Genomic DNA, 131,177 nt, shown 5'->3' on the forward strand with positions numbered 1-131,177 from the left:
CACACTTCATTGCTTGCGACATTGTAATTCCTAGTGCATCCGCCCAAACTCTTGGACGACTTAGATTCGCATTGAATGCTTGTGTTCGGTTTGTTTATAGTCTAAGGCGTCGAGATTCAGTTACTCATCTACATTCTACATTAATTGGTTTCACTTTTGACAATTTCATAACAGCTTGTTGTTGCATATTATTGCATAAAATTATATGTACAAAAAGTCCAAATTATTTGTTTGAGAAACTACAACCTTTTCGAAGCGCAAGGGTTAACAATTTCACAATTCCAACCCATTTCACATCCTCTACGGTAATGTCTTACGCTACTTGAGCAATAATAAAATAATAATAATAATAATAATAATTTTGTTGTTGTTGTTGTTTATTAACGACACTTTACACCTGAGGGTGCATTCGTGTCGGAAGAAAATTGGTTTCTATACTCGTATTAACATCTCATAATAATTTACAATTCAGTATTTTTATATTCGTTTGTACAAATTAGTTTCCTTGAGGAAGCTTAGCAGTTTGTCTTCGGTGTCCCCGTCGTTGCCTAGAGCCACTCGCAGGCTGGTCGAATCGATGTTGTGCATCCTTCTAGCATCGTCGTGTTTTCGGCACTGAAGAATTATATGACGTACATCTACGGTTACCCCGCAGCAGTCGCAAACTGGTGGGGTTTCTCTCTTCAAAAGGAAGTCGTGCGTCAATCGGGTATGCCCTATTCGCAACCGGGTGAGCACTCGTTGATCAGCCGAACTCTCGCGGTCAGTCCACTTTACCGTATCGAATTTTATTTCGCGAAGCTTCACTTCAGTGGATGCAGACCATCGACGGTACCAGTGATTTCGGATAGCTGATTTTGCCTGATTGTTGGCGTCTGCTCCCGGAATGGCTATTTGCAAAGGGGCATTACCCCTGGCTTCTCCTGCGAGGCGGTCTGCCTCTTCATTCCCGCGAATTCCAGCGTGTCCTGGAATCCAGCACAGATTGATTGGACGATGTCGTATCATGGTTTCAATCTCCTGGATCCACGGATGCTGGGACGTGCCAGCTTCAATTGCCGATAAACAACTGGCTGAGTCTGTCATTATTAGCAGATCGTTGGAAGTGTAGTACGAAGTTACCGCTGTTTTAATTGCAAACGCCTCGGCTGAGAACACGCTGCACTGTGGCGGAAGACCAGTCGACTGCTGGAGATGTTGTCCAAACATTCCCGCGCCTACTGCGTCGTTGTCTTTCGATCCGTCAGTATACACAACCGTTGAGTTGCTGAAGCGAGAATTCAGGAGCTCCTGAACGACAGGACAGACCACCTCAGAGGGATCTCCGGCATTCACACTTCTTTTGATATCCCACACGACGTGGGGCTTGGGCTCGTACCACTTTCGGGTGGCTAGTCGCGTTCGAGTACAAATATTTGGTAAGGGCATTCCGATCACCTCTGACAGTTCTTCGGAAGCTCGACGTACTAGTGGGAGATCCGCATTATCTCTGCTTTTTTCCAACAAACGGATGGACAATCGGGTTATGCTTTGGAGAACGAGGAGATCAAATGGTAAGGTGCCTGCTTCGGCCATGATGGCTAAGATCGGACTTGTAACGAATGCACCAGATGCAAATCTTACCATTCTGTTGTAGGCGGGCGCGAGAGTTTTGGTGACGACATCTCCGCCTCGACTAACGAGTCCCATCCCATACAATAGTCGCGAAGTGACAATGGCGGAGCCGATTTGTAACAAAGAAGTCCGTTGACCACGTGGTAGCTTTGCTCCGATCATTTTCAGGATACGCAGCCTGGATTCACATGCCTTCTTCGTTAGCTTGCAATGCGCTTTGAAGTTCAGCGATCTGTCGAGAGTGATACCGAGGGTTTTCAGTTGATTTTGTGATGGTATAGCTACTGTATCTATCCTGATGGATTGCGTGGGCTCACGGCGGGCATTCGGGCTACAGTAAAAGATGCTGGATTTTGTTGCTGATATCGTGAATCCAACACTTTTCGTCCATCTATGAACGGCTTTAACTGCTGACTGTAGTTTCCGATAGAGTGGTTGTTCTTTTTTGCCCCGCACTACAAGAAGGATGTCATCGGCGTACAATAGCACTGTCACGGTATTCGGAACCACCCGGAAGATAGGTTGGATTGCTACGAGGAATAGGGTAACTGAGAGCACAGAACCCTGTGGTACACCATTTTCCAGCGGCAGCTTGCGCGATAAATGCCCATCGACGTTTACCTGGAACGTTCGCTCTGAAAGAAAGCTAGTGAGCATGTTTATCATGTTTCCGCGTATCTGCCACTTTCGTAATGTTCGCAGGATGCCGTATCTCCAAGTGGTGTCGTACGCCTTAGCCAAGTCAAGCGATGCTATCAGACAGTGCTCGTCACGGTCGGGTAATGTCCTCTCCAACTCCGCAAAATATGTGTCAGTACCTCGGCCGGATCTGAAGGCATGTTGTCGAGTGTCTAGCCGCCCGTTCGATTCAAGCTCGGTAGTTAACCGTCGATTCACCATCCGCTCGAATACCTTCGCCATACAGCTCGTTAACGTGATCGGTCGGAAAGCAGATGGACCTGTGTCGCTCGAATTCGGCTTTGGGATTGGCACAATAATTCCAGTTCGCCAACAGGATGGAAATACGCCACTGCGCCAAACCCTGTTGAAAAGCTCCAATAAAGCAGTTTTCACCGACAATGGTAGTCGTTGTAGCATTGGATAGCCGACTGAATCCGGACCTGTAGAATTACTTCGTCCTCTGTCGAGCGCCCATACAAGCTCATTCAAAGTGAAGTCGGAGTTATAGATGCCGTCGGTCTCGGGTGAAAAGTTGAAACGGTTTCGTTCGGCCTTTTCCTTCTCAATTTGAAACGAAGGAGGGTAGCTGGATGTTGCCGATATTGCGCTGTAATGCTCTGCTAGTTCTTCAGCCACTTCTTCTGCATTATCCGTGTAGCCAGCTGAACGTTTAATGACGGCTGGGCGATGCTGACGTTTTCCTCTTAATGCGTTCACTGTCTGCCACATTTCCGATGCAGTGGAGTTTGGGGATATTTTCGCGACGAATTCCTCCCACGATCGTTGTTTGGCATCACGGATTGATTTTCTTGTTGCTGCCCGCGCTTCCTGAAAGCTTTTCAGTGCTTCAGGTTTTCGTGGGTCCTCCATTTCGATACGCTTCAATGCTCTGAGTGCTTTTCTTCGACTTTTTATGGCTGCTTTTACCTCCGGACACCACCAAGGAACTGCCTTAGGTCCGACCTTTCCGCTGCTTCTGGGTATTGCAGTGTTTGCTGCAGTGATCAAATGATCGACAAAACGGTCGATTGACATTTCGACGCCCGGTTGTATGGCGTTGGCGGTCAATCGTTCGTAAGCTGTCCAGTCCGCTTGGTCATAAATCCATTGTCGCCTTTTTGTTGGAACATGTGAGAACCCGGGGATGGAAACGGTTATTGGCAGGTGGTCACTGTTATAGGTATCTGGAAGCGTTCGCCAGGTGAATTTCGAGGCCACAGTAACGGAGCAGATTGACAGGTCGATAGCTGAAGTAGCACCGGTGGCTGGGTCGACTCGTGTATGCGACCCATTGTTAAGTATAACTAGGTGTTCTTCCAACGTTTTTTCTGCGATGAATTGACCTAGTGCGGACGATTTGTTGGATCCCCAGCATATGTGATGAGCATTGAAGTCACCTAGCACTAACATAGGACGTGGGAGCTGTTCGAGGAGGTCACATAGTTTTTCTTGGCACTGTTGGGTACTGGGAGGAATGTATATTGATACCACCGTCATTTGCTGTGGTAGTTGAACCCGAACTGCGATCGCTTGGATATCCTTATCGACGTCAATCCGCTCAAAGGGCACTCCATCCCTAATGGCCAGGCCCACTCCGTGTTGCCAGTGTCGACAGCTACCAGTCTGAAGCAACAGAGTATAGTTCTTGCCAATGAAGTCGGCTGGGATCACTCGATTGTCCACTTTGGTTTCCTGTAGTGCTATTAGGCTCGGTTCGTATTCAGTGATGAGCTGTTTAAGCTCGCTGACATTGGTTCGCAGCCCCCGAATGTTCCACTGAAGTGCGAAACATCTACTATCTCGTCTGGCGGAAGTCGTTGACGAAGACGATGATAAAGACGAAATAGACCTTCGATGTCCAGCTGGCACGTTGCGTGTGCTGATATCCACGGAACGATCGGTACTCTGGTACTGGTTGTGATGTTGCGATGTATCTTCGCCGGCGGAAAGCCAGGAGGAGAATTGCGAGGACTGTATATCAGGGAGGTAGGGACAGTCCTCTTCCCCCCGGTCGATCCCTTCATTATGAAGTGGGGAAGCTACTTTCTTCTCTTCTTCCCCAAACCGGTTACTCGTTGGACTCGAACTGGTAACATCTGAAACAGAGGAAGCAGCAGCAGCATTTGCGCGTAGATGAAGCGATATTGGACTGACCTGTGGGACGTCTAGCCCCACAGTGCCAGCCGCTGTCGAAACAACTACACGATTTCTTCTAGAACTACCGACAGCGACCGGCACTGGGGAAAGACTTTGTGTAGTTTTAGTGGATTGCTTCTTCGACGATCGGGTTGCTGATTCGTTGTGGTATAGTCTTGTCGATGTGCCTTCTCCGGGTGAAAGCAGCGGTTGGTGCCAAGGTTCAGCAAGAACAGTGTTGCCAACCGGATCTGTAAAAACGTTTAGCGCAGCAGTATCTGTGAAAGGGTTAGCAGACTTGGAACTGACCTGAGATAGGTCCAGCCCCACAGTGCCAACCGCTGTCGTACAAACTACACTATCATGTTCAAAAACACCGACTGCGATCGGCACTGGGGAAGGACTTCGTGTAGTTTTCGTTGATTGCTGCTTCGACGCTAGAGTTGCTGAGCCAACGTGGAACATTCCTGTAGATATGCCTTCTCCAGGTGAAAGCAATGGTTGGTTCCAGAGATGTATGGGTACGGTGATGTTAGTCGACTCTGTAAAGGAATTTAGCGCAGCAGTATCCGTAATAGGTTTGGCAAAGTCAGAACTGACCTGTGGAGGGTCAAGCCCCGCAGTGCCAACCGCTGTCGTACAAACTACACTATCATGTTTAAAAACACCGACTGCAGTCGGCACTGGGGAAAGGCTTCGTGTAGTTTTGCTGATCTCCTTCTGTTCGTCGCTCGGGATTCTTTTGTTTACTGGTTCGCAAGTTGTAGTGGTGAAATCGGTGTTCCTATCGGCCACAGAGGTGAATTCACTATCAACGGGTTGGGGTATGACGGCCCGGATAGTTCCTTCATCCTGCTGTGCTTGCGTTGGAAGGAGTACTACACTTTCCTCTCTTCCAAACCGATCTATCTCGTGGTCAGTATTCGTGCGTGGGTTGTCGTTGGTATCCAAACGTTGATGAAAATGAGAATTATCGAAGAGGCTGGCTAGGAGGCGTCTCGGTAATCTCAATTTCATCGTCCGAATATTCCATCGTTTCGTTGGTGGTAGTGGCAGCGGTTCTTTTTGGTGGTGGGCTTAAGTTATCCGGTGAGGTTGTCGTTGGTTTGCTGAACGGGGTGTGTTGTTTCTGTGGTCTTCCTCGTTTTGAATCCGTATTTATCGCTGGTGAACTATTCCTGGATCTCGTTACAGGCCCGATTTGTTGGCTCGTTTGCTTCTGTTCTTTGTTGTATTGTGGTTTTTCTTGGCTGGCGGACTGTTGTTTCATCTGATGGATGTACGCCAACATTTGCTCGATTTTTTCGTCTTTTCGTTTGGTCTCCGCCAGAAGTTTTGCGATCGTTTCGTCCTTCTTCTTCATTGCCAGTTCCAACTCTTTCAGCTTGCTAAGGATCTCATTCGGTTGTGCTGTGGCCTGAGCATAGCTGCCTTTACTTAGATGTTCCGCTCGTTTGCGTGCTTCCGGGAATGTTAGATTGTCGCGTACTTTTATTTTTATGACCTCCATTTCTTTTTTATAAACAGGACATTCGCGGCTAGTTGGTTGATGATCGCCTTCACAATTCCGACAGTACGCCGTTTCTTTGCATTTATCTTCGCCGTGTTTATCTTTCGAGCAGTTAAAACATCGCTGGGGACCAGGACATCGAACGCGTGTATGGCCGTAGTTAAAGCATCCATAACAAAGCATCGGGTTCGGGAAGTATGGGCGAGTAGGAACGTGAAGCAAACCGATCTTTATGTATTCTGGGTATGTGGTCTTGCAGAAGGTCAATATTAGCGCTGGCGTATTTACTCTATTCTCGGCTTCCTTTCGTGTAATTCGCTGTACACGAATCACTCCCTGGCTTATGATTTCCTGTAAAACATCCTTCTCTTCCATATGAATCAGATCGTAGCAGGAAATTACGCATCTGCTTACGTTCAGATTCGGATGGGCTTCAACCACTACTTCAGTGCCGTCAATGAGCTGGTTCATTTTCTGCAACTTAGCAACTTGGGCGGGGTTCCGAACTCGAAGGGTATACCGTGTCCCTTGAGCTTCGGTATTCGCACCTTCGATTGGACCACCAGCGGCAACCTCAACCGATTTTCCAATGATAAACGGGTTTCTTGGCAAAGGTACACCGTCTTTACCTGTCAGCTGCAGAAACGTCAATTCGCCGAATTTATTCGTCGGGTCCATATACTCCGGTAATCTTCTTTTGCTTGACCCTCCCGGGTCACCGCTACTAGCGGCCGCCATCTTGGATCACACCACCAGACGTTGGAAACTGCTATGTGGCACGGTCACCCGATACCAACCCCAAATGGACAAAAAGGTAAAGAAAAGGAAAGATCTTACCTTATTTGCCCCTTCAACGTCGACTTTTTCGAAGTGTTCCCACACTTTTGGGACACACTGTAGGTGAGCAGTGTCGCTACTGCTTGTTTTCCACTTCTACACAGCCAAGAGAAGCGAACTGAATGAATTTCGCCAAGAAAAAACGCACTTAATGGATTCCGCCCTTTTTATTGTTCCAACTTTTTTGGCACGCACTGTAACGTCCAAATTTTTCAATACGCACTGTATTATACTCAACTACCACCAAATAACAAGTCAAAAAAATTTTTTTCAAATTTTCCAAAACTTTTCACGTTTTTTACGTCTTCAATAATATCTCCCGTTCAGGGCACCGTCACTCTCACGACTGGCATCTACAGCAAGTGAATGAACTGGCCGGGCAGCCACGCGGGTAGGCACAGCGATGGCTGTTTGTTTACCTATAGCACCGCGTGGGCAAAACTAAAAATTCACTTTTTTCAGCCGTTTCTTCACCGATTTACGTCAATCTTTCACTGTTCACCACTAGAGAACCACTTCACTCGTCTATTTGTCGTCAATTGGACCGCGGTTATCGCGAAAAACACGGAAAAACACGGTATTAAAATTTACGAATGCGCGTTGTATGTACCGTACGGAACGGTGTTTCCAACTCAGATGAATAATAATAATAATAATAATAATAATAATAATAATAATAATAATAATAATAATAATAATAATAATAATAATAATAATAATAATAATAATAATAATAATAATAATAATAATAATAATAATAATAATAATAATAATAATAATAATAATAATAATAATAATAATAATAATAATAATAATAATAATAATAATAATAATAATAATAATAATAATAATAATAATAATAATAATAATAATAATAATAATAATAATAAACAAATTTTAACTATTTCTGGAAATTTCAATAACTAAAAAAATATTTTTGAGTAGCCTATTACTAGCATTTCACTGTAGATGTGAATTGGTTAATTGAAACAATTCGGATGTTTAGTTTTTTTCGTAAAATACTTTGCCCGCCTAGAGGCGGTGTTGGGCACCTAGGTGAAAAAATGTCAGTCTTTAGTGATTACTTATCGTACCGAAACTAGCATAATGTGAAATTTTAGCTGAAAATAAGTATGTTTTTAAAACTTTGGGTGAATGCTGCTGTTAGAATATGGACGTCCTTATCATTTAATTGTATTTAGGGGAGTCTGGGGCTAATTGGCGGAATCTTGTTTTCTCCTTTTGTATTAGGGGACATGCATAAATGACGTAGCATTTTGGGGGATAAGGAGGGTATACCAAATTTTTGACGAAGTGTGACGAGGGGGAGGGTAGGGTCAGAAGTTGTGCGACGTAGCATTACGTTTAAAACCCATTGTTTAGAGAAAACAATTTAATGTTACTCCATTCCCAAGAGAAATGAATTTAAATTCAACTTTTGATGCGGTTTTTCATGAGGTAAATTTTACGATTCGCGGATTACAAGTTCGCAAAAATACGAAAAGATTTTGTATGCGGATTTAACTTGCTACATTAGTTAGCTAATGTTGCTAACTAGTAGACTTAGTTTGGAAGCTGAATTAAATTTTCAGTTCGGATTCAACCAAACAAAATTTAGTAATTTAGACGAACGTATGGTTCTTAGAATCATTGGCAGCTGCACGATTGTGAACTGAGAGAACTTGCCTTCATGCTCTCCTCAACATTTGAAATTCAAAATAAAATTATCAACACTATATTTGTCATTGCTTTTGTGAAAGTGAATATGGTAACTTGTGTGAAAGAGTGCGTAAACATCAATCGGTTAAATCGTGTGAAATACTTTACTTTTCGTTGAAAACTTTGTGGGCGCCTATTGCTAATCGAAATATCATTCAGATAAGTATAGTGTGTAGTCATACAGACTATTATTGCTCTGTGATTTTCAGATTTCATTTCGCTGCGGCTGGCTTTATAAGCTTGCCCGCAGTGGAAGACGCAGTGTTATATTGTTCTTTGGTATTGTCCCGCTTCTCCAGCTGTAGTTTAATTTGCCTATAATGAGCGGCCTGTGTGCAAGGTGTACGAGCACGGTGAGTCTCGCCGAAGGCCTGGTTGTATGTCTTTTTTGCGGTGATAAATATCATCAAAAATGTTCCGGGCTAACAAAGGCCATGGTAAATTGGGTGACTGATAATGCAAGTCTTTGCTACAAGTGTGCGAAGTGTTTATCAGATCAGTCTTCTGGTGTGCAGGATGTTAGTTCGATATCCATTGAATTGAATAAGAAGATGGAACAATTCGCTTCCATTTTTGAGTCTCTCACTGATGCCCGAAAAAACATCGATGCACAGATAAACATCGCAGTAGAAAACGGAATAGAAAAACTGATCAGGTCTTTCAACAACTCTCTCGAGAGTAAATTGGCTAGCTTGGAAAACAGTGTTGCCAAAAAGTTGGAAGATTTGAAAAGTTGTTTAAATGAAAATGTTAAGCGTGAAATTGAATTAGTTGGAATGAACAGAAAGAGGAATTTTAGTAATAGGAAGGTTCATTCTGAATCTGACGGGAATCCCAGTAGAAAACGAAAAATTTTGACGAATAAAGAAGATGAACCGATGTTAACCCTTTCATGCCCAACTTTTTTCTAGTGCATGTAGGGTTTCAAAACTATTTTTGGTTGAAAACGGTGGGGTCAAGAAACTCGAAAAACTTTTTTTCATAAAGGTAGGTGCTTTCCTTGCAGTGCTAGAAGCTGCTGAATTTTTACCTTCCAATGCTCACTACAACTCTCCTAGAATATTTAGAATAGTCCATCTGCGTGGAAAACGTAGCCAAAAATAGTCTAAATTGATAAGTATTATCAGTTTTCACTAATAATGCAACATATTGAAGTTATATGAAAAAACTATTTTCCGTCGTCAACGTAAATGGTCCCTGGCAGCACTGCTCCATCGGAGTTCAATCAGACTAATTGCAATAACTTCAGTTCTAGAGCTGATCTTCGTAACAGTTAATACTCAAATGAAAACCAATAGTCACATTTATTAACCTTACTTGTTTTTGTGAACATATCTTGTCTCAATCAAAGGTTATAGCTGTTTAAAAACGTTGTTGTCCACAAACAACATGGGCATGAATGGGTTAATTGAAATAGACGATGATGGAAATAATGACGAGGTTTTTGATAAAAATAGTAGAATTACTTACGCGAATGTTTTGTCGGGAGCTACTGGGACGAATAAAATTAGAACTAGAAGTCAAACGAAATGTAAGGCTCGCCCGGTCATTGTGATTAAACCAGTCGAGCCGTTGCAATCGAGTGACGACACGAGGAATGAATTAAAAAATAAATTAGATCCAAAGGTGCACAAAATTAGCAACTTTAAAAACGGTAAAGATGGCTCGATTATTGTGGAGTGTGCAACTCGGGATAATATTGAATCGGTGAAAGAAAACATTGTAAGCAATCTGGGTGAAAAGTATAATGCTGTTATACCGATACCCGGTAAACCGAAGTTGAAAATAATGGGGATGAGTGATCGATACTCTGAGGAAGTTTTCGTTGACTTATTAAAGAATCAGAATGAGGGCATTCCGGTCGATTATGTTAAAGTTGTTGCCAATTTTGAAAATCCACGCTTCAAGTATAACAAATACAATGTTATAATTGAAGTTGATAAGAACACTTATAGCGGTCTGATGTCAGTCCGTACGGTGAACATTGGTTGGGATAGGTGTTCTGTTTTAGAGGCCTTTAACGTGCTGCGCTGCTTCAACTGTGGAGAATTTGGTCATAAGAGTACGGGATGCGTTAATAAAGAAACATGCTCCAGATGTAATGGAGCACATAGAACATCTGAATGCTCGTCAACTGATTTTAAATGTGTAAATTGTATAAAAAAGAATAGTGAACGCAAAATGAATTTGGAGGTGAACCATGCGGCATTTAGTAAGCAGTGTTCAGTATATCGGAGACTGCTAGAATCGAAAAAAAGCAACGTTTTGTTGAGTGAATAGCAACTAACAAACGGGAGGCTGTCTGAAATATTATGTTTAAATATAGCTGGGTTGTCTACAAACTTTGTTGCAATGCGACATCTTGTAGAAAACAAACGTCCATTGTTGGTTTTTCTGTCAGAAACACATATTGTTAATGCTGATGCATTTGATCAGTATAGCATTCCGGGTTATAAAGTTGCTTTTTGCCTATCTCATTCCAGACATACCGGTGGAGTTGCTATTTACGCCAAAGAATCGATTAAATTCAACGTTCGGTTAAACGAAGCAATTGATAATAATTGGTTCTTGGGTATATCAGTTGAAAGAGGCATGCAGATTTAGAAAACTGGTGGGAGAATTTCGTTGATTTAAGCAAACTTAATGTAATTTCGGGCGATTTCAATATTGATTGGCTCAACGATCAAAATTCGAATCAGTTGAAGCAGTTGGCTGAGTTTTTCAATTTCAAGCAAACGGTTAGTGAGTTTACAAGAATTTCCAGACACAGTAGAACATTGATAGATCACGTGTATTCCAATTTTGATTGGGTTCATTCGTATGTAGAGGCCGATTGTAAAATTTCAGATCATGAGACAATTTCAATTTTGCTGGAGAGTGAACCAAATCGTGAGGAGGATAAAGTTAAAATTATGTGCTGGAAAAGATATTCGAAACAAGCCATGTCTCAACTGGTTTCGAGAAGCCTGGATTTTACGGAATTGAATGGAAATTTGGATAACAAGGCAGCTGTTCTAACTAATGTGTTAAAAGAGTGTACAAATAGTTTAGTTTCTCAAAAGTATATTAATTTAAATAACTCGAACAGCTGGTACTCTTTAGATCTTTTGCGCCTGAAACGTAAAAGGGATAAAAAGTACAAGAAATTTTGCAGAACTAATAGTGAACGTCTTTGGAATCGGTACACACACGCGCGAAATATTTATTCACGAGCTTTGAAAAAGGCCAAATGTGAGTACATTCAAAGGAAGATCGATCAACATCAAAACAACAGCAAAGAGTTATGGAAAATCCTAAAGAATTTAATTAAACCTAAACCTAGTTCCTCGCAGTCCATAACTTTTAACGGGGTAGAAGAACAATCTGAGCAAATAATAGCTGAAAAATTGAACAGTTATTTCGTTAACAGTGTGCAACTGATCAATCAAAGTATTGAGCTGGTCAGTGAACCTGCGGAAATAACACAGCCGATTAATATTAACTGTAGATTTGATGGATTTCACCCAATCACTTTTGAACAATTGAAAGATATTTGTTTTTCTTTGGGAAAATCGGCTGGTATCGATAATGTCAATGCAAAAGTGATACAGGATTGCTTTCATGTCATCGGACACGATCTGCTGGACCTTGTAAATGAATCGCTACAAACTGGGCACGTGCCGACAGTTTGGAAGGAATCACTTGTGATTCCTATTCCCAAAGTTACTGGGACGGATAAAGCCGAAGAGTACCGCCCCATTAACATGTTGCACACATTAGAGAAAATTTTAGAACTTGTTGTTAAGGGCCAGCTGATGAGTTATTTGAATAATAATAATTTGCTAATTCCGGAGCAATCGGGATACCGAGAGGGACACTCTTGCGAAACCGCTTTGAATCTAGTGTTAGCAAAATGGAAAGAGAAAATCGAGGTTAAAGAGACTATTTTTGCTGTATTTTTGGATCTGAAACGCGCTTTTGAGACAATTTCGAGACCATTACTTTTGAAAACTTTAGAGCGATTTGGTATCGGAGGGATAGCGCATAAGTGGTTTGAAAACTATTTATGTGATAGAACTCAGAAAACTAGTTTTAACGATTTTGTATCTAGTCCTCTCGGCAATCCTCTTGGAGTGCCGCAAGGTAGTGTCTTAGGTCCTATTTTATTTATTATGTATATAAATGACATGAGGCGAGTTTTACGATTTTGTGACTTAAATTTGTTTGCTGACGACACTGTTCTGTTCATTGCAGCTAAGGATATAGATGAAGCCGTGGCGCATTTGAACGAAGATTTGCATTCCCTTGCTCGTTGGTTAAAATTTAAACAATTAAAGTTAAATGTTGCTAAAACTAAATATATGATCATCTCTTCGGCTAATACTAGGCCTGACGTTAACGTTGAAATAAATGGTGAGACTATTGATCGCGTTAGTGAATTAAAATATCTTGGAATAATCATTGATGACAAGTTAACCTTTAAGTCTCACATCGACAATGTCATCAAAAAGATTGCTAAAAAGTATGGTATATTGTGTCGTCTGAAAAATGATTTAACAATTAGTAGTAAAATTTTATTATATAAATCTATTGTTTCACCACATATTGACTTCTGCCCATCCATTTTGTTTCTTGCCAATCAAACACAAATATTGAGGTTACAGCGATTGCAAAATAGAATCATGCGATTAATATTAAAATGTAACAGATACACTTCCTCTAGTTTCATGCTAAGCGCATTACAATGGCTCTCTGTGAAGCAAAGAATTTATTACTTAACAATGGTGTTCATTTTTAAAATTATTAATGGAATGCTGCCTCGATATTTGTGTGATCGAATTGAAAGAGGAAGTGATGTGCATAGGTACAACACTAGAAACGCGTCGGATCCAAGAACACCAAACTTTTTATTTAGTAGATCACAGAACTCCTTGTTGTACAGAGGAATAAGTTTTTTCAATTCGATGCCTAGGCATATTAAACGTGCAGCAACATTAGCGGAGTTCAAAACACTATGTATTTCACACGTAAAATCTGCTTTGTAGACAGATTTTTTGAATTTTTATATTTTGGAGTTATTTGAATAACTATGTAATACCACGAAGATTGTATTTTTTTTTCTCTTCTATTATTTGCATTTAGTCACACTAAGTTATTATATTCGCTATGATGATGATGGATTTTTGTTACTTGTTTATTAAAGTTATTAAAAAATAATGAGATGTCTACAAAAGTCTGAGCCACGCGCGCGCTAAGCAGATAGAGACTAACTTGAAATCGAACATGGTGACCAGCACTAAAAGCTCATCGGGTTGAATCGAAGCTTTTAGACTTTTGTTGTGATCAGGGTCTGATTTGATGATGGAGTTGTGTTGACTTTGCTCGACAATAGAGTTAAGTTCGGTTATTGCTGCGATAGTGGTAATAACGGAGTTAGCTCGTTGAGTATGGGGCTTGATGACTCCTTCTGATAACTACTAGATATCGGGTTCAATTCCTGATCAATCAAGGATGTTCTCGGATAGGAGTATCCCTTGATTGCCTTGGGTTAATGGTAGGAAACTTTCAATAAAGGGGTCTGATGTGGATGATATAACTCGACCGGACTCTGCACTGCCACTAGGCTCGTCACTGCTCACCTTAGCAGGTGGTAGTACCGATGTCTTGGTCAGGCGGGAGGAGTCTTACAGAGAATTATCGGAAATGGAAGCTATTGGGTTCAATTCCCGATTCTATCAAGTATCTTCCCGGAATGGAAATTTTTTTGATGGACCCTGGTTGTTGGCGGAATATTCGAAATGTATCTGGTTACGTTCTTTTGAAGGAAAGCTATGTCTGCAAATTGAACCAGTTCGTTTCTTTTTGTTAACTGGTTTTGTTATGGATCAAAATATTAATTATCTTTTAGATAAATCGTTCAGCTCACACCTTTGTGGGGGTATGAGGTGGGACCATCATCATCATCATCATCTTAAAAATGAAATGGGCTTAATTTGCACACAATTTGCTGTTATAATGAAAATGTTGATAAAAGTCGTCAAACATTTTGAAAGGACATGTATTTAAAATAATTGAAAAACATATGTAATTTTTTTTCATCACCCGGGCGCTTTGCATGGGACGAGGGGTAGGGGGTATGTAAATGCTACGTTATTTACGAGGGGGAGGTTAGAATTTTGTGACCAAATGCTACGAGGGGGGAGGGAGGGGTCAAAAATCGCCGAAAAAAGCTACGTCATTTGTGTACGGCCCCTTAGACATAAGGCGTTGTCTCCAGTTTTGCACTTCAAGTACTGTGAAATACATTTACCAATGTGTTTATGTTGCATTACATTCTGTTTCGTACACTTTGTAAGTGATTTTGAGTTTTTGAGCGTATTAGAGTGAAGAGCCTATTTTAGTCGTATTAGGCAGGGTGCCTCACCAGTTCATTAATTACTCGGACTATAGTTGATGCAATGCGTATGAGTTTGCACCAATATCTTTGCTTTCTTCTTATGAAACATTATGATAACAAAAATCGCCTTGCCATTTAAAACAATGCGTTGAACAAAGATGGCTAAAGCCGCTCTAACCACCGGCTTCTTAGGTTTAGACGAAAATAGGCTCATTATCCTATGTGAAGTTTTTAAATGTCAGCATTTTTGTTATTTAGAGCGAGTTCACAGCTATTTCACGATAGACTAGTTTTTTCGATAGCGTGCAAAAAGAACTTTCCATGGCCGTATATGCAATATACGTAACCACAAATTTTTTTTTAGTTTATTTACATCGAAATTAAACCTGAAGGATTTCGAAAATTCGCTTTTGAATACGAAGTGTGCGCCTAGTTTAAAATGCCGGAACATTGAGGCTAAAAAATAATAACAAGTATCGATTGATTTGCAGTTTTATTGAAAAGACATCTCACGCGATCGATACTTTATCATCAAAAGTGGCCAGGTGGCATCATTGCGCGTATAGTCGTAAGTTGGCGAGATTTCCGCGTCACATATTTAAAATTCTGTAATGCAGCCAACAGTCTGCTCTTTTATGCAACGCATTCTCTTTTACACGGTCTTCTTTAATTAAAATGATGAAATATGATAAGTGAAACCATCGCCAGCAAACCCTGGACTCCCCTACTATAAATTAGAAGTCAATAGTTAGACAACCGAAGCACTAGAGAAATACTCCTTACAGTTTAGGTTATTTGCGTTCTGATGGAGTCCAAAATATAAGCAACCATCTGTATTCGCTTAAGTTAAAGTAACTAGAAGTAAAAAAGCTTTTGTTTTTATTCACCCAGGTGCATAACACCACCTCTAGGCGACCTACTTATTTAAGGGTTTTAATGAAAAACCCATTACTTACAAGAATTACGCCACTTTGAACCTATTTGAATAATTTGATATTTTTAACATTTTTCCTCTTTTTATTACATTGCCCGAGCGAAGTTCAAACTTGTGCAAGGATATTTCTTTTAGATTCAGGTTTAGTTACCTGGGATACAAAATTATGGTTTTATTAAACCAGAGAGCTCCAAAGTGCCTCGACACCAGCTGATTCATGTCGAAACACAGATGAAATAAAACATGTAGTTCAATTTTGCACAAAAAGAAATTTATTCTTGACTGAAAATAGAGAATGACTTCAGAAAATTCTTTCATTCGCCTGATAGAAGGTTTCTTCGCACGCTGGGCGCTGTTGACACTGTGGAGTGCATGAAACAAAAGAAAAAAACTCAAAATCTTAGGGAAACTGTCCTTGTTAGTGAATATCAAATGCAGTTATGATCGGTCAACGTAGTGCAGTTGATTCCAAGATAATGAAAGTTGTGTCATGGTGTGCAGGAAAGTAGTTGAAATCAATAACATTCTCACGAATAATATCTTTCCATATTTGGTGAGGCGAATTTGACTAGAAGGCAAAGCGAGATAACGCAAAAAGCTATCAAACATACCATTCTTGGTTATTACATCCTAAAATCTGTTAAAATTACTTGTTATCAACCGAAATCCTCAATAATAAAAATTGCAATGCACCCAACCTTTGAAAATAAAATATGCAAAAAAGATCTTTTTTACATTTAATAGATAAGGCAAGCCTTTGATTGGCCAGAAAGTTTTTTTGCACTTCTATATAAACAGAATCCTACAAATTATTACTAAATCATTGATTTCATACATAATATAAGTTGAAAATTAATTTAACAATAATTTCTATACAATTTCGGCCAGATTTCTAAATCAAATACTCCTATGTGTGGCGTGCCAAATTTCACCAAATCGAAAAAAAATCTGGTTGAAACGCAAATAGAGCTTCTATCCCGGGAACACATCAATGAAAGTTCTTGGCATTTGAAATAACTTCGAAATGTTTCGTCATGAATTACAATTTTACGCAGCAACTCAAGCAGCAGTGTTCAGTAAATCGCCTCAATCACAATCATGATCACCACAAATTAGATTATATAGGAAGATGTGCCTATTATGGCAGTAGAGCCTATTGTGACCCTATTTCGTACCCATTGGTTTCGTACCAAACATATGAGATAATGGCAATATCGATTTGACTAAAACAGGTATGCAAAAATAAGCTAAATTTATATTCTTTACGATTAATTCACTTTAAAAGCACTCCTCAAACACTAGGATAGGCCTAGTGTTAAAATAGGATAATATTAAATACGGGGGTTCACATTATTGCCATATTTTGCCGATACACTACCACAATCAAAACAAACTTTTTGAATCTATCGTACAGACCAAAACATGAACTTGAAAATATATTGTAATGCAATTTCAGGTATAAGTAATCAATTATTTCAAGTTATTCAACTAATTGTTGATTGCAGATATTTTATTTTCATCTGCACATACAATTCGGATCGGAAGGAAGCAATGTGTGATGTGAAACTTGATATTCCAGTTGTCAACTTTTCCATGGTTATTTCCTGCGTGCGCAATTCTGGGCGCTCTTCTACTAACAGCTGATGAGTTTCTTTCATGTGCGTGATGTTTACGTTTGTTTTGATCGGCAGAAAAAAGCAGAATGATTCGTTTTACGAATCACGCGTTGGCGTCCATGATCTGGATACCTAGTTAGAATCGACGCAAATAGAATATGAGGCATTGCGTTTCAACTAGATTGTTTTTCGATGAGGTGGAAATCGGCACACCCATGAGGCGATAATTAGATCGTAGAGGTGGGAATAGATGCGCAGAATAGAACATTTATTTTCATTTATGCTGAAAATTGAGACAATTCTGCTAAATAAGCATTATGTCGAAGCTTAAGAAACAGTACACTGATACTTTATTCTGAGAAAGGTTATAGGTAATATGGCTTCTTTTAAAGTTGTTCAACAAATAGTGCGACCCTCTCCCTAATGGTGCCAAAATAGGCTCATCACCCTATCTAAGAAAAATGATTCAAAAGAAGTTGACATTTTATAAAATGAGTGATAAGTTACTCTACTGACATTTCTTTTTAGCAAGAAACCTTCGCTATTAGTCAGTTTTGATAACTATACAATTAATTATTTTTGTTAACAAAAATTCATTTTTTTATTTTTCTACTGTACATTTATTTATTTCCCAAATTCCAGGAAACTGAAAAGTGTCGGGAAATGGAAGCTCTAAACGCAATGCCTTTTATTCTATTGCCCCGAAAAAATTCTAACTTGGTATCTGTTATGATGGGAGTTTGTTTATATAAGCCCCGCGTATATTCAACTATTCATCGCTAGGGTGTTGAACGAGCAAGACATAGACATTGATCTTAGCCTATACACATTTAAAAAGCACACATTTTTCGGATGCCAATTGGCAGTACCACATGCACTCGTTTCCTAGCTATGGGACAAGTTCATCGGACGCTCGCTACTATTTTTTGTTTGTTTCACGTTATATAAATGTTTTCATTATATTGAGAAGGTTTTGTAAACATTTTAGAATGAATTTCGAAGTATTTTACGAGATATTTCAATTATAACAGCTCTAATGCTGGGCGTTTAGCGCAAAATTGCGTTTTTTTAAATATTATAATTGTAGTATCTCGCAAAGTACTTTGGGATCCACTCCAAAATTTTTACACAATCTTTTTCCTTTCGGAACATCGAATAGTTTACGAGTTATCAGTGATTGAAAACTGTTCAATTTTATGAACTTCAAAAATTTATAACTTGAAAAACTATTATTTTCAGCAAAAATAAATAATACGTGTCAAATATTTATGCTAAACAATGCAAGCAAATTTTTGGGAAGGAATTAAAATATTTGTTGTGAATCTGACGTGGGACGCAGCGAAAAAACTGATTTTAAAACAAAAACCTATACTCGTTCTCGCAAATTTCATGCATCGAGTAAATGATTTTCGAATCCAGCGAATCAGGTGTCAAAACCATGAAAGGTTCATTTCGGATCCACCATAATTACCATAAAGAACAATTTGAAAGTTTCCCATTCAATCGTGATTCCGTTGAATATCATTAGATTTGAATTAACAGGCCAAAGCAGTCGTGGGATTGTCGTCCATTTTGTTAAACATTAGCCACCAATCTTTTTAATTAAAACTTGGATTTAGTCAATAGCTCTGAATAAATATGAGCATAACTAATGAACAACATAACTTATTTTTGCACAACTTTTTCCCAAATAAATATTGTCATAATCGCATATGCTTGGTTCGAAACCTGGAGCTGCAAAAAAGAGTCACAATCAGCCCGGGGACAACTTGACAGCTGCCATATATTGAACTCGTAAGCAAATTTTGTGGTGAATTGGTGATGTCATGGCGGCTCGAGTAGAGTAAAGTTTGAAAAAGGCGTATCCCATATATTATTTTCCATATCTGTAAAAAATAAACAATTTAAGCATTTCTATCATCAAATTTATTTCGCTGTTCAAATTATAGAAGCTGTTCTAATTCTGCTACACCTAAACAGAAACATAGATTTCATGTTGAATTTAAAAAATCCAAAATAACAAGTCCGATTTTTGGAAATACAAGAAGACGACTTTCAAAATCAAGCCACTTCCACTTATATTGGAACTCCCGAAAATCTTCCGGATCCAATAAACATTTCCCCAGGCATGAAATCGTCCCGTAGATGCCGTTCCTTTAGGTTTCTATCAGACTGGAGTAAATTCCTAGAATAATTCTGAAGGGATCCGTACCAAAACCATCTCAATATCTGCCGGACAGAATAATTGCAAAAGTCGAACAAAATTGTACATTCTTGGTAGCATTCTTGCTGAAACCGAGCACTACCGGTTTGCTGCCAGAATTCTGATGAAAGCACACAAATTCTATTTAAAACCAACTTAACTAAATAGGCAGAAAGGGGGTTGGCGTAGCGTAGTTGGTAAATCGATTGCCTTGTACGCAGCGCACCTGGGTTCGAGTCCCGAACCCGCACATAGGATTAGAAATTTCTCATAAGAGATTTTTCTAACCCGAAGAGGCGAATGATTAAAACCTCTAATCGAAATAAAATAAAATAGGCAGAAAATCCTACATGTATTGTTTATTTTCCCAATCAAAATACTAGAATTCTTGACGCTCTTAATGAACTTGAAACAAGATGTCGTAGGTTCACGAATTGTTAAGCTTGGTGATTTACATTCATTGGCTAATTTTTTTTTAATTTATATTTCTCGAGAAAAAAATAGCAATGATTTATCGACTACAAACTTCACACAACAAGAAAACTAAAACATTTTAGGAAGGAGATAAGCCGGTTGCTAAAAACAACGACTTCCAGCTAAATGTATAATAAGATTTATATAACATTGCTGACGGTTTCCAGTTGGGGATAAATTTATTCTCTAATAATAATTTTCTTTATCCACATTTTGGAATACGCTTTTTCTAAATGTTGTTCTAGCCGCATTGACGGTGTTCATAACACACGCAATGAAACACGCTTTTCTCTTGAAACTTTTTCGTTTCGTTGTTCGTGGTACTCATACAGAGAAGGCATACTAGCACCATCATCAAATCGGTGGTACATATATGAAACAAGCACTATCTGTCAAGTTGTCCCTGGGTTGGTCACAATATGCTCTACTGTCATAATAGGCACAACGCACTCATTCAATTTCTGGTACAATATTTTCGCTCTCTACCAAATTTCAAAATATGTTTCGTTTATGTATCGTGCCTGAAGAGCGTGGAACGAGCTTCGAACAGAAGGAGTAGAACATTTTTAACTAACACTGGGGCCCATAACGTATGTGCCCACATCAATGTTGCCTGTAGCACCATGTAAAAACGAAAACGCTTCAAGATTGGGTCTTGACTAAGGAATCGATGCTTGTAGTGATTGCATATGTTTTCATCCGATTAGCGTGACATAATTTACGTATGATCCTTTAACGATTGTGCAGCCTGTGAAAATTCACATTAATACAAAACAAACGATTGAATGCCCAGTGATTAACGAAATAATAAATAATAATCTTTCATAATGAGGCTGAAATAAACACATTACCCAAGCTTTTATTATTTTAAATAACTACTGCAATTAATGTACTATACAGGAAATCTGTTATTTATTGATACAAGGAATCGAAAGCATGAACATTGCAAGAGTGGTTATTTGTCATCGTTTAGGAACACTTCGAACAAAATCTTTTTTTTCCTATTTTGAATGAGGTCAAAATGTACAAACGAATTACAAAGCTATAAACAGCCTTTTTAGCATAGTTATATAACACATTTGGCGAACTCATTTGCTTTCTCATTATCACTTTCCTCTGAACCCTGTCTGGAAGCAGTGAATACACACTGTCTGCCCACGCAGCAGGAGTTCATAATTGAGTGTGACAACATTACCTGTATGCATGCAGTGTACTAATCGCTGAAGTATGCTCACTTGTCCTTGTTTCGATTATGCTATCGAAGTAACATGCAGATTTGTCACCTTGGAAATGAACATAAATCACTGCCACGCGTCATTTAGTAATTGGAATAATAATCTTCAACATGTTTGGAAGGTCACCCTTTCAATGATTTTTCACTATTACGACAAACCATGCATACAACAGAATGACTTCAATTTCACACACGAAAGGTATCTATCTGTACAGAAAAAAGACCACCAGAGATAGGTAGGTAACCTTCGATACAACTAAATTGCATAATATTGAGCGAAACTATTTAACCAAACCACTCAATTGAAGGAAAAATAGAATAATATTTATCCGACCAGAAAGAGCAAAAATATTGTATTAAAAAATAACAAAAGGGGAACATGGGGAGACTTGACCAAGCGCAAGATTCTATTTTTGACCATGACGTCTTCTATTCGGTTCTTAAAATTTTTTCAAAATTATTTTTATACTTGTTTCGATCCCTTAAGGTAATTTTAAAAGTTTGGAATAAAAAATCCTTCCCTTATAGAAAATATTCCGTAATTAATAAATTTGCATTAATTGATGTAATTTTTATCAAACTTTGCATGGACATATCTACTCGACTATTAATTACTATTAAAGCACTCATATATCATCTTATTCCTTACGAAGCGGTAAAATGATATTACCTAAATCGGAACATTCGAATATTTGTTACTAAAATTTGCACGAAATTGAACGCAATAACTAGTGTTGGGGAGACCAAGATTTTATGGGGAGACTTGACTAAGTGACAATAATCTGAAGAAAGATACAAAATTCCTGATATTTATTATGCTTTGATATCTAGTGTTAATGTTAATTACGGCACAAAAAATCCCATCTCAAACATCAGTCTATATATTTTAGTTATAGTCAACAAAGTTAGCAGTAATATGACTGATTTCTTGACGTATGAACATGCAATGTAAGCAGTACAGTTAATCCTTAAAAGAAATGCATTAAAAAAAATATGAAATGCTACCCTTCTATATTTTTACTGCTACCTACCCGGATAGAATTTTACAATAGCATTTACCCTACAAACAATAGTTTAACTATTTATTATTTGTTCGATATTCGGTAGATACCGTACAGATTATTAAAAAATTGAACATACTTTCTAAATTAATTAAAAATTCCTAATAGCTAACTTATAACTAGATTTGGTGACATTAAAGTCGAACAGATGTGAAGTTTCGTTGAATTTGTAGCAACATCTATCTATAGGATTGTTTTGACCGTAAACAGTACGATGTCTAGGAATCCACAAAAGGGGACGGTTCCTTAGAGTGCGAGGAGGTACAAACACATTAATCCGTGCAAGAATATCTGGACAGTCAATGTTATTACACAACATATCAAATATAAACATTCTTTGCGAGAATGTGCGGCGGAACTCTAACGTCGGCAACTCAAGCAGCATGCATCTATCGTTGTAAGATGGTAGATGGGCAGGGTCGTTCCACGGCAAATTTCTTAGAGCGTATCGCACGAAACATCTTTGTACGCGTTCTAATCGGTTTATTTGGACGTTGTGATGTGGAGCCCACACTTGCACAGCATAGGGACCGTTCATAAACCACGTAGACCGAAATTTGAGAATTTTTAAACCCCCCCTCCCCCCTAGTAGACCTTAGTAGACTTTTACCAACCCCCTTCCCCCCCACGCCAAAAGTCTACGTAGACTTTTAATTTTTTTTTTATTCCAGGAAACGTGAATTTAGCAAGAAGCACATTATAATGTTCAATTAAAAATAAGCGTTCAGATTTATTTCAAGCTTTTTAAACATTAAAGAAAGATTTTTCACATTGGTTTTTTGTCTATGATTGATCAAATCAATTAATACCGATTCAAGGTGCTTTCCAACGTTTGTGTAGCGAAATACTTCTTTTCAAGGTTAGTCACTCAAATATATGTATAAAGATACATTGCTATAACTAGCTTAAATTTTGGCCGAAGTGCGACCTACACCAACAATGCAGAATTGCTAAAAACTTTTTGAGCCTTACTGGTGCATTCAAAATTGTCAAATTATAAGAAAAAATTACAAATTAATACTGTTGATGTGTACTATCACCTAGACTAAAATAATAAACTAAACATGCACACAAATTTAACTTTTCGTGAACAAATTTCAATATTTCTAAGATAATAAGATAATCTAAATTGTCTTATTTGATTAAGGGAACGAAGCTATTTAAATCTTTCCAAAAATATTTATATTTCTTATGTAATTAATAGCCGTACCACCTTAGAGTATTATCGCAAAGTATCAAAGTTTAACTCCGAATATTTTCGAAGATAAATATAGTAGAGCCGGATTGCACGGAGTTGCATAGGGTCAAGACGTAAAATTTAACGGGTGTTTAAAGATTTTTAAATCAGTGTAAATGATTGCAAGAGAAACTGATTAACTCGAGTAAACACTTTGCTGTAGAAGTTTAATTATTAAATATTAAATTATTATTAAATAAAAATTATTATTAAATAAAAATAAAAAAATTAATCTACTTATGGTTAAAAATCGGGTGTTTTGTTGTTACAATGCTTAACTTTGAACATTTTTTAACTTTTTATGGTTCATGCATTTAATGGTCCATGCATGTCTGCTAACTAGTGGTGCTTCAGATGATTTCACAGTCAAAATCTTCCGACGAGAGAATATTTTTGGCGATCGTCTTTGGAACTGTCATTTTGTATTATTCCCAGATCAAAACTATATCAAAATATACACAAGAAACAAAAACGTGTGAGGTTGTCCAAAAAAAATCGTGGGTTCTGGGTTGAGTGGTCGCTTAACGAGTAGTTACCTCAATAGTGTACTAGCTCTGAAGTTTCTGCATAAATACTGAATAGACCGATATTTTGAATACAACTCTCTTTAAATCTCATTTATAATTAGTAATACGAGAATCACAAAAAATAAAAGTCTACGTAGACTTTTTCAAAGACCCCCCTCCCCCCTCGTTGACAAACGTAGACTTTTGCCAGACCCCCCCGTCCCCCCTATGAGTCTACGTGGTTTATGAACGGCCCCATACTCCAAAATACTTCGTACCAATCCGCAATATAGAGATTTTAGTGCGTAGAAATCGTTAAAGCCAGCGGTATTTCGCTTCAGGAAACCAAGTGTTGCGAATGCCTTCGCCGTCGTTGCGATGATGTGATCCGAGAAGCTAAGCTTTCTATCAAAAAGCACTCCCAAGTCACGAATGGAGTCCACTCTTTTGATGACGCGGCCTTGGAGCAAGTACTCATAATGAGATAGAGTGGATGATCGCCTGAAACTTATCATTTTACATTTGTCAACGTTTATCTGCATACCATTCAACAGGCACCATTGTTCAATATTGAGTACATCATCTTGAAGTGCAGCAGAGTCAAGTCCAGAAGCAATGGAACGAAAATAGTATAGTTATTACTGTTTCAACATTGTTTGATGCCATGTTGTCACAGTAGATTTACAATAAAATTTCATGTAACAATAAATTTCACTGTTCAGCAAAAAACTGATACAGTGCATTCACATTAAATTTTACTGTTTTCGAGAAAAAATGTATGGAGAAAAAATGATTTTTTTAATGCTAATATACATAACTACCCCCCTTTTTCACTGTAAAAGTCTATTTTACATTGAAATTTATTGTAAAAACGTTAAAGTTTATTGTTTTTGAATTGTAGCATAACACTAAAACTTACTGTAAATTATTGTAAAATTACTGTACTGTCACAGTGAAAATCATGGTTTTGTTACTATACATTTCTATTCGGGTAAGGATCTCGAAAATATAAAAAAAATAATTACAGTATATTTTAAGTAATTATTTTTTGTTATGATTTTTCAAAATTCTCCTGGTCAAGTCTCCCCGCAGTGGGGAGACTTGATCAAAAAAACGATCACAGAAAAACTTTTATAACTTTTGAAAAATTAAATTAAAAATTCTGCAAAAAATCATGAACACGCACAATTACTTTGCACATTATATCACAATGACTTTTGAGGGATTGAAGGCTATTTTAGTGATTTATGCAGGTTTAGCTGAAAACCTGATCAAGTCTCCCCATGTTCCCCTACAGTTAAAATACCCGAAACATCATAGTTCCACTACGGAAAACGATTCATCACTACGAATCAGTGCTAGAAATATTCATAGACTTTGAATGAAAACTCATAAATATTCAACTAGACTATCAAGAACGTCAATCGAATACTTTTAATCCATTTCAGCGCAACAAACCATATGTATATATAGAGTAATAAGCCTATTTTGATCCTAATAGGGAGGGTGTCGAACTATTCCATCATTTATTACTCGGCCTACAACCGACGGAATTTTTATACTTTTATAATCTCCTTGCTTCGTTCGTAAGAAACAATACAATAACAACCGATTATTACTCGAAATTGAATTGAAATTGAAACGAAATCTTGAATCGAATGCTCAATTTTCGCCATACCATTAGAGATAATGCTTTAAATCAAAATAATAGACACGCAGTACCGTCTTTACGCATGGTCACACTGGGCCAAAGCTACGGCCTCGGAATTTCGGGTGCTCCGAATTGAAGATGAAACAGTCGTACTCAATTGTTCAAAAAATTCTTAGCGTGTGGGTAACAATGGATCAGTACCAGCTCGAAATCGCACATTACACCGTTTTGCAGACAACCAGGCGGAGTGATGGTAGCGGTAGACAACGAGGCATTGCATGATCAGGATGGTAGTGAACCAATTCAAACGTTATTCCAATATTTCAATTGAAGTTTCAATTTATTTCGAGTAAAAACAATGAAATTTTGAGTACAAAGTTCGAAAGGCACCGAACAGAACATGGTGCAAAAATTGCACAATTGATCCGCGGATGTGGTAAATATGCAGTTCTTCATCAAATCGGGGACCGTAAATAAAAAAAAACTATATGGAAGCCTCCAAAAGTTTACCACTTGTTGATCTCATGAAGCAGGCCCGTGCGCAAGGGGAGAATTTTGGGGGTTCAAACCCATGTGCATGTAAAGTTGGTCGGCTTCTCTGGATCGGTACGTTTCGACAAGTTTCGATGTTAGCAACAGTTGCGAGTAGACCAGTTACAGAGCCAAGGTCAGGCAGCGGGTTAGCAACGGAAGCTAAAGAGGGAAAACTCTAGGTCTGGGAAATTCGGGATATCGTTGTCTGGAGAAATTTCATCGCCGATTATCTCTCCATCGGAGAGCCCATTTGGCTGGCAGCTAAATGGCTTGCGAAAATGGGCGACAGTAACAGGAGAAATACCGCCGCCAAAGAACTCTCAGCACCAGCTAGCTGATAAATAGGACCAGGTGGCATCAAGAACGATAAGAAAGCCACCTGGTTGTAAAGAGATTCATTATTTTTTCAACGAATTCAGTATTTTTTATAAAAACATGTTTATTCTTCAAAAAAACGACGCAACTTAGTCGCGATGCTCTCACAAGAGCGCTGGACGGCACTGATGTCAATCTTCCGGATACAATTCGGGATCCTTGTGAGGGAGACGAAAAAATCATCAATGGGACGGCACTAGAGCAAATTGGTCGGGTTCCATTCTTTCGGTACGTACAGTATCTTTGTCTGCTAAAGATGCTCCAGAGTCTTCTTGGCGTAATGGGAAGACGCCTTTCCAGCCAGAAGACGTACTTCCCATCTGCATGATGCTCCTTTAAGAACGGCAGAAGAATTTTCTCAAGACACTCCTCCTGGTACACTTGTTGATTGATGGCCAGACCACTCGGCTTGAACACACGACTTTGAAACCCCTCTATCCCACCATATCCCACCACAGCGTAACTTATTTTTTTCAAATTTATGCTTAAACTTATATTTTACTTCGGGGGTGTGGCCGACTTTTCGCTGGAATAGTAGCTGTCATTTCCTGGAAAGTGGGTTTTCGAGAGCGGAAAGTAACTTTTATCGTCTACCACGAACGACGTCCCGCGGTAGTTCTTCGTCATCCACCGGCACTGCGATTTCACGATCGCTATCTGCTCGTCCGTGTACTCTGGGGACCGGGTCTTCTTCCGACAGGTGATGGCCTTCATCTTGAGGGTTTGGTGAATCAAGGTATGGGAGCAGTGATATTTTCGGCCGACATTTCTCCACGATTACTACACGGAAACGAAAAACTACCTAAAATTGAGTTCCTTTGACTCATTCTCGTGGTATCGTGGGGGAAGTTAAAATTAGGTGAACCGTGTTGAAGGTAGTTTCCATTTAACCACGGCAAAAATTACAACTCATTGATAGGTTTTTTATACTCAAATTTAAATTGAATTTACCTAATTTTGAGTATACCCCAAACAACTCAAAAGTACCTTCCTCCACGGAAGACCTCGACTGAGTCGAATCTCTCGTTTTGTTTTTGACAACACTAATAAGTGCGAAAGCGACGCACAACTCAAAAGTAAGTTAAAAGAACTTATTCTGCAGGTTGTTTTATTTAAACGTGTACGCGTATCGTAAAACCGTATGCGGAATGCTTGCTATTTCGACGCCATCTTCAATTAAACTGACAGCACCTGTACGAAAAGAAACATGCCACCCATTTCTAGGGAGTCCAGAGACCAATTCTCTCGGAGAGAAAAAAATATGCTCTTTACATTAATTACAGAAAGGTATTGAAATCATTCTCATTTTTTATTGAACACCCATTAGAACAGCAAAAATGAAGCTAATTTTGATATCATAATTGTTAACAATTATGACATCAAACTTCGCTTCATTTTTGCTGTTCTAACGGGTGGTTAATAAAAAATTATGAATTGAATTGAAACCAAATTAAAAACTACTAGACGGCACCGGTTGTTGAGTGTTAAGTGTGGTTCAATCCCAGCCGAGGCCTTTGAGTTTGGGTGTCATGGTCTGCTGGTGGAAGAAGAGGAAGGAAAAGGGAACTGTTCGTACCATGGGGGCAGGAAAGATTCCGTATGCCCAAAATCGCTTGCGTTTTTTTGAAACAGTCACTCAATATTCCAGTGGGGTAATCCTATGTGCAAAACCTGTTTTATACAACTAGTGGTGCAATTGTCTCGTCTATCCAAACAATATTTCATAGACATCTTCTACTTTTTAACTTTCTCAAGAAAATCGAACTTATAACCAACTGCGAAGAAAAGTAGGCTTTGAAGCTGCCAGAAATCTGCTTGCACAAAATTTACGTCATTTATGACAAGATCATGCGGTTTCAGCAACAGCAGAGTGCTTCCGCGCACATGATTTTCCACTTAACGCCTTTTTGATTTTATATGTGTATATGAAGAACTACTTTTTTTGCATCTTGCACAAAAGTATTGCTCTAATTCAGTTTTTTCGCCACGTCTCTCACTGAACTATTAACATTGATTTGTTTACGCCGCTGATTTCCTCCGACCCTAATGGTGGCACAATTGCTACTGAAAGTTATACAATGCAAACAATACACATCGAACTAATATCATCCAAAATGTCAATGGAAAATACGTGATTGAAAAAAGATACAGCAATCTGAAAGTGATGCAATTTGATCTCGTACACCCTGTAATTAACTCTCTTATTACACCTGGCACCTGTACACAAGCTATCGAAAGCCACGAACCTTATACGCGACGGTGTCGATGCTGAATATTCAATGCTGTCTTCATGCTAACTTATTTTGCAGGGGATGCAGGGCAAAGGAGTGTGGGTAATCCTTAACTGAAGCTTCCCACCATATTGTAAAACGCGGGGTGGGTGCGGAGGAGGTGAATGTTGGGAAAAAGTGCAGGGAAGGTGTAAGAGCACTTGTGACGAGGTGGGGGGGGGCGATGGGGATGAAAGGTGGTAATTGATGGGGGTAGCTACCCCAGGCCATTTTTAAATTGCTAGATAAACTATCCTAGTTAAAAAATTAGGGAACGGATTAGATTGTCGATTTTCGGAGTGATTGCATATACGAAATAAGTAACCCATAAAAACTTGTAGTATTTATTCCACTGTCCATTGATTCACCATAGTCTTCGTGTTTCATAAGTTTAGATTCATGTATATAGCTTCTTCGTACAATAATTTCCATTGATCAAAAGAAAACAAACGTGCTAATTTTCCGTGTTTCGTGTTTCATAAGTTTAGATTCATGTATATAGCTTCTTCGTACAATAATTTCTATTGATCAAAAGAAAACAAACGTGCTAATTTTCCGGGGTCTACCACCGATTGACACGGGAAAGGGATTACCACACAATTTGCAGGCATGAAAAGCGAAAGCAAACACCTAATTCTGTTTCACCCTCACTAAACAGTTGGCTAAATTATGAAAACAAGGCTTTACACCTTTATAATCCTACCTAACATAAGGCAGCATTTCAACACGAAGCCCCTAATAAAAAATTAAACAGAAAATCATGCCAGTGATTTTCTGGCCCTCGTTGTTTTCCACTTCACTTGACTGGAAGCGTTGGAAATCGTCCAAGTGAGATTGCGCAAAATTATAAAAAGGGATAATAGAAACTCATCGTGTCGGCAGGAGGCATTTTGCCAACCAGCATCCTTGTTGGGGTGCACAAGAACGATATCAAACGGGCAGGCTTATCGCTTTGTTGTCTGCCTTTCACCAACTACAGGCGCATAATATGTGAAAACTTGTTTTTTTTTGCTTCTGATTCCTCAAGTGATTTCGAATTGGTTGATAATAAACAAGAATCATTATAAATTTTCGGTTCATCCTTTTCTACCCCGGTGAATTGTCTCTCGTAATAGAGTCGATCAACCAAGAATTTTGCTGCTTTTTCAGACAGCGTCATTGCCAAACAAAAACTGTTGCAAACTTTCACGTGCAAAATGTTGCACATTCAATTAACTAAAATAAATAACGATAACTACATATATAAAATAAAACTTACCTGCAAGTTTTTAACAGATAATCACAATGAACATTCAGACGAATTTCAATGCGATCAAATAATTACAATGAAATCGAGTACTGCACGTTCACATTCTTAATGCCACATTTCCAATTAAAATTTAATAAGTCCTACCGAATTGTTCCAAATTATTTTAGGTTCCAATCCTTATTAATGATGTCTCTAGTAAACTGTTGACAAGTGCAACAATAAAATCTTCACTCGTATAATCACAGGGGATGAAAATTTATTTATTAAAAAATACAAGGGATCACTTTCCCTCAACGTGTTGTTCTCATTGCTGGTGTCGTTTTGTTTTGTGTACGGTTGAATGTAATTGATTCGATTTAATAGACTAGTCATTTATAACAACCTAATCCGTGAAATTAATTATTTGCCGTTTCGGTAGGTCGAAATTTGGATGAGCAGTGCATTATCGGAAATTGATCGCAGCGGGAACGGATCAACAAAAATATGTTTTGATTTTTATGATTGTTGGTTCATAACGGAGGGTGCACGTCGCGTCGGACACGGACCGGAACCGATGGGTGCACAATGCAACAATTTGTATATTTTTCTTCCCCTATCATCGCACATGAATAAATGATACGCCGACGAATAGCTTTGATACAGATTGTTTACATGATAATCGAGGATAAATACCGAAATGAAGGAAGGGCGGATAGTGTAAAGGGTTTGACGGATTTTTGATTTGTGTCATACATAGTTGAGTTTATCAGATTCATTTTTCTCACATATCTCTTTTATAATTAATAGGAACGCAAAACGTATTTTTATTTCTCTGAGGACCGTCGAAAAACCGTCATGGGCCCCAAGATTGCAACTTCTGATGCGCCCGTCTAGATACCTACTTAATTCAATGGAATTCTTGTTGAGTCAGTTCGCTTTAGAGCTTCGATCGATAGAGTAGCAGCCCCTTTCGATTATGCTAAGTTTAGTGCTTCGATAGAAATCAGCGAACAAGAGAACAAAAGCCTGTGGCATTAACAAAGAAGTGATCTATTTACTTCCTATCTGTCCCATATTAAAGGATGCATGCGTGAATCACCATTGTATCCGAGTTTACACGCAATCCGGTATACCGTATACCTAATGCTGACCGATTATAGCGCCGCTTAGTTGCAGATCTTCGAACAAAGTCAAACTGAACCTTAAGGGGGACGTCTGGTGTAGAGGGCAAAATTTTGGACTGCTTCTTTATCCGCTTAATTGTTATTATTGAACCTCTAGAAAGGCCTCCCGCAATCTCGGTGGCCACACTGAACTTCTTTTGTTTTAAACAGCCATGCATTCCACGCGCGTATTTCAATCTGTCGGCAACAATTTTCGAAAAACTGACAGCAACAAAAATGCAGTGTAAAAAATACACTCTAAACTACTTCTACCCAAATTTTTAAGAGAAAATATCCAATGGATCATTTTCTACAACGTTTTTTCCGTGACCCTTTAATAGCGTTTTTCTCGAAAGTGTGTTTCTCAAATTGGAGAACACGATAACTAAATAACGAATTGATTTGATTTTTTTATGAGGATGGCCAATATGGGTAGCCTATTGATGAACCACAGAAAACCGATTAAATTTTTTTCCTCCCTATTATTTTGGAAAAAAATGAGCGGTTTTTACAGTAAAATATGAGATTTTTCGGGTTTCATGAATTTTCCGAAACTCGAACTTTTTTCTATTTTTTGTGGTTCATCGAATAACTACAAGTCTAAGCTTTTCAAAACTTATTGAATTTCCCGTATCAGACAATTTTATCGAGAATTTTCGTGATGGCCGCGACGCTGCTCGATTTGGAAATGATTGGACGTCTACTCTTGAAACTCTCGTATGTGTGACTCTGTATAACTGAAAATATTTTTTTTTCGTACACAATGAATGTATAAAGCGATCCTAACATTACACAAAAGATCCATTGTATCGTTGCCTTCAAAATCGTAAAACAAAATAACTTTCGTTTTGAGCACTTTGCACCAGACGCTCCCCTTAAATGTTGCTGAATTAGATCAAAAATCAAAAGTCTGGCTAATTTTGGGCTGCTGAGTTCAATTTTTATATCAAACGTCTTAAAAGATTGAATTGATTTATCCAATACAGTGTGGTTGAACCTGTCTTATGATTATAATCTCGTTTTTATGAGTAAATTTATTTATTGCTCACTTATGTTAATAATATCATAAAAGGTAGAGAACACGACTCATTCTATAACGTGTTTATTTACCTTAAATTTTCAATTTATATAGCTCTAAAAACCATGTGCATCCTTATTAGTAAAAAAAATAAAATCTTTCTACACCCTTTGGCGCAGCGAGGTACAGGATCAGATCTTTGTATTCGAAAAGTAGAAAGAATTTCCCATAGAATGTATAACATTTGACCATTCCGAACTGTTTCGCTTGACTGTACAGAATACATTTGTAAAAACCGATTTAATCCACCTATCGGTGGGATGAAATATTTCTTACACATATCACTGTTGTATTATTCATTAGTTTGCCGAACACACGAAATGTGGCAAGCAACTAGATGTGAGATAAGCACAGTTTCGAGTCCTGCACGAATAACAATTCTAATAAACTGAATAAATTAAAGAAAAATAATAAAACAAATAAAAATTTAAAATAATTTTGAAGCAAAAAAATAAAAAAAAGTTATTCATAAAATGGATAGAATGATTAAAATAAATCAAATTAATAATATAAATAAATCAAATTAGCCCAAATGAAAATTACACAATATTAAAAAAGTTATGAAATTAAGAGAGTAAATTAAATTGTTTCAAGATAAACTGTCATACAATAACAAAGAGAACTGACTAAACAGTTTAGATTATTTGACGGCGTTTTTAGGATTATCTGGTGTTTCTACTTTATGGATGGTCCTTAATTATTCATGAGGAAATCTAGAAATCAAGAATTTGTTTTGGAATTAAAAGATATCTTTTGGGTTACAAATATCTGAAAAATTATTTTTGTGCAGAATAGAATTTTCAGGGTCAGTGTTGTAAAGCGTGATTGGAAATAGTAAACTGAGATATGGCCACCTGTAAAAAGTATTCATTTGCATTGAAATATCTAGAAAAGAGTGTCATGTGTCCAGTTATGTTGGCAATTATATTATGGTCGATGGCACAAAAGCCGTACATTTAATCGATTACAATGCAGTCTCTTTCCACCCATCCTTATTACTTGCGAATTGTTTCGTTCGGAATTCTCGTTCTGGGGATATGGGTTAATGAGTCCTATAGAAAACAATACCATTGCAAAGAAATGGTTCAAACTACCAGAATAAGTATTTAAATTCATCGAGAAGCCAGTTAGTAATGAAAGTGCCACTGGACTGCTTTGAGACACGAACATTCTTGAAATTCCATGTCGTATTTTTTCCCAAATAAATAGGCTTTTAGTCACATTGATTATGCAAAATATATATTGGGGTTTTCAGTACAACTTAGTGTTAGTTGTAGTTGCACAAAATATGTGTGACATAAATTCAGTGAGATCAACTATCTGTCCAATGCATAAAGTCTGATTGTAATTCTCGCTAATTTACGTGTAGAATTCGGAGCACTCAAACGAAACGTCCATTGAATTATTCAATACTTCTACTAATTCTTGGCATTGAAGCCTCAATTGAAGCGTTCTCAGCATAAGGCAAATTTGGGCAATTGAAACCATCCATAAGTTAAAAGCATCATTTTACTTGCACTTTGGTGGCCATTTTTTCCCGGATCTAATTTGTGCATATTTTTGGAATTTGATCAGTTATTTTTTAACCCTCCGGCACTCGCGCCGTTGTATTTAGTTCAACACCTTCAGAAACTCTAGCGAAATCTTCTTTCAGCACCAGAGTGCCGGAGGGATAAAAGTGCATTCCAATACAATGAATATGTATTTTAAATAATATTAACCCAAACCAGGTATTCTTAATTTTCAAATGACATATTTGAACATTAGTTTTATTCAAAATTCAGTAGAGAAACGAAAAGTTTAAAAAATGCACGTGGGATATCTCTTTTCAAAATTTTTGTCTTCAAACAACAAGTGAGGAATGGTAAATGATGGTTAAAGCTGTGACCTTATCTTTGAATATAGGGCGAAATTTCGATTCCTTACATCTTTATTATCAATAATGCAACTGGTAATTTTTACGCCATAATTAATATAACCACAGATAACAGACGTTTAGGCTAGAACAAAATTTCTTCAAAAACCTGTGTAAACTTTCAAATTAATAAACGTTGGAAATCCGTGTTTCACTATTGTCATCTGAGCAACAGTTTGCTACACGTGTTTGACAGCCGCTCTCTAACTGCATTGTATCGATCACTGCGCCATCTGCCAACGTTTGCCAAACGTGTTTCAGACGTCTAATTTATTCGGAATTTCAGTAGCGGGTATTTACACACGATTCAAATCGAGCCTAAACGTCTGTTATCTGTGGTATAACATAAATCTTGCAAAGGAAGATAAATTGTCACTAGAATTTTATTATTCAAAAATACAGTTGCTCTCGGTGATGCTACGAGTATAATATGAATATGAATTATGTTAGAAAACTATTTTCTCACTACTAGGTGGATTACTTGGTGATCTGTGTATTTATATACCATCCAACGTTTATCTCACGAGTGAACGCATTGCTCAATCCAGCGGGTAAATACATCAACTCTGGACAAATTTGCACTTTGAAGTGAATTTACACATTGATTTGTCTTTGAAATGAACTTGCGTATTAATTTTGAGAAATAGTTTATTAATTATTAATTAAATTCACTCCGGGCCTCGGAAAAAGTTTTCAAAGTTTGAGCGAATTCTATACATTTTTTGTAAGAAATGTAAAAACGTAGGGGATACCGAGGAGGGTTGAAACATTGTTTTGTTTTTGTTAGATAAATCGACTGTCATTCGATGATTGCTTACTTTAAATTTCTTACTTCTGTTTATGCCTATTTAAATTACATCAGAATAACTGGTACAAATCAATAAGAAAGCATCAATATATTGAATTTTGTAGCAGTGTTCTCTTTGTTTCAACTCTCCTCTTACCGAGGTAAGTTGAAACAGCAATGAATGTGAGTTGAAACAAGTAACCAATTACTTTAAATATTATTAAAACGTTTTCTAAAGCATCAAATGTTACAATTGTGTCATTTTTATTCGTTCACACTAAGATAATTCCTTAAAATGACATTCATTCTTATCATTATTTTTCACAGTGTATAACTATGTAAAAACTGAAACTTGTTTTGAAAATTAATGTTTGATTTTGGTGCAGGATTTTCTGCACTTATCCTAACAGTAATAACAGTAAGTTACTTTACCTAACTACTAATTAACTATAACTGTAAAATCAAGAAATTTGATACCCATTTTTCATATATTTAGATATGTATTATTTTCCAGCCACTTCCCCTAGAACATTCTAAATTTATTAAAATGACAACAGGTAATTTGGTATTCGTGTCGGTAGTATTTAGTTCATTTTGGATTATGGTCTCTTCGCTCCAAGCTTCAGAAGCGGATAGGAGTAAACAACTAGAACAAATGCATATTCCCTGTCTTTAAATGACCTAGATCTAATAAATTGAGAACGTTGATCACTGTTGTCAATTCAGGAAATAAGAATCTTGATTATTATTATTTGTTCGGGAACGTTAATGTAATTACAACATTACCATAAGACTAGAAGTTCATCATCGAGGAGAGTTGAAACAAGGTCTAGAAGTAAAGCTTGATCCACAATTTACTATTTACACATCGCAAAGATAGAAAGAAACACATACAATTCATAAATTTTAACGCTTAGACTACATAATAGTGATATTTTCATGATCGAACATCACTTAATATCTTATTTATATAAATTTGAAGGAAATAATGAAAACTTACTTTTGCTCATTTTTTGTAGTGTGTTATACCCGTATATACTCAACCACTTATGTAACGTAGTTGGCGTGTATTGGAGGATTTGTGGGCACGATATAAATAAAACAAATGCATTATTGTTTTATCCCTAACGGTACTGTTTCAACTCTCCTCTGTTTCAAATCTCCTCGGTTTCCCTTTCTTTTTATCAAACCACCTCAGATTTATTTAAACAAAAAAGTCATAGATGGTATACTAAAGATTATCATGTTGCCTATAAGTAGTTTAGTTCATCTTGCTTGTAAGATGAATGTTGGGGAATCAACAATATCTCTTCGAATCCAATAAACCAATAGCATGAGAATCGTGATTGCCGGCTACGATCATCTTAACCCTAGAACGTTGCACTGGGGTACAAATGTACACCACGCCTTCTTTGGAGCCGTGTGAAGACGAGAATTCGGCATTTATCGACCTGGGACCCTAACCATAATTCAATTTAGATTTCCTAGTAAGAGTAGCATGCGGTTGTATAGCCAGATTGTTTATAGCTTTCATGGGAGCAGGTGTCAAAGTTGGCGTGGGGTACATTTGTACCCCAGTGTACGGTTGCCGTTAGTGTTTCGTTAGGTTTCGTTAGGTTTCGTTATGTCGGTGCAAATGTGACTCGTGACAATACTAGTTTAAATACTGGTCGTTTTCAATCATTTATTCAATTAATTTAATTTAATTTTGAAGAAGAAAAAAATCGTTCTCATTTTTGATAATTTTTATTGTTTATTTTTATAGTTTTTTTAGTGGCTCGCAAGTATAATTTGCGCACAGTAACTGCTGTAACAGCAACGTTACGTGTTACCAATGCACTATGGTCCCAAAGCTGTATTTAGGAAGACAAAACTGTTTGCGCCTAAACCGTTGGTTTTAGATATATAGTATCTTCGGCAAACTTTCTTAAAACTTTCTTTCCGATTTTTTTATATTAGTTGAATTAGGGTGGTCCTTGTGGTTAGGGTGTTCAAAGTATCAACTTCTTAGATATGTAAAATTCAGCTACATAGTGTTCTACAAAGTTATAAATAAATCAAATTGAAGCAACTTCTCTGAAGAAACTATGTCGCTATTTCTAATGGTTCATGTGCTATGATTTTTGCAATATTTAAGGTAGGGTGGCTCTTTAAAAATTGGTTTTCAATTAATATCTTTTTGTGTATTAATTTCTCGCTAATACTTTGTTCTAGAGGTTTTTAGAACTTTTTTAAATACACATTTTTGCCGAAGCAATGAAGTTTCTATCTCTTGTGTTTGCATAGTTACAGGCGATTTTCAAAACAAAAATGGTTTTTTTTAAAGATATATATCTTTCAACATTGCAAATGGATTTTCAATCTTTTAATTTCATTTGAAAGATCGGAACTTTTGTAGTTTTTGGTAAAAAAACTGCGGGAGCATTATTTCTGTAAAATAAATAATTAATTTTTGAAAATGGTGTATTTTTCAACAAAAATCGCTCATAACTTTTCAAATAGACGAGATAATAACTTTATTACTTCAGCAAAAATCTTCGCCATGCAAAGTTCTAAAAGTGCTGCAAACAAAGTATTTACGATAAATCAATGTATGAAGTGACAAATGAAAAATAGTGATTTTAAGAGGTCACGTTTTCATCGCTCAATCTCTTATGGTAAAATCAACCGAGAAATAGTCATTGAGTGTAATAATACCGAATGTCATTGCAATTCTATTGGATTTGTAAACGTTTTTGAAAGAACAATCTACCGTACATCTAAATAGTACAGTGGATTTACAGTAGTGTTAGCTGCAAACTATCGTTAATTCTAAATCGGCCAACAAAAGTTATCTATGCTCACTTAAGTAAATCCTTTTTGGTTTGGACTAGTGCTCAAAACGAGTGCTACAAAGAAAATGTTTTAGTTCACGTCTTGTTATCTCAAAATAAAGTCTTGAAACGAGTTTGTTATTCATAGCAGCGGAAATTATTGTATGCTTTTCCAACATTTATGCAATGTTTGAAAGTATAAAATAATTATCGACTATAATGACGGCTGTGGGTAAGTTAAGGAAAGATTCTCAATTTTTTGTTACTTCAAAACAAATAAAAATAAGAGGTCTGAAAATCGCTAACCGCGAACTGGTAAAATAACTTATAAAGCATAATTCCCTAGCATCTATATAATGCATGATGACGGTACTTGCTTTATTGGCTCCATAATAGATAACTTTTATATAGAGTTTACTATAGTACGCTATTAACACTATTCTGAATTCACGCTAACAAGTAGTTGTACGGTAAAATGTTGTGTTTTCAAACAGTGTCACATATTCAATAGATTTTCATTATAACACACATTGACTATTTCTCAGTTGATTTTACCATAAGAGATTGAGCGATGAAAACGTGACCTCTTAAAATCACTATTTTTCATTTGTCACTTCATACATTAATTTATCGTAAATACTTTGTTTGCAGCACTTTTAGAACTTTGCATGGCGAAGATTTTTTCTGAAGTAACAAAGTTATTATCTCGTCTATTTGAAAAGTTATGAGCGATTTTTGTTGAAAAATACACCATTTTCAAAAATTAATTATTTATTTTACAGAAATAATGCTCCCGCAGTTTTTTTACCAAAAACTACAAAAGTTCCGATCTTTCAAATGAAATTAAAAGATTGAAAATCCATTTGCAATGTTGAAAGATATATATCTTTAAAAAAAACCATTTTTGTTTTGAAAATCGCCTGTAACTATGCGAACACAAGAGATAGAAACTTCATTGCTTCGGCAAAAATGTGTATTTAAAAAAGTTCTAAAAACCTCTAGAACAAAGTATTAGCGAGAAATTAATACACAAAAAGATATTAATAGAAAACCAATTTTTAAAGAGCCACCCCACCTTAAATATTGCAAAAATTATAGCACATGAACCATTAGAGATAGCCACATAGTTTCTTAAGAAAAGTTGCTTCAATTTGATTGATTTATAACTTTGTAGAACATTATGTAGCTGAATTTTACATATCAAAGAAGTTGATACTTTGAACACCCTAACCACAAGGACCACCCTAAATCAACTAATATAAAAAATTGGCAAGAAAGTACTAACAAAGTTTGCCGAAGATACTATATATCTAAAACCAATGGTTTAGGCGCAAACAGTTTTGTCTTCCTAAATACAGCTTTGGGACCATAGTGCAATGTACTGGTCAGAAATATTTTTTTCAATTCAATTTCCATCCCCTTTCGTGGTATTTTCCAAAACCCGATTTTCAAATAATTGCACTTTTTCAAAAATATTGAAGTTCCATTTTATTACGTTTCTAGACCAGTGATTCTCAACCAGGGGTCCGCAGACCCCTAGGGGGCCGTGAAGTCGTTGCTGGGGGTCCGCGAAGGAAAAATATTTTTTTCCGAGTGCAGGTTGAATTTTCAAGTCTTGTTTCCTACTGAACTGAAAATAAAATATTGATAGCATTTGAGAATCACTGGCATACACAATCGATGTTTATCCATGGGGGTCCGCAGCAACCCAAAGTGATTTCTAAGGGGAACACGGTACGAAAAAGGTTGAGAATCGCTGTTCTAGACCATTCTTTCAACTTTTAGTATCATTAAATTTTTTTAAATCGTTTAAAAATTCGCAAAGTTATAGTAATTTTTGTAAAGAAAGTCAAAACCGCGATTTTTTCACCTTGTTATTGTTCAAACCAATTTATGTATCATTGATTCAATAAATTCCGTACTTACACAGCTGTTTTCGCAATTAAAAACCGAAGAAAATGATGTATTTTACATTTCTTTTGCTTGCATTTTCACCTGCGAAAATTGCAATTGAACGTGTGGGGTATATTTGTACCCCAGTGCAACGTTCTAGGGTGGAAAACGCAAGTGCAACGTTCTAGGGTTAACAATACCTACTTATTGAAGGCAATCGATTAGGCGACGCTTCCATAGGTATAACGGAGCTGGATTGAAGGACAGGTATAGGTCTAGGATTCGCCACAAGCAGGCAATGCGACCATGAAATGAATATGTTTTATGCGGTGGGATGTCTCGAAGTATATGAATAGGGGAGCCCGGGGCTAGTTGGCGGTTGGGGTAAGTGGGCGGAACCCCCTTTTCCGTTTCTATTAGACATAAAGCGCTGTCACTCGTTGTGTATCTCAAGTAATTTGAAACGCATTATCCAACGTGTTTTAGTTGCGAAACATTATGTTTTGTAGAAGCTGTGGGCGATATTGTGTTTTTGAGCATACTTTGTAAATTTTCTTAATTTTAAACATTTTGTGTTATTTAAGGTGGTTTTCTATCTATTCCCCAAACGAGTATATTTTTTGATAATACGTGAAAAGAGCTTTCAGTCAGCGTCCGTATAGATTTTAAACCTATTCATACCCAAAAGTAATTTCTTAAATCCTTTTTTATAAAATATGCGGTTGGGGTTAGTTGGCGGTAACGCATACGGGGCAAGTTGGCGGTACTATTTATAGTGCGAAAATAGTCACCATATATTTTTATTTCTGAAATTCACTCCACAGTAAGAGAAACTTTTTCTTGTGTCTCTCGTCAATGCAGGGGACAATTATTTCAGCTAATCGCCTGAAGAATATGGAGTACGCGTCGAAGTCAAAATGACGGGGTATTGAGACTGAAATATAATGAAGAGTGTCGAATACTATACAGTTTTATTGAAATGACAATCGGCACATTTCATATGGAGCACTTATGTAACTGTATTTTCATTGGATTGCTTATTTTCTGGCAGTCCGCCAACTTACCAACGTTTATCTCACGAGTGAACGCATTGCTCAATCCAGCGGGTAAATACATCAACTCTGGACAAATTTGCACTTTGAAGTGAATTTACACATTGATTTGTCTTTGAAATGAACTTGCGTATTAATTTTGAGAAATAGTTTATTAATTATTAATTAAATTCACTCCGGGCCTCGGAAAAAGTTTTCAAAGTTTGAGCGAATTCTATACATTTTTTGTAAGAAATGTAAAAACGTAGGGGATACCGAGGAGGGTTGAAACATTGTTTTGTTTTTGTTAGATAAATCGACTGTCATTCGATGATTGCTTACTTTAAATTTCTTACTTCTGTTTATGCCTATTTAAATTACATCAGAATAACTGGTACAAATCAATAAGAAAGCATCAATATATTGAATTTTGTAGCAGTGTTCTCTTTGTTTCAACTCTCCTCTTACCGAGGTAAGTTGAAACAGCAATGAATGTGAGTTGAAACAAGTAACCAATTACTTTAAATATTATTAAAACGTTTTCTAAAGCATCAAATGTTACAATTGTGTCATTTTTATTCGTTCACACTAAGATAATTCCTTAAAATGACATTCATTCTTATCATTATTTTTCACAGTGTATAACTATGTAAAAACTGAAACTTGTTTTGAAAATTAATGTTTGATTTTGGTGCAGGATTTTCTGCACTTATCCTAACAGTAATAACAGTAAGTTACTTTACCTAACTACTAATTAACTATAACTGTAAAATCAAGAAATTTGATACCCATTTTTCATATATTTAGATATGTATTATTTTCCAGCCACTTCCCCTAGAACATTCTAAATTTATTAAAATGACAACAGGTAATTTGGTATTCGTGTCGGTAGTATTTAGTTCATTTTGGATTATGGTCTCTTCGCTCCAAGCTTCAGAAGCGGATAGGAGTAAACAACTAGAACAAATGCATATTCCCTGTCTTTAAATGACCTAGATCTAATAAATTGAGAACGTTGATCACTGTTGTCAATTCAGGAAATAAGAATCTTGATTATTATTATTTGTTCGGGAACGTTAATGTAATTACAACATTACCATAAGACTAGAAGTTCATCATCGAGGAGAGTTGAAACAAGGTCTAGAAGTAAAGCTTGATCCACAATTTACTATTTACACATCGCAAAGATAGAAAGAAACACATACAATTCATAAATTTTAACGCTTAGACTACATAATAGTGATATTTTCATGATCGAACATCACTTAATATCTTATTTATATAAATTTGAAGGAAATAATGAAAACTTACTTTTGCTCATTTTTTGTAGTGTGTTATACCCGTATATACTCAACCACTTATGTAACGTAGTTGGCGTGTATTGGAGGATTTGTGGGCACGATATAAATAAAACAAATGCATTATTGTTTTATCCCTAACGGTACTGTTTCAACTCTCCTCTGTTTCAAATCTCCTCGGTTTCCCTTTCTTTTTATCAAACCACCTCAGATTTATTTAAACAAAAAAGTCATAGATGGTATACTAAAGATTATCATGTTGCCTATAAGTAGTTTAGTTCATCTTGCTTGTAAGATGAATGTTGGGGAATCAACAATATCTCTTCGAATCCAATAAACCAATAGCATGAGAATCGTGATTGCCGGCTACGATCATCTTAACCCTAGAACGTTGCACTGGGGTACAAATGTACACCACGCCTTCTTTGGAGCCGTGTGAAGACGAGAATTCGGCATTTATCGACCTGGGACCCTAACCATAATTCAATTTAGATTTCCTAGTAAGAGTAGCATGCGGTTGTATAGCCAGATTGTTTATAGCTTTCATGGGAGCAGGTGTCAAAGTTGGCGTGGGGTACATTTGTACCCCAGTGTACGGTTGCCGTTAGTGTTTCGTTAGGTTTCGTTAGGTTTCGTTATGTCGGTGCAAATGTGACTCGTGACAATACTAGTTTAAATACTGGTCGTTTTCAATCATTTATTCAATTAATTTAATTTAATTTTGAAGAAGAAAAAAATCGTTCTCATTTTTGATAATTTTTATTGTTTATTTTTATAGTTTTTTTAGTGGCTCGCAAGTATAATTTGCGCACAGTAACTGCTGTAACAGCAACGTTACGTGTTACCAATGCACTATGGTCCCAAAGCTGTATTTAGGAAGACAAAACTGTTTGCGCCTAAACCGTTGGTTTTAGATATATAGTATCTTCGGCAAACTTTCTTAAAACTTTCTTTCCGATTTTTTTATATTAGTTGAATTAGGGTGGTCCTTGTGGTTAGGGTGTTCAAAGTATCAACTTCTTAGATATGTAAAATTCAGCTACATAGTGTTCTACAAAGTTATAAATAAATCAAATTGAAGCAACTTCTCTGAAGAAACTATGTCGCTATTTCTAATGGTTCATGTGCTATGATTTTTGCAATATTTAAGGTAGGGTGGCTCTTTAAAAATTGGTTTTCAATTAATATCTTTTTGTGTATTAATTTCTCGCTAATACTTTGTTCTAGAGGTTTTTAGAACTTTTTTAAATACACATTTTTGCCGAAGCAATGAAGTTTCTATCTCTTGTGTTTGCATAGTTACAGGCGATTTTCAAAACAAAAATGGTTTTTTTTAAAGATATATATCTTTCAACATTGCAAATGGATTTTCAATCTTTTAATTTCATTTGAAAGATCGGAACTTTTGTAGTTTTTGGTAAAAAAACTGCGGGAGCATTATTTCTGTAAAATAAATAATTAATTTTTGAAAATGGTGTATTTTTCAACAAAAATCGCTCATAACTTTTCAAATAGACGAGATAATAACTTTATTACTTCAGCAAAAATCTTCGCCATGCAAAGTTCTAAAAGTGCTGCAAACAAAGTATTTACGATAAATCAATGTATGAAGTGACAAATGAAAAATAGTGATTTTAAGAGGTCACGTTTTCATCGCTCAATCTCTTATGGTAAAATCAACCGAGAAATAGTCATTGAGTGTAATAATACCGAATGTCATTGCAATTCTATTGGATTTGTAAACGTTTTTGAAAGAACAATCTACCGTACATCTAAATAGTACAGTGGATTTACAGTAGTGTTAGCTGCAAACTATCGTTAATTCTAAATCGGCCAACAAAAGTTATCTATGCTCACTTAAGTAAATCCTTTTTGGTTTGGACTAGTGCTCAAAACGAGTGCTACAAAGAAAATGTTTTAGTTCACGTCTTGTTATCTCAAAATAAAGTCTTGAAACGAGTTTGTTATTCATAGCAGCGGAAATTATTGTATGCTTTTCCAACATTTATGCAATGTTTGAAAGTATAAAATAATTATCGACTATAATGACGGCTGTGGGTAAGTTAAGGAAAGATTCTCAATTTTTTGTTACTTCAAAACAAATAAAAATAAGAGGTCTGAAAATCGCTAACCGCGAACTGGTAAAATAACTTATAAAGCATAATTCCCTAGCATCTATATAATGCATGATGACGGTACTTGCTTTATTGGCTCCATAATAGATAACTTTTATATAGAGTTTACTATAGTACGCTATTAACACTATTCTGAATTCACGCTAACAAGTAGTTGTACGGTAAAATGTTGTGTTTTCAAACAGTGTCACATATTCAATAGATTTTCATTATAACACACATTGACTATTTCTCAGTTGATTTTACCATAAGAGATTGAGCGATGAAAACGTGACCTCTTAAAATCACTATTTTTCATTTGTCACTTCATACATTAATTTATCGTAAATACTTTGTTTGCAGCACTTTTAGAACTTTGCATGGCGAAGATTTTTTCTGAAGTAACAAAGTTATTATCTCGTCTATTTGAAAAGTTATGAGCGATTTTTGTTGAAAAATACACCATTTTCAAAAATTAATTATTTATTTTACAGAAATAATGCTCCCGCAGTTTTTTTACCAAAAACTACAAAAGTTCCGATCTTTCAAATGAAATTAAAAGATTGAAAATCCATTTGCAATGTTGAAAGATATATATCTTTAAAAAAAACCATTTTTGTTTTGAAAATCGCCTGTAACTATGCGAACACAAGAGATAGAAACTTCATTGCTTCGGCAAAAATGTGTATTTAAAAAAGTTCTAAAAACCTCTAGAACAAAGTATTAGCGAGAAATTAATACACAAAAAGATATTAATAGAAAACCAATTTTTAAAGAGCCACCCCACCTTAAATATTGCAAAAATTATAGCACATGAACCATTAGAGATAGCCACATAGTTTCTTAAGAAAAGTTGCTTCAATTTGATTGATTTATAACTTTGTAGAACATTATGTAGCTGAATTTTACATATCAAAGAAGTTGATACTTTGAACACCCTAACCACAAGGACCACCCTAAATCAACTAATATAAAAAATTGGCAAGAAAGTACTAACAAAGTTTGCCGAAGATACTATATATCTAAAACCAATGGTTTAGGCGCAAACAGTTTTGTCTTCCTAAATACAGCTTTGGGACCATAGTGCAATGTACTGGTCAGAAATATTTTTTTCAATTCAATTTCCATCCCCTTTCGTGGTATTTTCCAAAACCCGATTTTCAAATAATTGCACTTTTTCAAAAATATTGAAGTTCCATTTTATTACGTTTCTAGACCAGTGATTCTCAACCAGGGGTCCGCAGACCCCTAGGGGGCCGTGAAGTCGTTGCTGGGGGTCCGCGAAGGAAAAATATTTTTTTCCGAGTGCAGGTTGAATTTTCAAGTCTTGTTTCCTACTGAACTGAAAATAAAATATTGATAGCATTTGAGAATCACTGGCATACACAATCGATGTTTATCCATGGGGGTCCGCAGCAACCCAAAGTGATTTCTAAGGGGAACACGGTACGAAAAAGGTTGAGAATCGCTGTTCTAGACCATTCTTTCAACTTTTAGTATCATTAAATTTTTTTAAATCGTTTAAAAATTCGCAAAGTTATAGTAATTTTTGTAAAGAAAGTCAAAACCGCGATTTTTTCACCTTGTTATTGTTCAAACCAATTTATGTATCATTGATTCAATAAATTCCGTACTTACACAGCTGTTTTCGCAATTAAAAACCGAAGAAAATGATGTATTTTACATTTCTTTTGCTTGCATTTTCACCTGCGAAAATTGCAATTGAACGTGTGGGGTATATTTGTACCCCAGTGCAACGTTCTAGGGTGGAAAACGCAAGTGCAACGTTCTAGGGTTAACAATACCTACTTATTGAAGGCAATCGATTAGGCGACGCTTCCATAGGTATAACGGAGCTGGATTGAAGGACAGGTATAGGTCTAGGATTCGCCACAAGCAGGCAATGCGACCATGAAATGAATATGTTTTATGCGGTGGGATGTCTCGAAGTATATGAATAGGGGAGCCCGGGGCTAGTTGGCGGTTGGGGTAAGTGGGCGGAACCCCCTTTTCCGTTTCTATTAGACATAAAGCGCTGTCACTCGTTGTGTATCTCAAGTAATTTGAAACGCATTATCCAACGTGTTTTAGTTGCGAAACATTATGTTTTGTAGAAGCTGTGGGCGATATTGTGTTTTTGAGCATACTTTGTAAATTTTCTTAATTTTAAACATTTTGTGTTATTTAAGGTGGTTTTCTATCTATTCCCCAAACGAGTATATTTTTTGATAATACGTGAAAAGAGCTTTCAGTCAGCGTCCGTATAGATTTTAAACCTATTCATACCCAAAAGTAATTTCTTAAATCCTTTTTTATAAAATATGCGGTTGGGGTTAGTTGGCGGTAACGCATACGGGGCAAGTTGGCGGTACTATTTATAGTGCGAAAATAGTCACCATATATTTTTATTTCTGAAATTCACTCCACAGTAAGAGAAACTTTTTCTTGTGTCTCTCGTCAATGCAGGGGACAATTATTTCAGCTAATCGCCTGAAGAATATGGAGTACGCGTCGAAGTCAAAATGACGGGGTATTGAGACTGAAATATAATGAAGAGTGTCGAATACTATACAGTTTTATTGAAATGACAATCGGCACATTTCATATGGAGCACTTATGTAACTGTATTTTCATTGGATTGCTTATTTTCTGGCAGTCCGCCAACTTACCACATACATACCGCCAACTTACTCTGATGCTGGGGTAAGTTGGCAGCTTTTCCTCGTCACATATTTTTGTCTCTAGAAATGAAGACAACGTATCAAACATTTTAATAAAATTCAGAGATGTTGCCAACAACCTACCCTTTCATGCAACGTGTTCTATTTTAAAAGATCTACCAAAATCAAAGCGGTAGAAAATGAAAACTGAAAACACCGCCAACTAGCCCCGGTCTCCCCTACTCAGAGCAAAAAGATATTTAGTTAGGTTTTTCTATGGATAGCCAACCATAGAAAGTGATTCCCCAAACTTCAGCAATTGGAAGGTAAACGAAGTAGACGCGATTACATTTGGATCAGGTTTTTTGCCTTTCTCATATAGAAAAGTTATGGAATCACTCTCAAAATAGCCAACCTAATCCCGGCCCGGAGGACCGTGTGTCATATACCATTCGTCTCAGTTCGTCGAGATCGGAAAATGTCTGTGTATTTAGGTATGTGTGTGTATGTGGAAAAATTGTCATCTTTGTTTCTCAGAGATGGTTGGACCGATTTGCACAAACTTAGTTTTAAATTGAAAGGTACAACCTTCTCATCGGCTGCCATTGATTTGTTTTTATTGGACTTCCGGTTCCGGACTTACAGGTTGAAGAATGTGGCCACACTGAAAATTCCCATATTAAATGGTACCACCATGATATCAAAATGATGCAAAACTTATTAAAATGGGCACAAAATTACTTGGATTTGCCAGTCTAGATAAAAAATGACTAACCAAAGTTGCTTTGATCACATTGGGCACCTACGACGGTTCTTGATATTATGTAAGCAGAAACTAAAAAATGCTGAAAGGGAGGAAATTTGAAGATCGAATATGTATTTTTCATGCCAAATGTATTTAAAATGCACGTCGAGATTTGATGCACACATGAAAAAAAATTGACGAAATTGGCTTTTTGGACTTTGGCACATTTTTGTCTTTCTCATATAGAAAAGTTATGCAATCACTCTGAACATGGCCAACCTAATCCCGGCCAAATTTTTTTGAATAATGCAGGTTTTCTGTTTTTAACAGGAAGGTAGCTAGGGGTATGCAGTGAGGAATTCCTCCCCCCCCCTCACTTCACGTTACACGTTGTCCTTCCCTAAACCCCCTCCCCCCTTAAGTCACCCCCCGCATCCAGATGCCCATCCCCATCACAACCCCCCAACAGATCCCCTTTAAAAGACGACCTCATTCACCCCCTTCAGACCCACCTCTCTCATCCCTATCACCTTTTCCCAGTATGCACACTAATGTAGCCTGGGGGTTGTCTTGGTTGTCGGATAGTTAGTCGAAAGACAACATTGAGTTAATGCTGATTGAGCTAATTAAATATTATATACATATTTTTGTTTCAAGGTGGGGCGGATCCAGAATAAAATTTCCTAGTGGTTTTGAAATGAATGCATTACGTAATACGCAATAATCGCATTTAATAAAAACCAGTGAGAAATTTGGTTTGAAACCACTTTAAAGTTGAAAATAGTTGAAAATTTCTTAACAAGTTGAAAATTTTCGGCGGGATATGGACCCCCGGACCCTCATCCTGGATCCGTCGCTGGTTTCAAGTGTTTAAGCGTCAAAACATAGCATGTCAAGTTCGTGGCTGTCGATCGATTGTATAACATATTCAACATAACCAGCCTTGGAATTGTAGTTTGGACAAATGAGAAAGGCAAAATTGCACCTCTAGGTGGATTAAAACAGGTTTTTCACCATTACGTCACTGTTGTGTTCTTATGGCAAGCGCTATTTAGCACGTTTTGAGAAAAACATTTTTGAGATTGAGATTGAGATTAAATATCTGGAAGCTTATAAATGGTTGAAACAATTCCGAGAAAACAATTGATAGGGTAATGAGCCCATTATCGCTCTGTTTCTATTATCACGCTACCCATTTTAAGTCGTTGGTTAGAACAGTGTCTGCCGTCTTTGTTTAGCGCATTGAGTCAAATGGTAGCGCAAAAATAAGGGAACTCGATTCGTGTTTTCGTTGCGCTCAAACACGAGAATTTCACTGTTTTCAGCGCATGTATGTTATTATCTTGGTACTTATCAACGAAGCTAAGCTGTTGATGCCAATTTGTACGCATTTCATTGTTTGTAGGCCGAGTACTAGCACTTCACCGTACTTCTTTTTAGGGATTATTGGTCACCGCAAAATTGTTACGTATTCGGTTTGTTTAATTTTCTCGGTGAAAATTCAACAAACCGATTCAAATACATGTAAACTGAGGCTTCTATCTATTATGTTTTAATCTCTCAAATATTACGAAGATCGGTTGACTATATAGCGAGTTTTTACTGAAAATGTAAAATAATTCGCACTCACTCATAGGTGTGTATTGATGGCAAAATTTGTATAGCGTGTGATAATCGTGCATGGAATATTTTCCATACAAATAAAGCATCAATTGTAATCTTTTTTTAATATATTCAGCTTTAATTGGTCTAGAAACAAGTATTGCCAAATATGCAATATTTACAGTTTAAAACCTGTTTTAATCCACCTAGTGGTGCAATTGTGCCTTTCTCATTTGTCCAAACTACGATTCCATAGCTGGTTATGTTCAGTACAATGGTGGAAATGTATATTACATATTCAGTACATACATACATAGTACATACAATGGATCGACAGCCACGATTTTGAGATACTATGTGTCGACACTGAAACATCGCTTGAAACCAGCGGCGAATCAAGGAGGAAGATCCGCCAAAAAAATTAGGGATTAGGTTGACGATTTTTAGAGCGATTGCATAACCTTTTTATATGAGAATGGCAAAAATGTGCCAAAGTCAAAAAGTCAATTTTCGTCAAAACAAATTTTTCCGAGATTACATCAAATCTCAACGTTTCATGCATTTTAAAGTCATTTGGCATCCAAAATACAAATTCGATTTTAAAATTTTCCCTTTGAGAATTTTTAATTTCAGTTTATATGGGAATTTGCTGTGTGGTCGCACTCTTCAACCCCTAATTCCTGAAACAGAAGTCCAATCAACAAAATATTCAATAGCAGCCGATGGGTAGGTTGTATCTTTCATTTGAGACTAAGTTTGTGCAAAGCGATCCAGCCATCTCTGAGAAACAGAGGTGACATTTTTTTCCACATACACACATACACACTAGACCTCTCCACATTTTGAAAAAAATTAAGGGTTGTGTACAGGACACGACCACGGTGACATTAAAAATGTAGCTTTTTTCAAGAGCGTGCAAATGAATTTTATCTATCACACATATCGACTCACGTTCTTGTTCACTCGCCTGTTTTCATATGTTACAATTTGCTATATACCCTCCCCATTAAAACATAATTTATTGAAGGTCTTTTAACGGTAATTTATTAATTATTCAAGTATCTCACTAGGTGATTGGCATTATTTGGCTGATCCATCTAGTAAAATAGGCTGGTCTGTCCAGAAAATATATTCAAAAGAAAAGTTCTATATTGAGAGCTGTGATGAGGAAACCCACGCCCGCCAACGGAAATATACAGATTCTCCATAAAATATGAAATTTCATTTTCCATTTAAATTTTCAATAATGTACTAATGAACTTAAGTAAACAATCTTAAGTGTAAGTATTTCTTGATCGATTAGTGGTGGAAAAAATTAATTATTTGATAAATTACATTGTTATGCAACGTTCGCACTACCAGTTAAAACGGGTTTTTATGCTATCTTGGTGACATTTTTCTTGTTGCTAATTATTAAAACGTGTTATAACTCTGTAGTGTAAACATTGTATTATTAAACCAATTCTGCAGCGTTTTATGTTATATAGGTGTTTTATGTCGTAATAGGACTGACATAATTATATCTTCAGTACAGCGGTTTGTTTCATAATTTAAAACAGATTTATTTTAAAATTTAAATTAGTATACCCAACCGTTCTATTTGTTGTATACTTTAAAACGCAATTAGAACTGTGTTTTTAATACATAGGGTAGGACAGATATTCTGACTGGATAAACTGGGAAAACAATTTTAAGCCCAGTAACGCTTAATACATGGCTTGAATTTTAATCGAAAAAGAACACCCGCTTAAATTGCTGCTGGGACGGTAAGTTCTATTTTAAAATTTTCCGTTGTGTGCAGTACGAAACAAGTGTTTGAAATTAGAAAACAAAAAGTTCTGCTGGGAATGTGATTGTTTCCGATGCAATTACACTCAGGTTTTTTCACGCAGGGGATACAGGCCGTTTAAATGAAAACCGCGTAAATTTAAAAAAAAACGCGTTAATGAAAACCGCATAAATTTCAAAATCCGCGTAAAAAACCTGAGTGTACTCTCCTATATAAAATACTACGCTGCTGAACAGTGCAATAACTACAGAAGCACGTTGTCAGATGCCTTACTGATAAAAAACATATAACCGAAATATGAAACATGAAAACCAATAGGCTCTTTACCCTACGCAGCTACAAAGCGCCGTAAACATGGATTAACAAGTTACAACGCACACGCATGCATAAAAATAAATATTTTTTTCAAACGCAACACTCTTAAGCAGCACACACCGTATTGAATTAAATCCAAACCACCCCGCCCACCCACTTTGGAAATCATTCTGTGACACCGTGCTGGTACCCGAAAAATCCGCACACCGCTTATTGTAGTGCCCAGACGCTGCAGCCATGATCTTACCCGTTCGACATAAGAACAAAAACTGTTTCAAACGTGTACGCCTCACCTCTATTTATAAACTAACCGTATATGGTTGAGTCACTTAGGTGCGAGTGTGTGCAAATGCCAACGTTGCCGAAAATCGATAGCGCTGATTGCATCGCCCGGAGACGATGTTGCTCGTATGGGATATTAGCAACAACTGATTTAAACGGACATGCGTTGCTTCTATTTATGACTTTTCGTGTGTGATTGAGCGACTAAGGTGCCCTCTAATGACGGCTGTGTCTGAGAAATCTGCCTCACGAATGGCAATTTTCCCGTTTTTCGTGAACTTTTGAATTTTACCGATTTCCAAAAGTCTACTTTTATTGGGGAGATATTAAATTATTACCAACATTTAAGTTAGGTGTTTCTGAATCGGTTGGTGTATGAATGATTAAAATCCATCTAGTAATATCGGAGTTATAAGCGTGCAAACCTTACATAGTTTCGTTACATGGGAGATAGTTTAGATTTTAGAATGACACCTAGCCCCAGATAGTGGAGTAAGACATTTTTAATGTCAAAAGTTTTGAAATATACATGGGTCAGCTCAAATTTTTGTTTTAGGTGTGAATTTAAGAACTTTCGCCAAAAATGGCTTAATTTGGACATGATTTAGAGGCGTCTCCAATCAAAAATCGTGTTTTTGCTATGTTTCCATAGGAAGATCACTTATACTCTGATTTAATAGGGCCTACATAGCCACATTTCATCAAAGGTTGTTCCTTAGACATACCTTAACATGTTTTAACAGGTGAACATAGCTCTAATCGTAATAGAAAATTTGTTAGCTGGATTTTTATTTAGAAAAGAATACCATAATCAAGAAAAGACACTACTAATTTTCCTTGGTTTTGATATACTTTTCTATATGAAAATCGAGATAACAAATTTTCTATTGCGATTAGAGCTATGGTCACCTGTTAAAACATGTTAAGATATATCTAAGGAACAACCTTTGATGATTTGTGGGCATGTAGGGCCAATTAAATCAGAGTGTAAGTGATCTTCCTATGGAAACATAGCAAAAACACGATTTCTGATTGGAGACACCTCTAAATCATGTCCAAATTAAGCCATTTTTGGCGAAGGATCTTAAATTCACACCTAAAAAAAAAATTTGAGCTGACCCATGTATATTTCAAAACTTTTTCAAAATGTGGAGAGGTCTACTACACACACATGTACACACACACACACACATATCACTAGTCGCAGGTCGTCGGGGCATCAGCGAACCGGACGCCCTGCTCCGCCGGAATCGCCGAACTGACCTCGACACCTGGTTGGTTGGCTCGGTTTCGGGAGAATTTTTCTCGCCGGGAAATTCTCCGTCGGAGTAGGCTAGGTCCATCGTCGGGGACTAGAACGAGTAGTTCGCGAACAAGTCAGGTGCTCAACGAGTAAACGGCGCTGAATGGTGCGAGAAGGGAGTTGCGGTGCTAACTGGCACAAGGGAGCCGAAGGGCTCGGTGAATTAGACAGTCTGAAGTTTGCCGCCCAGATTGTCTTCGTAGGGGAGAAGCACTAAGTCTCGACTCACAGCCACCTTTCCGACTGCCATGCAGACATTGCCAGTCTGTGTGGATGGTGGAGAATTGGTGGTGTGTCGAGGAGTGGGGCTGTAACCCTGCGGAAGAAACGAACTAGTAAGTAGTTGAATTAGAGTGTGTGCTATGCACATAAAAACCCCTCCTCGAAGTAATGCCGTAAGGTAGTGCCGAGGAGGAATCAGGTTCTGGGAAAGAGCAGTGGTTTTTTAGCGGGTCGGGTGATGGCAGCCCAAACCCATTCCCTGAGACATTGGGGTTTTTGTACATTTTCCCTCAGGGTTTTCCTAAAAAATTTTTACTACTCTCTGAAAAAATGCACACACACACTCACAGACATTTTCCGATCTCTACGAATTGAGTCGAATGGCATATGACATTCGGGGCCATTCATAAACCACCTAGACTCATAGGGGGACGGAGAGGTCTAGCAAAAGTCTACGTTTGTCTACGAGGGGGAGGGGGGGGGGTCTTTGAAAAAGTTTACGTAGACTTTTATTTTTTGTTATTCTTGTAATTATTATTAATTATAAATGGGATTTAAATAGAGTTGTATTCAAAATATCGGTCTATTCAGCTAGGTGTATTTATGCAGACACTAGTACACTATTGAGCGACCACTCAACCCAGAACCCAAGGATTTTTTTGGACAACCTCACACATTGTTGATTCTTGCGTACATTTTGATATAATTTTGATCTAGGAATAATACAAAATGACAATTCTTAAGCCGATCACCCCTCTCGATTCCTCTCGACGGCAGATTTTGACTGTGAAATCATCTGAGACACCACTAGTTAGCAGACATGCATGAACCATTAAATGCATGAACCATAAAAAGTTAAAATGGTCAAAGTTAAGCAATAAAACCACAATTGTAACAACAGAACACCCGATTTTTGATAATAAGTGGATTGATTTTTTTTATTTATTGATTTCGGTGTTTAAAGCAGTAGTGTAGTTAAACTTCTACAACAAAGTGTTTACTCGAGTTAATCAGTTTCTCTTGCAATCATTTACACTGATTTCAAAATATTTAAACCCCCGTTAAATTTTACGCCTTAACCCTACGCAACTCCGTGCAAACCGGTTCTACTATGTTTATCTTCGAAATATTCGGAGTTAAGCTTTGATACTTTGCGATAATACTCTCAGGTGATATGGCTATTAATTACATAAGAAAAATAAATAATTTTGGGAAGATTTAAATAGATTCGTTTCCTTAATCAAATAAGGCAATTTAGATTATCTTATTATCTTAGGAATATTGAAATTTGTTAACGAAAAGTGAAATTTGTTGCATGTTTGGTTTATTATTTTAGTCTAGATGATAGTACACATCGACAGTATTATTTTGTAATTGTTCCTTTTAATTTAACAATTTTGAATGCACCAGTAAGGCTCAAAAAGTGTTTTGCAATTCTGCATTGTTGGTGTAGGTCGCACTTCGGCCAAAATTTGAACCAGTTATAGCAATGTATCTTTTTACATATACTTGAGTGATTAACCTTGAAAAGAAATATTCCGCTACACAAACGTTGGAAAGCATCTTGAATTGGTATTAATTGATTTGATCAGTTCTAGACAAAAAATGTGAAAAACCTTTCTTTAATATTTAAAAAGATAAATCTGAACGCTAATTTTTAATTGAACATTAGAATGTGCCTCTTGCTAATTTCACATTTCCCGCGAATAAAAAAAACCTATTTTAATCCACCTAGCGGTGCAATTGTGCCTTTCTCAATCATGAATCACGAGAATGTGTGCGTTGTTTATATTCATTAAAAACTTTTAAATGCATATATTACATTTTATTATTATACATCACATGACAACTATATACAGGAAAATAAATCATTATTCGAGTTCTAAAATTTTGAAAAAGAAGAAACAGCCACGGTAATATTGAACTGAAAAAAGGTGCGAAATCGGCAGTCCCAAAAAGTCGATCTTTATAAAAAAAAAATTTCGAGATAACATAAAATCTCGACGTTTCATACATTTTAAAGATGTTTGGCATCAAAAATACGAATTCGATTTCTGAAATTTCATGAGGTCCCCCCTTTGAAAAAAAAATTGAGTTCCGGCTTATATGGGAATTTCATATGTGACCGGACGGTTTAGTCTATATTTCCGGAACCATATAAGCGATCCGTACGAAATTTTATAGACATCTATGGGGATATTATAGCTATCATTTGGGACTAAGTTTGTGAAAATCGGCCCAACCATTTCCGGGAAACTGATGTGAGTTCGTCAATTTTGAAAGATGGTTGCTTTTCCCGGGCACTTCCGGAACCGTCTATGGTGGTCAGTGTAGTCAACGAAAGTTTGGTTGGCCGTCGGTGACCTAGAACAGCAAATTTAAGTTGTTTGAGAGACATTTTACCGAAATTTTTACCTTTTTTGCTTTCATCGGAGTATCGGTTTGAATCACAATTTGCTATGTGATCGCACGCCACAACCTGTAACTCCGGAACCGGAAGTCGGATCGGGATGAAATTAAATAGCCATTTACGGGGACGCAATACCTTTCATTTGAGGTCAAGTTTAGTCGAATCGGTCCAGCCATCTCCGAGAAACCGATGTGACTGTTATTCTGAATTTAGATACTTCCGCCGGAGCTTCCGGAACCGAGGATGGTGACCAATGTGGCCAAATAGACTTTGAATGGATGATAGTGACCTAATACTACAAATCGAAGCAGTTGTGGTCATATTTTGGAAAAATTTTCACCTTTATACATTCATTGCAGAATTTATTAAAATCGACATTTTCTGCGTGTTCGTACTTATCACCCTGTAATTCCGGAACCGGATCCATTAGAAATTTAATAGCAGCCTATGGGAACGTTGCACCTTTCATTTGAGACTAAGTTTGTCAAAATCGGTTCAGCCATCTCTGAGAAAAATGAGTGACATTTTTGGTCACATACACACACACATACACACACATACATACATACACACATACATACACACACAGACATTTGCCGAACTCGACGAACTAAATCGAATGGTATATGTCACTCGGCCCTCCGGGCCTCCGTTAAAAAGTCGGTTTTCAGAGCAATTGCAATACCTTTCTATTGAGAAAGGCAAAAATAAAAGTCTACGTAGAATTTTTGCTTGGCGGAAGGGGGGTGGTAAAAGTCTACTAAGGTCTACTAGGGGGGAGGGGGGGATTAAACATTCTCAAATTTCGACCCACGTGGTTTATGAACGGTTCCTCCGGGCCGGGATTAGGTTGACGATTTTTAGAGCGATTGCATAACCTTTCTGTATGAGAAAGGTAAAACTAACACTGCATTTTTCTCGTAATACATGTATTTTTATTTTGGATTCTTTCTTTTTCCATTGTACTCCTTAGAAAATCATCTAAAGTTTTAATAACTTGAGCCATTCTCAAGATACAGTGATTTGAAGCAAAACAATTTTTCATCACTTGTACTTTAGACCTCATTGGCCAAACATAATTTCGAAAATCTGAAAGCACTATTTTATAGAGATTTTATAGTTAAGTAATGTGGCAAATCAAACACAGCTTACTCCCAAATGGCGTTTGTCATAAGATAGCACAACAATAAGGCAATATTTGAAAAACTTTTTCCCAAATTTTCATTGCAGATAATTGAAAATTGAACATGTGAAAGCGACTCTCCGTAAACACCTCGAAAAAATGCAGTGATACTAACTCATAGCGGTAAGCTTGAATCTAGTTGGTACCGCCACATGGTACTATCTTTGATTTTAGGCGTGAGTTTAGTCCGGCCTAGGACGTTAGTACCTGTCATTGCAGAAATGGCTGTATCCTGAAGTCAAACGAAAACAGTGTAAAAGGCCGCCATGTTCCTCTTGCATACATCTCAATAATTTGAATCAACTTGTTGATCTTCATGTGCAATATTATGGCCCATGTTGCACACAAACCAAATGAGGGCAAGTAAGCAAGTTTTATCCCTTACGAAAAATAGGTATAATCGAATTATAAATGCAATTTTTTAATATTCTTTGTCGTCCTACATCTAGAAGGTGCTACACGCTCATTTCAAAACGCCACATCGAAGAGTTATATTGCAGGTTAGCAGAAGTCGAATCATTTTGAAACAAACCGTCGAACGAAATTTTATAATTGGATTCAGAGATGAAAATTGTTTTCGTTTGTTAGTTTACCTATGGCTATCAAAATGAGTGAAGTTTAATTTGCTCATATTTTTTTTAGTTATTTTAACAAGAGGGAAAAGAAAAGAATATATAATCAAAATTTCTACCCTTTTCTAGTTATATCTTCTCACAAAGAACACAATAAGCATGTGAAAGATTAGTAATATTTTTACCGCTTTCGAAAGAATTCAAAGCTAAGATTGAATAAAAAATTGTAAATGAAGCCATGTCATATAGTAACACTTTTAAATATGCCGGCAAACAATCTGCTACAAATATTCTCATTTTGATCGTCATTTAAATGTTATCGGAGCTTGCTATACTGTTTTTATTATTTTCTAGCATATCTTGAACGATTTGCATTTCCGCTGTAGTACAAATTTACGTTTAATTCTTAATGATAGAATGATGCACAGGGTGTGAAAGAGTTGTGAAAGCTGAAACTAGACAGATGATTTGGCAAAATGACGCAAAAAGTTGAATACGGAAAAATCGCCTAAATCGTGTCGGAACTTAAGAGGGATTGTGTAAGGTATTATCGGCAAAAAATTGGATTTTTTTTTTCGATACAAAGATTGTTTGTCCTTTCAGTCAGGCGCCACATCGAAAACTTGTTTTACGGACAACGTTTTTACACAGTTGTTTTTCACAGCATTTCACAAGTAATTAAAGGAGCTTTTATTTTTTGGTCGATTTTCGATTTTTTCGTAGCACTTTGAAACCAAAGTCCGATTATTACTAAAACAACGATTAGCATGTTATTGTAAAATAATAATATTAAGCAGTTTGCAAAAAGCTCTTGAAGTTGCCTCGAAAATGATGTGAAGAAGAAGAATTGTGCAAAATTTAGAACGATTGGTCCAAAACAATTTGAGATATGATTTACACTGCATTTCGTCGAGGTGCCTCTTGAAGATTCACTGTCTGCATCCAGTGTCAGATTCAATTTGTATATTTATAATTGTCAATTCATTATCAGACAGATCGCCGACTATAGAAAGTAACTAATTGTAATTTTTATTAATTAAAATTAATGGACTTTCAGGTATTTCAGGCTTAATTGGGTAATCGTGCTGATAATTTGAATTACTTCATTTTCAGCAAAGCAGGTCTGCCAACTTTTATATGCATGGTTAGTAGAGTAGTTTAGTAGGATGGTATAATTAGCCCCACCAGGGTAAAATGTCAGATTTCTATTCCATGGACGACATAATTATCTGCAGTAAATAAATAATTTTAGGTGGAATTTTTCATGTGTTGCAGAACAGCTATTGATACAAACATTTCAAAAGATGAAAGCTTCCACTCTTTTTCTTTAAGCATTTGATTTAATTTGAAACAGTCATATTTGGCTGAACTGTCTGACTACTAAGTGTAATGTTAGAGAAGCTCTCTAAGTCCTTGGAGTGGCTAGCGCCTAACAATACAACACTATAAAGTTCTCGATGAAACTCGAACTAATGATTTTTGATCGTTTTGAAATTTTCACAGTATATTCAAAATTGATTTCTCCAGTCACGTACGCAGGATTAAATTTTTTTATTGCTTACTTTTTTATTGGTTAACGATTTTGTTTAGATTTTTATGACAATTTCGACGTTTTTTCACTCAAAAGTGTGCCATTTCTCGTAAAATCAAAATATCGAAAAAATCCTACGTACGTCGCCATTGACATAAGAAATCAGAAAAACTTTAGTTTTTAGTTTTAGGGCAAAAATCAGGGGAGATAGATTTCCGACCGTGGACCCCTTCCCAAAAAAACCCGCATGAGGTGAAAATGCTGCAGAGCCGCCATCTTGTGATGAAATTGCTCGAACAAATTATTTTGTTTGATTCAATACTTATGTTATAAATCCTATCCAACAAGATGTCGATGCACCTTTTTATTGAGCAATAAAAAATTCTAGAAATAAGCCTATTTTTTCGTGCTCTACAGTGGTGTAACCCCTTAAGCTAAATCGAGGATTTCAAAATCATTTTAAAAACATAAATACATCAGACCTTAAATGACATAAACAGTGAATTTTAAATTAAAATTACAAGTAATACTTATTTTCGGATTCGCTATCTACTCACATAAACTTTACAGTATACTAGGCAATCGCCACCAAACTATAAGAAGAATATTGGTATTGCACACCAAAACTTACCACAATCTGACTTTCATTAAGACTTTAGGTCAGAGATCTTGTTCCATTATATTTACACACGATTCCACAGTTTCCCACATTCGTTGGCAAAATGAAGTGCACTAGGCAAATAAAATACAAGCGAGAACACGCCAATTGTTTAAAAAAACGATTTTAAGCTTAAACCGAACATGAACCGCTTTGTTGGAAAAACGCAAGAACAACCAAGTCCATTTCAGCCACCAGAAAATTTGACTAAGTATTGAAATTGCCTTTAAATCGCATTCGCAAATTGCATTTGTTCCTAGGGGCAATTAGCACAGGCGAGTTGAGTCAAACGTCAAACTGTTTAAATCGTCTGACCATGCTCGTCCGCATTTTTTTGACCGGGAAATGGCAGCATCATGTTACCAAAAATATGCAAAAATTTGTCATGCTTCTCTTGTATACATTTCGTTATTTTCAATCCTCTCTTCGGCTTTCTTCAGGATAAATATGGGTCTCTTTGCTCTTAATAAAGATGGCAATAAATATGCCAGTTTATCAGAGAGGAAAGACAAGTACTGTCGAACTACACAGATAAAATAAAGTACCAATTGATGCGTAGAAAACTACGCATTTTCAATAAAAGTGGAATAACCCATTAACTGGGTAAATGAATACAGATCTTGTACGTCAACCTGGGTATGTTTTACCTATTATTTTTTTGCAGAACTGTTACAACAAAATGCGTAAAAATACCCATTCATGAAAATCGCGCCAGAATGAAAAATACTGTCAATAGAATTATTTCTGAATTTAAAAAACAAACAAAAAATAACATTCATTTTACATTATTGTCTCCTAACTACTTAACAAAATAAAACTGCCAACTGGATATATTTTTGATGGCTGGATCTTTTGGCTGCTCTAAAAACGCCGAACTGGCGCATATTTGCAACATCCTCAGTAGTCTAAACAGCCGTTGTTTTATGAGCATTGCCGAAATGTCCCCGATTCCGCTAAGAACCTTAGTTTGCAGGTTAACTTACTTAAAATAATTCTTAATGATTTTTCACTCATTATTAAGATCAATATATCCATTGATATTACCTCTTCGAGTAGTTGTGAAATGGATAAAAAGCACTCATTGTTAGAAGCAAAAATATCCATTTTTTGACAGCTCGAATAACTTCCGAAAATGGGCAATTTGAATACATAAAATGGGTAAAGTTTTTTTACCGTGTATATCTATCCATATTTTCGATTTCCTCGTTCTTTCCTTCTTTCTACACGCTTGATTCCACTTACACATCAAAGGGTTACAGTAGAACACGAATCGCAAGTCAGATCAAAGTTGTTTTTGTGAATTAGAAACAGAACTGCAATAAGAATTGTTTTGATTATTTTCTTTTTGCTTATTGCTATGAGAATAAGTGGGACCATTTAATTCGTAATCAAAGAAAGTAAATAACGGAAGAAAATTATTGTTTTTAGGGGATAGATCCAAATAAATGATAATTGGAAATAGATCGTAAAATGCAATATTTTATGAATTTCCTTACACTCGTGGTTAACAAATTGAATCAGAATGTTAACAGCTTAGAAATTAGCTCCACAAATACCCTAAGCTAAAATTAAATAATTGATTTTAAATATGTGCAATGTTCCAATAAGAATAAAATCACATAAAACATCTAAATACAACATATTTTGAAATTTATTGCGAACACAACGGTGATCAATATATTAATTTCGGTTTTTGGCATATGTATCAATAGTTCTGAGCCACCGGTACATATATCTACCTTATCTACTTTTCCAAAATATGGCTTGAGCCGCGAATCAGAAAATAATGCAACATAAATATGGAATACGTCAGATTAAAATATTAATTAACTCTAGAAATAATTAAACAGGTATAAGATTCTGTCAGTTGTTGTAATGATCACAAGTTTGTTTGAAGGAAAATTGCGTATAAATGGCACAAATAGTTACAGAGTGTTCGTAAAAATATATTGCTAAGATGCTCAAAACGCTCATTTCTGATTTAATTTACTTATTATCTAATTCATAAAATCGTAGAAATTTAATTAGCAAATAAAATTGTTCCAATTTGCATTGATGCATTACAGAAATATATTTATATTCTCTGTCTGCCACAGCGCAAACAAAATATGAAATATAACACTTGTGAATATAAATGATCATTCTGTCAAAGTTTAATTTTCTGTTTGATCTTTGTTTACTTTTTATTTAAACCTCGCTGAAAAACGTGTACAATTTTAATTCGCAGACCTTCATTGATAATTGATATTTATTCCAAACTTGTGAAAATTCACTTGAAACGAATATAACTGTTCTCCTCCACGTCGATAGGTATCATGTTCAATTAAAATGACATTCACAGTTCATTTTGAATTCAAATTGAAATATTTTAACTAATTTTTAATCAAAGTTTGAAATCGACACAAATATCACTGTCAAAATTCTCTTTGAAAGGAAATTCCGGACAAACCGTTACGTAAACAAAAGGCGTAACGGCAGTAAACAAAAGAGAAAAGTTTTCTCTTCCATTAACTGCTATGAACTGTGTTTATCCAGTAACGGTTTGTCCGGAATTTCCTTTCAAAGAGAATTTTGACAGCTGGCTTTTTACCCGTAATCATATGTTTGTCGAGAAATAACTATCGTGGCACCAATTACAACCGATGGTTCAGCCACCTCTAACTCGACGAGCGCCTATTCAAACTGAATAAAGACATGCATATGTATACCAATTTATTTTCTTTTGTGCATTTAATATTATTTCACTACAAAGTGCTGTACATCATCGGCCAACTTTCGACTATCCAAAGTTCTAAGTTCAGAAACATATCGGCTACAAGTTGACAAAATTATTCTCAAACGCTATGGAACGAGACATTTGACGAAGAAAAGCTATTTTACTGCAAGAAAATGTCGGAATGAAAAACAATTCACCATGTTATCTAATTTACTCATTTTCTTTAACTTGAATTTGTGTGTTTTTTTTTTAACATTGACGTGTAACGCAGATCAGAACGCAGCCATATAAATGACAGCATCGTTTGATTAAAGCTTACCAAATATTTTAGGCCGGTTTAAAAATTAGTCCGGTTTAAAAACTGTTGGTACGCCTTTGTGCTTACGGCTAATGTACTGGACTAATCATTACAAAATTGTGTACAATTCTTTTTCACATGATTCCCCTGGTAACTACGAGATCTTTTTATAAAATTATAATTTTTACAATAGCACGTTAGCAATTCTTTAGAGAAAATCGGATTTTTGGCTTCAAAGTGCTACGCAAAAATCATGAAAGGTAAGGAGCCTTCAGAATTACATGGATAAGCACTGTGCAACATTTCGAAACTGCAACAAAAGTTTTTGGCGGGGCGCCTCCGAAGGTTCACTGTCACACTCACTTATGCAGAGATGGTTTTCATCCCCGAGAGACAATGTAATGTGAACCGAACTATATCGATTGCATTTTTTTTATAATAAAATTGCCAACGGATTCGCTTCATCACTCACCCGGTACATATAAGAACATATAATCTTTCTTCATCATGTAACTGGACCATAACAACGTAATGAAGATCGTAAAACTGGAACGTGTTTCATTATAGAGCGTGCCACAGGAGCATACGACCAACTACTAACAATGGCAGGGGTCTTGGAACAGTAGGTATGGAGTTCTTATTAAATTTTCATGCTCGTAAAATGGTACGCGGAGGAAAATCTTCGCCTGTTCTGGCCTTACCTCAATGGCGAAAACTTGGTCCCCTCTTTGCAGTAGTAAAATTTTGCTACGATTGTGATATCATTATATCACTCATCTCCTACCGATTTCGCTGTTGCCCATTCGCCTTCCAACCCAACTGAATGGTGCTGCACGGGCCACCGAGGAAATGAAATTTCATTTCCTTTTCTTGTACATATTTACGCGGTATTATACCGGAACCCTCATAAAATGTTATCATAGCAATGGCCGCTCCTGAAACTTATTTGAATTTATATCTGATAATATGCTCTGAATGGAATTCTTACCTAAGACCGTAATCATATTAATACATAGCTTTAGCTCCCTCTGCCTAGTTATAACAACGTCACTTATTATTGCAATGTGGCACTGGCGCAGAATCTATTATTGCGTGTCATTGCAATGTCGTCGATTTATTGTGCGCACGGTTATCATAATGCAAAAAAATAAATGGCATTATGTGAAATTTATGCGTATCGACCCTCATTTTGCCTTAATAGCACAATACGTCTGAAGATATATCAGACGAAATAAAACAGACCTCAAAATATCTTCTTAATATACGGCAGTATTCATGATTCAACATGTTTCTTTAAGTACATGTTGGCGTATGACCTTAAAGGCTAAGACCCCAAATAAACAAACATGTACTTAAAGAACTGTTTTTGACTGCTATTTTTTCGATTGTTTCAAACAGGTGTTTTTCTAAATAAAGTTTTGAAGCAAAAATCAAACAGAGCCTTAAGCAATGGATCTATCCTGATTGATATATATGTTAATCAACTGTTTATGAAGAACGAATTATTGTCAATATGAGGATAAGTTTGACTTTTAAAGGTTTTTCAAACAATTGATACTCTAATGTTGCATGAATCAACAAACTACTAATAAAGCACTACGAAAAAAGTTTGTGAATGTGGAACTGTAATCTCCTGTAAAAAATGGAAAATATGAATTTCCTCCTTTCTGGGCTTTAGCCACAGTTTCTATCTATTCAGCAATAAACATTACATTCCATTAGTATGTGGTGTCGGGTGATCAATATTCCTTTTAATTTCGCTCAATAAAACTGCCGCCGAGGTCAAATGAAATCTTAAACCTAAATCAAAGCAAATTTCCGACAAAATATTTTGCCGCTTTGAAAACTCTCTACTGCAACTGTAACCCATGCAGTGTTTATTTCATACACCGTGTACGCTGTCGAATGTATTCTTCGATATAAGCTCTTTCGTGCGGCAACAAGAAACCGAACGACCTTGAGTATTATTTAAAACCAACCCAAGAAATGGAAATAAAGCCATTAAAGAAAAGACATGGCATTGAGGTGTAGAAATGAGAAAATCTCAATCCCAACGTTAATGGCTTTACAATTTCCATTTGCTCGACGAACATGGAATTTAGCTTGCCCAAGTATATTTCTCTAGTAAAGAAATCAATTGATCCTGGGAACCCCATACAGCGTTTTATTGCACCCGAACGAATCGGTTCAACCACCCAAATGCGTTGGAAACGCAATCACAGATACTAAGTAACATTGGTTTTGCTTCTTTCGGGTGGTAGTAAAACAGAAGTTCCATCCGGAGGCCAGATCCTAATGCGTGCTTCTGGAAAATAGTTATAAATTATTCCAACATTCGTGGTTGTTGGCGTAGGTGACACGCTATCGGCGAATTGCATTTGAATATTCAGAAAAGGTAACGCAACTGATTTATTCGTGATTAAGTAAGTCATTCAGTTGCCTTTGCTGATTCATGGCATATTCATAAGTTTTACGCAAGGGTGGATCCAGAAGGAGGGCCCTGGGCTCCCACCGAAAATTTCAAAATCCAAATCATTTCAAACCAATTTTTTTCAATAATTTTCATAAAATGAGTGAGGTTATTATACATTACGCATTGTACAATGTTCTATTCAAAATGAAAATCTTAAACCACCAACACCCCCTTGCCTGATTTTACCAGTGATAATCAGTCAATATTGTTATGACTTTTTCTCTTACATCATACGACAGGGAATGTCAGAAAAAAACTATACCTATATACTACGTAGCTGCAATGCGAGAAATACAAAAAAGTGGAACACACTGCATGGACAAGCTATCTCAAATGTTGCTGAACTACTTTTATTGCACAAAGGCACACCCTTCAAGTACAGTAAACCTTTCTTTTGAATGTCCTAACGGTAATTTACTGCATTGAAAGTGAAATTCTGGTCCACTATCTAGTAGATCTCAGATAACGGCCCCTATTTTTTCTTCCATCCTTCATTATCATTCCGTTGGCATTCTCGTACAGTTCTTAAGATAATAAATGCACGACGATATCAATAAAGTTAATTATAGATGAACGCAAGATGATTGTTTTATCTCAAAGTATCGGCAGGCCTAATAAAAATGCGTAATTTTCGCATTCATTTATAGCTTGAATCTGTAGAGGCGGTAAACGACAAACAGCTGCCGGAAAAATAGCCGTGGGTTGCAAATTATATTCATTGTTATATACCATTTGATGTCGCATCATAATCGTATCCTTATTTGATAATGGCGGCAAGACGAAGACGACTTTTCTGCTGATGATAACAAAATTAGGAGATGTCAAATGAGCTCTGCCATTTCGAATGATATCCACAGAAACAAATGACCAAGATAAGCACGTTGTCGTATAATGCAAACATATATGTTCTACATAGGCGACTCCAGCCCGACGCCAAAGGGGGGCGGGGTTGTAGGAGGTTCACATAATACGTCCTGACGAAATACATCTTTTACTATTTTCTCGATAGCTAATAATCATGAGCAATTCTCTCATGCGCGCCGATACCGAATCACGTCACAGATGCTGTATATGTATAATGTGGAAATCTCACATTTCGTTGCAGACTTAAAAGGAGTCGCCAGTGATATTCTACATGTTCTACATGTCTTCTTTCTTAGCATGAAAATGAAAAAACAATCAAAACACACACTCAAATGACTTGGTCCAATAGTGGTAAAGCGGAATATTTTGACAAAGCGGTCGAAGATGTCGAAATCGAGTTATTTGCTGAGCTTTTTATTTATTTCTCGTACCTGCAAAATTAATTCAAGTTCCATAAATTGCGCACGAAGAAAGGTTCCGTAAAATAAAATGTACACTGAAAGAATTTGTGTATTTATTAGTTTAACAAATGCTCCCGCTATGTCACAAAGACGAAACAGTTACCGAACACACGATCCTGTTCGCAAATTCGCAATAAGCAGTTTAGTTCAATTACGATCATTAAAGCTTGCAAATTGAACCGCTTTGCAAAAATTTTTACCGAACCCCTTTAAAGTTAACATTTTCAGCTTTTTGTCTTCTTCTAAACAATCCGCTCTACACAATATCCGGTAAAAACATTTCAACTATCGTAGCACTCGAACCCTTCAGAACTTTTCTAACTAAATAAGAATCCTTTTTTACACCCACGCTATAATTCAATTAGTTGTTTTACAGGTCAGTAAAAAAAATCATTCATGTGCCAATTTACCAATAAAACGGTAAATTTGCATGAAGCTTCGTAAACCATCCCTTTCGTTATATTGCATGTACCTCTACAATCCCTTCATAGTAAAAATTCTTAGGAACAAGGCTTGGAGACAAACCGTTTTATGATTGAACTTTAAAATTTGCCATAAAACTTAATGAGAAGAAACCCTTCTCGGTTGAGCTAATCGGCACAGAAATGTGTAAGAAATATGTCGAAGTGGGTTCAACGCTTGTTCTTACCCGTAGCCACAAATAACTGAAAATGAAGAAAAAGGCTCGAATGTTCAATTCAATAAATTTTATTGATGCATTATTTAGTACTTTGTCAAACGTTTCAAACCAGCGGTCATTTTCTCTGGACGATAGAGAAGTAGGGAAATACGGTACGTATTAACTGACCGTAGATCATTATTCAGATGAAACCAACTAGATAGTTACAAATGCTATAGCAAAGATTCATCCAATGGGCTAGACTGGTTCAGTGAAACAGGTCATACAGTACAGAAAACTGTCTAGCGAAAGATTTCGAGGGTACCATTTATAGTGTATCCACGGTTCTAAACGAGATCATTCTATCAGTAAACCAAATGCGTTATGTAGTGCTTTGTGCACATAATAAGTTTGATTGGGTAGCCAGCATAGCGTAGGTTCAAAATCGATTGCCTTGTACGCAGTTTTCCTGGGTTAGATTCCCAACCCCGCCCATAGGGTTGGAGATTTGTTTAAAGATATTTTTGTAGCCCGAAAATAAGAACGAATGACCCCTAGGTATTAATACCTCCATAATCGAAAAAAAGAAAAGTGATTGAAAGTGTAGAAATTCGATTATATAGTACAGTAGTACACTTCGAGTACACCTCTACATTGTATCCTCTTGGTCCCACTTTCTTGCTATCACACAAGGAATGTTTCAAGGGGTACTCCATATACAGCTTTCAAAAAATCCGGATACTATCCGGAAATATAATCCTAAAGTTTGAAAGTCGTACTGCGGATAATTTCGGAGTATCCGTCCAGAAACAGAAGCGCGCGGAATCGCGCCAGGTGGTTGAAACGGCACCTCCCGTACGCTGACGTCGGTGCCTCTCGTCACACCTCTCGTTCGGTCATGCGAAAACACTTCAGAGCGCGTTGTCTCGAAACCACTTTTTCAATCGATAATCACGCTTCGGAACGAAACGCTACTCGTATAAAGCCACATTAATTTTTCAGATTAAACTCATCGTTTCTACTCTGATATCAGTTAAAACTAATTTTTTAAACAATTATTCATTCGCTAATGACAACAAAAAAGGGCGAAAACCCGACTTTTTATTTTTCGTATGAAATTGTTAGGAAATTTCAATGCTTAATGACATTTGCGAGTTTTAAGCACACAACACAACCCTTACCTATAAGAAGAAAAATGTTTCATGGGTTGTTTCAGATAATTTGTCTGGGCTGTAGCGAGATTACCGCAAAAAGTAATTTAACAGAGGGCCTTCAAAAGATGACTGCCACCAAAGTTCAAAATAATCGAAGCTCTTTTTTGACAGCTGAAAATGGACCTGGTGCGACTCGTGGTGAATAGAAAAAATATTAAGTTATTCATTCAGTTGAATATCGTACAATAATATTCATTTCACTAATTATCTAGGAAAATGTTTTCAAATACCGGTAAAGCATATAAAACAACAATTATCATCGTTCACATTATGACAGGGCCTACTTTGATGCGTTTGATTCGTTGCTGCACGTTCGCTTCGTGTAATAATCGGAGATGAATGAAAATCTGCATGGATGAATGGGCGGTTTGTTCGTTTGACGTTTTCAGCTGCGTCGCCATATATTGAAAACGAATGCGGCTGAATATGATCAATTTTCATTCAATGAATTTGAATATTTGTAACTCTGGCTGCTACAGTCGCCATTTTGAAAAAAATAAGCATGTTCAAAATCTAAAAATAAAGTTTGGACATGTATCTGAACCTACTGCTGCCCAATCCCACGTTTTGTTCATGTTTTTTTAAATTTTTTTTTGAGAAATTGAAAATGTTCTTAAATTGCTAGTACTTCTCTGCAGCTGAGAAATTATGTTGTGAACGATGCAGTAATAAAAGTTATTAGTAATAAAATGTTGACTCGTAAAATGGCCAAGTAGGATATTTTTGAGGCTTAAATGAAAAATCCGTAGCTTTCGTGAGCTGAGAATATATTTTTCGGCTGTCTATAATAGCTTTTTGAGCATGAGCGTGAGCATGATGACCGTACAATTCGTAGCTGCTACTCCGTGATTGACCAGAACAAGCTAAATTGCACAGAGAATCAACGAATGAGGCCTGAGAGTAGCTATTTATCCTCAATGTGTACGTTTTGAGAGTTCTATACGTTCAAATGTCAATAACGGTGCCGGCCACGTCCTTACAGTCATCAGAAAAAGGAAAGGAGTGTTAGTGTAACAAACGTTGTTATGAAACAGTGTATACCTCTGCATCTCCACGTTTGCAACGGGAAGGAGTTTTTGTTAGTAGGATGGGGTAAAGAGTTACACAAACCTGGATTCACCTTGATAAGTGATACGATCTATGCAACTGTCAGAAGTGTTATCATGTGTTTATTGCGCTGGGCAGCCGGCTGCCGAGAATTCGATAGATTTATCGTTGAATTAATTTGGAATTGCCCGGTTTGCAAAAAAGCAACTTTAGTCCGACTGCCGACGGTCGGGAGTGTTGCTTATGTTTAATAGAATCAGGCGGTATGTGAACAATTTTATTATTCCTTGTTTTTTTATTTCAGCAAAACACGAATTTCCAAAAAGAATTCAATATTATGAAAAACGATTATCTTTAGCGTCTCAAGAGATCTGTCGAAATAGATGCGGTAATACGTATGTAATTGAAGACTTCGCAATACAAGCACTATTTATCGTATATAAATTTATATCGCAAATAAAATGACAATTATATATTGATTTCTTTCTCCGCGAACAATTGAATAAGGTACCGAGTGTTATTCGCGCGCGTTGTTGTATGAAAAACGCGCGCGATGTATGAAAAACCAACTTTCAAAATACTAAGGGCGGGCGAAAATTTATTTGTTCGCAAATAGTCGGAACGAAACGAAACGAAACGAAATTTTTCGCAAACTTTGCGAAACGAAACGTCATTTGAATTCGCAAAATTGTTATCATTTTTGTGTAAAATCGATTTAACTAAGGAACAGGTAGACTCCTTGGTTAAATCGATTTTACACAAAAATGATAATTTATTTATTGAAAGGTGAACCGATGCAGCCGGATTTATTCTCAATTATTAAAGCCGACTTGCGATGACTGGACAGATTCCGATAACTGATCGGAGCAACAATTTACCTGATATGTCATGCGCATGGTGCACTAATGAAAAAATTATTCAATGTACCGACTCATTTTATACAATTATATCACAGAGAAAAGTCCTCCATCTTGAGCGCTAATGGACTATTCAAAGGTAATTGAGATATCTGCTACCAGGTTGACTAATTTACAAATTTAATAACACTAGTTTGCAAATTTTGTGGTAAGCTAAGCTAAGAAAAAAAATTTCAAAATCGAGTTTGCTTCGCTTACCACGGAAACAATACCAGTTTTCCTTTGAAAAAGGCGTTTTCGAGAGTTTTTTGAAAAGCTTTGGGTAATCTTTGCATTTATTCATCAATATTTCGTAAAAAAAATCCGATGAAATAGAGTCCCAGTTCAAATGGTAATGATCTGCCCTTTCCAAAGATGTGTAACGTGGGTAGATCAAATATAAATTTATTAAGATTTGAAGCTGTAACAAGTTTAATTTTTGATAAGTCTTATTTTTTTTATTTCGACTGTGGTCGCTTGTAACTCTTTATGGGATTTTTTTATTACTGGAAAAAGAACATACTTTGGACAGTTTATTGATTGTATTGATCGGGCAATTTTCACGAGATAATGACCGAAAACCAAAAGTAGAATGAAATTGGATATTGACGAATTCCGCGCCAAATCGTATTCAGAGTTGGCAGCACCCTCTCAGATTCTAATGAAACTTTCTGTACATGAATACTTTGTCACAAAAAGCCACTTTGCATATTTTGTTTTCCCAAAAATGATCTAGACTGTCTTTTGAAAAGGGCCAAACTTTAATTACCAATTTTTTCAAATGGCTATAGTCTAAAAATGACAAATCCTACAAAAAAATGTTATAGGAGCGGTTTTCACAAAATTAGTCAAATTTTCGAAAAAAATATTGAAAAAATCGTCATTGACTCCTACACTGAAAAAATCCATTTTAAAAATTTAAAGTGGATTTGCAAAAAAAACATTTTTTATTTGGATGAAATTTTGTTCCAAGATAGATAATTATGTTCCCTACCTACCGTCAAAAATTCAAGTTGGACACTTTTAAGTAAAAAAAGTTATTTGAAAAAACTTTTCCTTGTCCATACTGAATTCTTTTCTTCAGTGTATTTTTATCGAGAACTAAACAATGATAGTCATAATCATCTCAGAATCCAATAAAACTCAGTTTGTGGGAAGATATTGTCTAATTTAGCAACAAAGAATATTTTTATTAAGGGGTTAACTACTTTTTCATTTTTCATGAAACCGATTTACAAAAACTTTATATGAAAGTACAACTCCTTGAAAATGTTTTCCCAATTTTTATAAAGATCCGAGAAATAGATCGAAAGTTACAGCGCTTCCAAGCGCGCTTCGTCTACCGAGAGCATTGGTAATTTGAAATTTTAAACTCGATTACTACGATTTTACTAAAAATGGGTTTTCCGCGATCACGATTGCCAAAAAACTACTCAATCAATTTTCTTAACTTTTTTTTGCAATTGATTGTAATTATTTTTCTAGTACCTTAACGATTCCTTCTTTATTCATAAATTTTTGTTTCATGGATAAGAATTTTTTAATACAATTTTTAGAGCTTAAAACAGCGACTTTTTACTAAAATTGTTCTCGAATGCAGGAAAAAACTATTATTTATTCAATTAATCGTTAAGGTACGAAGAATACTCATATACTAATGGAATTTTTTGAGTTTTGGGATTTTAAATGAACTATTTGTCTTCAATCGTGATAACCGCAAACCTCATTAATAAAAAGGATTTCGGGGACAAAGCCACTCATTGTCAATTTATTTTTATAAACTTATACTTGTTTATTTTACTGAAAAATGTACTACCAAAATATTATAAGTTTGATGTAATGAAATAATTGCTTTATTCCTTTATGTAAATTCAAACTTTCTTGACATTTTTATCATTAAAAGGGATATAACCCAAATATTCCATTATTACTTTTTTTATTTTCTTGTTCAGTGCTGAGGAAGAATCAGTGAAAGAAATAACCACCACAACATTATGTATTGAATTTTACATAACTATTTATTTATTACATTCGTCTTAAAACTATCTTCATGCAACTTCATATTTTGTATTATTTCCATACAAGGAAAATATTTTTGGTTCATCTTCTAAATTAGAATACTTTTTCGTCTCTACTTTGACCCCAGGAATAGGCACAAAACTGTGGAATCTTTGAGTTCCAGATATTGGACATAAAATAAATTTTAGAAAAGTTTATCAATTGTTTCATAAAATTTATCAGTTTTGAGAGGAACAAGTGAACTGCAGTCTTCAAGTCTTCCAATCTTCCAATCTTCCAGTCTTCCGATCTTCCAGTCTTCATTCAAGTTTGTTATGAATATATAGCAAATTCGTTACTGATACTTTTTGCATGTATCAGGCAACTAGCAGCTGGGAAAATTGATTCTGAGATGATTATGACTTTCAATGGTTTAGTTTTCGATAAAAATACGCTGAAAAAAAATTCAGTTTGGACAAGGAAAAGTTTTTTTCAATTAACTTTTTTCCTTGAAAGTGCCCAACTTGAATTTTTGACGGTAGGTAGGGAACATAATTACCTATCTTGCAACAAAATTTCATTCAAATCAAAAATGGTTCTTTTTGTAAATCGACTTTAAATTTTTAAAATCGATTTTTTCAGTGAAGAATTTTTTCAATATTTTATTCAAAAATTTGACTAATTTTGTGAAAATCATTTCTACAACATTTTTTTGTAGGATTTGTCATTTTTAGACTATAGCCATTTGAAAAAAATGGTAAAAACGGTTTGGCCCTTTTCAAAAGACAGTCTAGACCATTTTTGTAAAAACAAAGTATGCAAAGTGGCTTTTTGTGACAAAGTTCTCATGTACAGAAAGTTTCATTAAAATCTGAGAGGGTGCTGCCAACATTTGTTCGAGTTGGCGCGAAATTCGTCTATTGCGAAAGAATTTTGTTTTAGTGTTCAGTGACCTAAAATGGGCCTAGGACAGACTAGTATAATGAATGATACATATTAGCTGGTTTCGGAAAATATGAATAATACGTGATGAAATAATTTCTTGGAATCCTCTTTTTCTAGGTCTTGTAACTGTAATAGAAGTTCCAGTAGAAATTTTCCACAACATGCCCTTCAAACCTGATCTTTTTATGCTAAGAAATTTTATTTTGCGCATTTGGAGTTATAATGTGTGGAAAAGGTAGAGTTTTCGAGTTTATTTTTCATAATTTAACAATTGTTACCCGAAAACGAATACTTATTCCGTCATTAAATTTAGATTGACGAGCATACGATTAAAAAAATAAATCTGGAGCCTCAATCAAGGCTTAGATCGGGGCGGGCATAGCGTAGTTAGCCTTGTACGCAACTCATCTGTGTTCCTGTCCCAACCCCGCACATAGGGTTAGAACTTTTTCTAACCCGTAAAAGAGGCAAATGACTAAGATTAAAACCTCTATAATCGAAACAAAAAAGGCTTAGATGTAACAGTTCAGAATTCGCTTGAACGCAAACTTAATGAGTTACAGTTTGCTTCTGTGGCCCAGTAAGTCTTGGGCTAACTAGAAAAGAGATAATTGCTCCAATAATGTAGGGGAATTGTGGGAAAAACCGACACTGTGGGTAAAGCCGACACCCCACAACATTTCCTAGAAATCAAATTTTTATTTATTTCATAATGATACATTATTATTAGTACGTTTGTTCAGAGCATTTGAAGAAAAATTGGATTTACGTTAGTACGCCGAATGTCATAAAAATAAACAAAGCATACGACAGCAGCGTTCATACTCGTCTGGATGTTAAATTTCGTTGGTAGATTTTAAGGTTTTAACCGAACAAAAGCTTTTCAAGTCACCACATTTTTCAGTACCTATTAATATCGGTCTGTCCTATGATCAACTAAGTGTATTGAAGACGAGCTTGAGAAATTCAATATTTTTAATAGCTTTTATAAAAAAATGTGCGCTGTTGGGGTAAAACCGACACCCTGTGGTTAGGGTAAAACCGACACGCTGTTAAGATGATTGTGTATACTTGCGATTCATTTCAAAATACTGGGGATCTTTGTGACACTTCAATTAGCCTATTAGAACACTACAGTATTAGCAGAAATACACAGAAATACTTTTATTGTGTTTATTTTTTGTAAGTCCCTTTAAAAATCAAAAATTGGAATTTTTGCTTATCTGATTCTATCGAAGCTTTTGCGAAGCTTTTTCTGATTCTATCGAATGCTTTTGCAAAAAAGCTCATCAAACCGAATTTATAGTGTTCTCTTGGTATACCCCAATAGATCAGATCGTTGATGATCAGAGTCCGGAAAATCAAATCTAAAAAAGATTGTTTTACTAAGAAGTGTGTGTGTCACTTATGAGTGAATGAATCCAATTAGCAGAACGTAGAACGCTTGCAAATCTTCTCTTACGTAATAAAATGACACTGGTGGTTGCAATGATGTGCGCAAGGACTATTTGGAAATACTCATATCAATAAATAATCCTATAGCATAAAATACTCTTATTTATAGTACTACGCTTTCGAACTTTCTTCCTCTCACTACACGATGAAGCCACAAAAAGCACATATTTGCATCATACATACACACACTTTATTAATTACGCATATATCTCATTTTAATGAAGATAAAGATTTTAATAAAGTGGAGAGAAAATAAATTAAAGGGGGTGTCGATCTTACCCCTATGGGGTGTCGGTTTTACCCGCAGTGCCTACAAAAAGTCACTTTGTTTTCCAAGATTTACAACCAATAATTTTTAATGAAATTAATTTTTGGAAGCTCTGAAAAAATTAAGTCTTGTTAAGAATTTTCTGAAGAAGAATTCTGCTTACAAACTATAATTTTATTGGTTTTGTGGCAACTTAGAAAAATTGTTAATCTTAAGGTGTCAGTTTTAACCATAATTCCCCTATATGGCTTTTCCTGACTATTTTTACAAATATGCAGTCACACATGTTTGAAAAATGTGTGTAATCTCCGATTGCTTACCATGAGTTAAGAACATTTTTCATAATTGGACACATTCTACTATACAAAAGTATTAAAATAAATTAACTTTCCTTATATCAAAAGTTTTTTGAAAAATTTCACAATAGTTCGCAAATGTTTTTGTCAAAATAGAATTTTGTGTTGCGAACAACATCTACTATTAAAATTTCGTTGCGTTTCGTACCGCGTAGATCAGAATCGCGTTTCGCCCACCCTTACAAACTACAGTTCGAAGAGGAATACCTGATAATCCTTTGGAAGCACATATCATTAGATAAAAGAAATAAACTTTTCTTTTCCATCATCTGTTAAAAAATGTGCTCGGCTAGGAACGGTACGTTCGCCAGAAATTTATTTCTCGAGTTGTCCGCTTATCTACTTTAGACTAGAGTTCTCTAGTTAGAGTGTGGCCAAGAGGCCATGACGTATCCAAACGAACATGGAATTTGACGTATACACAATAGAAATACGTCAAATTTCATGTTCGTTTGGATACGTCATGGCCTCTTGGTCACACTCTAACTAGAGTGCTCTACTTTCGACTATCAAAACAATAATGAAGTCTCGCACCGACACTGGTGCAGACAATATGTGGGTTAACTGTGCCCTAATTCATCTTAGCACCTCTATTCATCCCACCCATTCGAACACATTAGTTAAGGCAGCGTCTGCTATCTCTATTCAACTCATTAGCTTAAATGGTAGGATGAATTAGGTTGTGTGGTACTCGACTTTTCAATTCGCACAAACGTATTTTATATTTTCCAGGTAAGATTTTTCATTGTATTACTTCTTAAGAACGAAACAAAGATATTTAATCCTATTTAAGAGCAATCCAGTGACAGTAAACCGAGTTATCATAAAAAAAGAGGGTGGTCGTTTGGTGCACTGGCTTGCTAAACCGAGTTTCGATTTCACTGGTTCTCATTAGCTAAAATAGAACTTTTTATCTGGCTGTGCATCACGCCTGACTAGTAACACAAACAGTGTTTCTGTCGCTAGTCTTGTCCGGAGACGAAAACGAATCACAAATTCCACAACTAAAATAATTTTGTTGTAGATGTTCATCCTTTGTTTTTGGCGTGAATTTAATCGTAAATATAAATAGCGTTCAAAAAGTTGCGCTCAGAAAGAATACAAAATTGCCTTGAAAGATACTGATAACATTTATACTCGTCCAGGAGAATAGTCGAAATTAAATAGTAAAGAACAGAAATCCTCAATATTTTGTGAATTATTTGACAACAAAATTTACATTTTCCAAAAATCGAATCAGTTCCGTTACAGTGAATTAATTTTATAATAAAACCAAGTGATTGTTTGAGCTTGCGTCATTTTCAATTTAAATATCTTCATAAAAAGTAAATAGCGAGACAATCATTGCCGATAAATACTGAACATGTTTAGAGGACCACACAACCACTCTATCGAAAACTAAAGTCAGCAATGAAAGCAGTTGATAGATGGGCGAAAAGTATTGGATTCGCGATATCAGCAACAAAATCCAGCATCTTTTACTGTAACCCGAATTCCCGTCGTGAGCCCACACAAGCCATCAGGATGGACAAAGTAGCTAAACCGATACAGAGACATCTCAAAGCCCTTGGAATCACTCTCGATCGATCGCTGCAAGCATTGCAAGCTATCTAAGAAGGCATGTTTATCCAGGCTGCGTATCCTAGAAACGTTCGGAGCTACGTGTCAAGATCACCATCGTTAAATCTGTCTTGGTGCTCACGATCAGATGTTCTTCCCTGTTTCTTACACTTCCGCTTGACCAGTGTAAGTCCGTTGTCTTTGTTACTGACTTCTTCACCGATGTTGCTTACAGTTGATTTTGGCCTGAAAATCTGCCACAAATTTGGCAACCGTTTCTTAACCACAATATATTGAAAACTCTGTTTTAGGTTCATTTGCTGTATGTGCGTTAGCAATCAGTTGAGATGCATTCTCCTCTTCGTCTTCCGCGCATGGTTGTCCAAGATGCACTGTCTGATTACAGTACTTGAACGTAGGTGTTTGCGCCTCATGATTGCATAACTTAGTTAGTTTAATAGTAGCGTTTCTAGTTTTATAGTGAAGTAGGAGGGAATAGTGTCTTTCGACCCGCATCCTCACCACATCATTCTTCACGTATCCCGTGTAACGAATTCTACTCTTCCGTATTGCGAGATGAATTCTGCAATTAACTTTAGGAGGAAAGGGGTTATGTAGCCTTTCCTCTATATCGTCAATTTCTATATACACGGGAATCTTATTCTAACGTTGTTATTTTCAACCACATGCTTCAATGTTAAAAATACCTAAACCCTACGTTGAGTTTTTGAAATAAATTTTCAATTAAGGTTTTTTTTAATCATTTTAAATAAAATTCATGAAAAATTCCGCCTTTTTATGAGTAAACACCCCTTAAATAAAAAAAAATCTCAAAAACTCGACGTGGGGGTTAGGTATTTTTAACATAGAATAAAGTTTGAAAGAAATCGGTTAAGTAGTCTTTGAATGGCAGGTAACACCGCAAATCACGTTTTCTCAGAAACGTTGTACAAAAAGCTTTGTCACCGACTCATTTGTCGATATTTTTGCATAGAAAAATTACAGCATGTTGTTGACATAATACACTACAATGTACATAAGTTTTGATAAATTTGCTTCACGCAAAGTTCTAAAAAAAAACAAGAAAGTGTTTTTTTCACGTTGAAACCTTAACCCCCTCTTAAGTTGTCCTGCAAAACAAACGAAACTTTCGGCGTGTGGCAATACTAAATTGCGAAGATGATGATACTGAAGATTGGCGACCTCCTCGAGCTCAATTTCCGTTTTTACTTTCAGAAGATGTTCCACTTCCCGAAAAATCGGTCGCATTGAACATAATTTAAAGTCAACAATCGCGTTGTTGGATTGAAGTAGAGCTTTTTTTGTCAACTTGACTCATGATGACAATAATAAATACAACGAGTTGTTTTCAAACAAATGCAGACTAGATCGAGTGGCTACTAGTTGTTTACTTGGCTCGACTGTAGGTCTGGCTCAAGCAGAAGTAGAACGGTGGCTGAGGGAGTCGTCTTACCCAGGGGGTGTCACTCCTGTCATCCACTATGGAGATATACGGACTTTGACAGTAGTCAACATATGATGGGCCTAGCTGCATCTAGGCCCATGTCGCCCGTGCAATAGCATTTTGTTGTTTTGATTTTAACAAAGGCAGATGTTGGCCAGGAGAAAATGGCTGCCTAGCAGGGGGCTGGTCTTACCGTACATTACTGAAACAAGCCTCACACTATCAAAGATAGCTAATTTTACAGTGAAGTTAAACGGGGGCTTCAAAACAATGCTTTATTAATATTATATGTCAATCCGCATGGAATGTCAAACATTTGGTAGTTAAAAACTCGACAAACATATGATTAGGGCTCAGAAGCTAACTGTGAAAATTCACGTTGGGGGGAAATTCCGGACGAACCGTTAATCGCCCAACATAGCCGTTGATAGCAAACAAAAGAGAAGTTGCTTTACCCACAGAACAAGGCTTTTTCTGCTAAAACTTGAACATTTGCACCAAGAATACATTAGCCACACTAGATGAATAACCTGCTATCAGCAAAGAGTTAAATTTATGGTTTTGTAAGAAGGAGCACGCAGTTTTATTACTACTGTCCTGCAACAGTTCTAATGAAAAGCCTAACTCTACAATGGTGTGCACCTTCTCGAATTTTACTTCACCCTTTGAATTGTCAAAGTGACCGATCATGTGTCCTACATATAGGTACCCACGCAGTAGCAAAGCTACTGCCAATCACGAAAAGTAAAAGAGTTATTGCTGAAGAAGTTAATCTCCATTTATATTTTTATTACTTGGCAAATTTCCACCCGATACCATAGGGATACGTACTTTTGAATAAAAGGGTTAGGAAAATAAAGCAAGAACTGCATGTCAAAAGCAGTTAGAAGGATAAGCCGGCAACTGTGAAATTGGTGTGCAAGGCACGAACGCATCTCTTAAACAAACAAGAGGCGGGCGAATCTGTCTGTCTTTTGAAACATTCTTTCGTGAACAATTGTTCTGTAGGCAAAATATTAATATGAACGAAGAAACAAATTTATTGGATTAAAGTTAGAATAACCAGCAACAAACACGACGATCGTTTTGAACCTCCTAGTTATTGAATTCTACCTGGTCAGAGACGATAACCAATAAATGTTTCTGTACATTTCGCATACGAAAAACATTACTTCATTTTCCTAATAAAACTTAATTATTTCTAATAAGACCTTTCAAACGGATCCAAATAAAACAAATATAGGTCAGTTTTTTCCCTCAAGTTCGTAGAATATACTCAAAACATGCATTTTTTGACCTGTCATAAAAAGCGATCCAATTTTTTCAAATTGGCATGAAAGATGACCATTTTTTTGCAAAATTGCCCTTGTCAAACCCAGGTCAGATATGTCAATATAAATTTTTACTGTCTGGCGATTATGATTTATACGACCAACCAATTTCCTCAAATGAGTATGAGCCAGGTATAGTTTTTATCACTTTTGTAATGTAATTTTTGGCTCAATTTTGTCGTTATTTCTATTCGTTTGTTTGTTTCAGCATATAGGGTCATGTGCCTATTGTAACAGTGGAGCCTATTGTGATACTATTTCGCACCTCTTGGTTTTGAACCAAGCACATGAGATAATGGCCATACCTATTTGACTAAAAAGGTGCGCACGAATAAATGCAAGTTATGTTCTCTATTAATTGCGCACATAATTATTCAAAGTTATAGGCTAAATCAAACTTTTGATTAAAATAAAATTACTTTGCTGAAATATCTGCTAAATCGCTTCATTCAAATAGTTAACCGGAACAGGACGCAACAGAGCCTTAGACAAACCTCTAATACGAACGATCAACTAGCGCCTCATATCTATTTATTCCGCACGAAATATACTGAACATTCTACTGATACATACCTATATTGTAGCTGGAGAATCCATTTCTGATTGATTTACTATAAAAGCACGCGTTATATACTAGGGTAGGCGTACTGTTGTAATAGGTGATTCAGACATACGGTTGTACATATTACCGTCATGGGTTTACAGATACACCGGTAATTACCGCACCCGCACCGCCAAATCTGTGGTGCGGTGAGACACTTTTTCCCGCAGATGCGGTGCGGGAAATAAGCTTTTACCGCGTGGTATAACCGCAACCGCACTTCGAAACAGTAATCGATGAAGTCCCACGTCTGCATTAAAAATTAGATGAAAACTAGAACTTTTAGCATTTGAGAATGACGCAAACAGATTTATTTTCTTGGCTTAGAAACGGCATTATTAGGAAAATCCATCTATCAGAACGTTCGAGTTTTACTTTTAACCTTACAATAGAGAAACATAAAAACATTGAATTATCGTAATTTCCATTGGATTGCTAATGATTTGAGAAGAAATATTCCGAATATAATCTACATTCGACCTATCGCTACTTGATTTTTTTACATTTTGGTTATTCTAACTTAATAAACAGACTGTTATTATGAAAGAAAATCTAGCTATGTCTAAAATAATTTAACACTGTTATTTTTACGACATGTTTTGTACACTACTTATATTATACTTCTAAGTAAAATCTTATAAACGAATCATTTCAAAACGGTAAAATGCATAATCCAAATAGGGACAAAATTATTAGATTATTGAGGAACAATTAATTTGATCTTAAATCCAATTTAAAAATGCATCACTTTGATTCCACATGGCAATCGTGGAATTGTGAATCGTTTATATTTTCACTGAGAAATTATGATAAATTTGAACAGAGTAAAAATTTCTGAATGCCCCCCCCCCATCTTTCTCAAAGTGGTGAATTTTGTAAAACATGTTTTAATTTTATTGTTTAGGTACCCCTAAACATCTTCATGAGATATTTTGTCGTTATTCGAAATATTAGCTAATTAAAAATTTATACACCATTTTATTGTAATATTTTTTACAGCCAAAGCTTAATTTCGAATTGCACCAAACTTCCCTGGTGATTTAACAAATGTTTAGTCTAGAAAATTTCGAAAAATGGTTTAACGAATGTTAACTATTTCTACTATTTTTTAAACAATTTTTCAATAAAATGCAGTTTAAGTGGTTTCTCCCCGCGAAAATCGTTCGTTTAAGTTATAAAATGTTGCACATATTATCAGATTTTAACTCCAAGAATAAAATTTTTGAGCAAACATAAGGTTTTTAAAATATTTGATTTTTTGTGTTATCCGGCATGCGAAAACAACGCGTGAGCGAAACAGACGCTGCACAGAGGAGTAACTGGGGTCGAATCCTGGCCAAAACTATTTATTGCGGCTATTGCTGTTATTATGCCTTAATATGAACTAGAAATAGAAAATAACTAGTTTTTGGGACAATTTGGCATCTATCCACCCACCAGTGCAGAGGTCATTTTTCTAGATCCTTCCGAACACTAGTATTTTCGAGGTAATCTTTGTGAATACATTTGTTTTTCCCGATGCATGAATAGTTGGTCAGTGGAAAAGGGAGAAGAAAAGGGAAACCTGTGAACATATTCATAGATATACATTTTGCCAAACATAGTATTTGGTCCTACAGCATTTTGGCGTACCTCCAATTAGTGGAAATATCAATATTTTCAAATCGCTTGGAATTTGTGGATCGGAAAAGATCGGAAGAGAATGAATGTTTTTCGGATAGCCGGAATCTTGTTTTGTAATGTTGTTTCTGCAACTTTGCCGGATCTTGCCGTATAATGTAACTTTTTTATCATTCAAATTTGGAATAAAATGTTTAAAAAGAGTGTTGCTAAAGCTAGTCCAATACACAGGAACACTACTATTTTCGGTTATTTTTAAGCTGAGATTACACAAATAGTTGTGTTCAATTACGTTTGTTATAATATTGTCTTATTTAATACAGTCATCATCATTAGAAAACGATTTTGCTGGATACATAATAAAAAATGATTAAAAACCCCTTAAAATATCACCATTTTGCATCCATGCAAAAAATCTTTAGCAATTTTTGGCAACCTCTTTATTTTGCCACAGTATGCAGTATGCTTTTAGGTATCTAAAAAAAATTTTTTTTTTTTTTTGGTTAGTGGCCAAGAATTTGTTCTAGTTACTCCTCTGTGCGCTGGTCGCCATGGCACGCTTGAACCAACATCGCATGAGCGAGTCGGTGGGCGCTCTCCACGACTCTGACTACATCAAATGCAAAGTTATAGAATGTATTATAGTTTCGTTGCGAAAGTCTTACCGATAATACCCAGTGCTTATAATATAACAGTTTATTCATTACAGATTTTTGAAAACAACATTTGTAATACATCCTGTGTCATCCGAAAATTTACCATCTAATTTACCTCCACCAATTGTTATTGCACTTTCAGGACAAGTTTTTTTTTGCTGAGAAGCGTGAATTTCATAGTGTAAAATAGAGAATCAATATTTTTGAAATAACTCTTCGTCCAACCAAACCATTGCAATTTTATTATAATTGTACAAACAGTATCATGTATAATCAGTACAAACTAGCTCTATACGCGATAGTTTATTTATCGCTTCATTGAAGATCTGTTCTTGTTGACGTGGAATAAAACCATTTCTTTCGCATATGTAAATATCAATTCGATTGCATATTTGCAATCCAAATTTCATTTATATCAATTTGTGCATATCAACGGAAAGATTTTCCCACGCACATTGGTTATGTTTTTTTTATTTTATGCAAAGAATTTCGGGTGACCTATCAACCACACAACTATAGCTTATTTCAATAAACGAAAACCATGAAGTAATAAACAGTATAAACAGTATGTAGAGTCGTGATTCGCTGGTTGGACACTTTTTAACTGGACCACTTTTTAGTTGGACCTCCGCTAGTTGGACCATTGTCCAGCTAAAAAGCATCTGAATGTCAAAATCTTATGTCAAATTTACTTTAACAATCAATCTGACAATTATTAGAGATGTGAATAGCAGCAATTACACTACTAACGTCTCCTTTGGAGAGTTTTTGACATCTGTCAGTAGGTCCAACTAACGAATAAAATTCGTTAGTTGGACTGAGATGTGGCTCAACTAGCGAATCACGACTGCATCAAGAAAATTCTCTCCACCTTTTTATTAAAAAAAATGTTTAAAAGGAAATAGTTAACATTTGTTAAACCATTTTTCGACATTTTGTAGACTAAACATTTGTTAAACCACCAGTGAAGTTTGGTGCAATTCGAAATTAAGCTTTGGCTGTAAAAAATATTGTAATGAAAAGGTGCAAAAATTTTCAATTAACTAAAACTATTATAAATATTTCAAATAACTACAAAATATTTCATGAAGATGTTTAGGGGTACTAAACAATAAAATTAAAACATGTTTTACAAAATTCATCACTTTGTGAAAAATTTGGGGGGGGGGTCACTTCAGAAATTTTTATTCATAAATTAATGATATTTCAATAAAAGTAAATAAAACTGTTAAAGTTTCATCATATATCGAATTCAAGAAGTGTGCAAAGTAGCCCCCAGCTACTCCACAAAAATATTTTTAAACGCAATATGAAAAACTTTTTTATGTGTCAATCAATTCTGCTCATATTTGGCATAAATAATACATACACGATTACGATAAATCTGTGCTGATATGATAGGAGTTATAATTCGTCAAAACTGAAAAATTGATAAAAAGTGCACCCCGCACGACGGCAATGAATATGTAAAGTAATATTGAAATGAATCAGCAAGTGATAAAAATACAAAATATGTTTGAACGCAGGTTGGTTTTTCTGAAATGATACTATTTGTTCCATCAAATTTGCAACACAGTACCCCGAAACTAGATTTTATATCACAGTTGATTGAATTTTACATATTTCTATCATAAATCGCACTGATACTTGACGTTTATGTTGAAATGGTCCCAAATAAGAATGGTTCTCGGGATTCTGACCGAAAATATTGCGGAGTTCCTACAGTTCCTATGTTACAACATATCCGGGTACATCCAAATTCTTGGTTTTTTTAGATGCCCGATAGAAAATTGCGCAGTTGTATTCATGGCATCATCATTTCAGGAAGATCCATAATCCATCGCGGAAGAGTAATTTAGAAGACACAGGTCTAAAAAGGATTGTAACACATGTTCATATCTACAAAAAAAATTGCCCTTTCAGGTGTCTGCGAAATAAGCTATATCTAACTTACAACAGGTTACGGTTGCATAATTTGTAGGTGCAAAATTTAAACTGATATTGGAAACGATGTCAGTACGTAAACTGAAACCTTCATTTACGAACTCCTTTTTTACGTAACATTCGAACTTTTTTTACAAACCATGTTCGAAAAAAGTTTGAGTACGTACAGGATAGTATGAAGTTGTATACAATTTAACATGTTCTTAGCTAATTGTTGCGAATAAAAGTTGGGTATTTTCGGAATGTGGGTTGAATAATATCGATGCCTGAAGCTATTTCGAAATCCAAGATGGCAACGTCCGGTTTAGATAAATTCTCTATGGGATCATCCATAAACGACGTAACCTTACATGGGGGCGGGGGAGTTTTGTATTTTGTGATGATGTGTGACGACAGGGGGGTAAGGGGGTCATGTCATGCTACATAGCTTTTTTAAAGGGAATAGGGGTTGACCTGATGTCACGACAGTCTTACCCGTTTCATCTATCTAACATCGTTCTTTATTTTTTTTTATTTTTTGCGGGGACAAGGGGGGGGGTGTTAGGGTTATCGTCAAGCTACATAATTACCAGGGGGTATTTAGAGGTTTGTGACGAAATGCTACGATGGAGGAGGGGGGTGTTAAAATCACTCAAAAAATGCTACGTCATTTATGGATGATCTCTATAACCTCTACAATATGGATATTTTCGAAATGGGGTTGACGAGTACTGACGGAAAAGTATGTCTGAACCAATTTTGAAACCCAAGATGGCGATTTTTAGTTTAGATAAATCCTATTTAACCTAAAAATTTGGGTATTTTTAAAATGGGGTTGACGAGTGGATAATAGAAATCGATATCTTTAGCCTTTGTGTAATGCAAGATGGCGACCGGTTTAGATCAATTCTCTATAAACTCAACAATATGGGTATTTTCAGAATGTGGTTAACGGAAATCGATGTCTGAAGCCATTTTGAAATTCAAGATGGCGACTTCCGGTTTAGATAAATTATATATAACCTCAACAATGTGCGTATTTTCAAAATGGTGTCGACGAGGGGATGACGGGAATCTATGTCTTTAGCCTTTGGGTAAAACAAGACAGTGTGGGTATTTTCGGAATGGGGTTTACGAGTACATAGCGGAATTCAATGCCTGAAGCCATTTTGAAATCCAAGATGCTACTATATTGGTATTTTCAGTATGGGGTTGACGAGTACATGACGGAAACCGATGCCTGAAGCCATTTTGAAATCCAAGATGTCGACTTCCGGTAACTTGCTGTCCAAATAAACTTTGACGACGAAGTTGCGGTGTACGTTGGCTGACGACATTTTATAGTTGAACATGTTCGGCGATAGGATCCGAGTGAATGTAATCACGCTGCATTTTGCTATATTATCCTCCATTCCGTTGACGGTGCACCAACACCAAGCGTCAATATCTAGCTGAAGTAGTTTACAAACCTCTAAAGATTTTATCAGTCGGTAGAATTTCAAATCATCAGCAAACATAGATTTTGGAGATTTTAAGACAAAATGAAGAGCAATGGTCCAAGATGACTGCCCTGTGGCACACTAGAACAGATATCAAAAGGCGTAGAAAGTGTATCGCCGAATCGAACAAAAGCACTTCGTCCTGTGAGATAAGAAGCAATCCAATCTGTTAACCAGTCCGGAAATCCCATGCGTTTAAGCTTCTCGACCAAGGATGAAAAAAATCGTTCGGTCTAGTAATTATCCAGTATATAGTATAGTCCAACTCATTGTTTGATACTTACTTCGGTCACTATCGATACGCTAGCTTAGCGATAGCAACGAATAAAAATCACAACATGCAATTCTTAAAAGATCGGAAGCGAAAATTTCTCTTCGGGAAAAGTGACTTTTTTATAGAAACCAATGATTTTATTCTTTACACCTTTGAAATTCGTACGATTGTCCAAATGTATCAAATCAGGGAGTACTTTTCGCGATGTAGTACAACGATTTCTGGTATATCAGGACATTATAGTCGTCTACCTTAAGGCAGGGTTGTATGGGCAAAGCTATGTCGTGGAAATCATGGAAAATACGAAAAACGACATTAACTACATCTCTTCCCCTCATAGACCAAACTTCCTGACGTATATCCCAGAAACAAACTATTCTCTTTACATCTTTGCGAGCTCTATTAGAAGAACTTCTCTTGCTAATATTTCAAATATTTCGTTAACTTCTTCCCAAAAACGACAGTTGGCGCAATAAGTGCGATAACGCTAACCAAGAGCCGACAGCACGGGAAAAATCCGAATAAAGATTCCAATGTTGAGACGATTTGTATGATTGTAAACTGTATTTTTACCATTTTTTTGTTAACCATTTTTGTTAACGACCTATTGAGTCAATTTGTCAACAGTTGTTACGGCATTTAATTAGCAAGGGACTGGAAGGTGAAGTATATTTTTCAATATTTGGAGCCATAGTACTCAAGGGAGAGCAAGGAGTTGAAGGGAGAAAGTTTAGAAAAGCGTGGAAGGATCATATATGCAAGCTTAGAGCTCACCGGCGACATAACTTTTTGTATGCTACCGTAGGAGTCAGGGTCTTTTGACATTAGAAATGCGAATTACGAGTCTACGGCATGTCCGGACAAGCGTAAAGTAACTTGTTACTTCATGCTGTCGGAACCGACCAACAACGGTGGTGAGTTAGTAATGGCAGCCCTAAGTTTGCGCCGCTAAAACAACAAAAATGATTCATAAAAAATTGAAAAACGATCCATAAAAAAGTTGTTCATGTTCCATAAAACAAAACTGAAAATCCATAAAACAATGTGAGTGATCCATAAAAAAGAGTGATTTGATCCATAGATTATGTAAAATTGAACCATAAAATAGTTGCAAAAGACTACTAAAATAGTACTAAAAGTGCAATTAAAATCAACCAATGCCCCATAAAAATATTGGTAATGTTCCATAAAATTATACATTTTGCGCCATACATTAACTGACATTGATCCATAGATTATTAACAATGTACATTAAAACACGTCGAAATGTTACATAATATCGACAAAAATGTCCCACGGTATTACAAAATGGAGCAATAAAATGTTAGAAAAAGTTCCATAAATTTGATGAAAATGTTTACTAAATAATTTTTCTTGGTCCATAGAAGATGTAAAAATGAGCATTAGAAATGCTATGTATTGATTTATATATCAAACGTTAAATTGTGGTTCATGCGAAGTCGGACAGTGCATTAGAAAGCAATGTGGCATAGCCACATTAGTCAGTGTTCGGTTCGTGTATAAAGTGTCCGTTTTCGCTTCAGATAGTTGGCTCCTGTTTCCAGTTGCCACTTACTTCTTCTCGTTCTGGTTGGTTCCGCTTGCTGCAGAGACCTGGGGGATGGCATCAGCGTAGATGCTATATCGCCACAGTTGCCTCTTACGGCACGGGATCTGAAACCCATTGGATATATTCTTGGGTGAAATACTTCAACCCGCCAGATGCCCCACAACTTCTAGGCTGGTTTCGTCTGGTGAAAGATAATAGACAGTGGCGTAGCCAGAAATTTGGTTTGGGTGCGGTTTCGACGAAAATCGTTGATTTTTCGAAAATGCTTTAATATAATGTAATTTTGCTAAAACATTTGAAAGTTCAAAAACAAAACCATGTCAGCAGTTACCATTCAATTCTACAAATAACAAAAAATAATCAAGTAATACCTTTCATATCTCCATAGATAACTTGCATTTATAAATTGTTGTAAAATCAAAGAATATACACTTATACCATAATTTCGAAACCATCAATTTCGAAAGTTGGTCGTCAAATGGTGAATACTACTATAGGCCAGCATCGACCGGGTACTACCGTCTTCTGCAGTTGAAACGAAATGAGAAGGTGCGAGTGGGCATGGGCGCTATAACCCTACCGTAGACAGAACTGAATACGTGAGTTGGCAAAGAAACCCCGCACGGCTGTTCTTCGACGAGGTAGGAGGTTGGGTCAAACCCAACAAGCCACCCAGAAAACACCACGTTACGAAGAATCAGGAAGAAAAGTCAAATCGGAACAATCGGCTAAAGCCCACGTAACGAAAAAAGGACTACGATTGGAAACTTGGCACATCGAATTGCAAGTCACTTTGCTTCCCTGGGTTCGAACGAATCATACATGATGAGCTGAAAACTCGCAATTTCAAAGCCGTAGCATTTGTAGGAACGTTGCTTGGCGGGACAGAATGTGTGGAAAAGCGGGCATCAAGCGGTTACATTCTACTAGAGCGATGGCACAACAAACGAGTTGAGAATCAGCTTCGTAGTGTTGAGCAAGATGCGCCAACACATAATCAAGTAACAGACGATCAGCGAAAGTATGCGAGTGGATCTACAACTACAGTATCGTCAACGTGCACTGCCCTCTCAAAGCGAGACCCGAGAAGATGTACTTTACGCGCATATGGAGTTCGCGGCAGAATTTGAAGCTTCTCGTCAGCGACATGAACGCCACCCTTTAGATCACCTGATTAACAAACTGAGAACCAAATCGACCACGTTCTAATGAACGGAAATTTCTTCAGCGACATCACAAATGTTCGCACCTTCTACTGTGCGGATGTAGATTCGAAATCACTTACAGGAAGATCGGGATACCGAGGCGATGAAGCATCTGTACAGAGTTACAAAAATTCTACGAGTAGGTAAATCGCTCGAGCAAAGGCCATGTATCACATGCCAACATATGAAGAAATACTAATGGAGACCTTCTCACGACCGAGTGTGAGCTGATTGATAAGTGTATTATGAAGAACATCGAAATAGCAGTAGACGACGAGTGAGATTGCTGCAACTAGTTACCAAGAAATCATATTGCTGAAGGTGTTCTCCCAAATTCTTTATCGTCGCCAATCACCGTGAGCAAGCGAGTTAGTTGAAAAAATTGACATATAATGCCCAAATACGGATTTCCGGACAAAAGACAATAGATCGAGTGATGTGTGATGAATATTAGAGATACTTTCGAGTCCGGGCCCCGTGGTGGTGGAGGAACGCTACGTGGGAAGCTGAGCTGCAAGCAACCGGGCGGGTCATAGGTGGTGGATAATGCTTAATCGCGATAGCAACTAGTTGTGATTCGCGACCCGAACCAGCAGCGGGGGCTGACTACGGGTGTGGTAGGACGAGGTAGTGGGCCCTATACGTTCTAGGCCTAAATACCACATGCCCTAAAGCAGCCCTGACAAGGCGAGCCAGCGCTGCCTTTAAATAAGCGCTTAGCCCAAATCCCTCTCCTCCCGTTATCCTTCCTTCCTTCTGCGGCTGTTCGCCCATCTAAATATGGAAGCTGTTCTTCAATGTCAGCTTCTTTCACCGAACAGCCTTGATAAGCCGTGTAGTGTCGGTAGTGGTTTTTTCAACTGGCTAAGAATTACACTACGGACTACCTGTTTCAGTGGTAAAAATCTACCAAACAGGGAACCCCAATTCCATAGTGTCATGCGACCCGTGCTATGGGTAAAATTGTTGAGGGAGTTTAAAACATTGAGGGGGTTTAAAACATTCTCAATGGCGAACGGAGCCTGGGAAGAGTTGGGCGAACTCCCCAGTATGCTGCATTACACAGCGGAACGTTCACTCTACACACCGATTTTTTTCACCGATGATCCACTTAATTTTGCCGAATTTTTGTTGGCTGGGGGTTTGCTGAGACTCTCGGCTGATGGTAGTTCGGTGAAGTTTTGTTGAGTTTCTATTATCAAATTTCGATGTGTACAGATGAACCTGCCCAGAGGCCGTGTGGTATCCGGCCTAGAATTGAGCCACTGGAGTCCTGCTCCCATGTCGTAGGAGACGACTGAAAGTAGGAGACCCTAAGTCAAGGTGTAGTTCCGTGCCGAGGACTTATTTTCTTCGCAAATCGTGGGAATCAAATGATCATGTCCCATTTAAACCTGATATGGCTCGCTAAATGCGTTAACATCCCAACTCGCTTGGTGTCCTCTAGTTGTTGCACAATTTGTGTTGGAGATGAAATGTACAGTTCTCTAATCAACAATGGTTAGAATAGCACAAATCAATCTCCAACATAAACGTACAGCAACTATGAATTTATCTCGACTCATGCAGGAAGGTAAAGCTTCCATAGCATTGGTTCAAGAACCGTATTTCCATAAAGGAAACTTCTATTTTGGAAAGTTACTTAACACTGCCTGCATTGCTTACAACAAGACAGGCATGACTAACCCACGTGAAATGCCTCGTGCTTGCATTCTTGCAAATAAGGCTATTGACGCGTGTCTCATATCGGAGCTCACAACTCGCGATATCTGTGTTGTCACAGTTACACTGACTGTCGGAAACGTAGAAAAAAAAAATGTATATATATATATATATATATATATATATATATATATATATATATATATATATATATATATATATATATATATATATATATATATATATATATATATATATATATATATATATATATATATATATATATATATATATATATATATATATATATATATATATATATATATATATATATATATATATATATATATATATATATATATATTGTTCAGCATACCTACCGCATAACGAATCATCTCCTTCTGATGATTTCAAAAGCGTTGTATCATATTGTAGCAGAAATGGGCTTCCGCTCATTATCGGCAGTGATGCGAATGCTCATCACATCATTTGGGGCAGCTCAGACATCAATCTGAGAGGCTCTGAACTGAAGGAGTACATAAGTAGTACAAATCTCCATATTCTGAATGTGAGAAACCGACCAACTTTTGCGAGGTCTGGGAGGGAGGAGGTGTTAGACATAACACTTTACTCTGATAGAATTTTGCATGAACTGGGAAATTGGCAGGTTCCAAATGAAACTGAACCGTCTCTATCCGATCATAAATATATATTTTTCGATCATTTTGATGTCACCTTCAATGTGGTGACATATCGTAATCCTAAATCTACAAACTGGGACCTCGTTTTGGAAAACTTGGCGACTAAATTTCATGGATATTTTCCAACAATTAGTCAACTAGACGACTTAGATGACGTCGTAGATACGACAAACTCATTCATATTAGCATCCTACGAAGAAGCTTGTCCACTTCGTACTGTTAAATCGACTAGGGGAACCCCTTGGTGGAGGGCTGAGCTTGAAAGAATGAAGAAAGTTATGAGAAGAGCTTGGAACCGGCGTCAGCGTGATGACTCCAGCGCTTTCAGGTCAGCTCGTAGTGCATATAAGAAATGTCTTAGATCTGCAGAACGGGCTGGCTGGCGAAGCCTATGCACTATTGTCTCTAGTCTGAACGAGGCTAGCAGATTAAATAAAATTCTCTCCAAATCGAAAGATTTTCAGATGACTTCACCGAACTACCATCAGCCGAGAACTCCTTAAAAACCAGAGATGGTGTTTATGTGACGGACGAAAAAGATGTTCTTAATTGTCTCTTGGACACACACTTTCCAGGTTGTATCGATCCGGAGTTGAACAATGTTCACAGATCTCATTCTGGTGATTCGGACTCGTGAGCGTTAGCACGCACATTGGTTTCCACTGAATCGGTCAAGTGGGCAGTTGACAGCTTTGCTCCATACAAATCACCAGGAAAAGATGGAATAGTTCCCGTGCTACTGCAAAAGGGATTTGATATTCTTAAACATGTCTTGAAAAAGATTTTGCTTTTTAGTCTTGCTACCGGGTATATCCCGAAAGCATGGCGAGAAATAACTGTTAGATTTATTCCCAAAGGGTGGCGCTCAAGCTATGAAGAAGCCAAGAGTTTTAGGCCTATCAGCTTAAGTTCTTTTCTTCTGAAAGCTTTGGAACGGATAATCGATCATCACATCAGGAACGTTAGTTTAGTTGAATATCCACTGCACAAAATGCAACATGCATATCAGTGAGGGGAAATCCACGATCACTCTGCTTCACGATGTTGTTTACAACATTGAGAAAGCCTTCTTGCTCAAGCAATCTAGCTTGGGTGTATTCCTAGATATTGAGGGTGCTTTTGACAATGTGCCCTTCCAGTCTATTCTGGAAGCGACGCGCGGTCATGGGATACCTGCATGTATCTCAGGTTGGATAAACGCAATGCTTAGTAACCGCATACTTTGCTCGTCACTGCGACAGGCTGAGATACGGAAGTTGAGTATTTGCGGTTGTCCTCAGGGCGGCGTTCTGTCACCTTTGTTATGGAACTTAGTAGCTGACGGCTTGTTGAAGAAACTCAATGAACTTGGATTTCCAACCTACGGGTTTGCTGACGATTACCAAATACTAATTACTGGATTTTGCATCGGAACAATCTTTGACTTAATGCAACAGGCATTAAGAGCTGTCGAACAGTGGTGTCGACAAGTTAAACTATCAGTTAACCCAAGCAAAACTTCAATTGTTCTTTTCACGAAGAAGCGAATAACAACCGGGGTTCGTCCTTGCAGTTCTTTGATTCTGAGCTACTGTGTGCAGATCAAGTCAAATACGTTGGAGTCATATTGGATTCCAAACTGAATTGGTCTGCTCACATTGAGTTCAGAGTCAAGAAAGCGTGCATGGTCTTCGGGCAGTGCAGACGAACTTTTGGAAAGACCTGGGGTCTCAAACCTAAATACATCTATTGGATTTACACGACAATTGTACGTCCAATACTGTCATACGCATGCCTTGTGTGGTGGCAGAGGGGAGAGGTGGTGACAGTCCAGTCAAAGCTAAACCATCTGCAAAGAATGGCGCTCATGGCGTTGACTGGTGCTTTCACCACGACTCCGACTGCTGCTCTTGAGGCACTTCTAAATATCAAACCATTACACATACACTTAAAACAAGAAGCACTATCATGTGCATACAGACTGCAGGTTACTGTGCTTTGGAACAGTAATCATGTTGATCTTGCTACCAGTCATACACGATTGTGGTCACAAATGGTTACATGGGGTGAAGATATTCTTGCTCCCAGCGATATTACACTCACTTGTAGTTTTCCTTACAGGACATTCCATGTGAAGATTCCCTCTCGAGAGGAGTGGTTGTCTGGCTTTATGGAAAGACAACAACAAACGCAAGTGGTTTGTTACACTAACGGTTCTCTGATGCAGGGACGTGCTGGTGCTGGTGTCTACTGTCGTGAAATGAGATTGGAACAATCTCACTCACTAGGTAGATACTGTACTGTATTCCAAGCAGAAATCTTTGCGATTACGTGCGGGGTGCAATCGGCCCTTCAATTGAGTTTGTCCGGCAGAGTTATAAACATCTGCTCCGATAGTCAGGCTGCAATCAAGGCCCTTAGCTCAGACAAATCCCGGTTCAAGCTAGTGATCACGTGCCGAACCCAAATCGAAGAACTAAGCATTGTCAACACTATCTACCTTGTCTGGGTGCCCGGACATTGCGGTATTACTGGAAATGAATGGGCTGACGAATTGGTCAGGGCAGGTTCAGCGATTGACTTCGTTGGTCCTGAGCCCGCGCTGCCAATTTCGACAAGTTGGATAAGGGAAAAAATACGGTCCTGGGCTTCGTCCGAGCACCGCAATTATTGGAGAAATCTACAAACGTGTCGCCAAACAAAGGCGTTTCTAGAACAACCATGCCCAGTGGTTTCGAAAAATCTCTTACATTTTTCGAAGCTCCACTGCGGCATGCTGACCAGGGCTTTAACCGGCCACTGCAAACTCAATTATCACATGGCAACTATTCAGCGCGCTGAGTCTTTTTCATGTGATCTTTGTGAATCCGAGTACGGAACCTCATATTATCTGATATGCAACTGTCCAGCGGTAGCGCAATTGCGATTTCGAGTCTTCAGCCGTCCTTATATAGACGAAACCATGTTTGGACGACTGAAACTCAGAGACATACTAAAGTTTCTTATCCAATGTGGTAAAGAGCTTTAGGCTTATTCGCAGGCAAGTTGAACTACTTGTGAGTTTAACTTACCTGTTGTTTATTTTTGTTTAGTGTTGTTATTTTTCCCACCCTTCCAATTCTACTTCCCCACACCTCCTTGTCCTTTCCTTCCGCTCAGGAAATGATGTAAACACACGGCAAGGCACAAATCCCCGACTATGTACGGGGAACGTGCTATTTGAGCCAGTATATTCTGATTCCTGATTCTCACGACCGAGTGTGAGCTGATCGATAAATGTTCTATGAAGAACATCGAAATAGCAGTAGACGACGAGTGAGATTGCTGCAACTAGTTACCAAGAAATTACATTGCTGAAGGTGTTCTCCCAAATTCTTTGTCGTCGCCAATCACCGTGAGCAAGCGAGTTAGTTGAAAAAATTGACATATAATGCCCAAATACGGATTTCCGGACAAAAGACAATAGATCGAGTGATGTGTGATGAGTATTAGAGATACTTTCGAGTCCTTTTGAAACATAGTGTTTAAAACATTAAGTTCTCAACGTAATATTCAGATAATAAACTTCTAAAATCATTATTTAAATATTAAATATTAAATATATTTTTAAATTAAACTGGTCATCGCCAATATTTTTTTTCGATTCAATTAATTTTGGTGTGGGGGGGGGGGGGGTTTAACCCCCAAAACCCTCCTTGCTACGCCACTGATAATAGACTACTATCATCCTCCTAGCTTCACCGTTTTAATGATTGGTCATGTTGTGATTGCATCCATAGTGTTCAATGGATTCAGAGTTTGTACTGTCTTGAAGAAAAAATGGAATCGACCTCGGGATGTGAAACTTACGGTTGTTTCACTTTTATGTTGCGCTGCATATCCTTGTCAGACAGCTAACTCTTTTATGTTACAGCAAAAGATTCAGTTGACCGAAAAGGATATGCAGTGCGATATAAATTTGAAACAATTTTAAGCTCCATATTTAGTACAAGTTTCTACTAAGTATGACGCTGGTTGACGTGAAACGCCTTCTTCTGAATCATACGATAATAATGAAGATGCACGTATCAAGACTGCTCTATTGTGTCTATCTTTTGCACAAGCGTTCCTTTCAAGCTGGGTAGCCCATGTTTCAAGAGAGATAACGACCATGTTCGATTCAAAAACTTCTTCAATATATTTCTGAACAAAATGCTCAAACATGTCAAACATTTATCGTGGAATGGCTGGAATATAAGCTTTTGCAGCCTAACCACTTTTCATTACATTTCGCTTTTGATGATTTTGCAAAGTGCACACCAGTATCGAAAACGAAAGTGTAGTTCTACGTTAAAAAATTAACAAAAACTATGGATTAGTCCATTAAATTCACTGTAAATCAGTTAATATTTTTATTCAAATCCACGTACACAAAACCATTCGTTATTTCTATAAACTATAAATATTAAACTCCAAAATTAAAACCCACTGGCTAAACATTATCTTCCCTCAAATAAGCCATAATTTCCTTCCAATCAATCGAGATTAGACATTTAAATAAGATTGCTTGATCTCATCCTTGTATGTATGCCTATGAGAAAGGATTGAAAAAGATATCGAATACGTACTCTCTGCCACGTACATAGGACATAATTTATTTATGGCTCTTGATTCCACACATACGTGCATGTATCGCCTTTGGCCCATTATGTTTGGCAAGTAAAAGTGTGGCAGAGAGGGCGGAAAGACGGAAAACTTATTGGGCCACAGGTCGATCGGAGATCAACGGTAGGTATTCTTGTAGGAGTGGCAAAAGCAGAATGCACATAAATATGGTGACAAATTGATTTCCCCGAGGAGTGAAAGTCGATGAATAAAAAATAGCCTCGCTATTTCTTGTTTTTTTTTTTTTTTTTGGTTTATTGGCTCTCAATGTATGTTCAAACTTAGATGAGATATCAACACCGAGGAAAGCTCGTTTTTTCTGTTGATAACAAGGTTAGTGAGCCAAATACTCAAAAAAAGCTGAAGAAGAGCTCTTATAACAATCTACACTATTCGCGCATGTCAACAAATTCCAATGGGCTTTCCTGGAAAAAAGGAACGGTCGCGCTCCATGAAACATTTTGCTTAGGTGAGCTGTCATAATTAATGTGTATCTGTATAATAAAGGGTTGACTGAGGACACAACATGCGCAAACAATCATTACAAAAAGTCGATAATTGATGGCAAGTGATGATATTTTCAGCGAAAACCGAAGTTCTATGCAGATAAGATAGACAATTTGGTTTCATGAGAGAAACTTATCAGTCAATTATGTCTTAAAAGCAGTGTTGCAAAATGAGAGGTGTCGCTTTTGTTTTGTTCGTTCTCGAGTGAGCATGAGCCAATGTGGTATATACAGGTATGGCGGAGATGGCACTTTGGTATTCGTAAGATGAATCTTACATGAGTAGTGTGAGTGATCACAGAATAAATCAACTTGCTTTCGTCATACCGTTCGTTCCGCTCCCATTGAAACGTGTGAACGCTTTGACGTCGACCCGTTATGCTTCTGGATTGTTTACATATTTTTGGTTACCAACACGAGCAAACCGTGTGTTCTGCCACACCTATATATACCTCATTGAACATAAGCAGCAGTTCATTCTTTCTTTTTGTGCCTTCTTCCTTAAGGGAGAGCTAAGGCTTTCAGCGTGAGAAAACACTTTATCACGATTTCTTAGAAATTTGGGTGACGCGAATTGATTAAAACTTTTATACATTATAATGTATCATTTCAATAACATTCTGTATTTTTCTATGCAAAAATATAGAGTAGCGACTCGATTTTCGGTGTTAACTGTCATTCAAAAACTACTAAACCGATTTATTTCAAACTGCATACACATTCAATGTAAAAATTGCCTAACTCCTACGTTGACGGGGAGGGGGTTACTCATATTTGAAAAAATGCTATTTTTCAAAAAAAAATCTGCCCTTTTATGAGTAACATGCGATAGAACTTAATGCCATTAAGTGGAAGTGGCAATTACTTGCAAATAATGTTAGCATCTCTTGCATTTTTGCAGTTATATAAAATCACTTCATCTCTTGCCAACGGATTCTCTTCAACACAACTTTCAAGGGTTTGCCACCATATTCACGGCGAGATCTTACCCAAGTAGCACGCTTTGTTACTGTATAGTGTTTGTAACTCTCTTGGTAACAACTATGTTATGGAAAAAGCACACTTTGTATGTTGTGCAGCATGTTCCTAATTGCAGCAAAATAATATAAACAATAGCTGTGCCATTTGTCGAGCACTCGGTAGTTGGACAGTTCTGTTTTAGGGTGGAATGGCAAACAAAGAGGCATTTGCAACTTGTTAGACTGTTTGTGCAAGTTACCAAAGTTTCTGATTAGTTTTACAACTGTTATTGATGTTTGCATACTTAACATTATTGACCAGCTCTGTAGTTACATAGTTGCAGAGTCAGTTTAAAAACCCGTGGAAATTATTTTCAAATATATCCAACAATAAAAAATATTGTGTAGCAGTTGTGCAACATTTAAAACTTTCAACAAGTTGCAACTGCTACTTGGGTATGTTCCTTCATCATTAAACATAATATTGAATCTGCAACTCCGAGAAATCGATTATTCTGAATTTGGATATTTCCGCTGGGGTTTCCGGAACCAATGATGGTGGCCAATGTGGCCAAAGAGACTTTGAATGACTGTTAGTGACCTGGTATTACAAATCCAAGCAGTTGTGGTCACATTTTGGAAAAAAAATTCACCTTTTTACATTCATCGCAGAATTCGCCTAACTTGGGATTTGCTGCGTGATTGTCAGAGTTTTCTTGCATTTTTATCCGCTTAATTGTTAGTATTAAACTTTTAGAAAGGTCTCCCGCAATCTCGCACACTGAACTTCTTTTATTTTAAAAGGCCATACATTCCACGCGTGTATTTGCTATAACATACGCTGATTTCAATCTATCGGCAACAATTTTCGAAAAACTGACAGCAACAAAAATACAGTGTAAACAATACACTCTAAACTACTTCTACCCAAATTTTTTAAGAGAAAATACCCAATGGATCATTTTCTACAACGTTTTCTCCGTGATGTAATTTGATGTGGGACACCCTTTAATAGCGCTTTTCTCGAGACCGTGTTTTTTTCAAATTGGCGAACACGATAACTCAAAAACTAATTAACGAATTGATTTGATTTTTTTTATGAGAAAACCGAATAAAATTTTTTGAAGAAAAATCAGCGATTTTTACAGTAAAATATGAGATTTTTCGGTTTTCATTAAGCAATATTCCGAAACTCGATTTTTTTTCTATTGTTCGTGGTTCATCGACTAACTACAAGTCTAAGCTTTACAAAACCTATTGAATTTCCTGTATCAGACAATTTTTTAGAGGAATATCGTGTTCGCCGCGGCGCTCCTCGACTTAGAAATGGTTGGACATCTACTCTTGAAACGCTCGTATGGGTGACTCTGTGTGACTGAAAATATTTATTTTCATGCACAATGAATGTATAAAGCTATCCTAACACACAAAAGATCCATTGTTGCCTTGCCTTTAAAATCGTAAAACCACATAACTTTCGTTTTGAGCACTTTACACCAGACGCTCCCTTTATTGGATTTTGTTTCCTTAAAAAATCCACATTCTGATATTGGTATTGTTATATTTTTTCCAGTGGCTTCCAATTAAATGACTGTGCAGTGCTATAGTTTTGGACATTTTCAATGCACAGGGAGGTTTTGATACACAGTATCAAAAACACGACATTACTCGATAGCCTGATAGAAGGATGTGGTTATCAAATATGCATACCCCATTTTTTGTCGTTTTTATCAAATAGATCAACAAAAAACTATCATTCGATGATTGTTTAACTTTAATTTTTTTACTTCCGTTTATGCTTTATCAAATTACGTCAGCATAAATGGTACAAATCAATAACAAAGTATCAATCATTGTTTCAACTCTCCACCTACCGAGGTAAGTTGAAACAGGGATCAGGATGAATTTAAACAGTTATCCAATTCTTTTAAACTTTCTCAATGCTTATTATAATACAGTACATATCACAATTTTGTCCAGGCCCGTGTGCAAGGGGAGGGTTTTAGGGGTTCAAACCCCTCCCATTAGGGTTTTGAATTATTCTTAAAAATCTATTAGAAAAAACCTTGCGAGGGTGGCTGGAAAGGGATATAAGTCAAGATGGTCGGCTACTTTAGATCGGTTCACGTTTCGACTTGTTTCGATATTAGCAACAGTTGTGAGCAAACCAGTTACACAGGAAAGTCGGTCAGCGGGAAGTCGGAGAAAATCGGGATATCGTAGTCTAGAGAAATTTCACCGCCTCTCTTCGTTAGAGTGGCTCACAACTAAATGGCTCGCGAGAATGGGCTACGGTATCGGAAGAAATACCGCCGTCGAGGAACTCTCAGCACCAGCTAGAAGACAAATATAAACGAGTAGCGCCAAGAAGCGTAAGGTGGTTGTAAAGAGATGTAAATCATTGTGGGCGACACCGCCGGATCGTGAAGATTGCGAGATACAAGAGGTTTAGGTTTAGTCAGTAGGCTTAACTACTACAAACCAATCCGACACTACTACAACCAAGCAGGCAGCGGTGTCTGCAGAAGATTATTTTTTGATAACAAATATTTACTCAATTTGTTGAGCTGAGTCGATTGGTACACAAGACTTGGCCCTATTGGCCTCGGCAAAAATCTTAAAAGTTTTAGGGTTTCTATATCTTGTATAAGAAACGTAAAAAATCAATACCCTCCACTTGAGAACTTTCTGCGCACGGGCCTGATGTTGTCATTTTAATACATTACCACAATGATAATTCCTTAAAATGACGTACACATAACATTATTTTTTACAGTGAAAATCTGCGTATAAATTGTCAATTGTTTTAAAAATGTTTATTTTTGGCCCCAAATGCAGAAATTTCTGCACTGATCCTAACAGTAATGATAGGCAGTAAGATACTTTACCTAACCACTAGTTAACCCTCTACTGCCCAATTTTTGTTTCCTTTCAAAAAATTTAAATAGTCTGTTTTTATGATGAGAAAACCAAAGAACATATTACCAGTTTACAAAAGTTACGGGTTTTTCAGTTAAACCTCAAAACATGTAACCCGCCAAAAGGCGGGGTTGGGCAGCTGGGCCAACAAGAATCTCTATATACAAAAATAAAATGGTGTCCGTATGTTATCGCATAACTCAAGAACGACATGACGGATTTCATTGATTTTTGCGTTATTTTATTGGTTATTTTCCGTGGAAGGCTTTTTAGCATAAAAATAAAATATTTAAATTTTCTTAATCCACCTATCAGTGCAATTGTGCTGTTCTCATATATGCACCTTTTGCTGGATATCTCTAGGGGTGACCGGGGCTGGTTGGCCGAAGGGGCAGGTTGGCCGAGTTGCGCAGTATCGACATATATCTAGTTATTTTGGTGGGGTATTAGGTCACCAATGTACCGGCGTAATTTCAGGTGTTTTGGTGGTGTCGTTTGTACAGGAGCACGTTTGTTCTTTTTTCGGCACTGGTGAGTAAATTTCTGTTTTTGAAAAATAATATGTGTAACACGAAAAATTAACACCCGATTTCCAATAACTTTGTACTGCTGGAAAGGGTATTCAAAACCCAACAAAATGGTATAACGGTTACCGGTGTAACCATATATTTGTTTGTGTAAATCGTGATTGTTCTCGAAAATATACATTGGGGTAGGTTGGCCGAGTTCTGTGCGCGGTTGGTTGGCCGAGTTGTAAATTTGGTGTAGAGTAATGTGCACTTTGGTATTTGTGAAATACCAACCTTTTTCAAAGCAAAATTTGATATTATGCTAATATTGATGATTATAAGGAAAAATATACACGAGAAATGAATAATAAAAATAATTTAAAATTATTACCAAATAGAAATAAGAGATTAGAATCATTAAAAGTCGGAAATTGTTTATAAAAAAGTTGATTCCGATATTTTATGAATTAAATGCCAAGCAGGTTTCAGAGTCTCTGGCGTGTGCCGTTTCAATCCTGAAATTTTTCCTCCTGAGGTGTTTCTGGCAGGATTTGTCACAGATCGACCCAACCCCGAACAAAACTCGTCCATTAGCATAGAATCTGCTGCAGATGTAAGCCTCTCTGAAGACGTCAGACCTGTTCCCAAGGCGAGTGAACGATCTGATTCGAATAAGTGGCAAGGTCATAAACGCCGATCGTCTCAAATTTTGACCGATTCCCCAATAAGAGCGGTATTGGAGGAGCAGAAAAATGAAATCAAACGTAAGCGTACGCTGGCGGAGGAAAAAAAATCAGCGAGAGCTGGTAAAAATTTCACTAAAGCTGCCAAAACTAAGTCCAAAAAGGTTAAAAAGACTTAAAAATGAAGAATGGATTTTATTTTCCTTACCTATAAACGATAAACGATATTTTTTTTTAAAATAAAGCTTTCCAATGATACATTTGACGTAAACACTTATTTTACCAAACTCGGCCAACCTACCCCAGCCCTGGGGTTGGTTGGCCGATTTTTCTTTCCGCATTTGTTTGCTAATAACTTTTTCCCTGATTTTTTTTCATGAATGAAAAAAATTACATATGTGCTCAAGGGTTGTATCTTCATGACAGCGCAAACCGGTTTTCAAAAAGTCTAACCAGAATTAGTACAGAAATTTCGAAAGCAAAACTCGGTCAACCAGCCCAGGTCTCCCCTATATATAAAAATGGAATGGTTTCCGTGTTTTATCGCATAACTCAAGAACGACATCACGGGTTTCTTTGATTTTGAGTTATTTACTGTGGAAAGTTCTTTGGCAGGAACACAAAATCTATTTAAATGAGCCAAATATTATTTCGATAAAAAGAATTTCGTATTTCATTTTTCTATCTACAACCGTTAGAATAACCACCGAACAATTCCAAGTTGTCTAGATGGAACTCGATAACTTATCGGTGCAAAAATTTTCATTTGCGCGAACCTTCTGACTTATAACCATCGGATCGATCTGAAACACATCTCGGAAAATGAAAAGCGAAATGAATAATTCCAAGTAGTGATGTAGCCAAGAGGATGCTTTGAGGTTTAACCACCCCTCTCCCCCCCCCCCCCCTCACTAAAAAAAACATTGGATTGAAGTTAAAAAATTATTGATGGTGACTGATTTAATTCAATATTACAATGATAATTATCTGATCAGTACATTGATAACCTGTTGTTTGAAACATCATGAGGACCTTTGAAGAATTGTAGGAATGCGATCCTGATCTGTAACTGGTCTATTGGTCTGGATCTCACAGTTATCTAATAACATCAATATCAAATACTTGCCGAAAAACATTCCAATAGAAACTCATTCTAGAGTTCTGAAATCAATCATAATCAAAATTTCCTATCATATTGAATTCAGTTTTGAAGGGGTGTACTGTAATATGGATTAGGTCTTTTTTTAATAGGAAGCGAAACTGAAATTTCTTTAATGTCTATGAACCTTAGAACTGCTCACCGAAAAATTGCATAACATCCAACATTTGCTGAATATGTTTTTTTATTTTGGGAATGTGTCGAGTTGAGACGAAAACGTTATAGAATTAATAACGAGAAAAAAAAACTTCCAAAACTAGGGGACATTATGGAAAATTTCCGTTCCGCCAATTTTGCAGGTTTAGTATCTTCGATGAATTTTACAAACGTTAAACAGCACATCATTTGATAAAATAATTTTGGCGTTATATCCTCCAAGAAGTATTTATGGCGAATTTACTCTTCAAACAAATTTAGTTTCAGACTTAATATCTTCAGCAAAATTTTGGGGAGTGCTATTCAACCACTTTGTTGAAGACATGTAGGCTCCATGTGTTCAAGGTATTAACATATTTTAGGCTATTTCTATTTAAATTTAAATTAAATTATTATATTTTTTCTGTTTATGATAAATCTCTTCTATTGTTTATAAACGATAAAATTTACATTTTATCCAAAGCTAGAGTTTGAAAAGCTGCTTCTCCATAATTTTAAAGCTTCAAAGATGGCGGATTCGTAATTATGCCGTTTGGACAGAAAGTTAGATTTTCACCAAATCCCCACCAAACCGAATTTCTGACTACACCGCTGACTCCAAGTAGAAACAAAGTCGTTCTACACTCGTCCACAAGAAACTTCTTCAAATACTGCCTATCTATTATAATACATTGAAGACCCGATTTGATCAGCCCCCAATTTTATCAGCCTCATATGAAAATATAATAATTCAGCTCAAAGATACTACTGGGAAATCATTTTTAGAAAAAGTCGGAATCGAAGTAAAGTTTGAACTATGCACGCATGCACTTCAGAGGTAGCGAGATATCAAGAGCTGAAATTTCATGCTTAGTTCTCAGCCGTGTTGGAAATTTGAGTAAACGCTATTGAGTATGAATTTCAAATCCATTCGAAAATTTATTTTTCGAATTTTTTGACTCAGCACAATATATACAACCCCTTTAGGAAAATTCAGTTTTCCTTACACAATGCATTGATTGAAAAATTTATATACCTATGTTATTAACGGAGCATTAACAATAATTCGTTTGTATTGCTATGTTATGGGCTTTTCCCGCTTTTTCATTAAATTGGTTTAACCTTTCTTACACTGATATTGTCCTATGCTTTTTTGAGCGATTCATTGAGTCCTGCCACTATCCCATGCAGTATGTGTAATCAAAAACATCGCGAAGCATCAAGTTCTATATGTTCTCAATCGATATAATACCCGAAGAAAGCGATAAGAGTTATAAGAAATGTATCATCATGCTGTCAGGTGGAATAAAAGCGTTTTTGTTGTGTGTTTATCATTTGACAACGTTGGCGTGTATTGGAGGTTTTTTGGGCACGATATAAATAAAGCAAATGCATTTTTATTGATACTCTACCGGTACTGTTTCGCTAGTAATGGGCACTGTTTCAACTCTCCTCTGTTTCAACTGGCCTCGGTTTCTCCTACTGGCTATATAACTTGGAAGCAAGCTAAATGCGAGCTGCCGTAGTCAGTGTTTTTATGCAAAAGACTACAAAAATTCTATAGAACATAGTAGAATTGTATGCATTAAATCTTTTAATCCGTTTCGCCCCACTTCTTCACAAGTGTTGGATTTTTAGTTTAACTTTACTCAACATCTCGAAAGCAAGCTTAATGCGGTTGATCAAAAGTAGTGTTTCTTATGCCAAACAGTTCAAGGAATCAATTTTAGATAGATAGAATTGGCTCCCGAAACGTGTTAACCCGTTTTACCCCGATTCTTCTTAAAACTCAAAAGGGAAATCAAACATGGCAATATATTTCGGAAAGAGGCTGTATGCGGTTGATCAATAGTTGTATTGCTTGTGTCTAGAGAAGCGATTGTAAATAGTCAGAATATCTGCATGAAATGTGTGAAGATAGTTAGAATGACCGCACGAAACGTATGTACTAGTTTCACTTCAATTCTTCCTATAACTCAAATTTGAAGTTGAATCTGGCTCTACATATCAGAAAAAGGCTGTTGGAGATTAAATGTAGAATTTCATGTAAAAAAAAGTTCAGTAGGGAAGGCGAATGACCAAGTCGGTTAAAGCCTGCAATTAAATAAATAAATAAATAAATAAGTCCAGGAATTCAATTGAAGATAGTTAGAATTACCGCATTAGTGTGAAGTTAAATCTGACTCCACATTACAAGAGCTGAATGCGACAGATCAAATGTATTGATTTTTATATAAAAATATCCGGGAAATCGATTGAAGACACGAAACGTTTTTTGAAGTACCCATTTGGATTTGGTTTTACAATCACATAATTTGGGAGGCCTGTTTGAGAAATTTTGACTCTACATGGGGCATTTTTCAGTAGTAAAATCACAATTTTCAAATTCGATTTAATTTTTTTTCAGAAATATCACCTTTGCCATTTTTTTCTAAGCATACCTGAAAGTATTCTCTTTGAAATGCAAGAAGAATTTTTTTTCGTTTGCCCTAATTTTAGATATATTTTAAAAGGACCTATTTTTTATTTAATATTGCTCATAACTTCGGTTTTAGAAGTGTTCTGAAGACTGCAATATTCTATCTTCCCACATTCAGAAAATAATTTTTGAAAAACCCTAACAATAAGAGCCACCCTAATACCATCTACATCTGGAGATGGCTCATTGGATATTGATTATTTGTCCTGAAGACATCGTAAAATATAAGGTTTAGCTACAAACATTTTTGTCTTGCTAAATTGTGGATTCGGACCACTGTGCAATGGCATAATCATTTTCAAAAAAAAATACATGAATAGACCTTTCTTGTCAGACCTAACCCCCATTTTTCTTATTTTTTATCAGAAGAGCTCTCATTTTTTAAAAACAATTTTGCTGAAAACAGCTTTTCAGGATCTTTCTTGATTTTTTTATGATTTTTTAAAAATTTAAAAATGCAAGAATGTTGAATATCTTTCTCACCAAGTCAAGAATGGTGTGACTTCAAATATCCGTTTCGGCAGCACTGTAGCATAATCCTCTGATGATATTATTGGCAACACTGCAAATGAAGTGGTGAAACGTGGTACAATATTCACTAGCGAATCGAGACAAATTGTGTGAATCTCAAACTGTCAAATTTTGTTTTCCACGATTTTAACAAATTTAATCCTCATAGTACGAGCCGAAAAAAAAAACTAATTTGTGCATTTTTTTTTCTAAAAAAATACAACGGGACACATTTACAAAGCCAAATAAAATAGCCTGGCTATAATTGCATACACTACGCGCTTCAGCAGTCGTACGTAGACCGAGGATTGATTCGAAACCATTTTACGTCATTTTTTATGTATTATGGACTTATTGCCAAACATGACCATGCTCTGGATTGTTTGTGAGAATCGATCGCATCAGGTTATCGTTTATTCGATTCAAACCTACGCAATTCTTTCTGAGGGAAGCCAAACCAATAATTCTTGCAACTGCCGAAAAACAGATGTACTGTTTACCCACATATCACCCGCCCCATTCGTTAATATTCCGGTTGCATGGTTCATCAGATTTTCTCAGCGGGGTTGGAATTGACTAATCTATCGGATGAGCTGTTCTATCTCACAATGAAGCCTCATAATTTCTCTTATAAACTTCCTTTTCTTACATGAAAATTGAAACGAACGAGGTATGGTGGGTGAACTGGGACAGTCCCGGAGTTTTGCTTGTTTGATCTTATCACCATGTTCATATACCGTATAAAAACGTTTATCAATACTGTTTAAAAAACAGCGTTTTAATTTAGTAGCAAACAGACAATAAAATTTTCAATACTTCAATCTTAACGAATTTTCTAAAAAAAATCTATCAAGCTGTCAATAATACCCAGAAGTTAACGATGAGGGTGGCAATCGACATGTACACAAAGCTAAGCTACATCATGCATAGGACGATGCTGAAATACTACGTCGGTGATACGGACGAGGATGCGTACGATATCAGAAACTTAAAGTTTATAGCGATACCTTCCACACGTCGGTTTCGGATTATCGTACCGCGTTCTAGTGATTCCATACTGTCAGCTGGTGCAGTTGCAAAAACTGTCAGTTTCGGAGACAATCAATTGGACAAACTTGATTGTTTGGTTTCAGTAACGATTTTATTTTACCAAACCGTCATGAAAACAATTGAATAGGAGTTGATAACAATTTACAACATCCGATGCTGCTCCAAATGCGTAAGGCAAAGTTCTCTTGAACCCGCCATTCAGCTTAGCTAGCATACTCTACTGCATAGCTAAAGTTATTGTCGTCCATTCACCCACCTACAGAATCACTCTTATCAAAACTATTTCAAGTGCCCGATATGCTCAATGAGTTTATGCCAGATAGCCCGCATCCCTACTAAACAATTTTGAATGAATTTCTAAATATTTATTTTGGAAACTGTTGTATAAAGAAAATAAACATCAAACAGGTTGGGCGATATCCAAAATGTATACGACGGAATCGCTAAGCCATCTGATCCAGCTCCTCCGTTCCGTTCCTTCCGTTCCTCAAACTTATTTTTCTTTGGAAATAGAACACAATCTTATGTCGTTTTTGCTTGATGCGAAACTGAGTCAGGATCTCACCCCAACTGCTGTCAAAATGTATGAACTGACAGCGGTTGGGGTAGAACCTGACTCAGTTTCGGGGTCAAGCAAAAACGCCATTAATTTTTCGTCCACTCTCTGCCAGTCCATATTTCGACACATCCGCAGCATGTGTACCATGTCGTGGCTATCGACGTACGTCCCAACACGCCAACCAACTATGTTTATCCTCAAACCGTCCTCCGCTCTGTACGGCAACATACAGCTACCTGATTCTGAAATAAGCTCAAATTTAATAACAAAAACAAAAAGCACACCTACAACTATTTACCTAGATTTTCAACCTCCTTATGGCAGGTTTCGCTCAACGCATCTAGTACCGGTGATTCCGTCGGTCGCTATAAGACACCAGTTTGATCGGATCGTCCATTCTCGATGAAGCTGATTATTCTCCCAAGACTCCCTAGGCCATGCGGAAGACGCACAATCTGTTCCGTTTGTCTTACCAAACGAACGCTTTCACCCCAAGCTCGATGAATTTAATATCCACGCAAAAATAGACGTTTTTCTTTTTATCATCTCGACAGAGTGTTAGCAGGATGGTTGGATTAAATTCTGCAATAAGAAAAGGATGAACATCTTTCGTCTTCTACTTGGTTGAAATAAACATTCATCTTACCATCCGAAAGCTGCAAAATTTGTCTCGCAGACTCGTATATTTCCTCGGTTCTTTCGAAAAACGCGAGTGGATCCTACTTGAAGCAAAACAAAATAGAAATTGATGTGCGGGATAATAGACTAATATTACAAAATATTGAGCACAAAAATTTTAAAAAATACTCACGTCATTTTGCTACAACTATCCGCACTCTACGACGGCTGCACTAGAAACCATCCAGTTAAACTCATTCCGGAACCGGTTCGGATTTCTGAATGGAGTCATTATGGATTCCAAATCAAATGCAACAACCGATTCCGACTCAGAATCGGTTGTTGCATTTGATTTGGAATCCATACTGACTCCATTCAGGATTCCGAATCAAATTCCGAATGGTTTGACCGGGCAAGTGTTGGACCGTCTTGATGTTTCAAATTTGACAGTGTTGAATGAATTATTGTGGTATCGCGGTTGCCAGATCGATTTATGCAATAGCATGCAGTATAAATCTGCAAAGTCTGCAAACTTCTGCAAGATAATTGAGGGAGGAAAGAAGTGCGATGATTTTTTAAATAATTTAAAATGTTAAATACTTGTTGAAATTTGAGGTTAGAGGCTAAGTATTACGAAATATCTGAAGTCTGCAAAAAATCTGCAGTGTAATTGAATAATCTGCAGATTTGCTGATAAATTTGGAGATCTGGCATCTTTTTTTCATTCCCCACTTGAAATTCATACAAATGGTGTAAAAATATGGGGAAATGAGGCATGATGGATCATCAGCATATGGGGTGAAATGAACAGTTCGCAGATTTTTTGATTTTTTCAATAGTTAAAGGCACTTAAAACTCGCGGTAATATGAAAATTCGACTAAGGGATTAAAAAGGAAACATTTGAGCAAATAAAATTTTTGAACAAGAAACGTCTATTGTGAGAAAACCTCAGTTTAAATTTTAAACTGGACATATAGCATATTTGGCAACACTGTAACTAAAAGTAACTATTTTTTTCTAGATTCCCTCACTCATTTCCTTCAAAATGCATCTTACCGATTGTATATAGACCAAATGATGCCAAAAATATAAATAAAAGTTAATAATTGTTGCTTTTTTTCTATGGAAATGTTTTCATGCACGGTTATGACACGCTATAGGGGAGCCCGGGGCTAGTTGGCGGTCGGGGTAAATTGGCGGAATCCCCTTTTCTCCGTTTCTATTAGACATAAAGCGCTCTCTCTCGTTGTGAACCTCAAGTAATGTGAAACGCATTATCCAATGTGTTTTTGTTGTTAAACATTTTGTTTTGTAGAAGCTGCGGGTGATATTGTGTTTTTGAGTATACTTTGTAAATTTTCTTAATTTTAAACATTTTGTGTTATTTAAGGTGGTTTTCAATATATTCCCCGAATGATTATATTTTTTGATAGTGCGTGAAAAGAGCTTTCAGTATCCGTATAGATATTACACATATCCATACACAAAAGTAATTTTTTAATCCTTTTTTATAAAAAAGTGGTTAGGGTAAGTTGGCGGTGACGCACACGGAACAAGTTGGCGGTACTATTTACAGTGCAAAAATAGTCATCAAATATTTTCATCTCTCGAATTCACGCCAAAGTAAGAGGAACTTTTTCTTGTGTCTCTCGTCAATGCAGGGGACAATTATTTCGACCAATTGCCTGAAGAATTTTGAAAATTTGCCTTTGAATATGGAGTACGCGTCGAAGTGAAAATGACAGGGTATTGAGACTGAAATATAATGAAAAGTGTCGAATAATATAGTTTTGTTGAAAATACAATCGGCACATTTCATAAGGATTACTGATGTAATCGAATTTCCATTTGATTGCTTATTTTTTGGCATTCCGCCATCTTACCCCGGGGCTGAGGTAAGTTGGCGGCTTTTCCGCGTCACATATTTTTTTCTCTAGAAATAAAGACAACGTATGAAACATTTTCATAAAATTCAGAGATGTTGCCAACAGTCTGCCCTTTCATGCAACGTGTTCTATTTTGCAAGATCTACTAAAATCAAAGCGGTAAAAAATGAAAACTGAAAACACCGCCAACTAGCCCCGGTCTCCCCCACACATTTTGTCATCAATACACACCTATGACACGTGTGAGAGCGACTTTTGGTTATATTTTTAGTAAAAACTTCCAACATAGTAATTCGATCTTCGTAATATTTGAGAGATTAATACAGAATAGATAAAAACATCAGTTGTCTTCTTTGAATTGTTTATACCATTTATAAGTTTCAAGACATTCAATCTCAAACTTTAAAAATCGTTTTTCTAGAAATGTGCTAAATGGCGCTTGTCATAAGATAGCACAACAGCGACGATATATGCTTTTTTAAATTATTGAATAGAATAAAAGAATATTTTTAAGTTGCTAGCTTGTAGCACTCTTCTGTAGCTGTGAAACTATGTTGTGAACAATGCGGAAATAAAAGTTATTAGCAATAAAATCTTAACTGGTAACATGGCTACGTTTGACATTTTCGAGGGTTAAATGAAAAATCCTTTGCTTTCGTGAGCTGGTAACAGATTTTTCGGATTTCTCATTACAAAAACAATCTACAATAGCTTTTTTAAGCAAAACAAAATTTGAGCAGCAGACGGTTAAGAGGTCTTGCGAGAGAATTCCTAAATTTGGAAACTAATAAATAATGCCGTATTTTTTGAGCGATTTTTTGCCAATGCGTTGTTGGACATACGGTTGAATGTAAACTTCCTACAACATCAATATTTACTCGACTTGAATACAACAGTAACAATTGTTGCATTTTATTTAACAGTCAAAAGTGCTCAAAAATCATCCATCCCATCTTTTTCATTCTACAATAAAAAATGTTTTTGCTTCCGTAACTTTAAGATTTTTGGTAGGTAACGTAAGATTTTTGGCTTACCAACTACGTTATGATCGCTTCTAGCAATAATTTTATATACCTACTAGTTAATAATTGATTAACCTGTAGGTTCGGGATCAAACAGTAACTTCTTATCATACTAGAGTTGTGGAATAATACATAGGTACTCATAGCCCTGCTTCATTTTTCACAAACTTGAGGTCTTTACATATTGCATATCATTCAACATGTCTCCATGGCATACCCAGCGGGTTGGCAACATCAATTTTCTGAACATCTCCGGGATCGGTAGCGGTAGATGTGGTTTGTGGCAAGGCTCAAAAACTCCCGCTGATCTAAGTCCATGTTTATGACAACACGTTATAGCGTGAAGCCATTAGTAGGGATTTGCATTTTCCGAACTTTTTTTCGTTGGAAGGTAAACTTTGATCCTTTCCGAGTATTGCTACTTCCCTTTTCCTTCGGTTTCTGACACTGTATGTTTCCCCAGTGTGAAGATTTCTTCTCTTTTGGCCAACTTTGGCAAAAATTTGTAATGGCTCATGCAAAAGGTCTTTCTTTGTGCTACTTTTCAGCTACGACGAAGCTCCTGGATAAAATACTTTGTCCGGGCAATTTGTCACACCGATGTTCAGATGTGTTAATTTATGGGCTGCCAGAGAACGCATGAAAAAACGCACCCTATGAGGTGAATTGGTAAAGTTTTGTAGCAGATGAAGCCGTCACCGCAACAGGGCGTGCAAAATTTAAGCAGGCAAAATTTTATAAATATTGATGGCTGATGTCAAATATTTGCTTGCTTGTTCAGCTAAGCTTCAGCATGAGCTTAGCTTGATGCCAAGGTTTGTTTGATGCACGTTGTGTAGTTTTTGGATGTTGTTTTGTTCTCGTAGAAAAATACACCAAGTATATCAACTAATGAATAGAATTGTTGTTTCTTCTATTTAAGACAGTTAGTGATTTTGACTGACCATCTGCTAAATATTAGTGCAAACATCTGCCCACTCTAAGCTCGTTTACACAAATAAACCACAATAGCGCAAAACATATTAATTTGCCAACAATTAGTCTCATAAATCATAATGAAACTGGTCATTTTCAAACCATAACCACCTTTTCACACCACAATCGATAGGTCGATGCGGCTAGAAGGAAAGCAAAATTGACTTTTACCCCTCGGATTGTGCACACATTATTTGCGTGACACCAGTTGACCGACCATTCGCCACCTACGCACCGTTTGGACTGTTTCATTCACATCCAGCCAGCATTTGGTACTTCTATCAGTCTAGGATCTATCAAAAACTAACAGCAACACGGTGGTAATGGGACGAGAGAGAATATGCCTCCGGTGAAGCATTATTGCCCGACAATGAAAACACGCAGTGTGACATCTTTATTGTACTGTCCGAGATAATTGAATTTAAACGGCAATTCATTCATGCAGTCACTGATTCAATTCTAGAAACGATCGGCAGAAACGCTACTGATTCGAACGATTATGCTATAGCTGTATCATTTATTGTTCTGGATTTGGCTGGGACTGGTAAATTGTATCACATTTCTATAGGATAAATCAACAATGAGTGCAAGTTTTCGGAAAGCCAAATGCCTGTGAACGACAATGCCAATCCTGGCAGTGTACGTCGTTTAACCAACCTCTGAATGTTGGAAATAAAATTTCGATGACATTCGGGCGGTCGGAAGTTTGTCGTAAAGCTTGATAATCAGTTCAATTCTCTAAGACAATATTTTCCATTTTTACATAAACTAGAAAAATTTTAAAAATTCAGCGACAACAATAATTTCCTTAAATATGAAAAATTATCTCGAAATATGTGCTTTTGGTTTTCGTAATATAGTAAACCTGGTTCATAAGGTAACGAAACAGTCATCACGAGATCTCACAGGCTTCTTGACTTAACGCGGCCGATATCGACATAATTTGCATCGATGCCTTTCAAAGGAAACCTGCAGGAATCAGACTGACTATAAACTCTGATGAGGCAGTCCGAGCAGTGTTGGTTCGAAGTGGTAATAAGTTAGGGTATGGTACGAGGTTGTTCATTAGTTAATATACAGGTTTACATATCTTGCAATACTAATGTAATGTGAGGTAAAAAGTCGTGTGGTAGCTGCGAAAAGAACTTTCTATGGTTTGTGTAAACAGCTATAGTTCCGTAGCCTACGAACGTAGACTAAATTCACATTGCACGGATCGTACTCCTTGTTGTACAGCCATCAGACATACACATCGAAGTGATGGAGAGAAACTCAATATTCAACGGCACAATAAAAAATAAAGAATGATGAGCTGCATCAAGTATACCAACATGCAGACCTCGGAAGACGGTCGAAGCACGACCGACTATAGTCATGATACCAGCTAAATTGACGTAATACAATAAAAAATCACCGCTATCCACAATTCTAAAGTAGTTCTTACCGATCATTACAAGTAGTAGTTATCCGTTAACCGATCACTTGTTATTGCTTATCCTCTTGCCAATGATCAGCTTATAAATATAATTTTTAGTTATTGGTAGAGGAAAGGCGGACATAACGGACATCTTAATGTTAAATTGCAAATTCTACTCTTCCATTGATGTATTGTTTGCTAATTGCATGCAAACCGAGATTTGAGATCATATTCCAGCAATAACTTATAACTTAAACTAGTAAATTTCCAAACAAAAAGATGTCTAAAATAATTGTGAAAGAGAGAAACAAAATCGTCATTTCAAAATTGGGATGGGAAAAATGGCATTGGTAAAGATGGACATAGGACAAGGGTAGAGTGAGACTTTTCTCAACCAATATGCCATGTAAACTGTTCCTCGAATTTTTCGCAAAATCACCGATTTTCATGATTTGGTATATTTTATTGTATAGGAATTATGGTGAATATTTCGGATTATGGTAAACATTTTGTTAAAACTCCTCCTTTTCACTAAGATATTAACCCTTAAACTTTATTGCATGATAAAATTGTAAATTTCATATCTCAAAAACTACTACACGGTGTTCCTAAAACCGTTATTAACAAAAAAATGACCATAAATTTGTCATACGACATTCGAAAGATACAGTATCCAAGCATCTTCTCAGTGAATTTCAAAATGATCCATCGAGAGATTCGAGAGAAATTGCGATTTGAAGTTTTATGACACGTTTCATAAGGCTACCAGCAAACACCCACGGGTTTGGTTCTATCTCTATAAACAAAAAAATATTTGTCTACTTATTTAGTACATGGCATTCGAAAGATATAGTAATCAAGTATATCCCCTGCAAGTTTGAAAATATTTCATTGACGGAATCGAAATTTATAACGGTTTGGGTGTGCTATGCGGTCATAGATGGGTTTTCTACCAGACTTCAAGCGTGAATCCATGTTTGTTCATTGACTATTTAGATCGTTTATACGTGTCGCGGTTTTTAAAGGAAAACCTTACCATTTAATTACATAAATATAATGTACGAAAGGTGTTATTTAAATGGTGCACTGAAAAAATTTGAAAATAGATTTGTCTACCAAACGTTAAATATAATGTGTAAATTTAAAAAAAATGGATAAAAGTCGGAATGTTTATTTCAAAAGGCCGTATCTCAATGGTTTGTTGACCGATTCTAATTATTTTTTTCATTATTGAACAAGTAGACGTTTCAGCGATAATTTTCATTAAGAAGAATATAAAATAGAGTTGCCTACTTCAAACAATAGACAACATAATTATCCTCAAGTATATGTATTATCACTATTTAGTGAATATCTTTATATTAAAAACGACGACCTATCAATTTCTATATATTAGTTGAATGCAACGAACGCAAACTACAAAACATGGAAAAATAAAACCATAAATTTAAAAAATATTAAGGTATTTGCTGATTCAGATCAATTTATGTTAAGATACGGTTTTTGTTGGAAATTTTGTACAATCGTGATTCGCTGGTTCGATGGACAGATGTTAAAACTGGTCAAAGGGGATGTTATTAGTACAAGTTCATCTGCTCATATCTCTATCTATTGTCATTTTTATTGTTGAATTGAACTTATCATGAGAATTTGACATTCAGATGTTTATACAGCAATTGCAATCAACTAGTATATAAAAACCGCTTTTTTTTAAAAAAAAGTCACTGACTAATGATAATACATATAGTTGAGATCAATTATATTGTCTATTTATTGATGTAGATGACTCTATTTTATATTCTTCTTAATGAAAATAAACGATGAAACGTCTACCTGTTCAATAATGAAAAAAATAATTATAATCGGTCAACAAACCATTGAGATATGGCCTGTTGAAGTAAACATTAGTAGTAAACATTCCAACTTTTATCCATTTTTTCAATTTACACATTATATTTAACGTAGACAACCCTATTTTCATACTTTTTCAGTGCACCATATAAGTAACACCGTTTGTACATTATATTTGTGTAATTAAATGGTAAGGTTTTCCTTTAAAAAACGCGACATGTATAAACGATCTAAATAGTTAATGGACAAACAAAGATTCACGCTTGAAGTCTGGTAGAAAACCCATCTATGACCGCATACCATATCCAAACCGTTATAAATTTCGATTCCGTCAATGAAATATTTTCAAACTATATCTTTCGAATGCCATGTACTAAATAAGTAGACAAATATTTTTTTGTTTATAGAGATAGGACCAAACCCGTGGGTGTTTGCTGGTAGCCGTATGAAACGTATCATAAAACTTCAAATTGCAATTTCTCTCGAATCTCTCGATGGATCATTTTGAAATTTACTGAGAAGTTGCTTGGATACTGTATCTTTCGAATGACGTATGACAAATTTATGGTCATTTTTTGTTAATATCGGTTTTAGGAACATCGTGACTAAAGATAATTAAATAAATTTGTGTACACTTAGGGAATGGCATTTACATTTCCCTCCGTTTAAAAATTTCCATTGAATTTTTTGTTGTGTTCTTCACGCTAAAAATTTTCAAAAAGTATGTCAAATTACGTGGCAATTTTTCATTTTCAATAATTTGTATTGATAATTTTTCATTTTTGTTCCTACCGAGTGCTATGGAAGATTTTATAACAGTGCGCTCTCTCAACGCACGGCCCATTTTCATGCAGCCCGCGAGAACTTACATATTGACGACGCCGCACGTCGCAACGACAGAATGCACATCGCATTGGAAGTGGGCATCGCGTGACTAAAAGAAACCACATTCCACAAATTCGTTCAAAAGAACAAACTTTTCTATACGGAATCATCCATAAATGTCGTAGCATTTTTGAGTGATTTTTAAACACCCCCTCCCCCATCGTAGCATTTTGTCACAAACCTCTAAATACCCCCTGGTAATTAAGTAGCTTGACGGTAACCCTCCCCCGCCCCTTGTCAACGTAAAAAAATAAAAAAACGATGTTAGTTACACTGATAGAATATATTCGTAAATCGCTATGCATTAGTTTCGTACATATAATTTTCATAAAATATACGAATTTTTGGTACATATAATGAATCGTTCGTAGTTCTATTGAAACACATTTATTTATTTTTTACGAGTTTTTCGTGAAAACCACGAAACGACTTTCGTTGGCTTATTACGAAACAGCTTCGTTAGGAAAACGAATTGTTCGCTGCTATATACGAATATCTTTATAATATTTACGAGCACCATTCGTCGAACCGTCAACGTCAACAGAGCTTCAATATGGAGTCATTGTTGCTATACGTCATATAATTGTTGATGATCACGATGGTCTCGGTCTGACTATTTAGTAGCCGTATCCGTGTCCGCCGGTTTCAGGAAGATTTTCTAAACCTCTTCCGCTTCTAGTTGATCCAGAATCTGGAGCAGTACGGATTCAGTTGAGCCATCGCAAATCGATGGTTTTGTATGAATAATTTTGAGTTTTTTTCTGCCGGAGCAATGTCAAAAGAATATGCTATTAAATACGAAAACTTCTCTTAGATGAACGAAATGAATTCGTGCGACCAACGGGATTGTTCGTAATATACATAGACGTTTATTAAAATAAACAAAACATTTCGTTTCATTCACGAAAATTAATGTTGTTTTCAACGACAACATTCATGCAATGTACATTGTACACTAAATAAGTAAAATTCACGAAAACTTTCGTTCATCAAGCGACCATTTCTTCATATCACAATAAAATCGATTTTGCCAGATCTGTTTTTTTTAACTAAAAAAAATCGGTGTTGTCAAACATCGATCCCAAAAGATCGAATGAAAAAATAAGAAGATAATAAATACGAAAACTTTTCTAAGATGAACGAAATGAATTCATGCGACCAACGAAATTGTTCGTAATATACACAAACATTTATTGAAATAAACGAATGATTTGTAACCCGCCAGGGTAACAATTTAGCAATGGGTGGAAATATACCCTTTCGTGCGTACTCTCTCCGTAGAGTGTATTGTTTACGAAAATTTATGCTCACCGCTGTTTTGTACCGTTCACACTAAAGTTGTAAATTTTTGTTCAATTTCTCGTTTGTGAACGGTTTGCAGATAGGTGTAGTAATTTTTGTTGAACATTTGTATATAAGAAACATAGGGTTTAGGTAGGTCTCCGCTCTCCTCTCGCTGTAAAAGTGATTGCTAACTATGCTGTACCATGGCAATGACAGCTATGCGGCGGTGTGTTTTTTGGTGGTTGTTTGGTGGAGTGAAAAAGGCGGCCATCGAGATAAGGGAGATAGTGACGGACCACAGCCAGGAACAGACGTCCCAAATTTGCTTCTTTTTTTCGGGACAGTTTCCCGCCACCGTAACTCAGTTCAGTGCGCGCGTGCGACGGCAAATTAAATCCGTCAATAGTGTCGGTGTGTGGTCCGGGCATTCGTAAACGCGGTGTCGATTCGCCATTAAGGGGTAAGCTAAACGTCAAGGAGTGTTTTCGCTACCCCGGCTAAACATTAAGGAATCGTATCACCGACCGTTCTCACTGTGGAGGATCAGTCGAACGAGCCTAGCTCTCCTCCACAGTTAATTGCCAAGGAGAACGAAGCAGGGCGGACAAAGGTTCCCCCTGGGAAGTGCACTGCGGTGACTTCCGGGATCACTTGCGGCGAGCAAGTCGATCCGGCGATAGTTCGCCATCGTCGCTAGGGAGGTTCCAACAAAGGAGCAAAGCTCACCTCCCTAGCTAAAAGTCAAGGACCGCTGCCGGAGCAGCCAACGATCAAAGGAGAACGCGGCCGTTGTTGTCCCGGCCGGTCGGAAGAAACCGCCCGCCTTTCCGCCAGCAGGAGCAGATCACCAGCAGCAGCAGCAGTTGAGAGAGTAGCGGGAATAAAAGTCGGTAAATTTTATAATTTATTGTTTGTTTACTTTTTTTTATTGTTACGAAAATCCGAAATTCTGTAGAGGCACCTAGGCCGCCCTGAAAAGAAGGGTACGCCGGGCAAACAAGAACCCGAGTAGTGGGCAAACCCCTACTTACAGATTTCATTTCATTCACGAAAAATAATGTCGTTATCAACGATAAAATTCGTGCCATGTACACTAGATAAGTAAAAGTTACTAAAACTTTTGTTCATCAAGCGTCCATTTCTTCATACCACAATCTTTCTAGTAGGGGAACTGGGGGTAAGCCCGACACCCCACGACTTTTCCCAGATATCAAATTTTAAGTCATACAATCATGATAGGATATTATTAGTACGATTATTTTAGGCATTTCGATACACATCAATGCCATATGGATTCATTAAACGTCAGCGAAATAAACAAAACAAGCGAAAGCAAAGTTGATGCGCTTTTGGATGTTATTTTTAGTTGATACATTTTAAGGTTTTAATAACACAAAAGCTTTGATAATGACCAGTTTTTGTGTCACACATTCTGTTCTACTCTCCATATCGTTATTTGTGTGTATTGAAGATAAGTTTGAGTATTTCAATACTGTTAATTGAGCATTTAACAAAAATATGCGCTGTTGGGGTAAGACAGACAGTTTTTGGGTGGGGTAAGACCGACACGGTGTTTAGATGATTGGGTTCGTTTTTGATTCGATACAAATGACTGGGTATATTTGTTGTGTTCAATTATAATATAATTACGTCATGTTTTTAATTGAAATACACGGAAACTATGTTTTTTTGCATTTATTTATCAGTATTATCTCAAGCCGACCAAAAAAAAATTAAGAATTAAATTGAACGTGATTCATAGTTATATTACAAAAAGAAATGAAAAGTATAATCTAATATGAGATTTTGAAATGATGTTGATGAAAAATTTTCATTGACCGTCGGATTATTGATCAATAGTGTTCCGAAAAATCACAACACGAACCGGATAGCTTACTACGAAGCGCGCGTCACTTTTAAGTGAATGAGTCCTAGTAACAGCGTATATAATCTGCTTGCAGAACAGCTCTTCTTCGTTATAATGGCTATACAAGTGGCAATAAAGCTCGAAAGAATTATTTGAGAAAACCCGTACCATAATATAAATCATGCGTTAAACATTATTTATTCATAACACCACGCATTCGAATGTTCTTCCTCTTGCGTTTGCATCACACATACTCACATACACATAATTGCACTTTATCACACATACATACACAATACATTTTAAATGGAAAACATTGGACAAAAAGAAAGTTCAAAAGGGGGTCGCTCTTGCCCCTTTGGGGTGTCGGTCTTACCCGCAGTGTTTTTAAAATGTCAATTTTCTCCATTTTTTGGCAACCAATAATTTTTAATAAATTCAATTTTTTGAATCCCTGAAAAAAATATATTTTGTTAAGAACCACCTAAACAAGGATTATGCACAGAATATACAATTTTAGGAGCGTTGCGGAATTTTAGAAAAATTATTGCGCTTAAGGTGTCGGACTTGCCCCGCGGTCCCCTACTCAATAATGATGAGCAGGTTGAAATAGAATAGAATTTGCCAGATCGATCTTTTTAATTAATAAAAAATCGGTGCTGTCAAACATTGATCCTAAAATATCGAATGCGACAAACGAAATCGTTTGTAATATACATAAACGTTTATTAAAATACACGAAACATTTCGTTTCGTTCACGAAAAATAATGTCGTTATCAACGATTACATTCGTGCAATGTAAACTAAATAAGTAAAATTCACGAAAACTTTCGTTCATCAAGCGGCCATTTCTTCGTACCACAATAAAATCGATTTGGCCACATCGATTTCTTTAAATAAAAATAAATCTATGTTGTCAAACATCGATCCCAACAGAGCGACTGAAAACAATAAGAGGATAATAAATACGAACACTTTTCTAAGATAAATGAAATTAATTCATGCGACCAACGAAATCGTTCGTAATATACACACACGTTTATTAAAATAAACAAAACATTTCGTTTCTTTCACGAAAAATAATGTCCTTATCAACGATAACATTCGTGCAGTATACATTAAACATGTAAAATTTACGAAAGATTTCGCTCACCAAGCGGCCATTCTTGTTCATGAAATGAACGAAACCTACTATTTAGAATGCACGAAAATACTTCGTTGCAGAAAACGACGAATGAATTCGTATACTGTATGATCAATTTCATTATATTTACGAATTTATATTATCAGTGTAGATGAAACGGGTAAGGTTGTTATGACATCAGGTCAACCCCTATTTCCTTTAAAGAAAAGCTACGTAGCATGACAAGGGGTAGGGGCCCTGTCGTCACACATCATCACAAAATACAAAACTCCCCCTTCCCCCATATAATATTACGTCATTTATGGATGGTCCCTACGAATTATCAAAGATGAACGTTTTCTGTATATTTTGAGATACTTTTAGATTTTTTTGACAGTTGTAGACAACAAAAATTATAGTTGTTTAATGAATACTTTTTTGTTATAGTTTAACGTTACTAACAATTAAACTGTATCGTAAAACCAGAATTTAACTTATGTAAGCTTATGTTATTACCATCTTCAAAGACACTTTTGTTTGTTGGAGTACATCGATGTGTTATCCAAATTCATTACTAGTCTACACAGAAAAATGGAACTTATTATGAAGACAGGATTTTACTTCACGTTTTTATTTTCACTGAGTGATATTGCTTGTAAACAACGATGTGTCGTCTGAAAAAAGTTGAATCTATTTTTCAAACGCGTTGATCGCTATTACTTCTGTTAATTGGTGGTTCTCTAAGTTCTAGTAAAACATTATTTAATTGTCAAATTTCAGTTAATCATCAACGATATCTATTTCAAAATCCTCGTAACAGTCTTCCACAGAATCCGTTGAGTTACAGAATGTTCCAGTTTCATTACTTTGGCTAACACTATAAGATGGAAAATTGGTAGTGAAAGAGTGAAAATTTTCCATTAGTATACAACAATTCTTTCAATTATCGTTAGTAGTGCTTATTTGTTGTATGAACACCAACAGGCCCTCTTGTCCCCAATGGTGGTACTTAGCCTAGTTACACTTAAGGATAGACAAAAAATTATTTCTAATCATATTTCTAGCCCAGTGAAAGTCGAAACCTGTGGCAACTCTATTGAAGACTCTCTGAAGTCTGGTCACAGCGCTGTGGCGATCGTAGTTGGTTCTCCTAAAGCGGAGTCGCAGAAGAGAGTTAGTACGCAGTGTTCGAATGTGGGCTTGTGGTTCTAGAATTGTAGTACAATCCACTCTGGCAGAGTAAGTCCGAGACGAATAGGGTTCGAGAGCAGTCTCTCCGAATGCTGAGTGTATCGAGGTATATTAGCTGGCAACGATTTTCATAGCTCAGCAGCTGAAATCTGTTTCGTCATGGGAGATACCGAAGGGTGAAGCGTGTGAACCGGCGCGTTGGACAGCCCCGATTCTGTCAACCCCGTTGTCGTAGTGCGAATTCCAAATAGCAGAACAATATTCTAACGTTGAGCGGACCAACGCGCAGTAAAGCGATTTAAGACAGTATACGTCCCTGAAGTTTTTCGCTATTCGGAAGATGAACCCAAGCTGTCGTGATGCCTTATCCACGATGTATGAAGTATATGGTTTGAACGTTAGTGTCGAATCCATGATGACTCCGAGATCCTTGATGTGAGGGTGTCTTGGAATGCTCGAGTCGAAGAAATGGTAGTTAAACTGAGTCGGACGGCGTTTCCGCGTGAACATAACGATTGAGCATTTGCTCGGATTTAAATACATTCTGTTTAGATCACACCACATACTAAAGCTGTCCAGTTCCCTCTGAAGAAGCTTGGCATCGGTTTTATCCCGTATTTGTTGAAAAATTTTCATGTCGTCGGCGAAAGAAAGGCGGAGTCCTTGTAATGTGATATTGACGTCATTAAAGTAGAGGAGGAATATTACTGGACCGAGATGGCTTCCTTGTGGTATGCCGGATGTAGCGAAGAATGGTGCAGATAGACAGTCTTTAATGCTGATTTGGAGTTGGCTTTCATCGAGGTAGGAACGAAACCAGTGCAGAAGTTGTCCATAAATACCGAGTTTGTCCAGCTTCGCTATTGCGATATCATAGTTGATTTTGTCGAAGGTCACAGATAGATCCATGTAAACAGCACCGGTTGGAAATCCGTCAGCGAATCCTCCGATTAAATATGTTGTGAACAAGAACAGGTTGGTCGATCGTTTAGGTATAAAACCGTGTTGGTCATCTGCAATGTAGTGTTTGCAGTGAAAGAAAATAGGGTCTAAAACAACCAGCTCGAATAGTTGTCAATGTTCTATTTGCTTCCTTTTTATGAACTGGAAACAGGTGCGCTACTTTCCAGCAGGAAGGGAATGTTCCAGTAGTGAGTAGTACCTCGAAGCAGTGATGGCATTTCACCCTAGTGATGCACTGGCGCGTAAGTGTGATGCCTACACAGAGGATACAATGATCACACACCACAGGAAAAAGCAGAACGCTCTTTCTTTCGGAGCTGTGTAGACCGATTTCAAGTGTGCGCTGGTGTTGAGGTAGTTGGGTGCGAGATAACCGTGCTCTCTTGCTCTTTAATTCTCTGTGGCGCGCTCAGATAAAGTCACCACCGCGCGCGCCACAGAGTCGCTGTGGTGTATTCACTGGCGTGGTTTCACTGGCGTGTATTCACTGGCGTGTGATCTTTGGTTTGTTTTCGTCTTACAAGCAGCAGCGCGGGTGAGTTTGATTTGATTTGCACAGGTTGTTGCGTTGTGTTGTGTGGATGGTGGTGGTTTATTACAAGCTTATATGATTTTCTTCTGAAGATTTCATACAAGTTGCTTGGTAAAGCGAACGAGTTTATAAAGTATTGTTACACTACCTGCAAAACTAAAAGTACTCGGTCCTCGGAGCAAATTGGGAAAACTTTTTACGTATCATCGTATAGAGAGTTTTATAATGACCAGAGGCACCTGATATGCAAACTCGTGTTATAAGTATTAATAGTTTTATTATAACTTAATCCTACAAGTTTAAAACGAAATCTTAGATTTCGTCGACAGGCTTGACATATTCAGTAAAATTAGGTATACGCTTGTGACGATAATTAATTTACAAACAACATCACAATTGAGCGTACACCCGTTATTCATTCGTTCATTTGTCTATTATGTTGCGTGGAAATCGTTTAAACAGCAGGCGAAAGCGAATGTTTCAAGAGCATAGGAGCTAGGAACGGGATTCTGCGCGTCAATGAGCGAAATAAATTGGCTCAGCTTCGGGGTCAAGCAAAAAACCACTAGTGTTCACGCTAATTTTAAATGAACAATGAATCTTGTGTTCCATAAAAGGATGTTATAAATGGGTCAGCAGCAACAATGTTTATTAAACGTATTCTAGATTTTTGCGTCAGTTAGTATTTTATACCGTAATTATAATGCACGGATTCATTGCACGTAATATCAACAGCAAAGCAAAGTATTAGGTATCTGGTAGTATCTGTCGGAATCTCTGTCAATCTCTATGAAATTTTCGTATTTTCAAGTAAGGTGTTTTCTCAAGTTTAAACAAGCGATTTGTGTGTGATAAATTATTCCTCATTATAACTTTCTTGAATGAGGTGTTTTATCAAAAAGGTACTAGGAACCAGTGTTGGGAAAATATCAAAATATCAATGTTCGCAACCGAATCTTTTCATCGCCGATTTTCTAATAAAAAGTTCACTAATATAAAATATCGCTACGGAAAAATCGTCAATGAACTTCAAGAGTGCCGATGTTTGGGAACATTATTCGGTTCAAGCAAATATCGGAAGAAGAAAAGATCGCTTGCGATAAAAGTTCGAATATATAGAAAAAAGTTCGCCCTATGAAAACATCGTGCACGATCTTCGAACAGGGGATTTCCGAGGGATTTCCAAAGATTCCAAAAACCTGTAGATTAACATGATATAAAAAACTACGTTCTATAATATTACGGCGATAGCTCAATGGGATAAAGCGTCAGACTACTTTAGTGTCAACGAAGCTTTCTTTAGAAGCGATCGTGTGACAAAAAAAACTTTTCATCAATCGACAGAATTAAAATGGGAAAGAATTAAAATAGTGCTTGAATGGTATGTTGTCAAAATATATATATGGAAAAAAGCAAATTCTGGTATGGTGGCCGGTTCTTAACAACCCGGTGTTTGTATGACCGAGTATGAAAGTTTCATATACAATCATACTTTCAGTGTGATGTGCAAAGCATCACTAAAAGCGTTTTTCGCTTCCGAATGTCTCTTTTTCGATGTTGCTTTGGGCGAACATTCTTTCAATAGTTTCACTGAGGCAGAAGTTCGTGTGCGAACTTCGATGCTAAGAATCATTGAATACTTGTCTCAAGAACTATACATTCGGATGCGATGTTTGGTTTCACAGATTTTGGTTTGGAAATGTTCTGGGAAAGAATGATTCGCGAATGAACCTGGAATGAACTTTTATTGATAATGATTTTCCCAACACTGCTAGGAACAATGAAAAGTTCCAATTGCAAGCTTGGAAATTTGCTAAAAAAACAGTTGAAAAAAATTGCGTTGAATTTTGAGCTCCCTTGCACATATAGTTGAGCTAATATATCTATAGTTGCATGTCCCATAGGAGCCGTAATTAGCAATGGCTACATTAATGATACATAGTAGTGGTAATGGTACAAGAAGTTTCACATACATAAATTGGTTAATAAACAATCTTAACATTTTTTTTATAATTTTTGGGATTAAAAGCTTTCGTTTAATATATTGACATCGCCCACAGAACTTTTCATCGATTTTTTAGCAGAATTTTCACTCAAATATTCTAGTTCTTTGCACACATACCAAAGATACCTTGAACGATTTCCCATATTTGCAATTAAAATTCAAGGGCAGTTCATAAGCCACGTAGAACAACTTTCAACATTCTGCTTTTATTGCACTATATTATTAGTCTAACTAATGCTATCGTTGTAATGCAATACAAGTGTAGATTTTCAAAAATTTTATGTTAGATTTAGAATGAAATATTTTTTTGTTTCGCTACGTCGCTCGAGAATAGCCAAAAAAGCGTAAAATATTTGGCTTTTACTGACCCAATCATGACTAAAATGCGACTCACACCTAAAGTGCAGAACTATTAAACTATTACGTACTTACTTTGTTAGCATTACTAGAGCATTCGAAATTGATAAATTTTGAGAAGAAAATGGAATATGTTGAGGATAATTAGTATTGTCTGATATAATATTACTAAATATCCATAAAAACTTATTTCATCGTGAATAAAATCCTATACAGTAGGATTCCGTTTTTGGCAACAATATTTTTTTTCAGTTGCCAAAAAAGGAACCGTGCCAAAAATGGAACCTTACTTTAAAAGCTTTTATTTTCAATTTGTTACATCATAAATGTTACAACAACAGTAATTATATAAGAATATATGATATGAAATGAAATTATAGAAGAAAATCAGCAAATATAATTTTATTTGCTATGCCTGCCCCCATAAATTGTAGTAAATATGACTCCCATGTCTGAAAAAAAAAAGTCAAAAGTGATGTCAATTATTACAACTAAATGTATATGAGCATTTTGTAAAAGATTTACTATGTACAACAACGGAACATTTTTTGCCAAAAATGGAGCATGCCAAAAATGGAATCTTACTGTACTTCTGTTTATCAGAAAATTTGAATCACCTAATTGGACTAAGAATAAAAATCACGGAAGTGTACTCGATTCGAAGTGTATGCATGAATACTTACAGGTGAATTGATTAATATATGTATAGAATACGAAGTTTACGTTAATTTTTGGGATAAACGTAGATCGTATTCCTTTTTCGGATCGAAATGAAAACAAAAGCACATCCTCACGTCACGAAATCAGCTATAGGTTCAAGGTTTACACAAGAAGATTTTTATTCGGTGAGGTCATAAACATCCTCTGATACATAAACTTAAGATTATAAGTTTTACAAATTATAAAATCATGGTAAACAGATAAACGTTACTTGAAACAATTTAGTATGTACTGCAAAGACGGTGGATTTGCCATTTTGAACTTCTTTACTAAACTCGTACCCGAACATGTTAGGTTTTAATTTTAATTCTCTCTCTTATTATTCCATCGCATGGAAATTCGAGAGAAAATCAGCTAATATATTTAAATGACGGCACAGAAGAAAAATGCCGTCGAAAGATTCCAGAACTAATTGTTGAGGGGTTACACCCCTATAGAGCACGAAAAATAGGCATATTTCGGGAGTTTATCTTTACGCAATAATGAGATGAATCGAGATCTTGTTTAACTTTCCGGCAGTGCACGCTGCTCTGAAAATCTTGCGAAATCGTCTTGAAGCATCAGCGGCTGCTCGTTCAGTGGGCCATAAGCACGAATTCCAGAGGGTTAATGAGATATATAAATAAGTAATGAACTGCAAAAAAAAATGATTTATTCGAGTAATTTCATCACAAGATGGCGGCTGTGCAGCACTTTCCCGTCGTGAAGTTTTTTTTGGAAGGGGTCCACGGCCGGAACTCTATGTCCCGTAATTTTTGATCCAGAGCTAAAAACCAAAGCTTTTTAAACTTCTTAGAACGACAGCAAGCAACGTACGTAAGATTTTTTCTATGTCTTGATTTTTCGCGAAATGGCACATTTTTTAGTCGAAAAACGCTGAAAATGTGTTAAAAATCGACACAAAATTGCTTATTAAAAATTATGCAATGAAAAATTAAATCCCAAGTACATCGCTGGAAAAAGTAATCTTGAACATGCTGTAAAAATTTTAGGCTGATCAAAAATCATTTGTTCGAGTTACATTTCCGGCCAGATCAAAAAAAATATTTCGAGAAAAACACGGTTAACGTTTTCAGTATACTCGAGGTATACATAAGAGGCGTTGCGAAAAAATTGAATATTTATTTATTGTTTTCGCGGTTCATTTTTTGGAATATCATTTTCAGCATCCTAAAGCACCAGTAAACAAAATTCAACCAATAAATAAAAATTAAATGTTTTAAAAAATCTACAGTGCTGTAACCCCTTGAAAGCACTGTACCGGTCAAATAGAAGCGCTTCTAAATTGGCACGTCATTATTTTTAATAACGCGCTACAGAGAAAAAAGTAACAATGTGAATTCTCGTGAAATTTATCTTGTTTTATGTGGACTCGGAAAAGTTGGACATCGGATAAGCCTCTTCTCGCGTGAGTGAGAGAGAATTACAATTCCTGCGATAATAATCGAAAACGTGTGTAATACCAGGACATTACTTGTAATGGATCACTTTACTTTTTGGCGTCGCCAAATTAGCAATCAAAATAAGTTAACTTACCATTGAGTTATTCAGTCGAACAAAAAATAGGCCGGTCCTAATGTGGATGTACAAATCCCGTCTTACATCTGTTATACGATTAATCTGATACTACAGATCATTATAAAACTTTGTTTATATCAGCCGATACATTGATACGTAAAAGGTTTTCCTTGTTTGCCCCTAGGCTCGAATACATCAGGTTTCCCACGGTAGTGTAACAACACTTTATAAACTCGTAAGCTTTACCAAACAACTATGATATCTTCAGTAAAAAATCATATAAGCTTGAAATAAACCACCACCATCCACACAACACAACGCAACAACCTGTGCAAATCAAATCAATCTCACCCGCGCTGCTGCGTGTAAGACGAAAACAAACCAAAGATCACACGCCAGTGAATACACGCCAGTGAATACACGCCAGTGCAACCACGCCAGTGAATACACCACAGCGACTCTGTGGCGCGCGCGGTGGCGAATTTATCTGAGTGCGCCACAGAGAATTTCAAGGGCTCTTCTCCACACTCTAGATCGTTCTAGAGTGTTGGGTGTATGAAAATTTACCTCTGCCATCAACATGCGCTTACACATATCAAATACGGTGGTGTATATGAACGAAAGAGAAGCGCTCTCGTTTTGCTTGCCAGAGTGTGGGGAGTAATTTCAATATCTCTTTACTCCACAGAGGATAGGGACATCACTGCCTCGAAGACTATCCGAAGTGATTCAAGAAGCCCGCTGATGCACTTTTTGACTTGGTGGAAGGTGCTCGTTGGAAAAAAAAAAACGTTTGAAACTTTGTCGGAGAACAGTTGGAAAATTTCCTTAGTGTCGGTGCCTAAAACTCCATTAAACTACATACAAGGTGGTAAACCTTTTTGCTGCTCGTTAACATACTGCCAGAACGACTTGGGCTTAGATTTTAGTTGAATTCGTGCTTGAGTTGAAAGTAGTGGTTTCGTAATGCAAGTGTCTTATGTTTCGAGAATTTTTTAAATGCAGCTCGTTTGGCAGTTTTAAATCGTCTAAGGACGGTTGATTGCCAGGGAGGGTGTTGATCGGTACTATCGTTTTGGCACATGACGGTCGATAAGGTAGTTAAGAATACTAGAAAACGTCATCGCTGCTTCGTTCGCGTCGTCATTGTTAAGATTTTCGTCCCAGTTTATATCCAACAACGTGCTAACGATGTAACGATGTTACAGATAGAGCCGGTTGAATGGCTGAAATTGCTCGATCACGCTAATGTTTAAAGCAGCAATATTTGTGTGACGGCAGCGCAATATGCGACTAATAGTCGAACTATGGCACATCTTAGTCGCAAGAAAAAAAAGCATCAGCTGGTACTCATGGTCAAATTTTAAAAAAACTTTTGGACATGATGAGTCCGGAATTGGTGTTGGTGGGAATGCGGATGGTTGATGGGTGAAATGGGAAAAGATTTCTATGGTCTGAATAGCTATTCTTTCTCGATTCGTTCGGTGTAACAGACGGCTTTAAGCTGCGAAAAAAGTGAAGTTAGGAGAAGCTATCGTTTAAGAGTAACGGAAAACTGTTCGAATTCGTTACATCGAGGAAAAGAGATAAAAAAGTGGAAGTTAAAAGGCCCAGGTGCGGGGTAGTGTAGCTCCCTTTATGTAAACCTACACAGTGTTAAGGACCGCCAATCCAGTCCAGCACTCGATAGCAATTTTGCTCGAGGTTCTGGTAATTTTAACCATACGCCATTTTACCCTACCGCTAACTAATGCACACATTATATGTTCTCGCTTGAAGGATCCTTCAAGCGAAGGTGTTCCGTCCGGGTGCTATAGCATCCAACTAGGAGTAGGGTATAGCGACCAGCCACGCTGTCTCTGGAGACGTTTTCGAAGCCTGCTGGCTTGTAGCCTAGCTCGCCGTCGGACCAGTGTTCGACTCGTTCGCCCTGCAGCCACCCAAAGGAAAACCACGCCTTTGGAGCTGAGTCACCGGCCACCACAAGTCGGGCATCAGCCACATAGCATCGAAGCAAAACCCTCTCGAGAGGCAGGAATCAAAGCGTCGTGATCACGATCAGCCGATTGAGCCGCCGGCACGGAATTATAAGTCAGTATTTTCGCCGCCGCTCAGCATAGCAGTTCGGACACTTAGTCGAGACACTGACAGCATTGGTGTCAATGCGGTAACAGCGATTACAGCCGCCTCAACTCTGGAGGAAAACAACGTGGACGAAAAAGGTCAGATCTGAATATTGTAAAAACTATTGTAAATACAGCTGTAAGAAATATCAATGGTGTTTTTAGAATACGTTTAGTGTCATAGAGAAGTTTAAATTCCAAGCGCTTGGGAATAGATAGTGGTATAGGTCAGTTCAGTAGAGTTCTACGGGTAGAACAGTGATCGATGTTAACCCTTTCAAGCCCAAATACAGCTTTATGTTATTACCGAGATAAAGAGAGAGTAGTTATTTGGTGGGGTGTAAATCGATTAATGATTACCGTCTTCCACGGGTTTTTCACGATATTGGTGTTGGGTGTCGGCTAGAATGGCCCAAAGTTGTATGAAAAAAGTGCAATGGGCACTTGCACCTGAAAATGATAGTTTGGGTGGCTAATAAGCTTCCCTAAAGATTTCGGCTTATTTGGTGCATTGAAAGTGGTTCCGCAAACGGCTCAAAGTTTGTATGGGAAAAATTGACTAAATGTATGGAGAAAAGTATTAGTTTCACATTTTCAGCTCTAGGTGGTACTGCCATCGATGAATGTCTCTCGTGAGAAAAATTAAGAATCCTCTTGTAAAAACAAATCGACTCGTGAAGACTAGAAGTCAATCGGATAAAAACAGACAAAGTTATAGGCGCGCAAAGTTGAGGGTGTCATGTGCTGTAGTTGGGGTGGCTCTGTCGAAAGTGAAAAAAGCCGCTGTTAATGAATGCACGATTTGCATGAGGTAGGTACTCAACTACAAGAATTTCAACTTATAATAACACGAAATGCTGACCATTTGGAAGGATGATATCTTCGGCAAACTGGACCAGAATATTAAGGGCTTTCTGCCGAAGAACAGGCTAATTCAGAAATATCCCGCTAGGTGGCGCTATGGCGTATAAAAAGACCCAAAGTTTTTTTTTAATATTGGGCCATATCTCGCGATCGGTAATAGCTGGTGGGGTGGAGTCTTCGACAAAGTAGATCATAAAGCCAAGGGCTTTTCGACGGAGTACCGCTTAGCTCAGAATTCTACCACTGGGTGGCGCTAGAGCACCTGGGACTTTCTTATACACTTGATGTTGGCCATATCTTGTGACCGGACATATTTGGCGGAATTGAGTCTTCAACAAAGTGAACTATAAAGTCAAGGACTTTCCTAAGGAGAACAGTTTTGTTTAGAATTCTTCCACTGAGTGACACTAGGGATTGCAAGATCTCACATTTTCTCAATCATTCTTGGCAAGATTTAGGTTTAGTTAGCTGGGAAACGAACTGATGGTTTTATTGAACCAGAGTGCTTCAAAGTGCTTCGGCACCAACTGAGTCATTTCGGAACACAGTTGAAGCAACATATGTAGTTCAATTCTGCACGAAAACTAATCGATTCGAAGCACTTTGGAGCGCTCTGGTTTAATAAAACCATCATTTTGTTTCCCAG

General features: G+C 36.7%; 1 protein-coding gene across 1 annotated transcript; it reads right to left on the bottom strand.

The window, feature by feature from the left end:
- Window positions 1-477: 477 nt before the first annotated feature.
- On the bottom strand, window positions 478-87,784 carry LOC131679997 (uncharacterized). Its single transcript, XM_058960734.1, has 5 exons — window positions 87,676-87,784; window positions 4,741-4,973; window positions 4,518-4,682; window positions 2,433-4,206; window positions 478-2,249 (listed from the first exon to the last, which is right to left on the bottom strand). The coding sequence occupies exons 1-5, from the start codon at window positions 87,782-87,784 to the stop codon at window positions 478-480; spliced, it is 4,053 nt and encodes a 1,350-aa protein (XP_058816717.1).
- Window positions 87,785-131,177: the final 43,393 nt, after the last annotated feature.

The sequence above is a fragment of the Topomyia yanbarensis genome, chromosome 2, assembly GCF_030247195.1.
Source record: "Topomyia yanbarensis strain Yona2022 chromosome 2, ASM3024719v1, whole genome shotgun sequence".
In the NCBI taxonomy this organism is placed as follows: domain Eukaryota; kingdom Metazoa; phylum Arthropoda; class Insecta; order Diptera; family Culicidae; genus Topomyia; species Topomyia yanbarensis.

What these genes read in the sequence shown, in the direction of transcription:
- LOC131679997 (XM_058960734.1), bottom strand. Translation starts at nt 87,784, where the DNA reads ATGGGTTTCAGATCCCGTGCCGTAAGAGGCAACTGTGGCGATATAGCA. An exon ending in ACCAACCAGAACGAGAAGAA is followed by an intron (nt 4,974 to 87,675) that starts GTAAGTGGCAAC and finishes ATTCCTTTACAG; the next exon opens with AGTCGACTAACATCACCGTA. An exon ending in TGGGGCTGGACCTATCTCAG is followed by an intron (nt 4,683 to 4,740) that starts GTCAGTTCCAAG and finishes ACGTTTTTACAG; the next exon opens with ATCCGGTTGGCAACACTGTT.